This window comes from Amblyomma maculatum, chromosome 3 (assembly GCF_055883805.1).
Source record: "Amblyomma maculatum isolate TAMU_Amacu chromosome 3, ASM5588380v1, whole genome shotgun sequence".
NCBI classification, from domain to species: Eukaryota; Metazoa; Arthropoda; class Arachnida; order Ixodida; family Ixodidae; genus Amblyomma; species Amblyomma maculatum.
Window position 1 is genome coordinate 127,995,577 of NC_139346.1, and position 122,860 is coordinate 128,118,436.

The 122,860-nt window shown below is 43.5% G+C and overlaps 1 protein-coding gene across 1 annotated transcript; it reads right to left on the reverse strand.

Moving 5' to 3' along the window:
* Positions 1–21,299: 21,299 nt before the first annotated feature.
* On the reverse strand, positions 21,300–71,483 carry LOC146195984 (uncharacterized). The gene is made up of 9 exons (XM_084596893.1): positions 71,280–71,483; positions 68,087–68,268; positions 63,973–64,198; positions 61,487–61,588; positions 57,451–57,528; positions 37,376–37,444; positions 34,708–34,782; positions 27,206–27,282; positions 21,300–21,535 (listed from the first exon to the last, which is right to left on the reverse strand). Exons 1-9 carry the CDS (start codon positions 71,481–71,483, stop codon positions 21,439–21,441), a joined length of 1,110 nt encoding a protein of 369 aa, XP_084453019.1. The 3' UTR covers positions 21,300–21,438.
* Positions 71,484–122,860: the final 51,377 nt, after the last annotated feature.

The following is a 122,860-nucleotide window of genomic DNA, read 5'->3' on the forward strand; positions in this document are numbered from 1 at the left end:
ACAATGCTAAATAAAATACTGATATCAGCGAAAATCAGTAATTAAGCAAGGCTCTAATATATGCTCAGGGCTTGGTGCTGTAAGCACACTCCAGTAGACTCCGAGTTTATAGAAATCTGTAGACATCCTCTGCATCACAGAATTTGTGCACTGCATGTATTGTTTCGCAGCGGAAGGTCCGGTTTTACGGTGTTTACAATGCCTGTGTGACGCTTAATGTCTTCGGGTCTTGACAAGCGATTGCCTATGTTCTCAGCATTTTTTTAAGTTATACATTTTTGCTTGCGAACACCACAAGCTATGTGAATCTCAGCAAACATTTGTCTGCTCTTTTGTAAAGATCCGCCCTAATGTGTTGCTCTCAATTTACGAAACATTTTAGAGAACGCAACAGGTTGCAAACTTTTGCTAAGCGCAAGAGTTGTTAAGTTGCTAACTGGAACATGCTCTACCAGCTTCATTCACCATCGCACAAGGCTAATACCGCAATTAAAGTGATAGAAAAGAAGTTCGCTTTCTAGCTGAATTAAAGTTTTAAGGCGAGAGAAATAAAATGCGATTCATTTAAAAGAAGTGTAGTAAGTTACCACTGGCAGACAGAGCCAAAATACATGTCTGACAAAAGGAGAGCTCAAAGACAAAGAAGGAAACGAATATGCACCAAAACATAACTTCAAACATCGCCAAACTTGGGTTAGCTTTCCGTGTTTTCTTGACTACAAGACATTTCAATGGAGGCACTAGGCTTTAAAACTGCTCTTAGCCCTTCAAATCATAGGAATGTCATTGGAGGAGCGACAGTTAGTATACATATATACATCGTGTTGAGACTATATAAGTAAATAAGTATTAAAATAAGTTTTACCCCGTTATACAGGACCCTACCTTATTTCACGAAAAGTGACTCCAGTTAAATACGAAATTGCGCCCTTGCATCCCGCACGCCATACCTCTACACCACGCAACGAGACGGTCCATGTCGCACGCCTCAAGCCGTACTACACGGACACTGGTTTGGACGCTAGTACGCACCGGGACGGTGCTTTTCAGCCGGCGGGGCAGTGTCACATAAGGCGGTGCATGCGAATAAGGAAAGAAGAAGAAGACTCTCGTGAGTTTTAGAAAAGACGACGTTCAACAGAGTCGGCTGGTGCCTGCAGAAAACGTCTGTTGTTTGAAAGCCTTGTCTTCGTGTCCGCCCTCCGCTCCAAGCTGAACTACCCCGTAACAATATTAAAGTCAACCAATGATGTTATTTTTGTCAAGAAGTGTGCGTTAGTTTTGAGTCTTACTAACGACTCAAAACTAACGAGCGTTAGTATTGTGTCTTGACGATCTTGTTTTAATGTTCTGGATGAAGAGAAACACAGTTGGTCTAACATTCAGAAACTATTTAAATTCTTAGTCACACTCAAAAATAACTCCTTTCTCACGCTTTCTTTTCGTGACACTTTCTTTTTCTGTCCACATTATATTGAGTGTTAAATTTTACGAAGAAAGGTGCCTTAGCAGGCCCCGGTTTTTTCCACAACCTTCGCCCTTAATTGTGTTGAAATGAAATAAAAAGAGGTGGCTTCACTCACAGAGAAGACAGTTCAATGATTAGAAGCACAGCATTGCAGAAGATGGGCACGCGCAGACATCTCAAGATCACGGAATTGTATATAGCGAAGCCATCCATGCCAGGACTGCAAATAACTCTAGTGTGCAGGGTAAGTAAATAAACACCACCGTCGTCATAATTTTCTACTTAAAAGATATTAACATGCACTCAAACATGGTACCCCATGTGCATGACAGGATGCATTTGGCAGCATTTTTAATATATCCTGGTAAAATTCGTGCGTTGTTGTTACATTAAGATTGTTATCGAAAACAAAACCTTACTGGCGACGAGTAAATAAATAAGCCCCACCGTCGTCATCTTTTCTTACCTGCTGCTGCAACAAGTCCGCAGCCCAATAACCTGGCGCTCTTCCAAAAAAAGCCTGCAGTACGAAAACTATTGCGGATGCCATGAGTGGTTTTTGGAAGAATCCAGTACAAAACTTGAGCGAGAGTGCATCGCGATTCACAAGGGGAAGCTGCAGCAGCATATCCAACAGTGGAAGCCATTGGAGCGCAAAAGGATGGTAGAGCAGCAAAAACATTTGTAAGAGGCAGCCAACCGACAAAATATTCAAAAATTAAAATGTAGGATTAAAAGATGCTACTGAGCACCAGCAACTTCGTGAAGTTGAGCAGCGCTACCGTGCGGAGGAGCGCCGCAAATTTATAGCGCAGCAACGGACTATATAAGCAGGCGCTAATACATCTGGTAAAGAGGATGATAAATAAAATCAATGTAGAGAAGAAACCATGCTTTTTGCTTTCTTTTGGAAGTATTTCACCAATTCTTGGCTTTCATGAATTTGCTATCAGCACGACTGCTGCTCCCATAATAAACAATAATGTACGATGAAAATTTGTCGCAAACTATATATAGTGTGATGCAGTTAAAGAGAGAGAGAGAGAGAGAGATATTTTAATGGCAACAGGAGATGTCTGCCTGGTGGTAATCCTAGCATGCTACTCCTGATGAGGGTTGAGGGATGAGGGTGACACATTGTGGGAGGGGAAGGGGAAATAAATGAGAAAAAAAAAAGAGAATCGGTGTCGCACACTTTCACACGCACATAAGCACACACAGATGAGTTTTAAAGGGTATTGATCAACCCTGTGTCCTTAAGAAAAATTAACTTTCACACGCCATAATCCCACACAGATGAGTTTTAAAGGGTATTAATCAACCCTGTGTCCTTCAGAAAAGTTAGTAAGGCCTTGGTAGCTCGCGCAGCAGACGATCCGTCGCACCAAGGACCCAGGACATGTTCAAGGCGCAAGGTTGTTTCTTTAGGTAAGCTTAAATTATTGCGCAGTGTCCTGCGATGTGCAGTAAACCGTTGACAGGAGGTTACCAAATGTTCAAAAGTTTCACACACATCACATGTAGAGCACAGAGGCCTACTCGCAATGCCTATTTTATGTAGGAAGTAGTTTGTGTATGACACATTTAAGCGGATTCTGTGTAGACAGTTTCGATGCCACCTGTTCAAATTGTGAGGAATTCGAGAGACGCAAGTGGGATCTATTCGGTGTAGAGGTCGATATTGATGGTTCGGGTCACACCACAGAGAGCGTTGGAATCGCCATGATTCAGTTGCTACAAGTCTTGCTGCATCTCTTCGTGAGAATGGTATTGAAATTGTCCTTGTGGAATCTTTAGTTCGTTTGCAGCGGCGTCTGCGAGGTCGTTGCCCGCGATGCCGCAGTGAGCAGGTAACCACTGTAGCACAGTGCTGAGACTCAGGTCATAGGCCTCTGTGTGTAGCTTATTTATGTCAATGACGAGCTCTTCCTGAATTCTTGATGATTTAAGCAATTGTAGTGCAGCGCGACAATCGCTGAAGATAACCCATGCTGCAGGGCGCTGTTGTAGAATATATATAATAGCTTCTCTCAGAGCCGTTAACTCAGTAGCCACAGCTGAAGTGCGATGGCTGAGTGTTGCCGAGATTGTGGTGTGCATTGATGGTATCCACACGCCGATGGATGAAGAAATAGCTGTGACAGAGCCATCAGTATAGATGTGGCAATGATGACTGTAGCGTGCACAGATGTGCTCAAGGGCGAAGTATTTAAGTGCGGGTCCTGGGCTGTGGGCTTTTCTTTTGATGCCAGGTATAGTTGTCGAAATTTGCCATGAAGCAAACCTCCATGGTGGGAAAGATGACGGTACTGCGCGTTGATATTGCGCAGGCAGTAGATTGGAGAGTGATGTCATACTTTGCTCTGAAAACGGGTGGGTAGGTTCACGTGCAAAGCGCAGCTCGGTGCGAAGCAGCTCCTGCGGTATCAGCACGGTTACAGATAGACGTCTGCTCTCCGCCAGAGTGCCCACTGTGGAAGTGTTTTTTGGAAGACCAAGGCACACTCTCAAAGCTTTGGCCTGCATGGCTTTAAGTAGTTTAATGCTTGACTGCGAGAGGCCTTGAAGAACAGGGAGGCTATAACGCAGAAGACCTTCACAAAGTGCTCCATAAAGCCGTAATAGGGAATCGGTAGAGCAGCCTCTTCTGGTCGTTGAGAGCATACGAAATATAGATACGTATGAAGAGAGTTTGGTCTTAAGTTGTTGAACGTGTGGTGACCATGAAAGAGACCTATCAAAGGTCACACCTAGAAATTTTTGATTGTTGACATACGGTATAGGAGTGCCAGCAACTTTCAGTACATAACGGGAGAGATCACGTCGTGAAAATGAAATTGCTGCGCACTTTTCTGGAGATATGCAGTTAAAGAATGACAAAGGTAGCTATATATAGCCAGCTCATTCAGTTTTATATTACGCACCCAATCACACAAACAGGGAAAATCAGTTCTACTTAAACAGAAAGTCTTCCATAGATTACAAGCTAGAAAAGTTCAATTCGTTTACGTTCGCCGAATGATTGATACACATCATTATATGAGCGTGACGGCATGCTTATATTGTTCCAAAACTAACTGGCAGCCCTTCACATTTTGTCAGGAAAAGCCTTCTAGCAACTACTAAATTGCGTACGATCAAGGAGTTCTCTTTGCGACAAAAAGAGTAGTGTGAGATGCGTCAAACCGCCATCATCGAGATCGTGACAAGTCCAACGCATTCCAGTAGCCTGCGTCACGGCCACCGAATTGGCGAGAAGTTTTCAGAAAATGAAGAAGAACATCTGAGAGCACTCCAAACCGAAAGCACTCCAAAATCTGCACTCGAGAAATGCGAAAGCCTGAGAATTGCTGCTGCACACGGCACATTGAGCCCCCCTGACATAGTTTCTGCTTGCAACCCCAGGGCTCGTCCCGCACAGTAAAAATTTCCTTTTCTTGGCGCGCGGGTTTGCTGCAGCGCTCCTGGAAGTGTGGGAATGGACGGTGCACCATCGCTGTTTCCATGCGGCTTTCCTTGGTTTGTTGCAGGGCTCCGGCAAGTGTGCGATTTGAAGCTCGGTGTCGCTGCAGTTGCCCGACGTTCTTATACCACGTGACATTCACATGCAACTCGACTGTCACCTGTCATGTGATTCGCTCATAGTAAGGTGACATTTGTCACCCACGACTTAACGCTTTCTGAGACCCAGTTTTGTGGGCCATGAATCAGCACTGTGTGACACAATTTGGGGCCCATGCGTCAACGCAATTCGTGACGCCGTTTGGAACCTATGACATATGCCACCTTGTTTGACTTAATTTTGGACTCATGACTCAGCATATTTTACGACACACGTCATTATTATGACTCATAATTTTTGTATAACTCAAGACAAACTCCTAACCATGTCTTCAGCTATGATTTCTAAACTATGGCTGGTAATGACTGATGACTAGTGATACAATATCTTATACGGATGCGTCAATTACAGCCACCGGGGAATGTGTAGCTCCAGGTGTACAAACATGTAAAGAGGAGCAAGCGAATACATTAGGTGAACATTATTTCTCCACAGTTTCCAGTTCTCACTACACAGAATATTTCTATAGATACAAAAGAACAGCCAGGCGACAAAAGCTTCCAACGAATAGCAGCACAAATGAAGAGTACAATAGTTTCATTACAATGCAAGAATTTTTTTTTGTGTTGTATTGCGTTGGGTTTTATGGCGCATAAGCAGCTAAGGCTATCCTGAAGTCCTGTTGACAAGCAGACAATGTGAACCCTGTTATAGTGGAATGTATTATGAAATGCAGCACATAACATTTTGTTTGTTCTCTTGTGTTTGATTCTCCCGTATTCTGTATCTTCATTCTTCACTTATTACACCAAGGAAGTCTGGGGAATTGCGCCTACTAAGTTGCTGATTTCGCTTCGCCTAAATTTGCTACGTTGCTTTTGGTACAGGGGAACGAGAGCTCTCTATTAAAAAAAGTTGCCCACTCGTTACCAAGCCCACCTTTCTGTGTCCCGTCTTGCTATCCTGTTAGAATAGGAATCTACGGCTTAAGTGAGGTTTCGCATACTACAATACTTCAGCAGCTGACTGTCTAGGCACTTGAACCATCCTTCGTGTATCAGCGTCTCTGGGATTGAAAGTAAAGCCATAACTGCTTCCGATCATACTGAGTCTTTTGCACCTGGTTGCGTTTCCGAGGTCCATTAATAAACATCTGCCGTCGAAAGTATTGTCTGGAGGCCTCTCTATATTTACAACTTTCTACACACTTTAAACAGATACATGATACCTGATCTCTCATTCCTCCAGTTCTGTGAGGGGGTTCATTAAAAAATTCCGACCACACAGTATAATACTCTTTTTTTGGTCGAGAAAATTGAATTGCCTTCCCCAAGCTAGGAATGAAGGTTTACTCTACTTTCCTCTGTGATGCAGTGAAATGTCTTACTAAAGGTGACCGCAGCTCCATGCTCATTCCGTCAAGACCTCAAGATAAACAAAATACTTAGCTGCGCATAAATGTATTTATTACAAGCATACGGCTACTATTTCACGAGTTTGATATTGCGCGAAGTTCCGGTACCCCTACATGCTTTTATCACAAGCTCATGTCACTGTTGTCAAATATAGGGCTCTTATTATAAGCGCACACAATTTCCACAGGTACGGCGGAGCATAATGCCGTTAGGGAAGCATTAAAGCCACTTGCGCGTGTTTAGATGTCCGAAACGCGCACAAGAGCCCAAATTTAAGGTCACGTGACTTGCGCTCAAGGTTGTTCAATATCGAACGGTTTCGCTGAACCGGCGCAGCTTGTCAACACAGCAGTCGGGGGAAAGACAGAGGGAGTCACGTAAGTGCCCCACTGGTTCAGACGAAGACACTGAACAAACCTCGCCGTGCTCATTCGCGCGGGAAATTCCTGCACAGCAGAACAGCTGTGAAAACGAAACTGTCACAATGTTTTTTTTTTTTTCTTTGGTTCGGATGTTGTCAGGAATGGCACAGCATGATCGATATATGGGCAATGACTCAGAGCGCAGCAGAATGCAGCTTCCATGAAGCGTCCTCGACAAGGAACGCATAAGGGCTATTTTTTCGATGCGGAGGGTAATGTAACCCTAACCTTCGATGAATGAATGCGTTATAATGCTGTCCAAGGCATGTACTTTTTATTTCTTGCGTTCGCCGGATGCAGTGTATTAGAAAACAGGTCTGTTTTGGCTTCTCCGTAAAGGATACAAGTCCCGCAGGAATACCTAGTGTAACATCGTTCTCTCTTAAAAAGTCTATCAGGAACCATTACCACTTATGAGTTTTGTAAACATACAAAATGCAAAGTTTAAAAGAGGGCACTGCGTTAGAAACTGCTTGTCATGATAGAATCTGCAGACACGCATGTGCGATGTGCAGGTTAGTATCCATTGTTTCATACTGCTCAAGCAGCAACTCGCCTATTACTACAACCCAGAGCTAGTATCAGGGAGAGCAGGGATGAGCAAGTCAATAGTTTTTACTTGTATTTTTGGGTGGGCGGAAGCTTTTCATCTGTGGCACGCAGATAGAACGGGTAACGTCTGACCTGGTTTATTCTTCAGTCATAACCAGCGTCGAATGCGCAGCAGAGCTGAGGCACAGTGTCACCGGTCTTTCCACTTCCCAAAGGATGACTGCTGTGGATTTGGCGAACGGAGCACTGGCAGCACGTATTCTATGTTGACCGCAGCATAAAACCATGTCGGCTTCAAAAACCTTCGCAGAAAGAAACTGTCTTTAAATATATCACGCAGCACCGTTACCCCATCCCCCCTCTGTAGAGGCCCCCCTTCCCTCTACGCATTTGGCAACCGCTTAATCACTAAATTCTTAATATGTGGCGTTATTATTTACAAATACTCTTCATAATACATTCATAAGCTTCCATATTAAGTGATATTTCACTTGAAATAGATATAAATGACTACCTAACCAAGCCGTATGAAATAGCCTGCATGGCAGAGGTAGCATGTCTGACTCAGACTGCCAGGTTCCTGAAAGGCTCAATTCCTTTAGTCTCCCATCAGAATCGAGAAGCCCAAGTTGGCAGTTCGAGCCATGTAGGCTATTTCGGGTGGTAGTGTGACTGCACAACCCTCTGTCAAAGCAGAGCCCGGCCATGGCAGCTGCCTGGCTCCACCTGCCAGAGCCATTCCTGAGAATCGGTACTTACAATGCCGACGCCTATGACGTCAACATGTACGCCGGTCTTCATGGAGTACGGGACCTTTAACGCTGTCACGTAAAATAAAAAAAAGCGAGGTAGAAAGTATGCGTCTGCGGTGCTGTTCATACAGATCGAAAGAACACAACACTCTGCTTCAGGTGCATGTGAGGGGGCTACTTCCTGTTAGTGTGGAGCGCAACAAACTGGAGGCCAAAAGAACAAAGAGAAACAAAGGGTGTACTCACTGCGCACTCGCTGTGAGCAGCTGAGGTGCCAATATCATGTTGATTTGCGATACGTGTGTGGTTTCGTGACGCTGTGCGAGACTGTAGGAGCATCTTTATTGGGAAAGGAGTTTTGAATATCAGCTGCTATATATGTGTGCATGTCATAGCTTTGTTCATAGCGTGTATCAAACTAATACATGGCTATTTATCCCGATGACAACATGAACCCTAATTCTTTGAATAAATGATCCCCATTAAGCAATACGCCTATGACCAGCTCGCGAGCACGACCCAGAAATCGATAAGGCTTTCTTGACAAAAAAGTTTTCGTGCAATATAGGCTGTGATATAGCGCAAAACTGAAATCCTGGACATTAGTATTTGCTCGATTCCACTGTAACTGGACTAATCAGAATGTAACCCTAACCTTCGATGAATTATTGCGGTATAATGCTGTCCAAGGCATGTACTTTTTAATTCTTGCGTTCGCCGGATGCAGTGTATTACAAAACAAGGCTGTATCGTTTCTCTAAGGAACCAATTTTGTCCTTAAGACAAGATCAACCGCGGTGTGTTTGGCTTGAATAGAATTTAAGGTATTCCCAAATGCTTCACTTGCGCCCCTTAAAGCTGCGCAAATGAACAAACTACGGTTATGCAAAAGTACAGAATTTAAATTGATTTTATCCTTTTTGGCATTTCGCATGCTGCAGTTATTAGGAATTCTCATTATAGAGGTGTTTGTTTCATTTTATTGGCCCCTTCTCATCCAATGCATTTAATTTTAACAGTTTTTAATAATCGATTAGAGAGAGTTTCTTGGTACCGCCTTGAGAACATATTGTTAAAAGCATTGTGTTGTATTATATTGCTGCACTATTATTGTGTTCCTTGTTCGAGTTTCTTGGTACCGCGTTGAGACCATATTGCTAAAAGATTGTGTTCTATTTTCTAATTTTATTGCTGCACTATTATCGTGCTCCTTTAACTGCGTCAGCATTCGCAACGGGGGTCTGCAAGCCTTACTGAGGGGAGTGCATGCAAATAAGGAAGCAGTTTCTTATAACTGGCGGGCCGCTGCCTGCATTACTGCTCTCTAGAATGGTGCCGATCTCGAAATGTGCACCTGCGAAGTTTTCGCCTTGAATTGTAGTTATTTGTCTGTAAGTAATATTTGGAAGGATGCTTTCCAGCATTTTTATACCTTGATTTCTCGTTTCACCTTTTTAGTACCGTTGCGGCAGATTTTTTTTTTTCTTTCTAGGAGCTTGCGCTTATGATTCTGAGCTCCGGCATGCAAAGAACCGATGCACTGAGCAACATAGTGACGTCGAGGGGTGTGTAGTCGCTGTCACCATTTCCTGAGGATTTTCACATGTGAGCTCTTGTCTGTACGTGTCGTCTGCTTTCTTATGCGCACTCATCAGACATGCATTGGTTGCTGCTGTCGTCGCACAATTCGGTGGCCATAATTAATAGACACTGTATTTTGAACTATGCACTTACGCTAGGACTTTACAGGCCATATACCGCGATATCCTGCTGGCAAATTATCTGCGAGCTAATGTCTAATAAGTGTGCCAAGCCTGTCTCTTCGGAAGAATGGTGCATTGGTCCTTTCATGTGCAGTTTTCTTTTTTTGCCAGCTATTTATACTGTTTTGTAAATTGTACACAAACAGCAGGAATCGAGCACATTTCAATGGCAAAGGTTAGTCAGCGCTGAACGTCCCACGGACGGCCTAATAAATACGGCAGGATGGATGCACAACATTTCCGCTTGCAACCTTCGTGCCAATATATTTTTCGTAAGTAAAGTTATTCAATGTCTTGAAATTGATTTGCCCTCAACACGTAGGGGTATTGGTGTGCCTATGAGCCGCCATGTTTGAATAAATGGGCGTTTATGGATCTTTGGCCCCTGTGAAGGGTCACGGGTCTCTTTAAATTTGTTTTCGCTTGGCGTACCTTAACCCGCTCGCATTGCAATACTTATGTCGCACCAAAGTATGTCGTGTCATCAATACGGCCAAGCTTGAAGATAAAAAAGGCACATAACAAAGCGTGTACTGATAACACTTCTTTTCTCGTGTCTGTAGTTATTTTCAAGATATATCCTGCACAGCTACGTGCCCACAGAATCAGGTGATGCAAGTGGAGGAGAGCCTACATGAAAACGAACGCGCGGGAGTCTCCAAAACAATTAATGACAGTACTTTGTACAAATACGCTATTACATGAAAGGGTACTGTATTTGGTGGTATATGATATGTTTACATAAACCAGTCAGCTTGCACACATTATGCCAAGGAAGATAGGAAATGATAGTAAAGACGTTAATTGCTCTAGAAAGGTCTTGTGCTAGTAGCAGGTGAGAAAGAAGAGGTCCATTTTCCTTCTCACAGGGTCAGTGCCCCTATTCCAGGACTCCGTTGAGCTTCGCTGCTCGCTTGGCGTGCTGGATCAGACTTTGTTGGCAACCCAGATCGCCGCTGGAGAGCCGGCTCTCCTATTCTTCCACACTCGGTTTTTTACGAAAGTTATCGTTCTTACTGCATTCCCACATGATGCGGTATAATGAAGGTTTGCTACCACACCACAGACAGGTGTTCCGATGTTGCGACGGCTAAATCTTCCTAAGGATATGCATGCTTGTGAATGTTCCTGTATGCAGTCTTCACCAGTAAACTGCCTTTTGTTGATTTAGATCACGATGAGGCGGCGGATAGCGAATCTGTACCCCCTTATAGTAGTTGGGAATGTCTTAGCACGTAGGGCCGGCTCGCTCGGGTAGATCATTCGATTGGGAGGAAACTCGGTGGTGGTGGTGGCAAGAACATTTATTAGCTATACAAAGGCCAGAAGGTATATTTAGATCAGCCCATAAGGGACCGGTCCTTACAATCACTAGGTGAAGGTTCCAATATCGTGACCGCAGTGGCGGTTGCCGCCACCCGGGCGCGCCCTATACTAAGGCTTGTTGGGCCTGTAATTCATGGCAGCCGAGCAGAATCGCCTCCCAGCCCTCTTCGGTTGAGTTGGGGATGGAGGGAATAGTCGGTTTGGAGGTGCAGGCCCACACCATGTGATAGATATTACAAGACACCGCTCCACCGTGTGGGCAGCTGCCAGTAAAGGAGTCAAAATGTTTTAGTGCTGCCGGGTATAGCAATGTATTGGTGAAAAGGCGGAGAAGGAGCCGCTCATCCGCCTTTCTGAGCCCTTTACATGGGCTGGGGTAAAGACGATGACAATTTTGGTAGTACATCGTGATATCTTTGAACGTGTAGACAGGATTAAAATCGGGTTCCTGATCGAGTGGGGAGGAGAAAATAGCCCGGTGAGAGAGCGCGTGGGAGGCTGCGTGTACTGCCTCGTTTTCTGCCAAACTCTGATAAGCAGGGACCCAGATAAAGCAACGGAGTGCGGAGTCCGCATCCCGTATGCAATTTGGGTAAATTTGATAGGCTAGGAAGGGAGTCCAGCCTTCTCGTATACCCTCGAGCTACCCCGTCGGCACGTTCGTTCCCCGCTATGTCGGTGTGTCCTGGTGCCCAGTAGATGTGTGTGACTTTTGGTGGTATCGCGCTCTGGAGGAGCCTGAGGCCGGAGCGACCTATGCTGCCGTTCATGTAGTTACGGCACGCTTCTCTCGAATCTGTAAGAATGGTAAGGGACGTATTGCTTCGATACCCGGCTGCCACCACTAGAGCAACGGCCAGCTCCTCCACTTCGGTTACTGTGCAATCTCTGACTGAGACACTAGCTAATTCATTTAGCTTGGAATCAATAGCTACCGCCACTGCACTGTTATGTGAGCTTCCTGAATACGAATCCACGTATTCTGTGTATACCGTTGTGGATTTTGTAGCTAGAGTGTGTTTTGCATACTTCGGCCGGGCTGCTCTACGGGCCACATGCACGTTGGGGTCCATGTTCCGGGGAAGGAAGCTAACCTTTAACGTCTAACGAATGTCGTCCGGTATGGTCGCAGTATAATTTTCGATTTCAGCAATCCCACTAGCCCCAGTCGCCCAATAAGCGAGCACCCCTAGGAATTTGCTGGAGCCTGGCTATCTGCGTGACCAGTTGGGCTTCTTTGATCTCTTCGAAGGTGCCAAGGAAGAAAGATTGCCATCAACATAAATATTACGCACCTGAAATATATGCATGTAAAAAAAAAAACCTTCACTAACAACTGCAATAATCGGCCACCTGAAGAGTCAAGCACTTAGCCTTTTCGTCTGTGTGCTGCCTTCGCATGAGCAGCCACGTAACAAAATTTTGCCCTTCATTGCCCCGTAATCATTGAAGCCTAACTGGTGTAAAGGGGAACATTCATTCATATGCAGCACCGCTGTGCACTGCCAAGAATGTTCTACATTTTCATCAAAGGTGCAACAAAGAAACTACATGACAGATATTGTTTCGAGACACAAGTATCTCAATAAAAGCCTTAAAAAGGCATTCGCACGCCTTATATTAAGCAAGAGGCTGTTCCCATGATGTTCCACTGCATGTAGCCATCAACGCTAGGGCATTATCACAAATATTCCACCCCTCCATGCCACAGTATTCCACAAGGCCTTCAATCTTATTGAAAGGTGTGTTGAAAAACTTATTCAAAAGGCTTTCAAAGCTATTGAAAGGATTACCTATTTTCAGGTGAACACAACTTCAACCAGAGCGGCAATGTCCTGGCTTATGTTCACATGAAAAATTATCAAATTATCTATAGCTTTTTAGGAATAAAAGTGAGCTACCAGGGCAAATGCTTTGTTGCTGCTCCTGCAAAAGCAACCACATCGTTTAACGCTGCTGATGTTCAACCAGTGCAGCAACTGATGACAATACTATGTACTTATATTATTTACTATTTTGGCCAAGGGCATCTGGCGACGTCATTATGCGGACTGCTGAAATTTCTCGATGCACTCTTGAAGCAGCTGATACATATTTCGAGGCTGGTGGTGCTCCTGGTTGCAGAACGGCGACCAGTGCAGGAAGCTGCAAGATGCACTAGAAACGATTGAATGAAATGAGTGCCACACTGCACACTATTTGAGGTGAAACCTGAATAGACACATTGGCCGAGCCTTGCCACTACCAGTGTATCTCATGTAAAGTACGCATTTACCAAGCCGATGATATTCACATGTTTAAGTTCATGAATAAGCTCAATAAAAGAAAAGTGGTCATTCTAAGTAACAATAATGAGCCCTTCCCTTACTGTTTGGTGTTGACAATTCACTTATAGCTAGTGTGCTTTATACAAAGTTCTATTCCAGCGCCATGATAAAATCTGCCATAAAGTGCCGGAGGAGCAAGTGTATTCTATCAATGTATTATAAAACGTGACAAAAAGCGAGAACTGAGGAGCGCTAACGCGGAATTCGTAGCATGCTGTTGGTTCGCAGAGTCGCGAGACATCACCGCCGTCTCGGTGGTGTCATTTATTAAAAACTTTTCATTTGACATATTATTTTAATGCAGCTACGTAAATCACGTAAACCTCATCGAGCAAGTGCATGCAATTAATGCTGGTTATTGCGACGCAGTAATCGAAATGAGCAGCAATGCTAGCAGGAAGAAGGCTGGAAGGCTGTACAAAATTCCACGTGCACCCAGAAACTAATTTAAATGCTTCGTTGCTAATCGTCCGGTTTAAAATTCTAAAGCGACGCATTCAGGCGCCACTTGCCGTGACGGAAGGTATTTCCGGAGAATCGCTGATGCAGCACCGTCCTTGAAGCTTTGCATTATACAAGCTTTACCGTAACCAACTCAACAACGTGCGATTGACAGATTATAAACGAAGTTCATGTTGCGTGCCACTTCCAAATGGCAAGAAGACGTGACTATTCATTTCCTTCCTCCGTGTGACGATACAACGAAGACACCGCTGAACTGCAGGCAAGACCATCGCGCTCTGGAATATTCCGTCAGATTTACAAGAAAGGTCGCTAAAAAATAGGGTGCACTGTAATTACTGCGCAATAACTATGCCACGTTGATTGAAAGAAATCAAGAGGATAACTTTCATCAACATAAGAAAGTGGAAATTTGATTTTATGTTTGTTGTTTACTCAGTAGTTCCAGTATTTACAATCCCTTTTGAAGATGTCTTTTCAAGCGATTGGTGTAGCTGGCAATGTGTGTCTGTCCTCGTTTGGTTCCACGTAATGCGACAATAGGATTGGCCTTGCGACTGACAGCTAATCTGTACAACAGCACACCCAGGTGAGCCTCTACCCTTGCGGAGTGCTCTAGGAGCGATAGTAAGTCCGCCCTGTCGTCTACTATTTTCTCCTGCCGTGGGAATGCTCACCGTGGACGGGTGGGCCACACTTCAGACGTGACTGCGTAGTTATCGCAGTATGATCTACAAGATCCTAATTCGTTCATTCTTACACAAAAGGTAGGGATCCTACGCCGAAAAAGCGCCACAAAGACAAAATGAAAATGTGTGGTTGCATTAATTCCGTGCTACTTGAAACCGCAGAAATGTGCTGTGATGCTTGTGTCGAAAGGTGGACTTTTGGAGATCAAGAATTATTTGGTTCACGCTAACAGTATACGCGTATCAAGTAGCGCAATTGGAAGTCCGGCTTTTTTACAATCCTATGTGCGCATTTTCTACTTCTCGGATGAAATTCGCTAGAGTACTATGCCATTTCGATACTTTCGATGTCGTTACTTTCGCATGTTTATATGCATGCGACCATATGCCTGCGACGATGCCAAAAACCGGCGTCTCATATCTTCCGCTCAGCTGAACGTTCTTCTACTGAAGTAGACCACGCATTTCACCTCTAATGCAGCAAAAACGGGGTTCACAGCTCCGTGGATTTCCCAACGCTCCCAGCTACCCAACGAAATGACTAAATGAATTTGTAAATTTCGCGCTCGAGAAATAACGTCTGGCAGTGCACGTAGCTTGTAGCTCTTCGGCTAGTAATCCATGTACGATGCCAGAGCCAACAATACAAAGCAGGGTAACAAGTGTAGAGCAGCTCGGAAAGCACTGACAGTTAGAGACAAACAGAATATTTGATTAACAACCAGCTAACATATGCTTGCCGCTAATGTTGCGTCGGCAGTCGGCCGTACTGGCACGTGGCCGGCGGGGCGCAAATTTTGACCGCAGCGCCATCTTAATGCATTTGCGTCTGCTTTCAAAGGCATAGTTATAGAACTCAAAAAGGATCTGTATATGATAGTCAACAAGTAGTTCGGGACTGGAAAATCGAAGGTACACAGAGAGATCTGCTGACGCACTCTTGCACTCTCCTGCGTATGTAATAACAGAGAACGCGGGCGTGCAGTTTTGTCTAGTTTTGTCCGAATTTCCACTTGACGATTCGAAAGTAGCGGTACTCTCCTCCGTGCCGCGCTTTTCTCCTCGATACTTCTCGTTCGGCGGCTGTGAGCGCTGCGCGCGACAAGCTTTTTCTAACATATTGAACCAGCAAAATACACAAGACAAGAATTACACGGCCGGCGGCCGGCAGCAGCAAAAAGTGCAGTCGGGTGTTTTGGGCCGGTTCAGCACTCCAGTAGTGCACGAACGTTTGACAAAAGCGATAAAACTGCTGAAAATTCTAGAAGTAACGTTTATGAAAAGGTTGACTTCTTAGAACCGCTTGAATGGGGAATCATGATGTAAACTAAGCTTTGTGGCGACTTCTATGCTCCATATATTGTTTGTCACAAAATAAGATGTTTTACTTTGTGTACCCGACGTAGTATTGCCGCTGACTTCGTCTGTGTTTGTTTTTAAAGCTTTGACTCTGCTCACCAGTGCAAAACATTATTGAACGACTGAGACTAATAATTCGAACTTCAAGATAAGAGAAGTTAACAGCTGGACATAGTCTATTTCGCTACTGTCTAAGTATAGTTTATGTCAAATACTGAACCATGTGTCTGGATCACTGGCTAATTATACACTTATGTTGATTAACTACTAAGCCAAATTAATTGATGATATTCCGTAAATGGTAGTGAGAACCATATTTAGTGCCACAACAGGGTCATATACCGTTGGGAAGCTTAAGCCATTCGTAGTAGCACTGTGCTAGTTAGTCATCCATACTAATATTCGTTAATTAGTTAACTACGTATAAACGAAATCTTTGAGCTGTAAGATCCAACTCATATGCGGTTGAAAAGCCTAAGGTTAGCGCAAAATGCTCTGCATTAGTTTGCGACCCATATTATTTATTGTTTATGAGCTGTATGCAATCAAAATTACTCCACTTTATAGCATCGAGATATATTCTGTCAAAACGCTTAGATATCTGCAAATAAGCCGTGCTACTTATAGACCCAAAATAATTAGTGCTAATTATTTAACTGCTGTTAAAACCAAATTGTGCACTAAGGAAAGGACGGTAACGTTCAATGCAAATGCATTGTGCTAGTTCATCAAATTCTAAGGTAACCCTAACGACTGAGCTAACGCTCTTAACAAGGCTCAACAGAGTTTAAATACATTTAAATGTTTTTTTCCAGTTTTTCAGATTCATACTTGTCTGCCCTACTGTGCCCACGTACAATATATTAGTCATAGGTGCATCGTCCGTCCATAGGTTTGTGTCCTCAGTGTAAAAGTGGCTTTTGCGCTGTAGTCTGTAAACTGAGCCACACTGAGCCCTACAGTTGCGGTTCAGGCTGGTCTTCAATGAAATGTGTCTAAAACATACAGCCATCAGTTAAATATTCAATTCAGGCAGGATGGGCAAAAATTATCTTCCATACAATTAAAATTACTAATATGTTACAGTATAATAATTGTTAATCGCCCAATATTCCCCTATTACTACGTCACAACTATACTTATTATTGACTGTCAAGCTCCGTAATCACAGCAAATCGATGCAATGATTCCGGCTGGGTTTACATCTGTGGGGATAGCGTTTTCCAGTTTTAGAGCCCCAGCCTCGAAAAAAAAAAGGGGTCCCAGCCAACGCCTAGTAATCATGATGAAAGTGAAGCTCGCGGGATCAGGTGAACACCTCCTGCTCATTGTCATATCCCTGACGAAACAAAATCATATATGTTACCCACTGAAGAGTGGAACCGATGCAAGATATATTCAAGAATGACAAAAAACGCACAATATGAACTAGGTAGCGCCCAATACCCGCAGTACCGCGACTTAATTTGCCCATAAATTTTGCAGGGCCAGCATAAATTGCATCTAAGTAACCGACGTACACCTCCAAGTACAAGATGGAAACGCAAGCGCGTCTAAAAATTGGTGTTTCAATATTCAATAAAACTGGCAATAGGTTCTAGCATAATCACAGCAAGTGCAATCGAGAGGCTGTCCTTCCTATTATTGACAGCAGAAAGCAAACTCTACAGCGCTGTATTTCTGACTGTATAAAAGATGGCAACGGTCAAAATGATGGAGTTCTTCGGAATATTAGAAATGTTGACAACCTCGTTTTATATATTGCACAAATTGCAAAAAAAAAAAAACATCAAGGAAAAAGCAGGAAGAATAGAAAAGTATAGTCTGGTGATGCTGAAGCTTAATTACCTCGCAATCAACAATGTTCTTTGTCGGCTCGAAGTTATTTCGGCCAATGTTGTGAAGCCAGTGCTTCTCTGCAAGCCGTTACGCTTTCTCATGAAAACCGCATAGCCATTTTCAGGCCGCATGCTTCAGTTATACGCGCAACAGAAGGACATAACGCTTATACAGGGCAGAGAAAGTACAGCGCGGAATATTCGCCCGCCAAGCCTAGGCGAAAAATGGCGCGATGGAAAAAAACATAAGCAAAGCGCCGCATACGCGTGTTTTCAAGGGAAACGACAGGGAGGCCAATCGTCACGCAGGAAAGCGGGCGGAGAACCGCCGCTCAAGGAAGGGCAGTCCAAGCGGCGAAGAGGAGGGGAGGAGGTCGCGCGGAAGGCGGAAAAGTTCAAAGGTTGGCGGAACTTTCAAATGATCAAGGTGCGTAAGTTTTGTTAGACCCCCTTGATGAAATTATCAAGATGCTTTAGTTTTGTCCAGGGACCCTATACTAAACACGCATGGCCACCGTTCGGCGCGTTACTGTTTCTCTGATTGGTTCAGTTTTTTCACACGTCAGAATCAATACTTGTTTGAACTTTCTGGCGCGAAGTTTTGAGCTGGCGAAAGGCTCCTTGCGAAGACGTAAAAATTATCTGAATTTGAAAATGAACTTTTAGCAGAGTTATTCATGATGCCTAGATGGCAAATGCAAGTAATTCTGGAGGAAAAACAAGGTTACAGATGGCAGAGAGGGAAGCACGTGCTTATATTACAAATGAGGAGAAATGAACTGGCTTTTGTCAAGGGCTGCTTCCGGAATTATGAACGGCTGCCATTGTGCAGTACGTCATGCTTAAATATTGTACGGTGATGTCAAAGTGACGTTTTTTTTGACATAAAGAATGCGTTGCCAAGGCCGTAAATGAGAAAATTCGGCTGCCATATTTATGACTAGATTGAGGCGACCACGTTAAGAACATAGCGAATTTGACGTGGAGCATAGGCAGCTGTTAGCTCAACACAGTTTGCCAGAGACTCTGGGTGGTCAAGTAAGCTGAGACATCTTGTTTTACTTGTAGAAGACATCGGCGTCATAAGGTTACTTTTCAGCTACTTCCGATATTTACAGCAGCACGATGGCACTGGCTGTCTTCTCATTGCTAGCGCTTCGCTCTCATACAGTAACCATCTATCCGCGCCGTTGTTGTAAGGGGCAGCAATGACGGTTAGCTAGCTCAAGCGGTTGAGCCGGTGAGCTTGGCTGCGCTGGATGAAGCATTTGAGAGAGCTAGATGATAAACATGTTAGATGATAAATATGGATATATTAACAAAAACAATTCCTTGCGTTCTGGAAATAAAGCAAGTGCCTTGTCTCACGGCGATTGTCGCACAGCGGTATATGAGATCACCGCTACCCCCCATTCTACCTCTATGTTCCTTCCTTTCCACATCGTAGACTAGGAGGTGAAGGCACGTTCTGCAGCTGTATTCATCTTCATCTTTGCAATGAGCCTTGCTTTATTACGAAGAATCATGTTGTGCTGCACTTGATCACGCATTGGAACAAGCTGCATGGTTCCATTATAGGTCAATAAGTTGTTTTCACGAAGCAAGTGCAGGTCTATGCCTGTTTTATGATGCTGATGTGGAGAGCAAGGAAGCCGAGGCAGCCCTTGAGCGCAAAAAAAAAAAACAACTTTCTTGCATATTACATTGCTCTGAACTTGTCTTGCTCGTGCTATGTAGCTGCCTGGGTTTGGCTCGTACTATGTATTCACTTCTATGTTAATTTGATAAGGAGCCCTCATACGACAGATAAAAGCAAGTAAAATTACTAACAGGCTCTTTTATTTCAACTGTACGTATCATGTATACGGTACATGTTTTCTAGCCACATGTGACATGTATTATTTAATGTCTTTATCAGGTATGAATACAGTCGCATGATTTGTTTATTTTTCAAAAGCAAAACTAGGTACTCACAGCGCGCTTTCAGGATTCGTTTTATTCCCACGACGTTATTAATTGAAGTATTTTTTTTTTCCTGCCTTTTGTATAGAGTGACACATAACCTGCTTTTATTGCTTTGGGCAATAATATGGCAGGCAAAAGAAGCATCTATATACTTTTTTTTTACTTGGCGTCAATAGCAGGAAACGTCACTTTTTCTTGTCTTTTTTTTTTCCTTTCTCGTCGGAAGTTTCGACCCGACGGTGTGTTTACTTAATCTCACACCGCCCTGCTGCACACGTAAAGAGTAAACCAAAATATGGCCGCGAACCATTAAAATCTCTATTTCTTACAGTCGCTGGCATGCATCCTTATCAGTGTGGTTGTAGCGCATAGATCGATTCTGTACTCTTTGTTTGTTCATTATCGCGAAATACAGCTTCATCTTTGTCGCGAAAAATGCTCTGAGGCGTACCTTGATGATTCCAGCCACTCGCGTATATTCTACAAAATTTTCAGGTTATGCTTGTCGCCGTTAGCGGCTTTACCAAGATGTTTCTTCGCCGCCTTAAAATTGAGCGTTGACGGGTGCGATGGGCACCGTTATATCGACGACCGCCGATACCAATTGCTGCTATTGACGCCGCCGTGTTTCTTAGTCCTTTAGAGAGCGCAAGTCAGCGCAATAGCCATTTGATTTCAGCCCTACAACTGTCTGCTCGTTTTTTTGTTTTTGTTTACCGCATTGTCATCACCACATACTTTAAATATCCATAAAATGACGAATTGTCTAGTTTAAGGCCCCAGTACGGCCAAGTAGAAGGCTCGGTTTTCCTTGGTGCGCTGTTCGCAAATTCTTCCAATTCTCTATACGCATGCCCACAGTAAGCCCAATCTGCGAACTTAAAAATGCACTATTTCGGTCATGCGTAATGTGTATTTCTCCTACGTATAGACGAAATACTACAGGCCTTAATAAGAGCGGGATCTTACAAAACGAGAAAAAAATAAGAGCAAATTACTGAGATGAATGAAAAAAAAAAATGAATTGAGAAGTGTGGTTGCCAAATTGAACGCTAATTCCTCGCGACGTGTTACAAAACTGCACGAGCTAGTCTGAAGGCAGGCCATAAAAAATTAGCTATCAAAGAGAATATATCCTGTTGCATTTCCTATCCATAAAGACTTTAATAACTTATTTCTATGAGAAACATTTGCACGGGTGAAGGACAAACCTATTCAAAAATACTGTCCTAGCTATTTCATCAGAAAAGTGCTGCCAACCTTTAAGGAAAGACCATTTTCTTGCTTTCTCTTCCATGTGAGTGATAACAAGAAACATTTATTCATTTTTGTATTTTCAATGAATTTCTAGGCCCTCGAACAGGCATAAGAAACACAAGAAGTAAATAGTTCAGAAATAAACAAAGAAAATGTGGAATTAGAACACCACTGCTGCCTCTTCACAGCGACGGATGGCAGCCGTGCTAATTCCTTGTACGGCGGCCGAAGCAAAAGGGACTGCACCCCCATTCCAAGTGGCCCGAGTAGCGCCATCGTCTTCAGGACAAGTTGTTGTCGGCAGGCAAGAGGCAACTCGGCAGGCTGCAGTTCCAGGCACTCCGAAAGTGCCAGGAATTTCGCAGAGGCAGATTTAGCCTGCGACCGGAAACGCATTTTAACTATCAACCCCCAGCGCCGTGGCTTCTTCAAGGCTCTTCTGATAGCAGGCTTTATTGTAAGTGGCCAATGTGTAATTCAGAATCGAGGATATGAATATCAGGCAATGGCATTTGGCAATTCAAGAAAAGGTCCCATATTAGACTTCGATGCAATGCAGCCTTTTCCAGGCCTGCGGCGAGAGTGCCGAGATTGCGGTCGCAATAATGTCTCTGAATAAAAAAGCAGTCGAAAGGAGGAGGACAGACTTGAGAATCCAGGAAAGGTAGCAGAGCGTGAGCAGGTCAGTCATCAAAAAACTATATTACAGATATAAGCTACAGCGCTAGAGCACGGCTTATTCTTAAATAGAATGCAGGTTTTTGATTACCGAGCTGTTCATGCTCTGCTGAGAGACTATTTCTTTCCATAAAGTACAGTTGTTAGTCCAATCATTGTGTGTGCTTCGTCTCGTGTCTGTCCTTCGTATTTTGACCGTATATTTTTTTCAAGAACGAGTACCAACTTACCCTGATTTTAACTCTACTACAATAATGTCTTTCTCATATATTTTCATATATGACGACTTTCCGAAGTTTCTTGGCTCCAATGGACGCTTATCAAAATTTCACTCGTTTATGCCCTGAAACGCATTCACCTGTTTTTTTACATCCCCTCAACAAAATGCCCTCGTGCAAAAAGAAAAAAAAAAGAAGAATGCGACAGAACAGTATGCAATAAAAGAAAGCGTAAATACAAATAAGGTGTGGCACGTTCGCAATTCTTGGCATTTCGTATTCACTGTATCTTTACTGTTGTTAGCATCTGCTTTTTAACTCAGAAGATGGACCTACGTGCCGAAGAGACAGCCAGAAGCCCCAATGTTACTTTCTTGTTTAAATGATTTCGCGCACGCATGCAACTCACAACCGTGGTTATCTGAAAGCATGCATCGTATGCTTGTGAGAGCAGATCATCGGTTGTCCTTTTTAGAGTTTTATCTTATTCATTACTATTTGCGTGTACCATGCACTTTGCTTTCTAATGCGATAGCGTTAGAATTCGGTCCTCCTGATAATACGCTGTCGGCATTGCCTGTATTTTCGGCCCCGGCGACGTGAGCAAAAACCCGCGCGCATGCCTCTGGAATATGATGGTTTTTAGGTGATATGTCCAGGTAAATATAGGTCGTCGCCAACACGACAGTGTGTACCAGATAACATGGCTAACTTGGCTGGAGTTGCACACCAGGACATTTCCTTTAAAATTGGAGGGTTGGGTAGGAACTGACCAATTCGGGGAGCCTTTGATCAGAGTTAGGTGCGCTACCCGTAGACCACTTAGGCGTTTCTGTGTGGCTTCGTTAAAGCATGGTTTTATATACAGGTTGTCCCAGCAAAATGTAACCATCAAAATAGGGTGCGCCCTAGCCCCGCGTGAACTACTGAAAACTGTTGAGAGCAGCTTTGATAGTATGCAGTATTTTTTAATGCGAAGGCATGTGGTGATTATTTTCACACTTTTGTGTCGTCAAAAGTTCTCAGCACAATTGTGTCGTTCAGTAAACAGTTAGGAGAAAAAGAAGGTCTGTATAGGAATAAAATATAAACATCTTCCTAGATGTCAAATTTGGTAGAGGTTAAAGGACTAGTTAATTATATAGAGGTAGACGGTCAATTAAAGGTCGAAATAGCACGGACATTTATATAGCCTGGGGATATGCAAACCGGTAATGACACCACACCAAAGCGGACATCGTCCAAATTGTGACAATAAAAGCAAACAAACTAGAAATCGGAGGTTGAAATAAAATTGAAAGTAATAATTAGTGTCGAACAAGCAAAAACAAGACATGATTTGCCAAACGTTGTCACAAAAAGATGAGCTCGTGGTGACGTCTCAACGACACGGTTGGCATGGGGCCCACCGTCTCTGATGTAACTGTGCATTGAAGCAACGCGTGACGTTACGGCAGATGGCGGCGGCATGATGGGAAAGAGTGAAGGTGCGTTAGGAGAGGGTGTCGCGCTCGAAAAAAAAACACGTCGCCGATGTTATCATGGCGTGCCATAGTATAATGTTACATCAATGGTTTCAAAGTAAAGCACAGGGGCAAAGAGTTCCAAGTAAAGCAAAGGAAGGCGACGAATGTGACTTAGCGTCGATGTTTTCGAATCACTCGAATGCGGCTCGCCGCAGTGATCTCATCTCTGTTTTTCATTATTGTTCCGTTTGGTTTGTGGGGTTTAGCGTCCCAAAGCAACTCGGGCTATAAGAGACGCCGTAGTAGAGGACTCTGGAAATTTCGACCACCTGGGGTTCTTTAACGTGCACTGACACCGCACAGCACACGGGCCTCTTGCTTTTCGTGATTTTATGACTATTAATATTTACCAGAGGTTTACTGGTGGTACGAGAACTAGGAGTAGGTTTCCTTGTCAATAAATATATAGCGGGTAATACAGATGAATTCCATAGTATTAATGAGAGGGTGGCAGGCATTGTAATTAGGCTTAAAAGCGGTATAAACTGAAGGTTGTATGGGCCTATGCACCTACATGTAGTTATGATGACCAGCCAGTTGAAAGCTTCTACGAAGATGTAGAATCGGCAATGCGAAAAATAAAGACGCAGTATACTGCACTCATGGTCAATGACTTGTAGGGAAAAAGCAGGCAGGCGACAAGGCAGTCGGTGACTACGGCATTGGGTTTAGGAATACCAGGGGGGAGTTACTAGTTCAGTTTGCAGAGCGTAATAACTTAAGAATCATGAATACCTTCTTCAGCATACGGAAGAACCGGAAATGAACAGGGAAAAGTCCTAACGGCGAGACTAAAAATGAAACGGATTTCATCTCTGTCCAACCCCCGCCATTGTGCAAGATGTAGAGGTAGTCGGGAAAGTGCGATGCAAAGACCGCAGGATGGAGAGGTCCCGAATTATCCTAAATCTGAAGAAGGAACGCAACAGATTAGTAAGAAAGAAATCCATCAGAGAATTAAAAGTGAGGAGGAGGGCAGAAGAGTTCACGATCTCGCTACAGAACAGATATTCAGCTCTAACCGAGGCTGGCGATATTACCCTGGAAGCAATGCACTATAATTTTAGAGATATCATTACTGAGAAAGCTGTAGAAGTAGGCGGTAGGATAGTTAGAGAGGATACCGGTAAGCTGTTTAAGGAGACGAAAGATTTGATTAAGAAACGCCAGAGTATGAAAGCTTCCAATCCAACAGACCAGATAGAATTGGCCGATATATCAAAGTTAATCAATAAACGCAAAGTGGCCGATATAAGGAAGTATAACATGGAGAAAATTAAGCATGCTTTAAAGAACGAGGGAAGCTTTAAAACGGTGAAGAAGAAATTGGGCGTAGGCAAAAACCAGATGTATGCGCTAAGGGACAAGGCGGGCAACGTCGTCATGAATATGGACAAGACAGTCAAAGTTGCCGAGGAGTTCTATACTGATCCATACAGGGCCAAAGTAGTCAGGATCGTGATAAGATTGGCGGTAGGGAAAAACAGTCAGACGTTCCACCAGTCACGAAGGACGAGGTCGAGAAAGCATTAGAAACTATGAAAAGGGGGAAATCAGCTTGAGAGGATCAGATAACTACAGATTTGTTAAAGGACGGGGGGATATTGTGATAGAAAGACTGGCCATCCTGTATGCGCAGTGCCTGCTGTCATCAACGGTACCGGAACCATGGAAGAATGCAAACATTATCCTCATTCATAAGAAAGGGGACACTAAGGAACTTAAAAATCAGACCAATCTGATTACTGTCTGTTACGTATAAGATGTTTACTAAGGTAATCGCTAATAGAATCAGGCCAACCTTAGACTGCAATCAAGCAAAGGATAAAACCGGTTTCTGGTAACGGTACTGTACTATCGATCATATTTGCACCATCAACCAGGTGTTAGAAAAATACTCGGAAAATAACCAGCCCTTATACATAACATTCATTCATTACGAAAAAGCATTTAACTCAGTTGAACCTTCGGTGGTGATGTAATAATTGCGAAATCAGGGGGTAGACGACCCGTACGTGAAAGTGCTAGAAGATATATATAGTAGCTGCACAGCAACCATAGTTCTGCATAAAGAAACTAACAAAATCCCCATAAAGAAAAGTGTTAGGCAAGAAAGACACGATCACCCCAGTACTATTCACAGCTTGCTTAGAGGAAGTATTCAGAGACTTGGATTGGGAGCCGTTATGGATAAGGGTAGATGGAGAATACCTGAGTTATCTGCGATTTGCTGATGGCATTGCCTTGCTAAGTAGCTCAGGGGATGAATTGCAAATAATAATTTATCACCTAGACATGACAAGTAGAAATGTAAGGTTGAAAAGCAATATGCAGAAGGCTAAGGTAATGTTCAACAGCCTCGGGAAAGAACAGCAGTTTACGTTAGGTAGCGAAGCACACTGGAAGTAGTAGGCGAATATGTCTACTTAGGACAGGTAGTAACCGCAGATTGGGACCATAAAAAAGAAATAACAAGAAGAATAAGATTGGAATGGAGCGCATTTGGCAAGCACTCCCGGTAAACTCCCGGCAACCTTACCGGTATTTCTCAAGAAGAAAGTATACAACAGTTGCATCTTACCTATACTCACCTATGAGGCTGAAAGGTGGAGGCGAACAAAGAGGGTTCTACTTAAATTGAGGAGAACGTAGAGGGCTATGGTTACATTAATAGATAGGAAACGGGCAGAGTAGGTGAGAGAAATAACTAAGTTACTGACATTCTAGTGGAAATCAAGAAGAAGAAATGGGCATGAGCAGGACATGTAGTTCGAAGAGAGGATAACCGATGGTCGCTTGGGGTACCAAAGTGGATTCTGAGGGAAGGAAAGCGTAGCAGGAGGCGGCAGAAAGTTAGGTGGGTGGGTGAGGTTCAGAAGTTCGCAGGGATCAAGTGGATGCAGCGAGCGCAGAACCGTGTTAATTGAAGAAATATGGGAGAGGCCTTCGCTCTGCAGTAGGTATAGTCAGGCTGAGGACGATGATGAATAATAATACTATATATATATATATATATAAAAGATCCGGACAATCCTGAGCGACCCACTCAGCTCTACAGATGCAAGGGAGCCGTTAAATGAGCCGGCTCACTTTAGTCAGCGGAGCTGTCTTGCCCATCTCTAGCCGCGAGCTTTGATGTGACACGCAGCGCAGCTGTTACTCCTCGGCGGTTTTCGCGCATGCGAACTAGTGACCTGTCTTACACACGGCGAAATGCGCTGCTGACTAGCGTAGCGTAGCTCTCGCTGCAAAAAATAGTGCGGGCTAGAATAGGTGACTATCAAGTTTTTGATAGGCTTCTTTGTGGCTATAGGGCACGCCGAATTTTGTAAAGCCTTGGTTACATTTACCTAGGACACACTGGATATGCCGGGCGGTATTTTATATAACCAGCTGGCCTACGACAGTAGGCCAATGGGTATGTGAGACATATTAGAGGCCAAAAATTAGAAATTATACCTCAGTAGAATCGCCAACTGCATGTACGCGAAAGAAGATCTGCACTGGAGCCGTAAACGTGAGTCATTAACGTCCTTGACTCATATCGTTAAAAGCGCAGGTAATTTCGGGCCTTGCATTACCCATATCTGTAAAGTACTGAAATTTCATCACCTTGTTTCACTCACCTATACCTTGGAGTGCTATAGGACCTGCTCTCGATGATGCGACGCATGTGGTCGCTACGCATCCAGGAGCATCGTCCCTATGAAAGGGCAAAGAGACAGTTAAGAAAAAACCTATTGCATAAATAAAGTGCTTCAGTAACGCCGTATGATCAATGAGGATATAAACGGTATTTTACGTCGACCAACATCGTGTTTTCATTCTAAGGTATCGAAGGGACAAGAACCAGACGCGTCAAAAATGCGTTACGACTCTACATGTGTACAGTAGTGGAAAGCTAGAGAACTTGGTGGGCACTTTATATCTTCAAAAAACGGCGCTCACAGCGAATATAGGGCAGGGCCAAGAGCCCGCTATAATAAAAATATTTATGGTAAGCGTAATATAAACATAGGATAAAGCGGCTGTAACATAGGTCAAACCATGAAAAGCAAAAAACGCAAATATCATCCAAAACGGAAACACTATGAATAGGATTTTACTTTCGTATGCCCCTGTGCGGATTTACGTGTTTCAACGTAACACATGTCCAAAGTGGAGACAGTTGAAAATGTGGAATGGTGGCTGTTCGGGCTAGGACTGGTTGGTCAACGCCGCTTGCGGTGGGGGCTAGCCTGCCATCGAATTTTTATCTGTTGTAGGTCGACATTGCACCCGCCACCGCTTAGGTGGTGGACGACGGCTGTTGCGGCGCGCGTCCTTTTCTTCCTCTTTTTCTTTCTTCTTTACTGTCCCTCTTCTGTCCGCACGAGGCAGCGGAGGTGGCTCACCTAGAAAGCTACCGTGCCTTGCATTTTCTTTTCCCTCTTCCTACAGCCACAACAAAAACAAAAGCTGAAAGTCGCACTTTCTTGGTCATGCGAACGCAAGAGCTATATATAAATATATATATATATATATATATATATATATATATATATATATATATATATATATATATATATATATATATATATATATATATAGTGTACCAGGTGTCACCGATAACCGGCGCCAGGGGTTAAAATACTGATATTCAAGAAAGGACAGTTGCATACAGCTGCCGGCCGTCTTGTGCATCACATGCGATTATTAGTTCAGCAAAATAATTCAATCATTACTTCACAATTTTGTAATTTACTGCAAGTGCACTTTAGACAACAAACGCGATATGCAAAGTTGGAAAGCACCTTTAGTCCTTCAGTAAAGCGCATTCCGTTTATTTGCGATAAAGAAAGTTGCGCGTGTATCTTTTTTCCGAGCTTCCAAAAAATCCCAGCAATTGCAAAACGATCACGTCAATAAAGCATTCGCGCGCCACAATTGTGCTTCTCTCAACCGTGGTTGCAGTGTACGAAATTGGTTGTGCGTCTGCGGCCATTGCTTCACGGCCCCGCTTGTAGCAGCAGGCCGATATGTATGCGGTGGTTACTTTGCCTGCGTGAGCCAGTCGCCGCATGTGATGGTGGAAGTTACGCAAAAACGCGGCGCGCTGGAGGACCGTGCTGCTGCCAAATCGTTAACTTATCAGCCTAACCCTGGAACCGGGCCGTCGTATCACGGCCGCGGGTGATTTCGTTTCGCACAATCAACGGATTGAGAGCCGCACAACAAGTTCGGAAAAAAGATACAAATGCGACATTATCGAAAATAAATGGAACGTGGGCTTCTGAATGTGCGCTGCAAGTTTGTAAATCACGTGAATTGTCTAACGCCAATAGTAAGTTATAAATATACAACCAAGTTATCAAAACTATTTTCCAAAGAAAAATGCCTTGTGCGGAAGATGGTTCGCAACTGATTGCAACTGGTTTCCGTTGCCTATATATATATATATATATATATATATATATATATATATATATATATATATATATATATATATATATATATATATATATATATATATATATATATATATATATATTATATATATATATATATATATATATATATATATATTATATATATATATATATATATAGCTACATTGCCGCTTTCTTACTGAAATCAATAGATGAAATGTTTGAAAATATTTCTTTAACGTTCAGTAACGTGGGCGAAAAAAAAAATATTGCACACTGCTACAACCGACATTCAACAACTGTCAGTATATTTCATGGCGTATATATATATATATATATATATATATATATATATATATATATATATATATATATATATATATATATATATATATATAGGCCGTGTTATCATGGGCGCTGCCATTTTGTGTATGTGGCGCCATCTAGCTGCCGAGTTGTGAACAACCGCTATGCTGGTATGTGGGGTCCCATCCGCGGAACAGGCGACAAGTAGCGGAAATCGGCATTTTGAAGCTTTCGCGTGCAAATTTTTGCTTTCTGAAAGTACCTAGCTGAAAGAGAAAAAAGTTTTCAGTAGCAGCGAAGCCATTCGGTCAGAAATGACAAAAAATTATGCTCCTGATCAGGTCGCTGAAGGCTTCACGCCTGATTACAATTAGTGTGTAACTTTTATGTGGCACAGAGAGGCGGCGGCTCACCACTGGCAGTGATGGCAGCTTTCGACCTACTTTTTATTCTTAAATGATTTCTAGAGACAACTTACCGTAACAATTTGAGGAAAGAAAGAAAGCGAATGTAGCCGTTTCATGTCAAGTTTAGGAGCAATGCTAATTGCGCTAGATTTGTTGGGTTAACCGATCAGTCATATACTCTTTACTGCTTGAACGGCTACTGCGGAAGTTCCCACACCTCCACTGGGGTTCTATCCTTAAGTATTCATTAACCATTTCGGATCCATTTCCTCTACCCTGGCTACTTTTGTTGGGTGACAATCAGACAGTGTTCAAGCGTCCACTACCAGGCAATCGGATTTCAGCATTGCCTACATGACTCAACCACCTGTTTGCCGGTATGTGCGGGAAGTGGCAATGACTTGTCAACAGCGGAAGCTGCTAACCTGCAATTTTTCTGACTAGGCAGTTAGTTGCATTTGTCTGACGCTGCCGTCATTCTGACATTAAAATACAAGATAAAATGGACAAATGATACCCGTGGAATAGGGACCTTAAATTATGTCTCATAATAACCTCATCGAAAGTTGCTTTTCTCAACAATTATATAGTCCATTTTTCTTCGCAAGGTTCGCTTACTGCAAGCAATCGCTGCTATTCCCATGTTCATATTCCCATTTATTATCGGCAGCAAAATCTTACGAGATGCGTGTTTAAAAAGAATATATATATATTTTAGCGCTGTTTCACTAAATAATTGACAACCAATTTATTAGTATATCGTTGTCCAAGTGGGAACGGTTCTTTCATAAATGCATTAATCTCAGGTGACTGAATCGAAATAGTTCTTTACCTGGCGGTATCTCGTAAATATTTGCCGCAAGGAATATCATCCGCTTGTTGCCCAAAGTCTGCCGTTGTTGCACGGATATTCAGTTTTTCCGGTCCCTACTCTACAAACACAGTGTTCGGAACTCGCACAAAAGGCTGCCAAAGCGAAACATTTTCGGTTGGGGCTTGAAATTCAGAAGCTGCTCGTCTTCGCCCAATTGAGTGAGTTGCAAGTGGAACAGTGTAGACCAACACACGCGCATACCACCGCTGTTGATCTTTTATCTTCTGTTATTCATCTCCTTTTGGTTGTTATTTTTTGTTAATGCAAACAACTGAGTAAAACAAAAATGATTGCGTTAACCGCGGCAGCAGCTCTGAGCAGCTAAACTGCGGCCGGTTGAAATGAAACGATCAGGGAAATGAAGGAAAGAAAGGGGCGAAAGAAGAAAGAACAGGGAAAGAAAGCACATCGCTCACGTTAGCTAATCGGCTTAGATACTTTGCGGCTATTCAAGACACTCTGTGCACAAAAGACTGCAACGTGTGCCCTTTCTCCGTAGAATGCCCTGCCGGCCCCGCTGCTATCCCCGCGTCCCCACATACTAGACAGGAGGAGCCGCACAGCGCGTTCCGGTTCGAGGCTATTTTCCTCATCGCCGCAAAAACGGTCTAAATATATATACACACATATACTCCATGAAATATATTGAGAGTTGCCGAATGTCGGTTTTGCCAGTGTGCAATATTCTTTTTTCGCCTACGTTACTGAACGTTAAAGAAAAAGTTTCAAACGTTTCATCTATTGATTTCAGTAAGAAAGTGTCAAAGCAAAAATTGCAGATCGGGTCCACTTAAGGCTAGCTACGATGTTTCTGTCAAGCTACGATTGGCGTGGCTTTTTAATTTACCTTCGAAAAAAAACCCGCAAGATACGAAAAAAAAAAAACGCGTGATAGGGCAGAAATTTCAGCGTTCTCATACCACCGACCAAGTAACAAAAAACGCTTATCTGTTCTTCACTGTCCGGAGTTCCCGGGTTCGAACCCGACCACGGCGGCTGCGTTTCGATGGAGGCGAAACGAAGTGGCGTCCGTGTGCTGTGCGATGTCAGCGCACGTTAAAGATCCCCAGGTGGTCGAAATTACTCCGTAGCCCTCCACTACGGCTCCTCTTTCTCTCTTTCCACTTTCACTCCCACCTTCAACATTTCCCTTACGGCGCGGTTCAGGTGTCCACATAGCAAGTGTGACAGATACTGCGCCTTTCCCTTCCTGTGAACCAATTATCATTATCATTATTTATCTTCACTGTCGCGAACAGGATTTGGCGTTTGTGGTGGTTTTTTTTTTTTTCGGTAAGTGCACCTGGTAATGCTTACGCGCCATAGAAAAGCAGCGGCGCTTCTTTTCACGGAAGGTAACTCTGGTAAAATACGACTATCAGTTCACATTGCAAATGGCGGCAGTGATGACGCTTCGCGTTATGGAGTGACGTGGACCAAGCGTATCATTGCAGGTATACGTGCTCTAGTCACCAAACGAAGCTCGAACGCTCGGCGATAACGATATTTATCCTTGAGTAAATGTAGAACGTCACACCTAGTTCAGGTCAGCGCTACAGAGAAAGAGGACATCGTTACTTGAAGAGGCCGTCCAGGGCTCTGAAATTGCTGCCCTACCAGTTGGTTGCTTTGTATTTTGAAAGCTTTCTCCAAAGGCCAATAATATGAGCTACGGAAATAATAGTTTGAAGGAGAAAACGTTGCTGGCATTTAGAGCGTGCCCCGCCGGGGTGGTGCAGTGGTAAGACGCCCGACTACTGTGCCGGAGTTCCCGGGATCGAATCCCGGCCTCGGCGGCTGCGTTTCGATGGAGGCGAAACGAAGTGGCGTCCGTGTGCTGTGCGATGTCAGCGCACGTTAAAGATCCCCAGGTGGTCGAAATTACTCCGTAGCCCTCCACTACGGCTCCTCTTTCTCTCTTTCCACTTTCATTCCCACCTTCCTCCCTTCCCTTCGGCGCGGTTCGGGTGTCCACAGAGCAAGTGTGACAGTTACTGCGCCTTTCCCTTCCTGTGAACCAATTTAATTTAATTAATTTAGAGCGCAGCTCGTTTTGGTTGGTTGGTTGGTTGGTTCACAGGAAGGGAAAGGCGCAGTAACTGTCACACTTGCTCTGTGGACACCTGAACCGCGCCGTAAAGGTAGGGAGGAAGGTGAGAGTGAAAGTGGAAAGAGAGAAAGGGGAGCCGTAGTGGAGGGCTACGGAGTAATTTCGACCACCTGGGGATCTTTAACGTGCGCTGACATCGCACAGCACACGGACGCCACTTCGTTTCGCCTCCATCGAAACGCAGCCGCCGAGGTCGGGTTCGAACCCGGGAACTCCGGCACAGTAGTCGGGCGTCTTACCACTGCGCCACCCCGGCGGGGCACAGGCCTCACCTCAAAATTCGTGCTCGTTTGGCCCTGTTCCTGCGTTTCGCGTTGTCGTCGCCATCGGCCTCGTAACCAGCTCCGCCCCTCTTTCATCCCCCCAGCTCGGCCCCTTCTTCCTCCGTAGACATAACCAATACTAATAGCTAACTAGTTACTAACTAATAAATAACTAATCATTCAGTTCAGTTAAGTTTAGTCGTTCAGTCGTGTCCTACTCTTCGTGACCCTATGGACCATGTCACGCCACGCTTTCCGGTCTCTCACTATCTTCCTAACATCACATAACTTCATCTGCAGTGCCTCGAGGATGCCATCTAACCATCACGTTCGCTGCCTACCCCTTCTCTGGCGACCCTCAACCTTTCCCAACATCAAATCTTTCTCCAGCGACTCCTCTCTTCTCATCAGATGACCAAAGTAGCTGAGCTTTAACTTTAAAATTTGGCCCTCCAATGAGCAGTCAGGGTTTATGGTCGACAATATCGACTGATTTGATCTTCTGGCAGTCCAAGGAACTCTCAAGAGTCTTCGCCAGCACCACAATTCAAACGCGTCAATTCTTCGGCGGTCAGCCTTTTTCACAGTCCAACTCTCGCATCCATACATCACAACTGGAAAGACCATAGCACGAGTTATACGGATCTTGGTTGGCAGACTAATGTCTCTGCTTTTTACTAGGCGGTCAAGGCTAACCATTGCTCTCTTTCCCTACTTTTACTTTTAATTACTTTTAGCTACTTTTATTTAGTCAGTAGTCATGACTAGTCATGAGTAATGACAGTCTGACGATGAAGCCATCATATGGTGACAGCGGGACCGGATGTGACGTCATCATGATGTCGCATTTGGTCATGCCTAATGACCTGAAGTGATAACTACGTCACATGCGGTCTTGGTGTCATGGTTGGTGATGGCGTCATCAAGAGATTGAGTCATATACGAAGCTGAGCCCGCCGGGTGTTCAATCCATGTGTCCGTGCGGCGCCTTTCATTTGACGCTTCTACGCGTTGCGACCGAATAACATACAGTGCGACCCTGCTATCCTTCGGGCTTTCGCTCGTAAAGAATATCAAATTATTTGTTTTAGAGCTCAAGAATTTCGATTTGCCAGGACATTTTTTTACTTTCGAAGGTTCCCAATCGGTTCGCCCGTTCTTTTTTGTTGGGCAGAGGTTGTCATGAAGACACTTAGTAATAATAGTAAGTATTATTTCGTCGGCTTCCTGCCAGGCATCGTCAGAATCTGGAGAGCCATAAAATTAGATTGCTACGTCGTGATCTGTTGTCAAGGTCATCCGGTCATGGATTTATTGAGCTGACTAGTCTTGAAAGTTCATCTGTTTGAGTATGTACGCTGGAAAGTTCTACGCTCAGTTCATCTAGCTTTTACAGTTTTCTTCTAAGCGGATCTGAATAAAAGTGAGCTTTGTTTCAGTGGTTTCCTGCCGGTCTTGATAGGTTTACCATCAGCTGCTAATTCCGTCCGTGCTTCAGAACTTCGCAGGGAACGAGTGTGAACATCCTTAAGCAACTGAAATATAAATGTCATCTCTTCTGAGGTGTCGGAGGGTGCAGATGCAGCATCTGGGAGTGAGTCTGAACGTAACGCTGGAGGCTTAAAGTTGCTTTCCTTAGTCGATATTTAAAGAACAATGAAGATCAAACGACAATTTTTCTTTTCTTAATATCACGATTACAACACCATTCTGCGCTTTAAATTAAAAGCAGAGAGAGTGGAAAGGAAGAAGTCACTTACTAAACCGTAATATATGTAGTACAGCTGCTGGTCCGTCATCATTGCAGACAGAGGCATTTCATCGGATGGTATTTGCTGCGAGTTCACAAAGACAGTGCATCTTAGGCTGGTAAACTCAGTGCTGAATCCCCCCTCCCCCTCCCCCCCCCCCTGCCCCCATTAAAATATAGCGAGACAAGGGAAGAGCACACGCGCCGTTAAGCTTTCTAATTTTAACTGTGGGAGAGAAAAACCTTAAATACGTCGACCGAGTCCGAATATGGTGAATGCTTAACGCGACGTAAATGCCATACCACACAAAAGAATAGCATATTTCTAATTCTGAGTGGCGTTTCTTGAAAAGCTTTGTTATTACAATCCAAGCACAAGTTGAAACGAGGAAATGCCGTTAACAGTCAATGTGACATTCTTGCACAAGACTTGTGAATGTCACATATTGGTGCAGTTGCTCCGGCGTCTGAAAGCTGCCAGTGCTGGCCTCATATGGATAGCGGAAAAATTTCAGAAAGATGTTCGCACTGTACGATACCAGCTTCTCTTAAGGCACTTCACGATGGTGATGTTAATCTGGATTTATGCTCTACGGTATCCATTACATACCACGCGTGCCTTTCGCACGTTTGAAGAATTAGGCTCTCTACCGCCTCAGCCATTCTTCTAGAAGCGCAGAAAAAGCTCTTTTTTTCTTGGTTCTTTGGAAAATAAAATAAAACTACACAAAAGCATGAAGCGGAACTGCTTTGCTAATATGTTACTGAAAATGGGCTATGAGAAATGCATAAAACTTTCGGCAGCACTAGCGAATATTAGGCAGCTCGGCTCCAAAGCATATCTTTCAAGGCAGTTCGAGCTAGTGCATAAATATTTGATCGGAAAGTTTACTTTGCCATCATTTTATTGCCAAGAAAAAAGCTTGGAAGTAACAATGCCTTTGAAAAAAAGGCGCTCTGGTAGCTGAATGGTTAAAATCATATGCTGCCCAAAAAGATGGGTGTCACGCACAATGACACAACTTTTTATTTCGTATTAGGTTGGGGATCATTTTGGGAGATTTATACCTTGTGGCCCCCTACTAGATGCACTGTGACAACGAGCCTCAACGTGGCTACGAGGTAGGAAGATACGCGAGTAAATGCGTGTCCTGCTCATCTTCCAAGAAAAAGGTAGATGTGGACGCGTTAAATGCAGTGAGCGAAAAAGTTGAACAGCGTTTCCTAAAAAATTCTACAATCCTGGAAAGAGTTGCTCATATTCCAAAAATATGCTGCTATACAAGTGTGGCCTTGGAAATGTTTGAAAAGACGGGACCGAGCAGTGCTCTCGAAACAAGGTATTTTAGGTTAATACGATTAAACAACGTGTGTTAGAAACTGTCGCGTTGACTTCAAACACCAGTTTTTCGAGAAAGGACACTCTGTCTTAAGTTACGTTAGCACTATAACTGTATTCCGACACATGAGTTTACAGCTCCTGCTCAATTTTATTTTCGGCTTCATTCTAAACTCATGTGCAATTGCGTAAATTCCGTTAATTGTTTCGTTGTTACATAAACTGCGTGCACCCATGGCAAAAAATCATACTAATCTACAAAAGATTTATGGCCGCTATAAATAGGAAGTAATCACATCAGAAACATTTATGCTTTTTTTTTCAGCTCTTATCGCCCTATATATGCTTTAACATTGATTTAAAGAAAAGTCTCGAAAGTTTTATGGCATTATGCACGCTATCAGGGGTAAGAATTGGTTGTGTAGTTGCCATCGGCGGAAGGCTAACTGCTGGTCGCAGAGAAAATTGTCTCCAAAAAGACCTGCGCCGCGGGACGAGTTAGCAAAGCAGCGCATACGATGCACGTGGGTAGAGAGGATGAACGTCAAAAGAGATTACATCCATTACCAGTCATACTTTAACGAAAAACTACTTCCTTAAGATGGCGTCTATTTAAAAGTGTCATTTTGTTTTCATGTCAAGAAACTTCTCTGCCCCAATCAACACCTTCACGGCGATAAGCAGGTACAAATTTGAAAAAGGTATAGTCAAATTGTGTACAAGAAAACCTCATTAGGTTCTTTTGAGTTATTGATTTCTTCACGGCATCTTTTATGCTGAATATTTCAAACAAAGGAAAACATTGATACATGTGGAGTAATTTGTTGTACATACAAGCGGAAATCAAGAAGAAATGGAAATGGGCAGGGCATGTAGTCCAATGAGAGGACAGCCGATGGTCGCCTAAGGTTACAAATTGGATTTAAAGTGAATGAAAACGTTACAGTGGGCGGCAAAACGTTACGTGAGCAGATGAGTTCAGTAAGTTCACAGGGCTGAGGTGGATGCAGTTAGCACAGGGCCAGGATAATTGGAGAAATATAGAAGAGACCTTCGCCCCGCAGCTGCTACTAATAATGATGATGACGGGAAACTTTTTTTATTTTTACTGTTCATGTAAGTGCACTCTCATCTTCTTCAGTTTAAATATTCGTGCTTATAGGTTTCGCGTGGCTGAATTCGTAAGCTGCGAGTGGCACCGGTAGTAAAAGGCTGCGGAATAAAAGTGGCAACATTGCTGGTACTTTGTCCGCTGCAAGCAGAGATTTCCCGCGTTAACAACGGTTCATAATTATCAAACAGTGAACAAGGTGAACTAAAATCTCCGAGCAACACTTACCGGAGGCACCGTAGTGACGGCGGCAAACATGTCTTTACTATCATTTGGAAAGCTGTCCTCCGCATTGAGCTGCACAACAAGAAACAGGAGAAAAAAAGGTTTTAAAACTTTATTATATTGCTAAATAGACCGCTTTACCAGCCCAGTAATTCTTTACGTTTTCAAGAAGGCTTAAAGCACAGAAAAGGCCCTAGCTCCGTCTTTCTATTCGTGCACGTTTTCATATCAGCCATTGAGTGAGCTATTCCACAAAACTTTTTTTTTTTGGCTGAATAGCGCACTTCCGCCGTCATGTTGCTGACTGATTTATTCACCTTAACCACTTTAAACAATTGTTGAGTAACATGTACATTTTGGCAACCTAAGATAATTACGCATTCACTGGCGCGTTTTTACATAGAAGCTTATTCTCTTTATGACACTTAACAACAATTTGAGAGCTTGTAAAACATAAATATTTTTGTGCATGACTGTGAGTATTATTCATTGGTGTTTCCATTTGAAAACCACCCATTTAACATTGCTGGAAGCTACTCGTGTAATTCAAACCACAAATGACATACGTTCTAGTGAAGTGGTAAATGGCGCCCAAAAAGGGCTATTTTCCACTCTTGTTACAAATTGTGGCGTGGGGCTTTTAAAAACTAGCACAACGAAGAGGCCGCCAACCGGCCACACCCGCCAAAAGGACTGCGCGAACCGAAGCATAGCTGCCCATACATGACCTCTTAGGAGCACAGCGCCCTTGTTGGCACATGCATGCGCGGGAAGCAGCTAACAGAATGGGGGCACCGCAATGGATGGCAACTCTGCTATGGAGTCGCCGGCTTGTACGCCGCAACGTAAGACATGAGTGAGCAACATGTCAAGGTTTTCGAGATTTGGCCCGCGACAAATCGCCCACAAAACGTTTAATGCGCGGGCTGATAAAGGAGGGAATAATGTTTGAGCGTACATTAGGCGCACCATGGCTGAGAACATTCCTAGTGGTAGTTTGATTAGGTCGAATGTAATGGCTTTCGATCTGGTGCCGACGTTACATTGGTATACACCAATAGCAGAGGACGAGTGAAATTGCAATGGTCGAGCAATTGAAAACGTTTCCTTCCTACAATAACATATCAGTTACAATGTTTTGTTGCGATGGTCTAAGCGGTTTTAAAACAGTGTTTGTTTCTTTCCTAACTTCCGTGGCATATCCGCATTTACAATTTATTAAACACTGGTTTAGCCATCTGCACTTGTCTGTGTGCAATGTTATTTGCACCCTGACGGCGAACATTTCGAAATAATTTCATCTGCAATTTGTATTGCTCTTCCAAGTCCGAAAAATGAAAATTGCAGGCGGTGAAATGTTATAGCACAATGAATAAACAATCGGGTGTCACAGACCGAAACAGTGTGATTCTTCAAAACACGCCTTCCCCATGAGACTATCACAGTTTCCTTCCAGCTGTCTGAATGCAGCGCATGAGATGGCAATGTGAAGAACGCTAACATCTTCGGCACAGAGTAGATAGTTTAAGAAAGTGGTGAAGTGCCGCATGTATTGGCAATGCATGCTGCAAACCACCCCTCCTTTGCACCTAGATATGTTCCTGTCTGTTTTACAGATTCTGGAGCAACATCCTGTCATATTTCGCCGCCTTTGGCGCAGTCAGTTCACAATAAGAAAACATACATTATTGTGTTCCAGAGTGTTTCTGCCATTTTCACTCTCTTACATGAGCAGTTGACTCTAATTTTTAGAGCTGTCCAGACATCCGACATCTCAATAGTAACCATCAGATGTACCGCCAGCTACATGCTTAACAGGAACAGCCGACAATGTACTGTACAGGGTCCTCCACTTCTAGCTATAACATGGTCGCTGCTTTCAAAACAACGTGTGGATTAGGCTGTACGTTGACGCTGGTGCCCCGAAGCATTCATGGTTAGAGCAGAGAGAATGCTACCGTGCACTCAATATGCTTGCGAAGGCTTATTATAGGTGGAACGCAGCTCGTTTTTAGTTGTCTTTCCCTCGATTTTTACTGATGAGGACAATGTGCGCTCGCGTTGATTCTATTTCAGAGGAATTTCTTTTGTGGCTATGGTATGAAGCACGCCAAGCAATACAATTGCCGTTTTCTTGCCTCAACAAGCCGACGCCATGCGCGGTTGATCTCGTACCTTTCGACATTGTTGTTAAAAATGCCAAACTGAAAGAAATAAAATCACGCCGAACGCAAATTCTCGCTGTTGCCAAGGTGGAATAACAAATAAACCTTTTGGACTAGCATACTAAGCATTCTTGCTCATTTTTCTTCTCTGACAACGCGCAGCAGAGCTTTCGCGCACTTTAATTAGGGGCCTCTGGCTTTCTACACGTTGCTCGGGAGAGCATACATCCTGCGTGGCGATGAAATTTTCTGCGCGTGTCCTCAGCAATAAAAACCCGTGGGTGCGATTCAGGATTTCAACCAAGTTGCTGGCTTGCCTAGTGTTCCTTGCTTGACTGAACATCTCTATTTCTATAGGGCGGGGCACAATCAACACATTTAATTGGGATAAAACGTCATATTATGACTTGTGCCATTTACAACTTTTCGATAAGTGGTCGAAGGATGCGGCATAACCGGGCTGTGTTCGTAGCGCTGGAGTATTTCTATTAAGCCCACTAAAATGCATTTTCCAAACAGGGTTTTCTGTGGGTTGTGAAAAGATTTAGCTAAACACACAGCCGGCTAGAAAAACAAGAAAGGTAAACTGCGCCCCGACTATCGTCAGCTACTGCAAGCACACTGAGAGCGCGGTATGGGCACCAGCGGTCAATGTTTCACGGCACTGGTGTCAGTCTCAGAAACGAGCTCCAGCGTTCGAGGTAAGCATGTGCGCAGTGGTGTGAGCTTTCCGCTACGAAGACATTCTATATCATGGATTGTTAGAGATAAACAAGTAGACATTCATATTATTGGAGAAGAGAACCACAAAAAAAAATGAAATCTTGCAAAAAAAAAAGTCTGAATCAGAATATATCGAATACCTATAACACTGAGTAAGAAAGATGATTGCCATGGAAAAATCCCATAGATGGCGAGAGTCCAAATATAGAATGCATTCTTTTAGTACCTATTCGCATTCAACTCTTATCCCCAACTTTAAATAAATGGTAATTTTAAAAGCACCGCTTTGATGTCCTCTCAGCTTCGTTGAGTAAATGAAAGTCGACCAGAAAGAAGAAGCAGTCGGACATTGTCGGCCTATGGCATAAAGTTTTATGCGCATTTATATTCCTTTTTTTTGTCTCTGAATGAGAAAGAGCATGGAGTTAACTTTTTCGTGTCCAAACAAGACGTAGAAATATATCACGTTCTGATCAATTCTCACTAGGAGCTCAAAGGGCGGCGTTCCCAATTGTCCAAAGTTTTGAGAAAAAAAACACCAAATAAAACAGAAGATGTGCTTGACTGCTGAAGGAATGAATATTAGATCCAAAAAAAAAGAAGGCAGGGTCATAAATTCTTTTTTCGCATCTACTGCATTTATTTGACCCAAGGTTCACAATACCACACAGACCAGTGCATTGTTTTTAGTACCTGTTTTCCTGCATATGAGCGCTGCTGAAAACTGCGAGCATTTATCGTGCCAACTACTTTAAGTACAGTTTACCCTTGGGCTACTGTATAATTATTTTTTCTAGCGCGGACAAGGTGTTTGAATATATTGCACAAAAGTGTGATTTTCTGTCGCCTACCGCCCTATTCACTTCATGAGTGAGGCTTGTTAGCTTAGCACTCTTTAGCAGCTTCCGACAGTTACCTATAGACGGAAATCGTTTAACTGTCAAATTATGTCGTCGAAACCAGCTGTTAATTAGTTTTTGTCCAATATGATTCCCTAGACAGAAATGGCCACGAGGTTTTACTGTTTAAACGGGAAAAATCAATAATGCTCTCGCAAGCGGTGCACTGTAAACCGAGTGAAAGAAGCACCTGAGTGTCAACATAGCCAAGCTTTTCTTTTATAAATCACAATACGTTCATATGAGAACATTGTTAATTAATGCGGCGTCCTTTTAACAAAAACATGTTTCTGTTCAAAGTCACTCGCAGTGTGAATTACACCTGTTTGGTGCTGGGTTAACTTGAGACCCTCAACTAAAGCACTACATAGGATATAAAGAACATATCGCATGGCCCTCAATAAGAATCAAGCCACGCTGGCGTTTGTTTTCGGGGCAGCTGCAGTACGCCTAAAATGTGGGCGATAATATTCAGTTGAAGAAAAGCTCCGCCATGTGTGGGTTGAAATGCCTTTAAAAGAAAAGGCTTAGAACACTGCAATGAAACTGCACAGACAAGATGATAGAGGACTGCTCTGACCTCGCACCCCTCTGATATCTGCACATTGTTTTCCTATTTCAAGGTGCTCTCTGTGACTTTATAGGTTTATAGGTTTGTTCTCAGCTTACTTGAATGATGGACAAGGCAGACTGGTCACGTGACCACTCACCGGAATTGAGAGAACCTTGTCCAACTTGGACCCGTACTGACGAACTACGCAGTCACGGTATTGCTTGTATGAGGCACTCAGCTCGGTGGTTCCGTTATTTGTTGTCGATCGCTCGGACCGCGCTGCAAATGCGATTTAGGGGTGCAGGATTAGGTATATTTCCATCTTTTTATAGAGCTAATTGCCACAGAACTGCCTAACCACCGGTTTCATGTCAATAGATCACTCCCCCAGAATCGCAGTAGTTCCCGTACCATTTCTATACATCTATAAACTACAGTATATGGCTACGTTTCGCTCTGCTTAAAATCCTATACTTCCCACTAAATACATGGAGCTAAGTTGTCGAAATGAAGCAGAATGAGCCTTCTCCGATCGAACAAAACTGATATACCAGAAGGCAGTATGTCCATGATGTTTAGTTTGCTAAACTACACTGTATTCACAGATAATGCATGCACGTTATATATTTGAAAGTTAACAATTTAAGATTATAATGAAGAATTGTACTAAGTTGCAGCCATGAAAATTTGTCTGCGGACGATTACGAGGTCAGAATGAATGAAAAAAAAATATTGCTGAACCATCATCAACATGGCACTTTTAGAAGTGCAGATGCAGTAAAGTTTCATCATCATCGTCATCAGCCTGACTATACCCACTGCAGGGCGAAGGCCTCTCCCATATTTCTTCACTTAACCCGGTTCTGTGCTAGCTGCATCCACTTGACCCCTGCGAACTTCTTAATCTCATCCGCCCACCTAACTTTCTGCCGCCCCCTGCAACGCTTTCCTTCCCTTGGAATCCAGTTTGTTACCCTAAGCGACCATCGGTTATCCTCTCTTCGCACTACATGTCCTGCCCATGTCCATTTCTTCTTAATTTCCATTAGAATGTTGGTAACTTGAGTTATTTCTCTGCCCCACTCTGCGCGCTTCCTATCTCTAAATGTTATTCCTACCATTTTTCGTTCCATAGCCCTCTGAGTTGTCCTCAACTTAAGTAGAACTCAACCTAAGCAGTAAAGCTTTTAGCCCAGCGCAACCCTGTCCACTGCACTGACCAGGGGGTTTCAATTTTGGCCTGCGCGCCCGTATCCCCAAGGCTCAGCATATCCGACCACAAACATGAGTGAACATATCCTATGCTAATATTTACCCTTCGGAGTACACCGGAAGAGACCATTGGAAACACGAAAGCATCGACCTACCCAACTGCACCTGTGGATATATCATCCTCTAAATATAGAGATTTCCATGCAATTTGGTTCTGACGGCTTTCTGTAAATAACTTCAAGGAAAGCGAAGGGCGTAGTCGTTATCATGCTGAGCCAAGCTCAGGCCCCATAGCTTCCAGGATGGAGACGAACGACATAGCGTCCTGTGTAGGCTGCACTTAAAGCAAGATGGGGCCAAGAAAGAAATAATGTTTTGTGTCGCGCTCCCGTGTACTCAAAGCGTGGCAGTACTGTTCCGTCAACGATGTGTCAGGTTTTTCGTTTCGCTCTAAATTCTTGCGCCCGCGAGCAGTGACCTAGGACTAGTAGATATCGGCACGCCTTCCACAGAGCCAGACTTGCACCCACAGGGTGCCTACTCATGTGGCATTGCCTCCCACCTACTCGCTAGTGTGTACTTTGAGCTTGAGATGCCGGTCAGACTTCGCCGCATCCCTTCAACCACGATGTGCTTACCCGACAACCACCATTTATCGCAAATAGCTCACTGCCAACAAACCTCGCGATTTGAGCTCTTTTCGTTTGGTGAATGAATGCTTTCAATAAATTTGGCAGCTGTTGCAAGAGGCACTCGAGACACAAGGGTAACCTTGGATTGGCGGGCCGTGGCCTAGCGGAAAGTATCAGCAGGTTCAGAATAGAGGCGAAGTGCCGTCTTAAAAAGAACGTTTCATCGGTCATCTCGTAAAAACGGCCGAGCAGCAGGTACGAGAAAAAGGAAACACGTTCGCACATAAGGTGTCTCAAAGGCGACTGTCTTCGGCGGGAGCGATCGAATCTATATGCACTCGGCAATCCACAAGGAAATCGAAAATGTTGCCGAAGAGAACACCTGTCTGCCCGGCATTCATATTGGGGCAGGCATCACCAATACAGACGAGATGGCGCTGACAAGTCTATTCGAATTAGCCAGGGGTGACGACTCTCTCCTCGAGCACATGTTCGCACAAACTGATACTTCAAAAATCTGTCTCCACCGGGAATCGAACCATTATTCCTCCGACTCCCAGCGCGCAACCTGCTACTCCACGCCGCGCTCATGAGGAACTGATCGTAATTCTCCTTGTACGTGTCTTGCGGGAGAAAAATAAAAGTGATGACAATTACGATGTAGTTAATGGAAATGATAATACTAGCAACAATAATGACCCTACAGTTAGAATGATAATGATTGCAGTAGTTTTTAATGATGGTGCATTTGGTTGATAATGATGATAATTTACGACGACGCCGACAGTTTTTATTGATGGTGAATTTGGTTGATTATGATGATAATAATGACGATGCCGACGATGATGATAGTAGGAATGACAGGACAATGCAGTAAGTTAAAATGTCCCTTTAGGTGAATTTCACAATGGCCGCTCTTCAGGAGACCTAAGCACAGTTTGTGATTTTTTGAATCCGCTGCCGCCGAGTGGGTGATCCCACACGACGGCTGAAATACGTTACACAACCCTGGGAATTGCGTCGTCTCCAACTAAGAAGTGGGTGGGAGCAGCATAGAGACGAGCGCAGAGGTGGCCATGCGCCGGTTTCCTTGGGCAATGATATTGGCTCTTCGGGATGAACTCCATAGTGACTATAAGATGCTCTCAAGTAGTCCTGTCGTCTTCCAGTGGTATCATCGCTAATGGAAAACTGATTATACCTCACAGAATGCTTTCCTGGAGCTTGAGTCCTAAGACGTAACCAAAATTTGCTTCAATGTAAAGAGAAAACATTTTGTTCCAAATTTAGGCATATTTTTAGCTCCTTCAATTTCAGAAGATTTCATTTACTCACCGATTTCAGCGAAAAGGGAGGCTACGGCATAGTGGACCTTCCAACCAATGAATGCGGCATAAATAAACCTGAAAGAGGTTAAAGAGAAAGGGCAAGCACTCTGCGTGGCTATTGGATGAAGCCGCGGCAGAGCTATCGCATATCTGGAGCCCCAATGTGAATGGCATTGTGCACTAGAGCAGCGTTTGAAGTCATCACATGGAAGGAGGTCAGTACGTAATGAATGCAATGGGAGCAGTAATAAACCTCAAGATAATTGGCTTCAATGCCTCGACTGAACATACGTTTAAGTTAATTTACGGAGTGCAGGGAGTTAACTCTTAAATTCCGCAATGAAAAGTACTTATTTCAAAGAAATTACTTTAGATGAATCCCTTAGCTCCTCAAACTCAAGCAATAACAAAGCTAGAAATGTTGTATCAAAACCAGTATCAAGCACTGTATATTCCAAACTTCTTATGGAAAAGAAGTTTGGTAGCAATTCAAACAAAACGACTTATTTGTGAATTTAGAAGCCCTAAAGTATATTTCATTGCGCAGTGCCGTTCACAGAAATATATAAATATCAAAATGGCCTCTCTAAGGTGGTAATTATATATGGGCTGCACTACTTATTCCCGGAAGCCGTTTTTCGGTCTACGTTATACGCGTCATTACATACTTTTTCCTGCGTACTGCATACTGCATAAATGATGTCTGAAAATTCTGTTGAAGCTTTATCCGACTCAGCAATACGGACATCTTTAAAAACCTTACGCAGAACTTTGCATTCGTAATTGTAATCAAATAGATTTTTAATATTTCAGAGGAAAGGTAGATAATCCAGAGGCATGTATTTAGGAGCAGTTTTCGGTCCTTTAAACGAAACTCAGCTTTGAAGCGCGACCCTATATTTTCTCACATATTCAACTAATGCACATCAATTACCAACGTTGGCTGATTAATTATTCTAAGGGTTTTTCTGAAATGGCAAAGAATTTTTTTTTTTATAAACTGCACATTTTTCAGTTGCGTGAGCTATTCGCTGCTTACTAAATAATTTATTTTTACCTTTACACACAATACAAGCCTTTTTTACTTGCCTTTTTACACATTATGTGTGTTTTGACACCTTTTGTTGCAGCCAAACTGTCTATCATACTGCCACTTTGTCCTCGCTCCACATATTCAACGCCATTTCTCTATGCTAGTTTACCAATGACCAACGTTTCTAGATGGCCATGATTTCTCGTCACGTAAACTGTCTATCATACTGCCACTTTGTCCTCGCTCCGCATCTTCAACGCCATTTCTCTATGCTAGTTTACCAATGACCAACGTTTCTAGATGGCCATGATTTCTCGTCACGTAAACTGTCTATCATACTGCCACTTTGTCCTCGCTCCGCATCTTCAACGCCATTTCTCTATGCTAGTTTACCAATGACCAACGTTTCTAGATGGCCATGATTTCTCGTCACGTAAACTGTCTATCATACTGCCACTTTGTCCTCGCTCCGCATCTTCAACGCCATTTCTCTATGCTAGTTTACCAATGACCAACGTTTCTAGATGGCCATGATTTCTCGTCACGTAAACTGTCTATCATACTGCCACTTTGTCCTCGCTCCGCATCTTCAACGCCATTTCTCTATGCTAGTTTACCAATGACCAACGTTTCTAGATGGCCATGATTTCTCGTCACGTAAACTGTCTATCATACTGCCACTTTGTCCTCGCTCCGCATCTTCAACGCCATTTCTCTATGCTAGTTTACCAATGACCAACGTTTCTAGATGGCCATGATTTCTCGTCACGTAAACTGTCTATCATGCTGCCACTTTGTCCTCGCTCCGCATCTTCAACGCCATTTCTCTATGCTAGTTTACCAATGACCAACGTTTCTAGATGGCCATGATTTCTCGTCACGTATCTACACAAGCCTTTCCACAGAGCTTATAAAATGTATGTTATGTGGAAATAAATTAATTTACAAATAAATGGAAAAAGACAACACTGTCTGTTGGGTACTATAGCCTCTATAACTGATTTTGGATGCATCGGCAATTATTTTATAATGAGGAAATTTGGCTTTGTCATGAATGCAAAAAACAAACACCATCCATTCCTTATTAGAATTCAGCCACAACTCACATGGTCTCATTCATAAAAGGGACGATGTATGGTTCTTCCAAAGCAAACATTCCCATGGGTACATCTGCGAGAGAGCCATAAGAGGTATTATATTTAGAGGGTGTGGCTTAGGCGACAAATTTGGTTTGGAAGGTCATTTTTTTATTTTTTATTACTTACAAAACGACTTGTCTTCATACCGGTAAATTGGCATCGTATCAAAAATGCTTGCATCCCAGCTGGAATGAAAAGCATTGAGATGATATCATTAAGATGATGCTCATAAAGAGGCTGAAACATAACTTTTAGAATTGTTTCATCGCGAATGGCTTACGTTTATACGATAAAAATATAAGAATAATCTCAAATATGAACATACGGACTTTAATCTATCTATTAGCGAGGTAAACAAGAACAATCTCGGCGAATAAAAATACCTAAATGGATTGTAGACAAAGTGGGTGCAGAATTTACTGTTCAAACCAAGCGTTGTTCGCCAGAGATCGTCAGGAGCACTCGAGCTTCAGTAGCTGTCCTATATCAAGTAGAAACGGGAATATACGTTTTTTGGAAGGCTTCATGCATTTTATGTGCGACAGCGACCTGCTAATTTTGTTTTGACACAGCGACTAACGTCATCATTGCTGTTTATGTGAAATTGTTGCAAAGGCCACTGATATATGCGTTAAATTTGCCGGATTCGTTTGAGCATTTTCTCAATGCATCAATCCTTGAAACGAATCTAACGATTTATTATTGATTTGTTACAGCGGGTCGATTAGTGTGCTCGTAGTGGTGAGTTTTGGAACTATTGTCATTATAGTTTGCCTGTACAAACTATAATGACATGGGGAGTAGCAGGCCACTAAAGACTGCCATTTACTAAGGCAGTCAGCCTAAGGCAAATGCAAACCGGGTCACTCCTAGTCCCAGCAGTGCTACACGTCCTCCACCCAGACATCTACACGAGTGATATGTGTAGTGTATGTCAAGTGGGTCCGGCGGACCAATGGCACATCATGTTGGACTGCGCCAGGTTCCCGACCGAAGCTGCATCCAGGACATACCCGCCGGAACTTCAAAGTGCTGTGCAGAATACACACAAGGTCATTCAACTATGGGCCGTCCAGCAGGCCCGGGGTGCGCTCGAAAAGCACAAGCCTCACAACTCACCACAAACGGGCCAAATGAGGTAGTGCAGAGTAGGGCTTAACCCCGGGTAGACACTTGGCCAGCGTCAGGACGTTTTAACCCGTCGTTTGCCGGCTCCCTAATAAAGTTATACATACATACATACATACATACATACATACATACATACATACATACATACATACATACATACATACATACATACATACATACATACATACATACATACATACATACATACATACATACATACATACATACATACATACATACATACATACATACATACATACATACATACGTACATACATACATACATACATACATACATACATACATACTGCAAGCACCCCGGCTGCGACCTACTGGGCACACTTCGGTAACTGCGAGAGCCACGCTCATGCGTTGCATGAAATGTAAGAGAAAGTTTAATATTCACGTCGAGGACGGCGTCGAGGTCGGCGAGGAAGCGCACGATGATTAAACCAGCACCATGATCTGCGCGATCAAAATTTCACAGAATGCTTCCTCTTCGACAGTGTCTAGCAATAAGGGCTCATCTTCTTCTCCACAATGCCCCCCAGAGAAAAAGGAGCCATCCTGGCGACTTAAGGGGACGAAGATACAATAGGGTCGTAAAACGGCTTAAGGCGCTGCACATGTACAGTTTCGCGGCCACGGCGCAGCAAATCGGAAGATGACGTAAGCGGCTCAACAATGTAGATTACTGGTTTACTGGAGATAGGCGGTGCAAGTCCGGCGAATGATTTTGCACTGAGCGAGCAGGGCTTGAACCACGTCAGATAAGAAAGCACGGCCTCTGTCGCTGAGCAGTTCACGAGGAGCACCGTGGCGAATTATGAAGTTCTTCATTACCAAACCGGCCACAACTCGGGCTGTTGCAGCTGAGAGCGCGGCGATTTCGGCATATCGCTTCAGGTGGTCGACGGCGATAATGACCCAGCGATTTCCATCAGGTGTGCACGGAAGACGGCCATAGAGGTTCAATTCCAATGCGGCCGAAGGGTCTAAGCGGGCAAGTGAGAAGCTGTAACTGACCAGCCGAACGGTGAGAGGCAGGTTTGCGGCATTGGCAAGTCGGGCACGATCGAACGTACCTGAGAAACGAGTTGTACATACTACGCCAATAGTAGCGAAGACGGATTCGAGTGTACGTCTTGAAAACATCGGCGTGGCGGCACTGCGGATCGGCATGAAAAACTGTACATATTTGAGTCCATAAATGGCGCGAAATCGCGAGGAGCCATTTTTGTCCATTTGAGTTGTAGTTGCGCCGGTAAAGGAGTTTATCCCGAATCTCACAGTGGGAAGATTGATGGAGAAGGGCGCGTGAAGAGGTAATCGCTGATTGGTTGGAATGGTAGTCAATAAGAGATGCGATCCATGGATTCTTCCGTTGTTCGGCAGGTATGTCACTAACGTCGATTGAAGACACATCGGAGTCTAAGACGGAGAGGCTGTCACGGTCGGCTGGAAGCGGCGAGCGAGACAAAGCGTCGGCGTCTTTATGTTTGCGACGAGATAGGCAAATAACACGGATATCGTATTCTTGCAGACGAAGAGCCCACATGAAAAGCGGCCGGATGGGTGCTCGAGCGATGAAAGCATGCACAGGGCATGATGGTCCGTGACTACATCAATAGAACGGCCATAAAATAAAGCCGAAATTTGTGAGTTGCCGGACAATGGCCAAGCACTGCTTTTTCGTTACAGAGTAGTTCGCTTCGGCTTTCGTGAGAGTATGGCTGGCGTAAGCGACTACGTTTTCACCGAAGCTAGAGGGGCGCTGAGCAACACAGCGCCGAGGTCGACACCACTGGCGTCTGCGCGCACTTCGTTTGGCGCCTGAGGGTCAAAATGGCGCAGGATGGGCGGGGCTATGAGGAGGCGGCGTAAGGTGTTGTAGGCGTCGTCGTATTCTGGTGACCACAGCGAAATATCTGAGTTATTGAACAGGAGTTCAGTCAGCGGGGCGGGGCGACAATGGAAGCAAAGTTCCGTATAAAATGTCGAAAATATGAGCACAGGCCCAGAGAACTCCTTAGTTGCTTGATGGCAGTAGGTTTTGGAAAAGCAGCCACAGCTCGAAGTTTGGAGGGATCAGGACGTATACCCTCCTTGGACACTACGTGGCCAAAAATGGTCAGCTCACGAGCAGCGAAACCACACTCCTACAAGTTGAGCTGCCGACCAGCGTTCGCAAGACATGTGAAGACCTGCTGCTGCTGCTGGCGACAGAGGTGGGTCGCAAAGTCTGGTGAGAACACCACGATGTCGTCAAGCTAACAGAGGCACGTCTTCCACTTCAGGCCACGCAGAATTGTATCCTTCATATGCTCGAATGTAGCGGGATCATTACAGAGACAGAATGGCATGACGGTAAATTCAAAGAGGCCATAGGGGGTGACAAATGTGGTTTTAGGACGATCTTCTGCAGTCTTGGACACCTGCCAATAAGCGGATCGTAAATCGACCAAAGAAAAGAGTTCAGCAGTCCAATGCATAATCTATACGCGGAAAAGAGTAGACTTCTATTCTCGTGATTTTGTTTACGCGACGGTAGTCAACGGAGAAGCCATTAGAACCACCTTTTTTTCCGCACTAGGACAACAGGGGAGGACCAGGGAGCTCAATCACTCCATTTGAAGCATTGTGTTAACTTGGCCTTCAATAACTCGGCGCTCGGTGGCAAACACTCGATAGGGGCGCTGACGCAGAGGAGCATGGGCACCGGTATCAATGTGGTGGCCAACAGTTGATGTGTGGCTCAAAGCAGGCTGGTGAGAGTCGTATGAAGAACGGAACATATAAAGCAGCGCGAGAAGTTTAAAGCATTGAGGTTCAGGAAGACTGGCATCGATGGAGCAGAGGAAAACGTCGGCCGAAGACTGGTCCAGCGCAAGAAAAGCGGTGTGAGTGCAGGCAAGTCAGCGGGCTGTGAAGCGGGTGTTGCGTCACCGGGGAGAATAGAATCAATGAGCTGGATGGTGCCGAGGCATTCACCGCGACGCAGTTATACCGGATTACAAATCAATAGCGCGGTGAGGCCAGCTGATATAGAATGTACGGCGTAATGCAGAAGATTTTTGCGGTTTAGGAAGAAAGACGATGGGATGAAAAGTACATCAGTACGGCGGGAAAAGGCACTAGCGATGGGCACAAGAACGAAAGTACATGCAGGGAGATCAGTATCTTCGGTGACTACGAATTTGGGAAAAGCAACGTCCGACGACGGTTCCTCTAGCGCAACAAACTCCAGTTTGGCACGAGCACAGTTGATCACTATATTATGACGCGACAGAAAATTCCAGCCGAAGATAACATCATGAGAGCAGGAGGGCAAACATACGAACTATATTGCGTACACAACTTCTTGAAAGAAGACTCGAGCTGTGCACACTGTTATCGACTCCACAGGCTGAGCACTTGCCGTGCATAGCGAGAATCCTGAAATAGGTGTCGTCACTTTGCGCAATTGAACGGCGAGGACTTGCAGCCATGGCAGAAACAGCAGCGCCGGTGTCGACCAGAGCCTACAACGCCCTGAACAGAAATTTCAAGCAGGTTTGCAGGAGACACGTGAGGCTTTTTACAGTTCGCTCGTTGCGCAGTTCTTGCCTCAGGAACTGCGGAATTCAGTTTTCCTCTTGCGCAAGATCCGCATGCCGGCGCAGAGCAGATAGGGAGCGGCGAGGAGAAAAGGTAGTACGGGCATTCGCAACGGAACCTGCCGATAAATCGGCGGCTGCGTACTGATCCCGGGCCGGCTGCCAGGAAGCTGACGTTCGGCGCGGAAAAAAATTATCGGGAGTGCGATGTCGGCAGCACGGGGCAATATAGCCAGCACATCCGCAAGAATAACAGATGCGATGGTTATCACTTGTTCGCCATGGATTGCGGTGCTGCGGACGAGGTAGAACGAAAGGCTGTGGCGCCTGAAAAAATTCCTGTACAGGCCCTGGAGGCGTAGCGTATACCGCAAGGTAGCTAGGTGGCCGTGGTCGGGCAGTAACAGCAGCGTACGTCAGAGGTGCGAAAGGAGTGATGGCACATGTCATTGCTGGAGCGGCAGGGACGTCGGCGTATGCGAGGGTCTCAATGGCTGGTGCGGGCTGAGGCATGGGCGCTGGCGGAGGGGCTGGGGGAAGGGCGTCCGCCACGCGGTCGGCGATGACCTGTCGAAGGGGCACCAAATTGCGCGAAAGCTCGCCGTTTGTGGGCAGTAGTGATATTTGGCGAGCAACTTCCTTCCCGGATGATGTCTTTGAGCTGCTGCAGCCATGATGAGGTCTCAGATCTAGCGGAGAGGCCAGAAAGTGATTCCGCAAGTGCGGAAGACTGTCGAGGGAGGAGTCGCTGCTAGCGCAACTCATCGTATCTTTCGCAAAGGTTGACAACTTGTACAACAGTTGTCAAATCCCGGGATGTTGACATTTGAAAGACATCGTATTCGATGCCCTTCAGAATGTACTTGATCTTTTGTGCCTCGGACAAATGGCCGTTTACGCGGCTGCATAGGTGGAGTACATCTTCAATGTAACTGGTAAATGTCTCACCGAGTCGCTGCGTTTGATCGTGCAAGCGTTGTTCGGCGCGGAGCTTGTGTACAGCAGGACGACCAAACACGGTGGCAAGGTTCGCCTTAAACGAGTCCCACTTCGTGATTTCGGCTTCGTGATTACGATACAACAGGTTGGCAGCTACGGTCAAGTAAAAAATAACGTTCGTTAACTTTGTTGTGTCGTCCCACTTAATGTACGAACTCACTCGCTCGTATGAAGCATCACAGTCGGTGCCGTCTGTCCCACTGAAGAGCGCAGGGTCTCGCTGGCGTAAGGAGCCAGAGCAGACTACCAGCGGGGTCATCGGGGCGGTTGGTGGGGTTCGTCTTCGTCCATGCGAATTGCCGGTAGCGTTCGGGTGCAGAGCTCCAGCGTGAGGCAAGGGTATCAGGCCGCACCGCCACAAAGTGTAAGAGAAGGCTTAGGGCGGCGTCGAGGTCGGCGAGGAAGCGCACGATGATTAAACCAGTACGATGATCTCGCGATCACAATTTCACAAACCGCTTCCTATTCGTCAGCGTCTCGAAAAAAGGGCTCATCTTCTTCACAGAAAATGCAAACTCACGTGTGGCATCATTTCCTGACCTTTACGACTTCTGTTCGCATCGTCCATCGAGAGAGTGGACAGAAGGTGCGCGTTGACGCCTGACTGCCACGTGCTGGACTGGACTGCTTCCACGTCGTACACCTTAGATCGCGTTTCAATAGCTACACATAAAATAGGCGTCGTTTATAGTGCTGTTCGATGCTGCTTTTATAGAACCGTAGAGGATACGCCGAAAGCGCTGAAGCAAGTATACTCCCGTCCCGTCTTTGCAGCATCATTCATTTGTGTTGCATAATACCAAATAAATGAACTGCACGTCAACCAGATCCTGGCCTCAGCCGCCTTACAAAAGTACACAAGCTCACAGTGCTCGCAGCACCCGATGCCGCAATCTCAGCTCTATACCATCAGCGGGCGCTGCAGGCGGCGTCGCTCTGGCTGGCCATAGCTCCTTGGTCCTCGCTAAGCCTAGTGGTTTTCGCACCGAAGCTACGGCACTTTAGTACTAGCCAGCGCAGTTGTAAATGGCCCATGAATGGCACTGCTCTTTCGTCAAATCTATCATTTTATAATAAAATAGAGATCTGATTGTGCTCAGTGGCGTCGCAGCAGAAGAGATAGCGTACAAGCTGACCTGGTGAGTCGAGCCTCACTGGCTGTATACTTGCTATGCTGCTGTGGGTAGAAACTTTCTTGTAACGCAGCTGGGACTTTTACCAGCAACTCGTTAAAGGTTAGTGATCCTAAAGAAGATTTATTTTTGACGGTGTTTTTTCCCGGGGGTTGTATACGCCACCACAAATAATTGCTCGCTTCTCTGACGCCGGTGCTCTGGATCAGCCATATATATGAAACATTTTGGCGTGACAGTTTGCAGGAAGTTCACAAGCGGCTGGAGTGTTGCTGTTGTTATGTGTCCTATTGCTGTGCCTTCGGATGGGTTTCCGAACAATGCACTGCCAATACTTACGCTATTTTCAAATGCAGTTTGCTCAAGCTAGAACAGCTGATCTGTCGATGACCGTGTCCGGTGGCTCATTGCAACCAAGGTGCCATTGCTTGCAGTAAATGAGAACGGTGGCAGCCTATGTCACATCGGGCTCGATGCCTTTCGCGGCGGTACCTGCCAGCAGCCGTGTTCTAAGCTTTGCGTCTGTTAGCATATAGGTTATACGAGGTAGGTAGAAAAAAGCAACGATCGATGAATGTTCGGAAAGAAGAAAATCCACGCTTGGGAAAGCCCCACAGATGAAAGTCTGTGAACCAACTGTCCGCTCGTGAAGTATTTATTGGTAAGACCTAGTGCATGAGCTGTTTTCGTTATTTTTTCTCTTGATTCTCAGTGTCTAGTTGAGCGAAAGTGGGAGCGTCTTTCCAATTAGCCAATATATGTGATGCTAATGAAGCTAGCTCAAACCTTCTTGCGATGAAGTAACTGGTCAGGAAAAACCTATTTCCTGTTCTCTTGGCTCAACGTATTTTAGACATTTTATGGCTCGTTTGAAACACTCGTACGTACTCTCCGCTTTGGTAGGCGGTTGTGACGCATGTCTATTTGTTTTTTTTTTTTTACGTTCCTTCTCAGGTCTTTACCAACTCTCCTTTGCCCGCAAGAGGCAGTACGGTGACCGAGTCGGAGTCAGTTTAGAAGACTGCATTTTTATCGGGATAACGTTAGAGGCGCCGTTCCCCAGAAACTCCGCCGTCAGCGCTGCAGGCGTTGGAGCGGAAGACAAATCATATTTCTTTCAAGTTGTAGTATGGCTTACATGACCAGGCAATAATTTCACGTTGCGTTGTTTCACGTTATTACATCACATAATAATATTACGTTGACAGACGCTGCGAACCTACGCTTGTCGTTTGAGACAGCAAGACGAGTGCAATCAAATCCCCTTTACTGCAACCCTTCAATTCTGAATCGGACAGGCACCTTAGTATGAACTGGATAGCCGGGGCTTCACGTCTATGTTGGGTGGCATCACGCTCAAAGTGGCCGCTTTTTACAGTCTGCTCTTGGAGCAGAAGTAAGTTATTAAGGAAGCAGACAAATGCGGTTAGGCCACAAAAAATTTGCAAAGGAAGCCTCAGAAGGAAGCCATTACTTATGTCGTCTAATACCCTAAATGACGGAGATTAAATGTGTCCTAATTTATTTTAAAAATCTGCTGATGTAGCAACAACAACCCAAGAAAAATGGATGTTGTGTTTTCTTTTTTGTGATTTGTCAGTGGAAGTGTGGATGCGGAAAATGTCTGATCGCTACAAGGATGTTTGCAACATGAGCTGTAAAACCACCACACATGCTGCACTGCGCATGCTAATGTATCTGCGGAGTGCGCGGCATCGCTCTAATGCGAGAGAGAGCAGCAGCGAGAGTGGTGACGTCATGTGTTTTCTCGCACTGGGAATTAGTGTGTATTTCACTGTGGAGCATTCAAAAAGAATCAAAGCTGGATGTTAAAAAAGAGAGAGTTAAATTATTCCTAAAAGAAAGCTATAGGTGCCGGAAATCATGCAATCGGCCTGCCCGACCCTTCCGACGCTTTTGCCAGCACAGACCTTTGTGAAAGAAATTGCCAGTCATCTCACGCTTATTAATGCGCTAGCCCGGTAGGCTTGGCATTAAAAGTTTTGTTTTTCCTTACAACGTGAAAAAACTAAAATCTGGGATAGCTAGCCTATAATATTGAGAAAAACAGCGTTCACCTTTCGAATATCTGTCTTGCGGTTCTGTTCAGTCTCATTGAATACACGTTATTCTGGAGGTTGAGGTAGATAACGGAGAAGTTGTTGCCTTGTATTCCTCGCAGAAGCTGCAACAGAAAGGGTTACGGGGTGCTAATTGCGGTTAAGTTGGTAGTGCAGCGGAATGATCGCATATAAGAAAACAAACATATAACGAGTGCTGATCAGATGAGTGTAATAATGAACATAGCAAGCTAGGAAAATGCGGGACGTACACTGGAGCATTCCGCGGAGAAATACTCCGGCAGGAGGTTCCATAATCCTGATTTCAACACAAGTCACCACGCAACTGGTCCACCGAAATTTCTCGCTTATATAAGCATAGTCGCAATGTATGCATTGCAGTCTTCTAGATTTCATGCTGTCATGCTGTACCGGAAAGAAAAATGGTTATGATAGCAGTAGGGAGCGCAAGTTATCTAATCCCAGCAACGCATGTTTGTACGGTGTCCCAGTTTGTTGTTAAAAATGTGTACTGCGTTTATTATGCTCTCAAGTTTTGCTAATGTTTTTTATTGTATTGAAGTTCACTTGTAGGATATTTTTTATTGTATTTTGCTTGTTTTCTAAACCTGCCGCTTTCTGCTTTTCATAATTCATGTAGTATACCTCTCCTGTGTGGGTTGCGTTGGTGTAGGCTAAATAAATGCAGTGTTGTCCTCAAGTGCTGTCCGTAGTCAGAACACCATTGCTTACTGAGATCTTGCCGATATTCACAGCCATACATATCCTGCTCTTAGAGATCAGACATTGTGCATGTGCAATATCAAACGCACGCCCCTGTAATGGTGGTTTATTTAGTAAACTTGACAAGAGGTACGAACGTAACGCACACTCAGCACCAAATTCGATTTCACCATAAGCAAAAAATAGTAACTTGCATTGACGGCAGACATGCAGGTATGCAAGTTAATTAGCTATGTACTGCAAAAGCACATAGGACACACACCATGACACACTCTGATAAATGAATAAATATATAATAAACACCTACTGCTGAATTTCAGATGTGTTTAAGAAGGAAAGTGGAATATCTCTTTTTATCTTTAATTGTGAACGGACAAATATTCACTAGAATGAAGTCATGGTGCAATTCAAGTGGGGCAGGGTTTGTCCGATGATGATGTTGGTGGTGAACGTACGCTGAACTTTGATAAATGTCTTGTTGAAGCCATCTAACACTTTGGTGCGAGCAAAATACTTCACAATTTCTTTCACAGATAAACACCGGCACAACAAGAAAGTTACATATTAGGCAAAAGCATGTATCTGCAACTTCTACGATACTCGCCCTCTTCACGCGAGGGGCAAATCAGCATAAATCTCTCCCCTACCCTGCAGGCGGAAGGAAATGACACTTTTGGATAAAAGCCGGAAGGGACTAGCGATAGGATGCTGAAAGCCAATGTATCGCTCACCGCATCGCTGAAATCTTTCCTTTTGTCGGTGTCAAAGAGCCAAGAAGGCAGGTACTGGAGCAAAGTCAGGGAATCAACCTGCGAATTGTGGTCGTACATTTAGTAGGGAAGTGCTTCCGGCCTTATAATGTTACTGCAGTGGTGGCATAAAGGCACAAAATTCACCTCGCCGCAAGAAGACCGTGGTTTGAATCCGAACGCTGCGCAATTCACCACCAGATAAAAAAAATAGAAATCCGCGTCTCAATGGAATTGCATAAACAGGTTGCGCAGAACCGTATGCAGGTAAACATCTCCGGAAACTCACTCCCTCATAAGAACAGGACTGGCCACTCTGGTGTAGGCATTGGTAGCAACCTCCTATGAATACTGTAATAAACTCCGGGTCCTCAGTTCCCAGTGGCTGCGGACCAACTGACCAAAGCGGTGGTCTGACCTGTGAGGCAGTGAACGACGCTAAGAATCTCTGGCCCCGGACAGGCCACTTTTGCAAATTAACCCTGGCAGCATTTAATGCTAGAACACTAGGTAGTGAGGCTAGTTGAGCAGTGCTCTTCGAGAAACTACCGGGTCTCTGAAATGGGATATCGCAGGACGTATTGAGGTTAGGGGGCCAAATGAGGCATACACTGCACTCATGGGCGGTGGGCATGTATTGTGTTATCGAGGTTTATTGGAGAGCCGAGAACTATGAGCAGGGTTACTTGTCAATAAGCGTATAGCTGTTAACACATGAGGTCTACATAATTATTGAAAAAATGGCATGCATCTTAATTAAGCTTAATAAAGAGTAAAAGCTAAAGGTTGTCCGCGCCTACGCGCCTACGCATTTGCAGTGATGATGCCCAAAGAGTCAAACGTTTACGAAGATGTCGAATGGGCATTGGTGAAAGTAAAAGCGCAGAATACCGTATTGATGGGCGATTTCGATACCAAGATAGGCAAGCTGGAGATTGTGACATTAGCTCAAGAAATAGCTAGGGGTGAGTTATTGAGTTCACTGAACGAATAGTTACTAATCATGAATACCTTCTTCTGCAAGCGGAAGAGCCGGAAGTGGACATAAAAATCCCTGACGGAAAGACTATAAGAAAAGAAATTGACTTCATACTGCTCTAACCAAGCCATCAAGCAGAATGTAGAGGTCTTCAAAAAGGCATTATACAGTGTCCACAGGATGGTAAGGCCTTAAACTTGTCTAGGTTTCAAGAAGTAACTAAACAGATTAGTAAGGAAGACGTCGATCAACGAAGTAGCGGCGAAAGGGAACGTAGAAAACTCCAGTATTTCCCTAGAGAATCGACATTCAGTTTTCACCGGGAATGACTACTTCAGTGCATACGCGATGAACGTTACCTTCAGAGATATTTATGAGTACGTGGTAGCAATAGGCGGTAGGATAGTTACACAGAATGCCGGTAAAAAAAAAAATTCCGTAAAGAAATATTCTCACGACTCAAGCCAGAGGGAGCCGAGGAGGTACACAGCACCGTGAAAGTAATGAATGACCCAAGAGTAAGGTCGGCTTCTAGCTCCGATAACAGTGTCTAACACCAGCGCGCCTCTACAGCCAACAACCGCTTCGCCGTTGTCGGCACCAAGCACGCTGGCCGCGCGGCGCTAGGCAGGCGGCAATATTTTAGGCAAGGAGACACATCTCCCGAGTACTATTCAAAGCTTGCTTAGAGGAAGCGTTCAGGGAATTGAAACAGGAGCAATATAGGAAAAAGGCTGAAGAAGAAGAACCTCAGTAATCTGCGATTCGCTGTAGACATAGCACTGCTAAGTAACTCGGACGATGAACAGCAAAAATATGATTAAAACCCTAGACAGAAAAATTCGAAAGGAAGGGCTGAAAGTTAATATGCTGTAGGTTAAGCCAACGTTCAACAGCTTCGGGAAGAAACAGCAGATTATATTAAGTAGCGAAGCACTGGAATTATTAGGCCAATATGTCTACTTAGGGTAGGTAGCGATTTTAGATGTCGACCATGAAAGGGAAATAACTGGAAGAATAAGATTAGCTTGGAGCGCATTTGGCAAGTACTCGCACATTCTGACTAGCAGCATAACGGTATCGCTGAAGAGGAAAATATGTTGCCTTTGCTTCTTACTTGTACTTGGCTATGGGGCTGAAACGTGGAGGATAGCGAAAAGGGTTCTACCTAAGCTAAGGACAGCGAAAAAGTTGTAGAACAGAACTTTGTAGATGTAACGTTAATAGACAGGAAGCGTGCAGAGTGGGTCAGAGATATAACTAGAGTTAATGACATTCTAGTAGAAATCTCTAAGAAATAGGCATGGATGAACAGAGGATAGCCGGTGCTAGCTAAGGGTAACAAATTGGATTCCAAGGAAGGAAAGCGTAGCAGGGAGCGGCAGAAATTTAGGTGGGCGGATGACGCTTACAATTTCGCAGGGTTCAAGTCGATGAAGCGAGCGCTGGACCAGGAGTATTGGAGGAATATGTGAGAGGTTTTCGCTCTTCAATAGATACAGGCCGGCTGCTTCTGATGATGGTATCCAAGTAATTGGTAGGAAAACATGGCTGCACTCTGGTTAAAATTGCGGTAAATAGACAACACGCACGCAAAGCGTCAAAAATTAATATGTGTATTCCATCCTTTCAACCTTCAGTCGCGGGCAACCCCGGAGAAACCAGGATAATAGATGAAACTGCAATTAAGCATTTCTGACTATTGAGCAGCTGCTTCCGCGGCCAACAATATTCATTTACGTTAAAATACATGTAACCAAAAGAAACCGAAATTATTTCCTTTTGAACCTATTTATTCACATTTGAAGCCCTAACCGTCCATCTCCTTTAAAGTACTCTCCCCTTTCACTAATACAATTGTTTAAACTTTCATTCCACTTTTCAAAAAATTGTTTTAATTCATCTTTTTTGATGCTTGACAGCGCCTGTGTTGTTTTTTTGATTTGCCTCCGCAACATCAGCAAAACGCTTTGCTTTCATATATTTTTTCATTCTGGGAAACAAAAAAACGTCACACTGGGCAAGGTCCGGTGAGTATGGGGGGGGGGGGGGGGGGTGAGCAAAAGGGGACATACCGTTTTTGGTCAAATATTGATGATTGCTCGAACTGTTTCAACATTTTTATGTATTCGGGCCGTGGAAGGACGACCAGAACGAAGTTGGTCATCAACACTTGAGTTTTCCCCGTAACATCATCTTTGTATGCCGTTGTTAACATTTCAAGAGTTTCTGTTATATATTTTCCAAGCAAAAATCACATTTCACCGCCCCACACTGTTCACGAAAATCAGCCATTGCAAAAACAACACTAACAGAAAGCAGTTGTCACTATAAGCTCTGTCGAAGCTAGTACGTCTAACCTTTAGCGACACCACTCGGCTGACTGATTCTGGAATGTTCACTCTATGAGCTCCTAGCGGCAAAATACGGCATTAAGAAAGCACTGCCCAACAAAAAATTAGTTCGGTTTCTTTTGAGTACTCCCTCGTATTTTCAGAGGTGCGATTGCAAGGTGAGCCGAAGTCTCCGATACTTTTCGATCACTGTCATTAGGCGGCGTGGATACGCTCGTGTGACTGGGGTAAAAAGGGGCTTTATATATAATGCTAATAATGTGGTAGCTTACGACTTTGCGCTGAAAAATATTCGTATGTGGCAATATAGACGCAAATTAAGGGTTTAGTGGCTAAGCTAGTGTGGGATTACCTGCAAGCGAGCGAGGATTCATAACAGCCGCATAATGTCAGCCTTCAATGCTGTGTCGTCTGGTGCTTAAATGCACAACTTAAGCATCCTTCAGGTTTTCGGTTGCCAGTTTAGTGCAATCTCACAATATGGTAAGAGAAACAATAGCTGAAGACTCTATTTATAAGAATGAGTTGGTCGCCTTGCGAATTACCACAGAATGAGAGGCGCTGTACGCATGTGTGCCTTAAATTTTGATGACCTTATAATTAGCGCGGCTTAATTTGTTTTTCTTTTATTTTGTGGAGGACTGTTAATGGCGGCTGAACAAAATTACAAATAAATTTTACTTACATGATGTTGAAGCTTTTGGACGTAAGCAGGCGTGGATCCCCAGGGCGAGTAGGCCGCGGCACTCGCCAAATTTCCGACGAACCACTGGATAAGGGCAGTTTTCTACGAATGAAGGTGTGAAGTGCGAAATCGTTCGATGAACTATTCCAATGAGCAAATAACGATGGCAGCACACTTTCCCTATTGCGAAAAGACCGTCGAATGCGAATTTGTTAATACTTCAACATTTAAGCTGTGCTCCCGAACTGGGCCTTCAGGAAGTTGTCATGACGCCAGTCTCATCGATCATTTCGTAGAAAGCATACACAGCGAAATGCCGCTTATAGCAAGAATAAAACAAGAAGTGGCCAAAATTGGAGGTCGAAAACTGCGCGCTTGAAAGCCTATAGAATATACAAAGTTTCAATGCCATACTTATCATCAGAATGTCATACTAAAGACTGCTGCTTAACAAAAGTGTGTGTCGAAAGATAACATTGTATTCGAAAGATGGCGGTTTTTTATAATTCGATAAAATATTACCCCTTTCAATTGCGACTAGGCCGGTTTGTGTTGTTACTTCCTTGCATTGCGTGGCGACAGGGACTTGAGCAAATAAAGCTTGTCGCCGCTGTGCAAAGCGGCCAAAATCTCGTGGATGAAAATTGAGCACAATATTCTGCGCTCAAGGTTAACCAAAATACCCGCTTGGGCTGTATTCTGATGTTTGGAAAGTTGAGGCTATTGAGCCCATACTCACTAGCTTGGCTCTCCTACAGCGAGTTGTGCGTAGCCTACGGCAATGTCTGGGAATTACAGGATAGTGGTGGTTGACCGATGGCCATTCATTAAAGCGTCAATAGCCATCATACGGGGTACATTTCACCATGTGTCTGAGCTCTCGCAGGGTGTAAAGGAATGCGCAGCCAATTCAAGTTTCTTTGCCGAATTATTCCCCTTCAACTCTGCTCTTCCTGAACTACTGCATAAAACTCCGTTTGTTTTCGCCGCCTTCAGAACCGCTAGAGAAAATCTGGCGTGTATGGCATGGTGTGTTGAAATACCACTGTATCACACTGATTTACGGTGGTGACGCTTTGATTAATTATGGAGAGAAAGGGCTCAATTACTTGCGTGATAGACCGGCTGATAAGGGCATCTCATCAACTATCTCAGCTAGTACGATGAAATGTCAAACAGGGTACTCTAGGTCTCACATATATCATCCTGGCGAGGGCAGGACTGGCCGAAGGTATACTACTATACTACTACCTTTGGACATGTTCTCCAGCTTTACAAAACAGCTCGTCTTGAAAATAATGCAGTCTAAGTACTCTGGTAACTAAACATATCGGAGCAACAATGAAACTATAGGTAAGAGCACAGTACCCAGAGGTGTCGTGAATAAAGAGACCGCGTTGCATGAGCAAGTATAACGCAGACGCTTGATAGCACCGCACGAGGGGTTAGTTTTATTTACCTAATAGTTTCTCTCAAGGGCATAATGGCGCGAAAGGAAAACCTGGCTGCTAGCAAGACCACAGGCGTGGTCCCTGGCACCTGCGCCCCTTTTACAAATAATGAATAGCACAACTTTGCTAGCCTATCTTAACCTAACTTAACCTTAACTCAATCTATCGCCACTCTCACAACGCATAAAAACAGCTAGGTAAAAATTCTCTATTTCATTCACCTCAACTCATTCGACTTGAACACGCAACAGTACATAAAGCAGCACATGTCTCTAACAGTTAGAAGCAGTCACCAAGGCCAAATGCACCCATGTCAGCACGAATAGATAATAAAAGTATTCCTTCTTTCCGAAAACAATAGAGGAGTGGAACTCACTGCCTCATGAAATGCTAATAGGAAATAATATAAATAGCGTCACGTAGCTAAGACGTGGCTACCACCGCGCTACGCCGACCGCTTTAGTTGGTAGCCCAGCTCTCACCCTAGTGTCATGTGGGTTGTGATATCACAGCGTCATGTGGTTAAAACGTGGCTACCACCGCGCTACGCTGAATGCTCGAAATCTAGTTGTATTGCTTTCGCAAAACAAATTGTTGATGAAATAACGCTTGCCTCCCTAGAAACACCGCTGCTTGATGCCTTCAAGAACGACAGTTACAGTTTACAAGGGTCCGTTCAAAAAATTAACTGCCGGTATTTGAGTGTCAAATACATCTAAATACATCTGAATGACTCGAAGGGTTTACATACCAAAACAATCTATAAAAGCAAGAACTGCAAATTTATTTCAGTAGAATTTATCATGGTTGTGATGAGCTGCCACCTGACACGAAGCAAACACCTTCTGACATTAAAAAAATAATATAACACTCCTGTTAGACCTCCTTCCAGCCGCCTGCGTGACATTTTCTGTGAAAAGAACTGTGTCCAGGCGAACTGAAGAAGGACGCGGCTGGGGCGTGCTGGATATGTTACAGAAAATAAAACGCATATTTAAAGTGCACGACCCGGAAGCTAAAGTCTGCAGCTCTCACCGCGCTTATAGAGGTGTCGTTGAAGTATCTCGCGTAGTAGTCGTAGAGAAAGAGCTCGGGCACCAACGCTTCGGTTAGTCGAAGGCAGACCAGCGGTCTAGGCCAGCGGTACTGGGCGCGTCCCGTGATTTCTTCCATTCGAGCCTCGAGAAGCTCGTCGCGACCAGGAACGCCAGCGGAGAGGTGAAGGACAGCGCGGAACCCGAGGAAGTTCATCAGCGAGGCGCTGTATACGGTTGAAAACATTCCGGAAGCACATAAGCGCCAGTGTTTCTGTCTGGTTGTTGGGCATTTGTATCTATGCTTCTATTCGTTTTGTTGTGCATGGAGTTTTACAAACGCCTGGCGTGTTAAGACATGGATTGATGGATTGTATGAATTACAAGGGCATCCCCTTTGAAATGAGGCGGTGGCAGGTTCCATCATGATCAGAGTTTTTTCCTTATACCTTGAATGTTGTTATTATAGTGTCGACTATTTCACCATTTGAGTTAATAAATTTTTATTTCTACCCTTGTACTCTTTTGTCACCTTTCTTCGTTTCAGCCACTAATCTTTCAATCGCTTTTTGCTAAGTTGCACCACAGATTAATTCGCCCGACCACGGGTGTCTCGAAACCCAAGGTCCTAAGGAAGAATGAGTGCGCCTACATCTACACTCGCATGGATACCCTCACATTCAAGTATATGATGTTCAATTGTTTCTACAAATTCACCCTACACGGCACATGTATCATCCTCTAGGTTAAATTTCTTTTTCTGACTGCGTGTTCTAAGGCATCCAAACCTATCTTCATAAATTAGGGTGTTGTCGATTGAGTTATCAGAGAAAGATGCCTTCCTGACCTGCGCTTTTCCTGCTTCAATATATATTTCTATACTCTGCTCCTTTTCCATACATTTTGTCCAGTTTTAACTTTCAGTGTTTTGTACTTGTTTATTATTCTTCATTTTTCCGTCCTTACGCCTGCCATGTTTACCGCTGGTGTCCCAGTATGTTCCTTCATTTTGAGTCAATGCTTTCTAGACTAGGTGGGCATGAGTGCCTAACAATGGATATGACTACCCATTGCCTAACCCTAACCACGACTATACCTAAACATGACTGTAAATATGACAAACTATACCTATGAATACCTGTGACTAATCGAAATATAAATATCATTATTATCAGTGATTGATTTTATTCTTACCTATTTCTGAATGATTGCCAGGAGTGGAGGACGTTTTCTCGTCACACGAAGCATGAAGCAACGAAGGCTTTCGCTTTAATATATATGAGTGGCATAATACATGCGTCGCTGCTCTTATGAGAAAACTCGTCCGTTAGGAAAGTTCTGTTTTTCAGGCAATAACAGAAGAAAGCTGTGGTGCGTCTCGTCACGAGCGGCATAAAAGAATATTTCTGGGTTCTTTGCTGATGTGCTATACACTGGCATCGCTGAAATGTTTTAGAAAATTACACTATACCTTACTCTGAGCTACACAGCACAGAAGAAGGACATACAACATTAAAATGCAGGCACGTGCATTTCTATCATGGCTTATTGGACCGACTAGAGCAGTAGGAGTTGTGGCCTATATCCCCCAATACAAATATACAACCCCATTAACAAGAGAGTGTGAGTTATTGCAATAAATCCTAATGGGACGGGAAAACCAAAGATATACAGCCCTATGCATGTACATACAGTCAATATAAAAATTAGACGAGCGTTCTGTGTAGACGTGAACCCGGAATGCAGGCAAGCAGCATGTAGGTAACCAGACGGTATGGCTACCGTACAAAATATATAAGCGGGAGTAATAGCACAGTGGCATAAGAAAACAATGAAACGCAACGGCATTTTGTTCTGCTGGAGTTAACATATTATATCAGCACAAGGAAGCGTAAATCGTCTTAAGGCAGGATAAATATTTTTTTCTATGCAGTTGTTATCACCATGGTTCAGTGTGCAGATCTGTGGCTGACCCGAAAGCGTTCTCCATATATGCAGAGTTAGAGTTGGAAAAAAAAAAAACATGCAAGAAGGTACCATTTAGAACAATGAACTAAGAAGGTCACACGTACAAAAGCACAATAATTGATGAGCGCACTCACATATTGAAAGAAGAAACGAATAGATAGCTTGGAATGACGCGGAAACACAGTAAATAGAAAAAAATTTCAAATGCCGACACAAAAGCATTATCAGCAATTGCAAAGGCGACGTACAACACTAAATATGATCTGTAATGGCCACAATAATTACTAAGTTTTTTAGCGGTCGCAGTAAAAGGTAACAAAGGCGATAGGTTCAGAATTGAGAGTACAGATCTTCAGAATTGTGTCAGTGTTGTTTTGCTTTACATGAAGCAGAACGCAATGTAATTAACAAGCGATCAGAGTAATTAAATTTCTAATAAGCAGCAGAGTAAAATACAAGGTCAAATGCAATAATTGACTGACTATGCCTACACATCTTCGCGAACAAAAACTCGATAATAGTCTTCTGCGAAAAGCCCATGAAGTGGTTAGCTGCTACACCGACGACGGCCACACATGTCAATATCATAGGTGTCATTACAGAGTCCACAATTTTAATAAAAGGAGTAGTTACCCAGAAAAATAGTATGTTTTCAGAAGAAGTTTTCAACTGAGGAATGCCTAGGCAAGCATGAAAGCCTCTATCCTGATACACAGAATAAAAATGGCAAAGATCTCCATGTAATCATTAGGCGTAAGGTAACACCTGTTTTGGATCGTAAAATGGAGGTAAATATAATTGAGCTGTCCCCTTAAAGAACTGTAGTTGCTCCTGCCCCGCCCATCTTATTGGAGGAATGTATACAATTCTAAATAGCTTCAAAAACAAATGTAACCAATTAGATCAACGCGTTAAGAGACGGGAAGGCAATGAGACTACCTATTGGGAAACCATATATAGTTAAGATATCAGAACAGCTCAACGACCACATCTAAAAGAGCCCAAAAAGAAATGGACGATAATAACATCAGCAGTTATGCAATGGAATAACACATTCTGCCGGTGAAAGAACGAAGCGAAATCGTTACATGCAATGCAAAGGAAAAAATACAAACCAGGGAGTGTCAGGTAATTACACACGTTTTGAAAGACGGTGAAGTGGAGCGACTAGAAAAACCTGCAGCAGTGCTTACGACATGCCCCTTTGTCTAGATTGCACCGGAATACGGAAACAGTCGTAAGTAATCTTATTTTGTTTATAATATCCCTACAGCTCAGTCAGGCTCGCATCCAGTACACAGCATTTTTCTGATGAAGTATTTCAAACGCCAGCCGAGCAATCAGCTATAAATCTTTGAGATTCTCAGTTAATTCATAAGAAATAACCGTCCAAGTGCTCGGTCTTCAAATATACTTCACTGACTTTTGTTCCCCCCATCAGGTAGTGCTGACGGAGTAGTTCTGGCACCGCTTTGGATTCGGGGCAGCTAGAACTCCTACGCCGAAGTGCTGTGAAGGTCCTATACAGCATTTTATATCATCGACTTGATTCTTCTGACGAACTATGTACTCCATCCGATTGAACTCACCACTCGAATTATAATGCCAATTTTAATTTTGTAGGAAAAACACAAATTTTACGCACAAATACATATTTACGACTAATAATTTACACGAATAAAATAGTTGCCTTTTTTTTTCAGACGCTAGGCCTGACAACGGAGAAAGTAAGCGATGCCAGAGGAGTAAACCAAGAGAAGTTCATTAAAAATTATGATTTTCTAACAGTTCGACTAAGGCCTTTCGGCCTGTTCGGTCTTTGATATCGACGGGAAGTTTTTTGTGGACATTGCATTACATCCGTAACAGTCCGTACATTACATAAGTACATTTCATTACATCCGTAACAATTTTATACAGTACACCTGCGCGAAAAACTTTTATTGAGAAAAAGAGAAACACAACCTCTCAAGCGTTGGATGAATACTGAGTCTGATGGTGTAGTACAATTTCACAAATATACGCAGGGGAGGCTTCACCGCAAAATAAAGACTTCACGCGTGTTTATCTGCTTCTGTTTTGCAGTGGATATAGAGGAGACAGAAGAATAATTGGGCTGCGGAGGAAGGGAATTCGTGAAATCTTACTGGTTTCCGGGCCTAAACAGTGTCTCCAAGTGATCGAGCAGAGCACGGCATCGAAGGCCCACACTCGTCTCCGATCGGCCGGCGGCATCTGCTACCGCGGCCTGCACTACAAACGGCAGGCTTCCGGTGCTGACGAGAGTCAGGCTGTCAGAGCGCTCTTCACCTTCACACAGCGACCGCACCTGCAGTGGCGATGAAGCGCGCCTGGTATGTAGTGGCCGAATAATGTGATTATTTGAATAACAAAGCATACGGTCGCTCCACGCATGCTTATAATAACAAGGGAATCAAGTTTTGTTCATATGTTGGGGCTTTGTCATTAGGCAGCCTCGCACTACTGCATGAATGCCTTCAGAGCAATAGAGCAAAAGACAAGGTACAAAGCTCAAGTATATACACGCAACGCTATCAGATCAAGTAGACACGCACATAGTGCTGTGTGTGTCTACTTGATCTTTGTCCCTTGCCTTTTGCGCTATTGCTCCGAAGTATGAACCAACCAGCCCAAATTTCAACGTTGGATGAATGTCGTTTTACCTTACGCATCTGGTTAGCATTCGAAAAGCGACGTTTTCGGTTCATTCCATACGAAAAGCAGCATATCTTACGCGTAAATACTGAAGTTCGGAGTCATTGTGCTGGCAGCATTTCATTTATTTGTACCTTCGTGTTTACATTTTCAGCGCTTTTTCCAATTCATGAAAGCATGTACGTGTTACCGATTTTGAGGATGGTACCTGAGGTTTTACGAATTATATAGCGATCACTAAGCTGCCATAGATATAGTCGATAAGCCAGTATCATACCGATCAATCAGTGCTGATCCTCTCGCAAATGGCATCGGGGATAAATCTGACAGGCAATTAAATTTTCTGCACTTGACGAAACGTAAAAGCGCACAGGAATGCACACTCTAGTGAAGACGACACAAGACTCGCGCTAGCCCATCTTCAGGTTTTGTAAAACTATTTTACTTCACTTACAGATGACAAAGCGAAGTGAAGACAACAATGCTGCTACCAAGAATAGAAGAACCAAGCAAGAATAAAGAAAATAGGCTTAGTCTTTTGTAACTCTGGAAGACTAGTGCTTCGAAATGAAAACTTATTTCACTTAAAAGATCTGATGTACGATTTCCATGTTTGTTTTTTTGAAGCTAACTATTGGGTTAGTTTTGAAGAGTCTTTTGTGGTGTAATGCTTTGGAAAGGGGTCATAGGTCCGAAGTAGTTGCGCTGATGGGACAGTGATCCGTTTTGCCATCGGGAAACAATAAATGCACTTCGCGCGGCAAAAGCCCAATATGTGTCCCTTTTTTCTGGGTTTTCGCGAGTGCAGGACACGACTCGTTTTCAGTTTTGAACCCTGCGAAACACGGTAACTCGAACCACCTTTGCAGGCTAAGGTGTTCGAAAATATTTTACCCCAGAGGGAGCGCAGTGGGGTTCGCGGAGCGTCTTCCAAGCGCGCACCCCTGCTAGAGCCGGGCGCCTGACCAGGTAACGCTTGAGCCGATTTTTAGCGGTGGGCGTCCGGCGGCGGGTTTCGAACGATTCACCTCCCGCAGCCAAGACTCGGGAGATTTATTACTAATGTAGGAAGTATTAAAGAGGACTTGTCGAATGATTAAGTCGACAATTTTATTTTGAACATTCTTCAGGTAATTTCTGCGATCCGATCAAGATAAGATAGCCTAAACACATCCAGAAATGAGGAAAGTTTGCGGTTGAGGGCTGGGTAGTTCACTTTGTTCCTGTAATTCTCTTTTTGTTGGCTCGTTTTTGTTTGTGTTAATGTAATCATGAAATGTAGGATGTCAGGATAGCTCAGCCCAGGCAAGTGCGAAATCAAATATAGGTTGTCTGTTGATGTGGAAGGAGCAGGGTTGAAATATGATGATGCATTCTGTGTGAAACGTGTAGCTAGACTAACAATACGTCACGAGCTGAAGTCAGAAGATACGGAAAGAAACTGAGTAGATTGAGCATACGCCGCGTAACGAAGCGGGTTGTCATGTGTCCAGGCGATATTTGGAATAGCAAGCAAAACCAATATTTGAAAAGTTGAAATTTCCCAGGATCAAACGCTAGCACAAGGGAAAAGAGTATTGATCTTGTATAGAAATTCGTGCAGGTTATCGCAAAAATGAAGTGTTAGCCGAGGGGGATCGATAACATACACCTAGTACAACTTTTTAAAGTCCACATCCAAGCAGCTCCATTTAGCTGTAAATAAGTAATAACAACTACTGCAAAACAATCAATGCATGCATTATTAACAGTTAGGACACCACCACCAGATATGGCCATTCGATCGCTATGGAACACAACATATTTATATATACAATTAAACAGTTCTTTATTTGTTTTTAGTATTTAGCCATGTTTCGGCTAAAATTATTATATCAGCATCACCGTCTTTGGTCATTGCGCATAATTCATTTTTATTTTGTAGACTATGCGGATGTTTGTGTATAGAACTGTATATTCCAGACTTTTCAAAGCGTATCCCCTCTTTCAAACCTACCTAAGCGGTACCACGGGACCAGAGCGGAGAGTTCGGCCATAAGTTTCGATTTTGTTTTCTGGTGCCTTTCTAGATGAACTGCACACATTCGGAAATGGATCTTTCACTGCAGCTGTAACGTTTTCCTGCAATAAAAGTTTTCTTATACACAAGTTTGAAGGATATGCTTCCTTTCGGTTTGCCAAGCTCTATTCATTTTTTTTCTGATATTACGCGTGGCTGAACAGAAGTCTGCGGTCGTTCCTTTCCCTCAATTCTTAGAAGGCTCTCTTTCCATCGCCTAGTAACTATAATTCCCTGTTGAAGACGCCCATAAAAGCAACGTTTTCTACAACAAAACAGAGACACTTTGCACTGTACGCGATTATGCATTCTTCCACGCTATTTCCGAAGGCCCGGAAACTGAGCAGGGAAGAGAAATAGAACATGCACTTTGAAGGACACCGTACATGGAGACTTACATTAAGCTTTTTTAAACATTAAAGCCTTCTGGCTTCAGACATCGGTACGGTTATTGTAAACGATGTGTACGTACTCCGCGCGAGGAAAGGGGCTTCTAACGAATGGGGGCCGTTCGAGGCGAAGCCTCAAATATGGTCCCCCACCAGTGTTATGCAAGCTTTGCTTTTACGCACGCACACTTTTGCCGTCGTGTTACTCAGCCTCACCCTGGTGAGAGTACAGGCGATGCGGAATGCACTGTTCTCGGCGTCCAGTGCGTTCGGAGAGTTTGGTGCCAGATAGAGCACCGCTTCGCTCGCCAGGGTCCGCAGCCGCTTCACTGGGGAAGACTGCGGACTCGCCAGGTCACACCAAGATACCACTAGTGCTGGTCGCTTCACCTGCACCATGTTGTAACGAGCAGCCAGCATCGCTACCAAACTTCCTAAATACAAGCAGCGAAGAAAATCGTGAGATTTAGGAGGGTATCCAGAGCGTGAGTACAAGAAAAACAGTGTTCTTTGTTCCTTTCCGAAGAACTGCGGCTCATGCTCTCTTTCAATGAAGGCAGAAAGTCGGCCGTGTTGGAATGACTTTATATGGGCTCTAAAAAAGTTATCGTTTACTAGGCCAGTGCGGATAGCGCTTTTTTTTTTCAAACTTATTGCAAGACGTATGTTGAAGCTTCACTACCCAATCGAACACGAACAGTCAGCTAACTGAATCGAATAAGATTCGGATGGTGACAGACGCAATTCGATTGCGAAAGGAATATTCGTAGTAAACTTTATTGCCTGAACAATTACATGTACAGGCACCTGTAAACACATATTTGCGTGAAAGAGTGAATGCTAGGGGCGACCCTGTGGCACGACGCTGTACAATAAAACGTAAAGCGATAGCTGTGAAATGACTGCAATAATTTCATTAAAAGGTCTCAACATAAGTGCATTACCATTCTCAGCGTCAAGTCATACGTATAAACAAATTACCTTCCTGTATTGACGATTACATAGAAAATTGTTAGAATCAACAGATATATGTCGCCTGTCCTCCCAATACGTAAACCTTATTTCTTAAACATTACGCCTAGCATTTCTCTCCATTTCTATGAAAACTAACAGTCACTCCCTTCCCTTGCGGCGCGCCTAGGTGTACACAGAAGTGTGACAGATACAGCGCCTTTCCCTTCCTGTGAACAAATAATTATTAGCCGTCACCCAGCACTGCCGCTGTATCTCCTGACTGGATTTGCGCCAAGGTAATCCCTTCCATAAGGGTGAGAACGAGCTTCTTGAGCATATTTAGTTGCAGATAATTTTCACCAGATGCTGATGGAACAAGCTATCATTCAGGCAATAATTCCTTACTTTGAGGATAAAAAAATACTTTACCAATTCTGCATGGAACCCACAGAGGCTTGCCAATTTATGGAAACTTATGGAAAAAGCTTACGGAAGCAAAATCTGAATTAATAGTCATAAATAAGTGATGACTAGAGCGCTATGCTAATTTATTGATTTTTCAAAATCTGTCGCTTCTGTCCTTGACTGGAAGGTAACTGAGGTTCGTAAGGCAAAAGACAAACTCTAGAACAGTAACATGAATTCCATCGCGTCCACTTATATCACATGCAGTTCATGTTGATAAAAAGCAGTCTACCTGTAGCCCCATCTTCACCACAGAAGGCCAACCTTAGAATAGTTACTCTATTATATATATATATATATATATATATATATATATATATATATATATATATATATATATATATATATATATATATATATATATATATATATATTTATTTATTTATTTATTTATTTATTTATTTATTTATATATAAATAAATAAATATGCTCCTGTATGAGTTGAACATGATATACCAATTTAGGCTCTTTGACTTGACGACCATTCTGTCATTCCCTGTTCTACACAAATTCTTCAAGGCCAAATTACGAAAAAATGCACCTGAAAACCACATTTCTACCTTGTTTATCGATTCGGCAAGGATATTAAATTTTGTCAAAGCACCATCGGTGAGGATGCCTAAAAGGTGAATCCTCTGAAAGTTTCGTATCATTAATGATCGCATAAAAAATGAGCATAAAAATAGAACACAAAACAGCAAACAGTAAAATATTTGGGGATAACATTTACTGGATATTATATTGCAATTTATACGTCAACACATTCCTTAGTGTGCATTCCCAGTGAATGCAAACTAACAATTATGATATGTAACGTACACTGACATCGCAGAGCACAAGGATGCCGTTTCCTTTTGAGGAGGCTGAAGCAATGCCGAGTTTTCTATTGGCAGCGCGTGATCGCAATTTGTTGCAAGCAGGAGCAGGGCTTTAATAGGTCCTTGTCGTTCGTATTCGCTACTTAGTTGCTACACTGAAAAGTACTTGCTTGGAAAGACTGCTAAACCATGATGGCGTAGCTCAGGGCAGCAACACAGGCTTGCTTATATCAGTTATCACGACGGATTCTCCATTCAGCACGCGCTCAAAAAACACAAGGTACAGCGCTCACTTAAAGTGAAGCTTAAAAACGAAAGTTTCTCTCAAGAGGCTTGTCATCGTGGAGAATTGCTTGCTCCTATGTACGCAGGCGCAGTTTTGTACATACTTAACCAGCCAAAAGACGATACACAGCAGAGAGGAGGACAGGACAAGGCTGGACTATCAACTGAATGTTTATGATCGGAAGAAAACAACGAGGACTCCTTCCCATACCAACGTGCCCAGTCATCAACCTTGTTGAATTTCATCGCAGTTTTGTAATTTGAAAGACCGAACAAGACAGTTCATACACGACTGTCGTGCAGCCTCGCACGAAGCAGTGAATCTGCATTCTTGCTAAGAATCCGCACAACTAAATCAAAGGGAAGGGGGGGGGGGTGCAGAAATTCAGTGAAAACAACATAGAAAAGACACTCTCTACGGTTGGTACGAAGAGGACAACAGCAGTCCTCTTCTCAGATGTCTAGTGGATGGATGGATGAAATATAGGAGCGTCCCCTTTGAAACGGGGTGGCAGCAGTTGTTATCATGCTCGTTTATCTCCATTTATCTTAATTACTGTTTTAGATTGGTTAACTACACTAGAATTCTATTCATCAAATTTTTGTTTCTACAATACTAAAATATGTCACTTTTCTGCTTTTAAGCCACCATTCGCCCAATCATTTTTTTGCTAGCTTCCACCGCAGGTTCATCCACCCGGCCACTGGTATCTCTAAACCCCGGAGCTTCAGGAAGAGTGCGCCTACATCGACTTCCGGATGGATACCATTACATTTGAGAATAGTATGGTCAATAGTTTTTGTGGAGTTACCACATACAGCACATGCGTCATCTCCATTGTTAAATTTCTTTTTGTAGCTGCGTGTTGTAAAGCAGCCTGATCTAGCTTCAAAAAGTAAGGCATTGCCCCTTGAGTTATCAAAGAAATCTTCCTTCCTGATTAAAATTAAATTAAATTAAATTGGTTCACAGGAAGGGAAAGGCGCAGTAACTGTCACACTTGCTCTGTGGACACCCGAACCGCGCCGTAAGGGAAGGGAGGGAGGTGGGAATGAAAGTGGAAAGAGAGAAAGAGGAGCCGTAGTGGAGGGCTACGGAGTAATTTCGACCACCTGGGGATCTTTAACGTGCGCTGACATCGCACAGCACACGACGCCTCTTCGTTTCGCCTCCATCGAAACGTCTGTGTTTTTCACCTGTTGCTTATTGCTCTTTATTTCTTCGCCCTTGGGACCAGCATACTTACTGGTTAGTTCCTTGTTCTTTTCCTTCATTATGGGTCAATGCTTTTTAGGTATAGGTATTTAAATACTTTAGATGCCCATCTGTTACTCTCCAATTTCCTCAGGCGTTCCTCATATAATATTTTACTCTGAGCTTCCCGTACTTCGAAAGGTGCCCAGCCCATATTTCCCTGTACCGCCTCATTTGTAGTTTTGCCGTGGGCACCTAGTGCTAATCGTCCGACGGCTCTGATTTATTTCTAATGTCGACTGTACCTCTGATTTTAGGCACATAACAGCATTTCTGAAAGTAAGCCCGGGCGCCATAATTCCTTTCCAAATACTCCTCAATACCTCATACCTGTTGTATCCCCACAATGCCCCATGCTTCATTATCCCGGCATTTCTTCGCCCTTTTGCCTTAAGTGATTGCTCATGCTTTTCAATGTGTGCCATTTATTTGTTTACCCATAACTCGAAATATTTATATTCTGCTACTCTGGGTATTTCATGGCCTTATATTTTAGGAACCTGATCAGTTGAGCCGATGAAAATTATCAGACCCGACATAACTGCGCTAAAATTGAAACCTAGAGCTTCCTCTTCGTCTCTGCAATACTTAACTACAGTTTGCGATTCTTCCTGACTCTTTGCGAGCAGCACAATGGGCAGGCGCTGATCTAACTGGGCCGGCGCTGATCTACCGCCTTTCCGCCTAATCTATATGGCAGGTTAAAGACTAGGTTACGCTCTTGTATCCTTCGTTCAAGGTTTATTATATAAAGCACGAAAAGCAGCGGCGATAGAGGACAACCTTGCCTTAATCCTTTGTATGCCATCACAGCTTCCGTACTTCTTATCCCTTCCCATGTAATTTCTACTTTGTTATCCCGGTATGTTTTTGGTAGGAACTCTGTTATCACGTGATCGACACCTTCTTCTTTCAATATGTTCCACAGGAGGTCCCTGTTTACGTTATGGTACGCTCCATTTCTGTCCTGTAAGGCCAAATACAAAGGACTATTTTCCACACTAGATGTTTCGATGCATTGGGTAAGCTCAAACAGGCTATCATCTACGCTCCTACCATCTTAAAGCAGTTCTGAAGGTCTCCGAACAAGCGTGTGCGCCCCTTAGCGGTTATTTGCTGACGTTACATTACATTTGCTGACGCGGCGTGCATCACTCTTCCCCATTCAGCCACTGTAATACGGGGACGAACCACTAAATTTGCCTTTGACAGTTGCATCAGAATAAAAGTGTGTATTCTGCATCTGTTCGATTGCTTCAAAATGTGTTCTGCAGGAGGAATTCATTTTAGCAGAGCATAAGAAAAAAGAAAAGAAAATGAAAAAAAGGCACTATTCATATTCCTAAACACCCAATCCTACACACCTATATCCAAGAAAAGGAGCCTGGTTTTCGAGCTTCAAGTAGAAGTGCGAATATCAATTCGGTCGATATTTTAATCTATAAAATGGAAGTGATGTTTATGATACATCATATGCCTTTGATGATATATGTCTTCGATCATTGGTTTTTCCTCATTTGTTTATTTCATTTTACATAATTGTCTTTCTCAGTTCAAGATATTTTGATTTTTAACCCATTCTCGTAGAAGACTATATAAATGAAAAATAAATAAAGCGGAGAAAGTAGAAGTACAGCTCAGGGCACGAAACTAGAGCCACAGTTAAGCCCAGTTTGCTGAGCTTGCCTCATCGCACTCACTTTTTTATCTGCTAAAGCTGTATAAGAATTATGTGCTGCTCCGCAGCGCTCAGTGTCATTTCGAGTGACTGTTTCCATCTAGCCGAGATGACGTCTATGCCACTGCAGACCTCCTGCCGCCTCCTACTCACATTTGGTTTCTTCTTCACATTTCCCTGTCGTTCATCGTTTCTAAATGTGGGGATGAGTCTATCTCTGTACTACTTTGCAAACTGCCCACCAATGTCAGTGCGCCGTTGATGAAGAGAGTCATAGGGTGAAACTCTGATGTCGGCTAAAAATATTTTTTTATGATACAACACTTATCGCGAAAACCGGACTAACAGCAGATGAGTTCGTTTTGTCTCTCCTATGCGATCCTCTAGTTTTGAGCGCAAATTTTGTAGCCATAAACACTATGTTAACCAGCGATCATTCCAAAATTACGTAAGCTACAATCAAGAAAGAAATCTGCTCATCTCAGGCAGTAGTATTTGTGCTAAAGGACAGCGGAATAAATGTTTTTACGAAGGAAATTAAACGGGCTACTCTACTCTATGTAGCAAATTTATGAACTAGAAAACGCAATCTTTAACGGCGACCTTGACTGGCTCAGCGTGAGTAAAACATCTACCCCGCTTTACTCTCAAGAATTGCCTCCCACTCCCATTCCTTGATGCACCGTTGAAGCATTATATCCTGTACGTCGCTCGAATTAGGGAAATGATGAGAACTCCACCACAAATTTTTCTTCGCAAAAAAAAAAGAAAACCTAACGTGACAGTATTGGTTATACCTACATGTTTCTGGTAGTAGCACCGGCAGTACAAAAAGAAACGATGAAGAATGACAAGCAATGTGGCTGCAAAAATTACTAAACAGCGAAATATTTAACGATTTGGCAACTGTTTGACAACGAATGATTTTCCTTCTGTTGGAAAACAAGGTTTTGTTCTGCACTTTCTTTTTCGTCAATAAAATAAATATTCCGATGTAAAGGCCAACAAAAGTTCCCTGGTCGCCGCTTCTTGGAACGGGAGTATAGGATGGCGTTAAGCATCTGTCATAAAGTTCTTAAGAATGACACTTTTATACATGAGCAATTTCTGTGGTGCGACATCAGGAGTCAATTTTTCAACTCCAATCATTTGCTTCCAAATGATTCAGCGACAAATGTCTTTGTCGTTAGATTACGGTAATCCATCAATAGAGGCCAATGTCCCAATGTGCTTACTGTCTCTTTAATGAAAACAATTTTAGGCTCACTACCATCACATTCAAAGCGGTCGGAACATCTGATTCTACCTGGTAAACCTGCCGCGGCTTCCCCTCGAGGAGTAGAGAGGCAAGGGTAAGCCGAAACAGGGCGTCAAGCCCGAGCCAGCGGCTCAGAGCAACGGTAGTGTCGATGACTGCGCGTTCGGCCACCGGTTGCTGCTCTGCAAACGGCCACGCCTCGAGGCCCACTCGAGCGAAGTATTCGCGCACTACGAGAACCGCCTCCGTCCCGTCTGGCTGCCCTACACACAGAAAAAGTGTTAAGCTCAACATTCATCGCCCTTCGTTTCCCGAATACAGTATCGAAAATTTTATGCCTCGAATGTTTTCGCAGCTTCCGCTGGAGTTGAAATTTACGTCCCCCTCTCTTCCATCTTGCACTAAACTTAGTGCATCAGGAATCATCATTGCACTGTACGAAGGATCTTGTAAATATCTTGTGATATATATATATATATATATATATATATATATATATATATATATATATATATATATATATATATATATATATATATATATATAATTCATTTCAAACTGTTTTCAGGCTACGAATAAAGGTGAGCAATATACGTACAGGACATTTTTTATATATTTTATAATAAAATATTATTGCAGTTTGAGCAAGCAGTTGGAACCAAAGCAGAAACAAAAGCCGCCATTAGAGGATGACCATAGAGTGCTTGCAAGCAGAAAAAACAAATTATTGTTCTATTCTCCTCGCTTCACTTCACCTCACTAACTAGCGTTTTATCATTGCTATATTGAGGGTTTGTAATAAAAAGAAAATCATGCTTTAGCTCAACGCCTGATGTTTTCCCTTGGTTACTTTTAGGTGCTGAACTTCAAAAAAGATCAGGGTAGAAATTTTACACAGCGATTGAGAATAACAGCAGTTAATCATTTCAACATGTTCCAAACCTTCGCTCAAATCGAGTTCCCCATGCGGACAGCTGTAAGGAAAACCGTGTAACATACTGAACGAGCTGCAATAAACGTGGCCACCGAGTGTTGCGTTTGGTAAGCGACTGCTCGAGAAAGCTCGGCTCAGCGGACGCTGTTTGAGGTAGCGTAAAAACATATGAACACCACTGCATTGCCCACTGACTGATATCAGTGGCCCCGAGGAAGAACTTAAAGTTCCGCTAGCGGCAGCCAGGCTAACATGAAGCCCTCTGCCTTTAAAAGTACCAGCGCGACACACTGAAACGGCGGTTCTCAAAAAGTGAGAAGATACCCTCATCTCCCGTGTCCCATCCTTGGCAAACGCCTTGGGGCCTGGACAGTGTCAAGTAATGTATGTAATTCTGCTAGGATTCATTTATGCATGCACCCTAAGTTTGTCACTACCAGAAATATAAGACGTTTTACCTTCGTGGTAAACAATTACTGTAAAGTATGGAGTATGTGGAGAACACTCATTTTCTCTCTATCTCTCCCTCTGCTGTGTGCGCGTGCGTGTGTGCGTGCGTGTGTGCATGCGTGCGCATGTGTGAGTGCGCGTGTTTGTGTGTGGAGGAGGGGGGGGGGGAAACCAGACCTCGGAAAACGTGGAAGATTTCAATGAGGTTTCCCAGCTCAGCCTGAATTGACTATTGGCCGATTTCGTCCTGTCTGACGAAAACCGTTTGTATAACTGGTAGTTTCAATATATTTTTGTATAATAATAGCATTAATGAAGAATAAAATAGCGTTGTTGACTTTTATATATTTAAATGCTTTTTCATAGTTTACCGTCGGGGCGCTGCAATCGACGAACGGAAGCCCGGCTCCGCAGCGTCGGGAAAACCCCTATTCTAAACCTTGCCGCACGGCTACCACATTGCGCCGCAGCACGCTCATTTAGAATAGGGGGACCCAAGGCATGGGGCCCTCAAGAAAGTAGCGTGCCGCGGCACAACGTGCTAGTCGAGCGGCGAGAATTAGAATAGGGGATTTCCCGACGAAGCGTAGCCGGGCTTGCGTTCGTCGATTGCAGCACCCCGACGGTAAACCAAGAAAAAGCATTTAAATAAATAAAAGCCATAAACGATATTTTATTCACCAAAAAGTGCTATTATTGTACAAGACTATATTAAAACTACCAGTTATGTAAACCGTTTTCGTCAGACAACTGAAGAAATTGGCCAATCCAGGCTGAGTCGGGAAACCTCATTTGAACCTTACGCACTCTCCGACGTCTGGTTCTCATAACAACCAAATGAAGCGAGCTCGCTAAGCCTAGCAGCTCGGTAAATCCGGAAGCAATCAGAAAATATGATACGTTTTATCGCTAAACGTTTGTGGTGCGGGCATCATGAGACACAGCACAAGCTTCTTTGGCCTTTCGTTTGTCGTGAACGCGCGACAACACGGAGCGATGACGACGAATGTGTGCCGAGGAGAGCGACCGTCGTTTGGCCAGACGCCGCCATGTTGCCGTAACCCAAGAGACCAAACGGCGGCTTGGGGTGAACACTATTTTCGAAAAACAGGAGCCGCCCCTAGTCTTGACCCAGGAACCCAGGCGTGCCTACGCTCTGCGCATGCGCATTTCGACGCCCCAAGCTCCTTGGGGCCCCCTATTCTAAAGCTCTTAGGGTGCCCCAATTATAAATTTCCTTATAACCATGCATCACACTACCATAAACCGCCAAATTCAGGGTTATAAGGAAATTTATAATTGGGGCACCCTAAGAGCTTTAGAATAGGGGGCCCCAAGCTCCTTGGGGCCCCCTATTCTAAAGCTCTTAGGGTGCCCCAATTATAAATTTCCTTATAACCCTGAATTTGGCGGTTTATGGTAGTGTGATGCATTTTCAACTTATTTTCTCTTTTTTCTGCCCTTTTTCATCTTATCACTCGCGTTTAGTTGCGTACCATCTATTATAGAGCAATTTAATTTTCCTTACGGCGTTTGCAAAAAATGGCCGCATGCCTGTTAGCAAATTGTCAAGTATGCGCTAGAGAGCGGTTCTGTGCATCTAGAATTTTATTAAAGTACAAACTTCATAAAACGACTTTGTTGAAATTTTTGAAGAATAAATGTACTTGTGTGACACTTGCGTTTGTATCTTGGATGCACATAAACGAGAAATAAGGCCCTTTTTAAGCTGATATGAACAGATTGTTCATATTTTTTTCAGAATATATGATGCCAATGTGTATGGCAGCATAGCCTGCGGCTCTACATCGTCTGCCCTTTGCACATAATATTAGGAATGTAATAATTACGATATTTATTCTTCATAACCTACCTTCGACGCATGTCTTCCAAGCGTAATGATGGGCCCACGCAGAATCACTCCTCTCTGCATAGAAATCAAAATGTGTTTTTAATACAAGGATTGCAGTTTAAGAACCTTCAGGCGGCGTATCAGTGCAGTGCTAAGAGTATCTGATATTCTCCCTCATTTCACTAACGCGCTTAAAGCAGGAAGACAATGTGCACTTCAATAAAATAAATTTGCAGCAGAAAGAAAGGTTGACAGCTGCGTGTTTGATATTCGTGTCAGCTTGCACTTGCGTCCTGAGCTCACACAAGAGCGCATGGGGGTTATTTCGTTGCTGTAGAAGTCTTTCGCAGCCTTCAAGAAAACAAAATGTGCTGTAATTATAACCGCTGCATAGAAAGCATATTAGTTTGCCGGAACATTTGAAATTTTCCAGGGCTAGCACCATTCGAAAATCCTTAGTATTTTAGAGAAAGAATTCTTTAATATAAATGTTTATTCTAATTGTTCATTCTTTTTGTATACCTTCACCGTGGTAACAATGTGACAGTTCTCTATCACTGAGATCACGTGACCTGTCTATGCACGCAGCTATCTCTTCACAGATAGTCTTGATTAACTGGTAAGGTATATAGGACGCTGCATCACAATGGTACACCTGTAAGCTTTATTAAGAAAGCATTTTAACTGACTGGACGGCGTAATATCTAGCGTGCCTCCACAATAGAAGCCACCTAAGTTTGGAATAATCTGCTAGCGGCATCCTGCCGCTCATGAGAGGCGTGGCCGATGCGAAAAGTGGTGCTGAGAATGCTTCACTTATGCGGGATGGCTAGTGCCGTCTAGTAATAATTCTCTCGGTTCGAAGAGCCCGCATCAGCACAAGGCATACTCTTGCTGTAACTCTATCTTTAAACCTGGCAATCATAACATATTCACCAACATTCAATATAAATAAACAAATGGTAGAAAAAGCATATAGAAACCCGCGTTCGTGATCCGCGTGACGATGCAGGCAACTCATTTGTTCTTGTAATCATCTGCTTTTGACGCTCGATCAGTTGGGGACGTTGTGTTTGTTGCCATAGGCATGACAATGTCCAGTGCAGCAAAAGCGCCTATTTCACCTCTCTGCCGTTAGTCTGTTTCTATGCTAGCTGTGGCCACATATCTCGCCGCAAGGGTTATAAACTGTCCGTTCAACCAAATTTCTTCCGTCCCTGCTGCGCTTGGATTCACTTGGAACCTGCCTTGTCAGCCTTAGCGACTATCGGTTACTTGTGCGCGATTCACTTCCCTGCCATTCCAATTTCTTATTTTTGATTACGATTAGAATTTCATGAACCTGAATTGCTTCCCTGAACCATTATATTCTAGTTCTCACCTTTAAATTTAGGCACAATTTCCTTTTCCTTGGCTGGCTGCTCTATCGTCAACTTATGTTTATTGAATTTTCTTTAGCCTGCCTATTCCTACCTCATAGGCAAGTACCAGTAAAATAACGCTATAACATACTGTTCTCTTCATCAATACAGACAAGCTGCTAGTCATAGAATACGAAGCATAAGCGCGCAAACACATTGTTCTTTTTGTTACTTCAACCTTGTTAAAGAATATAGTGTCGCTATTTGCCTAAATTAGAGATATTAGACACCTTTAGCAGACCGTGTTGCGTGTTGCTGTCTGCATTGCTGAATTTTTGAGATCGCTGCCAATACCAGTGCTAACGAGCTTTTGTCCCAATGCGTGGCAGCTCGCCTTGAGGCCGCCAGATGGCGATAGTTACCCGTGAACATAGGGTAAATAAACCTGCGGTGGAAACTAGCAAAAAACGGCTGGAAGATTGGTGGCTTAAAAGCAGAGAAGTGACATAATGTTAGTAATGTAGGAGCAAAATTTATTAAATATAATGATGGTTTAGTTAACCGTTCTAAATCAATAATAAAGATATAGGAAGAAAAATGAGCATGATAGCTACTGCTACCACCCCGTTTCAAAGGGGACGCTCCTATATTCCATCCATCCATCCATCCATAGCGCATGCCCACAGCGCCGGTACCAATCAGTTCGATATTACTGCCTGTGGCAGGGATTCCGCAAATCCAGTAACGCAGAGAGCAACACGCAAAACGAAATGCTAAAGGTGTCTATTTCCCTAGTACTTCCACCCACTCGCCACATACCGCAAGCTTCTTTTTCGTTCCGAGACTATTCAACACCGCTCTAGTTTTCTGCATTATGTCTTGAACCACCACACTGATTTATCTATCCAGTTGATAAATTATGCTTTGAAATCCATCTTCGGGTACTTAGCAATAGAATATCCACGGATCGGCAATAACGTATCTATCCTCCATTCCCGCTTAAGCCTAATTTTTCACAATCGTGGTCTTGTGACTTTACTATCAACGCAATAAATTGCATAGTAGAGATCGTGTGCCTCTTCCTGAAATCGCTCTTCATTGATTTTAGCGTTGTTTTTATGGATGACTCTAGAGTCTGTACTCCTGTTTTACCTTCATTGTTTTTCCATGCGATTCAATATGGCCTCCCGTCGAGTAGCCTGTACGGAAGCCTATGTAGTTATGTGATGACTGAATTGTACTGTTTCTCAACTTTTCGTAGCAAATACTTTGCAAGAACTGACAGTGAAGTTTTAATGTTTCAAGTTCTTCATGTTACCCTTCATTAAAATTATATAGTTCTTCAAACGTTCGAATACGCTCGAGATTAAAAAGCATTGCGTTTACAGGGGGCTAGATTTACACGGGCGCCTTTTTCCCACCGTACTTTTGCTCCCACCTAATCCTCTTCAGCTGCTTTCCCTTTGTATTCCTCTATAACAATTTCGGTATTTGTTATTCCGTTACCAGAGGGGTGTCCTTTAGCTCTGCATTACATCCTGTCATATTATTCTTCGGATTACAACAACGCTTCTGCAGACAAAGCCATTTCACTTCATGTCATTAAGCCCATAAATCTGATCTCTATCTAAAAATCTGTCTATTTTCTTGATCATTTTAAGTTACCTCCGCTGTTTATGGCATGATCAGTAATCTACATAATATACATCTTTTTGTCAGTTACTTTAAGGGAACTGATCATATTTCGAAGTTTACCGCCTATGGGTGGTCTATTTCGAGGGGCTTGAAAGATTTCTCGTTTATGAGAAAAAAATCTTTCATCTGTAGTGGTAGCTTATTTCCGTCGCGTCTTATTACCGTACTGCCTGCTTCTATTACATACTCCGCAATGAGAACTTTGAAATTCTCGTTCTTTTCTGGGACACTTATATAATCATATTCTCAAGAGCCGCAACAATATGGGGCAGCGGGGAACTCCTCTAATTTCCCCCTAATCACTAACTAATCAATGGGCTCCTTTCGTTTTAGTTTCTTCAGTGCCCCGTTCATGTTTGAGCTTCAGGACTCGCTGTAATCAACACTAAAGTGCTGGCTGAAACTCAGTATAAATAGGTTTAGCTCGATACTTCTATTTTTCCCAGCATGACGTACGCCACTATTTAGCTCCTTACTCACCCTGCAGGAACAGCAGCATACGGCGCTCGACACTGTCCGCCACAAGGGTGCTCTGGTCGACAGGCGACCAGGAGGCAGAGGACTTCAGCTCGCGCTCCAGCCGCCCACACACGAAGTCGTAGAAATCGTTGCATGGTGCCTTTGTAAGGCTAATCAGTCGTCGAAGACGTTGTTCTGAGTAGCGAGAAAATTATCATTCGCAGGTTTTATCAGCGACATAAAATCGAAATGTCGCCCTGAGTGTAAACTTTGCCCCACTTAACACGAGCATCAGTAATATATATGTAGCTGAGATAAGTTTGCTTAGAGAATTTCGGATATCTTAATATTAGAGCAGTTTTTATGTAATTTTTGCAGTCTCGTGCAAGTTGAAAACTTCTACTCCAACCTACGCATCGGAAAGTCCGTAATAGTAGATATCATCTTCATCGAAAGCATGCGGGCTGTCAAGTAACGAAAAGCTGTAATCTTTACACTTCCTTGCCTACAGTAGTACGCCCACAGCTTAAACCAAAGATTGATAGTCATTTTTAATCAAGGTACGGAGTTTCATAAACGCGTAAAGAAATTTCAAGGTGGTAATACTATTATGAACTTGATGTTAACAGTAAAATGTCGTTCTTTAGAACCGTATTTTTCTTTAAAACAACTAGCCTAAATATTCAGTTCTTGGCAACATTTGATATCGACTTCCTGAATACTTCTTAATATGATCAGACTAAAGGTAAATCGCACACATTTAGGCATATAATCCGTCGGTGCAATTTGATGGTCATTGCTTTCTTCGCATGCACGTCATAGATACGTCTTTTATTCTTTTTTTGTTGTAACGCGGAAGCAGCAAAACAATAGACCATAAGCAGCTTCGCTTAAAACTTAAGGATTCCCTAATCTTGAATGTAGAATGAATACCAAGCTCATGAACGTTGTCACTATATTAGTGGGTTAATTTTTTATGTATGCTGCTAGCTAGGACAAACAATGTAGCAAACAAAGAAAGAGGTTCAGGGTAGAGTAAGCTTAATGTATTTAATCCTGCATTATCAAAGAAATCGGTTTAAAACATTAATATTGTCTATAACCCATAGTCATGCGCAAGATTTTATGGGAGAAGCGTCCGCGGGAGGAATAAACATTGATTGGGTTTTTCACTAGCCATCCAGCCATTCAAATGAATTAATCGCCAGCGTCCCCTGGTAGTTCAGTGCTTTCACGCAACTTTACAGATTTTCTAAACCAGGGAGGAATAATTGCTTTTAGAAGTAAAGCACCACTTAACAGAGTAAACCTAACTACGACCTTTCCCCTGAACTTTATCCCTGAACTACGAAAGACTTCAGGGATAAAAAATCCCGCCAGAGCGCAATGGCGCGGATTCAAACAACGGAATCTCTCAAGGGAAGCGACCGAGCAATTTAAGCCAAACATCACGCGTGTTTCTCCACAAGAGGCTTTTGAGTTTTTTCAGTCGTCGTCGTCAACTGCCTACTGTGTGAAAAGCTTTTCAAACCAACTAGTCTAACTACGTTAAACTCCTACCATACTTTGCGCCGACACGCCAGCGCAAAACTTTCAACGAGACTGCATGTGGATGGCTTCGACATGAAAGCACATGCCTAAACATATTTGGTCATTTGGTCACTGATATTTATTTTCGGAGGGAAGTCATCACTATCCGCGTTTCTTCAATCACATAAAAACGCGCTTTGTTCCTTTTTTATTTTCACCTGACTTATGCCGATATGGTTGCTTTTAAGCGTTCTTGCCAATTTCGGGGAAGGAAAATGTCACACTCACCCTCAGCTTGGCACACACTGCATGCTTCTCTTGGCGGCAGCGCTGCAAAATTGTGCAGTTTCAATCAAGTTAAAGAAAATAAAGAATTGAAACTCACTAAAGGTTTCAACTGTAAGCTGCTGAGGAATACAATTCTGCTAGGGATTCTAAAAAAAACATTTGAAAACTCGTGCGAAAGCGAACAAAAATACACTTACCTAATTATATCTCACAACTACAGGCCTTGTTACGGCGGCCATTTCCCTGCTATGCAATTTCAATGCTGGGAGACCGGACAGATTGTGGCATAGTCAGAGAATATTCAACGCAACCGCACAGCGCAATGTGTGTGTGAGGGGTGGAGGTACAAAGCTATATACACGATAGAGCTAAACGTATAGCTCTGCAGAAAATCCGCCGTCGTCGTCGGCGGCGGGAGTAAAGACCGTGAAGGCAAAATTCAGAAAGAGAAAAAATTGTTTGTGTTCCTGCAACATTTCTCACAAGGTTCCTGCAACAAAAGCAAAATAATTTGGCTGCAAAGAAGAATCAGTTAATTTGGATAAGGGTAGAAATCAAGCCGAAGGCCTTCGGATTGCAAAGTGCGTGGAATAGTGTACCAGCGCGTGGGTGAGCTATTCCTATATTTTTACCGCGAATTTCTGACTCTTGGTCAATATATGTGTACAGTATCTGTCAAAAGTTAAGAATCTTTGGGGTTTGCTTCCTCTGCTTCACCGCGTTGCACATACTCACTCCGACACGTTGCATATCTTGGCCATCTCCTTCGATATAGTTAGAACTTTGGCGAGTGTTTTAATAACTCCACATGAAAGATTAGGAGTAAATACCTCTAAACATTTGACAAAGTCTGTACCTAGTAAATACTTGATGCCAACGATGCCCGATGGGAAGTCGCTTTCTCCTCAAGCATCATAAACGTTTTTCCAACTCAAAGGCTGTTCCATCATCTGCGGAACACCCACGATGCTTCAATAGAGTTTTCTTGTGATTTAAAGAGGAGCAGATGTCCCATGCGAAGTCACGAACCAAAATAGTATACATGAGGCTTTGGAGCTATTTTATTTTTCCCGAGTGGCCCATGGGGATGTATGGCTGCTGAGATTATAGTAACCATTCTTTTTTTAGTTCAGCGCCTTCTCAGAGACTGACTGTCATGGAAACATTGAACGTGCGTTTACCACTCATTTGTGCATGCAGGTGTCTGACGTTATGACTGGTACATATTGAAAAACACAATGCCTCGGTGATGCCGTGGTTATGGCGCTGGACTACAGTACCCAAGGATGCGGGATCGAATCCCGGCCAAGGCAGCCAATTTCTGGTGGAGGCGAGAAGCAAAGCGTAAGTGTACTGTGCGATGTCAGTGCACATTAAACAACTCCAGGTGGACTAAATTTCGGAACCTTCGACTACGGCGTCTCTTACAGCCTGAGTCGCTTTGGGACGTTAAACACCAAAAACCACCACCACACCATCGCCAAAGGTTTACCCTAAATGATAATGTCACGCGGAATTTGGTCCCTGTTTGTTAATATTTTTGCATCGCACAGTCGGTCTCACTTGCGGTGTCTGACAGAGGCAGAGTGGCTCACACCTGCACTTCTATGCGATTCTGGTAAGGTTTATGAAGTTCGAAATATTACTAGAGTGCCTTTGTATCACCTATCCTTCTCATATCCGCATTGGCACTAACTACAGTTTCGGCTCCCTTCTATTGGAAAATGGCGAGAAATGATTTCTCGGTAGCTGAGAGAGTAAATGAATGTTAATACTTTCCTTTCGCCATGTATTTGGAAATTTACCGAGTATGGCGAAATACAGGTGTTACTACATGTGTGACAGCCCACCAGGATGACAGTCTGCAAGCGCGTCGGCAAAATTTCAATTTCAATATGCCTTTTTAATACATCAAGCATTGGCTTTTAAAAATCCTGTCCTGCTCTAGTGCATCGACCGTTTACCTTATACTTGGAGTGGCGAAAAAACACGTGCTGTGTGCTCTAACTGCAATCGTGTTATACATTAGCTGATCTATTGTGCATAACTGGCGGAAAACAGCAATTACGACTTTGGGAGCTTTGTGTGTTCACTCCCATTGGTATGTAGCTTTAATTTCTCGGCAGCTTATCCGCCATAAATGGGAGCACAGCAATGCATCTTGTATGAAGTCATTTAGTAGAGTTACACTTTCCAGATGCTATTTTAGGCATTGTAATCACAACACACAATATATGAGATTTGGCAATTACGTACTCGTTTGGAAAATAACGATGGTACTTACCAACTGGGAATGACTGCGAAGCCGAAATGCCTGTGATATGAAAGAACACTAAGGTATACGGCCACTTGTCAAAATAAACTTAATAACTGATAAGCAATCCTTGCTAAAAAAAAAACACTACATCGACAAGGAGCCTGCATATCTAGTGACGACAGTGCTGCAAGGTCGTAGCAGGGTCTTTCCTTCATTGTAACGTACGTCAAGTTCCCATTCCCTCTTTATCAATGACCCGCCTCTTATGAGCGTCTTGAAAGTATTTTTCGGCGCGGAGCATCTTGTGCCGTACGCAGATCTTCTCAGTAGAGTATAATAGTTCGTCAAGGCAGAGATGCGGCAGGGCATATATTTTGGGCAGTACGTGGAAAGGAGGCGGTAAGGCCTTCCTTGAAGGCTCATTCTGTAAGGTGGAGGCGGGTGTGTTGCAAAGTGTGGTGGTTGCTGCCAGCTATCTTCCGAATTGCAGGCCTTCAGATCACGCCTTCGCTACTGGACACAGGAACTTCAGTTTCCGCTGTTTTTTTTTCTGCTTTACCATGACACTGGCCTCGTGAACAAACAGTGCTCCTAAATAGACGCCTGGAAGCCATCAATGTTGCATGCGATTTCAAATACAAATCAGCAGTTGTATTTCTTTGTCAAAGTATTACTGCAGACATTCTTGCTAGCAATACTCTCCTAAATTATAGGTGAGTCGGATATGTTTTTTTACAGATTGTTGCTCCCATTTTGGTTTATGTGAAAAGAACGACCTGTACGCAGACCTTTAATTTCGCTCGAGATCCTCTATATACATTCGCCAAGACATGATTGAACCGCGGTGCCAACCACGAAGACCTGAGACCCATGATTGATTCTTGCTAAACTGAGCCCGAAACGCGCCCTAATTTTATACCTCTTTTACGACGGTCCGCTAAATTACTCAAAATTATTTAACGTTTACGGAATAAATATTGAAAACTTTTAGTTATACTTCAGTTGCACTGCTAAAAAAAATAAGCGCACTTGAGCCGCGACTATTCGGTAAACTTCTTAAATTTCCGGCATTCGCAAGCCCTTTAACTCTCTTGTGTAGGCACAGAAAGGCTTTCACCCATCGCGGTAGTGCAGTGGTTTAGGTGCTTGACTGTTGAGCCCAAGAGTGAGGGATCGAGTCCCGGCCATGTCGGTCGCTTTTCGGTGGACGCGGAAAGCAGCGCCCCTGTGCTTTGCGATATTAGTGCGTGTTAAAGAACCCCAGGTGGTCGAAATACAACTTGTCCGATTTTGGGTTTGGCTGCTGCTGGGATATAAGGTAACGTTCATTTCATACGAAGTATTTTCAACCTTTACCAATTCTGATGTGCGCAATACTGATGGAATCATACGAAACGAATGCAAAACATTGCTTGGCATGCATGCACTCCACATTTTTTTTCTGTGCCATGGTGACAGTTGCGGCTTGCTTGTTGTCGAAATATGGGAACTGAAAACGGGGTACTTTACATTATTTTAATCGAACAGCCACCAGACAAATAAGGTATTACGATATTACAAAGTAATTCAGCAAAATAAGAATATTACTCTTTGTTTTACGAAACGTTACTGCTTGCGCAATGTTAGCTAGTGCATTAAGGCTAATATTTTGGCGAGTTTGTGTTGATTCATAGTGACAACAGCCCTTGTGTTCTGATCTCTTTCTTCGTTCGTCCAGTTTTCCCGCGCTGTTTTCGCTATGTAGCTACTGCATTTTTAAAACAAACGGGGGTCAGTAAATATTACCGATCACATAGGACTCAAAACGATTGCACCAGACGGGGTCCGAGATAACAACGAATGAAACCTAGTTTTCTTGCCTAATGGATGCCATTCATCTGACGTACACTGTAGCGATGAAAAGTTTTCGTGCATGTAGGAATTGTGAAATATATAATGGACAGGCGAGCAGAAAATGTTCTTTGTCCAGGCTAGTTTTAAAGTAGATATGCTTGCAGGTCTGCATTAAAAAGGAAACACTGAACAAAGTTCTTTTCACCCATTTCAAGAGGGCATGGTATGTAAGTACCTACTCCTAATACCGATGCTGTATCTCTATACCGATGCTGAGTTCTTTATCGAGCTTAGGTAAGGGTTGAGCGGTAAAAGTTTCAGAAGCGAGGGTGCTTTTACAAAGTGTGCGATGGTGATATCGAAGTGTGTTCTTCTCTTTGTTAAGGGCATGTGTATATAAATAGCCCAGGTAAGTATGTTGGTAATGTGAACATAAAGCTACACTCTTAAAAAAAAGGTTGGTGAATTCACTAAGTTACTACTAACCTTTTACTTGTCCCATAGATCACTACCTTCTTAGTAATTCGAGGTAGTAAAAATACAGCTAGTGAAATTTACTACCCCAGGAAGTTAGTGAACAGTACTAGCGCCAGTTAGTAGTAGGTTATTGAACACCAACACCTTCGTGCATTATAGTTTTCCATTGATGGGTAGTGGAATATACTACCTTCTAGGTAGTACGCACTACTACCGCACCTAGAGATTCGTACTACATAGGACGTAGTGCTTATTACAACATATACCTAGTTCTCATTATGGGTTACCATTGAAAAGGTAGTATAATGTGCAACCTTTTCTTTAGTATAAAATACTACCTGGCCTAGAGGTTCTCACTACATAGGTACTAGTGCTTACTGCGGCAGAAACCTGGTATCAGTTGCTACCTGTATGGAGCCAATATATGCATCGATAGGTAAATTATTTCTGAACATATTGAATACCTTAATAAAGATTTGGTAAATAAAAATAATTGTATTATTCGCAATATGTGGTCAATTGTGATCGGCTTCAAGTTCGGTGCAACATTGAGCTGATCTACAAACAAGATGCTAACTAATTTTACCTTGTTCGCACCAATCTTCAAGCAATGATGACGACAAAATTTCCGGACAACAAATACTCACTTTATTCGTATTTAAAGACAGTGTGGCTATGCCCTTTTTAATGGCAGAAATCGCCCTGAGAGCTAATGGGCATAGTGGCGATGAGCTTCTTAGGCTGCATAAATGCTCTAGCACTGCGCAAACGTTTTCGTTGCGCGTTGAATGCCTAACAATAAATATCCGGTAGCTCTCAATGGCATGCCTGAGTCCCACGATGACGTCCAACATTCGATCTTGATATCTTCAAACCCAGCATATATTGCGTCAGCGTCATCAGGGTTCATCCGTACGCGCTCCAATGCTGGGTAGATATCCTAAAATGGAACATTGAAAGTAATGAAATTAGAACTTCATAAATGAATTTATAACAAATTTATACTTACTGGCCTCACCCGGAAATGTGGCTTTCAATTCTTTCACAACCATGCAGAGGCAAAAGTTCCACCATTCAGTAGCAAAGTGATCTGCAAGTACTACAGAATTCACATATATTAAAATCACTTCTTCAATGACGATAAAAGGGAGCAATAAAGACTTAGAACTTATGAAATTGATTTTTTTTTCTTTCAAATAATGAAGTCCGCAGTTTATTGAACACGCCTAAATTCCACTGAAAATTATTACCTTTATTTCATATATTCCTGAGCTTTCAGATTTACAGGCTGTTTTGTTTTTGCTAAACACAAAACAACATTCATAGAATTATGATACCACACACAGATAAAAATTTTTGGGATGGGTATTTTATACAATCATTTCCAGAAAAGAACAGATTTTCAGCGCTGACAAATACACACACATAGGACAGGCACTGAATATCTTTTTTTTTTCGAAACACCACAATGAAACTTCTTTCAAAAAAAAAAAAAAAGCAATCTATATGTAGTTCAAAAAATTGCTACACCTTGTCGTGAACTGGAAATGATTTAGTCATGTAAAAACAATTGCTAGGCTAGTTGGTTCATTTCACAAAATGAAATTTTAGAAAATAAATATAGATTCGCAGATATACATTTTGGGATGGATATTTTATAGAATAATTTCCAGAGAAGGAGAGATTCACAGCGCTAACAAATAGACACTCACAAATACACACACACAAGAAAGGCGCTGACTCCATCTTCTGTTTCGAAAGGACACCAAAATGAAACTTCTTAAAAAAAAGAAAAGATCAGTATGCAGTTCAAAAACTTCCTACAACCTTGTCGCAAACTGGAAATTATTTAGTCAAGTAACACCAGATGCTAAGCTAGTAAGTGCCTTTCACCAGAACAAAGCTTCTCCCAAAAAGATAGATATAAACACACAGATATAAATTTTGGGATGGATATTTTATGCAATCATTTCCAAAAAAGGGAAGGTTCACAGCGCTAAAAAATACATACTCACAAATAGACACACAAAGGACAGGCGCTCACTCCAAACTTCTTAAAAAAAAAATAAAAAAAAAATACATACGTTTCATTTTGCTGTCGTTTTGAAAAAAAAAAAAAAAGTTGGAGTCGGCGTCTATTCTATGTGTGTCTATGAGTGCGTACTTGCTAGCGCTGTGAATCTTTCCTTTTCTGTGAAATGCACCAACTAGCCCAGCAATTGGTTTCACTTGACTAAATCATTTCCAGTTTGTGACAAGGCTGTAGGAATTTTTTGGACTGCGTACAGATTACAGAAACATATTTCTAAAGACCCGCGTAGCTCGAGCAGATGCACTAGGATCCAATAATTGCATGCAAAACAAAGCAGAAAAAGTCAGCTTATACGGTCTTGAAGTAAGTTTTTGACCAAGTTATATGTTCCCGACAAATAACAAAAATGTCAGCAAAAGTTTGAATTTACTACAAACCTACAGTTTGCTACAAAAAATTCTAGGACTGCGGGTGCCAAAAAATAACAAAAATGTCCACAAGGTTTGGGTTTACTACAAACCTACAAATTACTACAAAAACACGATAGAACTGCGATGTAATCACGTGCGAAAAAACATGATTTAGTTAGACTTGTGCAAACCTTATTCCAAAAAATAAAAAAAAAAGGACACATTGCTTCCTTCGCACGAGGCATAGTTTTTACTGTGTTAAGTTCGTTTTACTTTCAGCGGCGTTTATGCTCAACAAAAACAGCATGTTCACAGTACAAAGAAAGGCGACAACAGAACATGTGCTACTGTCCTCTCAAAACATGTCGTTTTCGTTGAGCTTAATATTTGTAGCAAATGGCACTACAGCTTACTCTGTTCAATTTCGCTTCAACAGAGGTGGCATTATTTCAACGGCATTTACTTCTCGTCAGGATCAGGAAACACTCGGCCACAATCTGTTAACAATGGCGATAAATAATTACTTTTGCAATACTCCGGTCTTTGCATTCCAAGCAGTGAAGATGAAAACGGGCAACTTACCTCGAAGCGCACGTTTTCTGCACCATCCCTAAATCGCCATCCAGCAAAGCATTCATCAGATCTTCCTGCCGATGCTGCCCGCTGGCTTGAATAACTCTTTCGGTCTTTCCAAATCACTAGACATGGGCGACGAACACAGCGCTTCGGCGTCACTCTTCCCGCCAAAATCAGTATCGGTGGCAGACGGCGAACACCTCGAAGCAGAACGAATGAAAATAAGCCAGTCTGACAAGTCGATGCTGGCGCAATGCGCGGCAAACGAGCGGCGGCGCTGCTGTCAAAAACGATGGGATCCTGGAGTCGATGTCTGCAAGAGCAACATTTACGTGGTGCTTGATGTGTGGACTTTCCGATGGTGCTCATGAACTTTGATATGTCGACCAGGACACGAAGACATTTACGAAAGTGTGAGACTCGACAACCACCATTCCACAAGCACAACGACGACGCTCCCGTCCACAGCGCGCAGTTTCGCACAGCGGAAAGCATGCGTAAAGTGAGAGAAGAATATGCCCGAGTATTAGCCATCGCCCCACTGTTCTTTTTATATCCGCGCGTGAAACCGTTTCATATTTCGGCGTCTACCGTCCGCCGAACTTCGGCCACCTGCAGCGCCGGCACGTTCGGATGCCTGGATCAAATGTCGACGGTACAGCCCTTGCCAGCCGTCCAGCCCACGCGCATTCCTCCCGGCACCTTTTTTTTTTTTTTGTGTGTGTGTGTGTGTGTGTGTGTGTGTGTGTGTGTGTGTGTGTGTGTGTGTGTGTGTGTGTGTGTGTGTGTGTGTGTGTGTGTGTGTGTGTGTGTGTGTGTTTACAGGATGTTGATGCTTGGACCATACGTAGAGAAAATGGAATAAATGTTGATTGCAGGCAACTACATGCGAGGTGGAAAGGTATTGATTTCTGGTCGTTGTGCATTTCTGTTGCACTGGTGGAAAGCACAACGTTAAGATGAACAAAACAACAGCAGTAGACGCAAAAACCTTGTGCTATGCAACGTGAATACAAATTATTTTCAATTTTCTTTAAAAATGCGTTGCTTCTAAAATGACGCCATCCGCACTTGAGCGTTTTCCGTGACTGACTGCAGGTCGTTCCCACAAAGCATCCCAGTTCACTATACTGCAGGCTTTTGCTGAAAGAGCTAAGTGTTGCTCTGACTTGTTTCGACACCGCATTACGCTGTCAGGAGTTCGCATGGGGCAAGAAAACTCAAATTCTGTAATGTTTTTTCTTTAGCTTGAAGAGTGCACAAAAACTAGATTTAAAAAAAAATAAAACGAACGCCATTAAATGATTTAAAGTAATGTATCTCGTTAATTCCGGAATAAGTTTTAATGTATGACTGGCAAGAACAGCCAAAGCATGAATTTCTGAAAATATTGGTAAAGTTACGCTAGCAAGATACTATGGTAAAGTTGCCCAGGGATTCTAGCACTTAACTCGTCAAAACTACTAACAGAAACTCACTTGTTAGTAATGGGAGCCGTTACTACCTCAAAAAGTTGCGAGTTAGTTCAAGGTTAGTAAAAAGGTAGTAAAACCTATTCGAAGTTAGTAACTGCTGCATTTACTAGCTTCTTACTAACCTTTTTTCTAAGAGTGTACGTGAAAGAATGCCATAATATTGTAATCAGGAATATTTGAGGCCTACGTATTTTCAGTATAACTACTACATGCGACAAATAAAAGCCAAAGCAATTGTAGTACATACCTGATTGCGTTCTTCGTCCCAGCCTTTACTATTGTTTTCAGCATGAGCTACACCACGTGAGCATGTGCCCGAGCCAATACCTTGTATATAGAGCAGCACCGATCATCTGTGGAGTTTCGGAAGACTGTGTGGCTACTAATCGAGAGCGCGTGACTACCGCCTGCTTGCTTTCAATCTCGCTCTAGTTTTATTGTGGCGATGATAGTTTCAAAAATGATAAGACAAACGTGGCCCGACACCAAGACCTAATTCTCGGGCAATTAGTGCGACTTGAAATCTCCGGCATTTGGCCTGCCACGTTTGGATGAATCGCTTATTTATTCTGGAATGCCAGTCTAGCACGCCATATGCGTGTGTGTGTGTTTTTATTGTGGTTCAACTTCAGTGAATACAGACAAAAATAATGAAAATGATCAAACTGTCAAAAAGGATGTAGCTACAGTGAAGGCAAGCCAGCAAGGCGACGAGCGTCTACAAAAAGAGCCGTAACCTGCCGAATAAATGAAAACTTAATACGACTGGCGTTATTCTGCCCCTGGGGACTGCGCTAGGCCTAGCGCCTGCGCTGTGTAGCTTATACTGAGTGTAATAATACTAATTGTCTGAAATGAAACGCTCTCATACGAAAACAACGGCACGGAGCGTTTTTTAATAGTAGCACTGTCAGCTCCAGGGCTCGAAAGTTGCTCTCTAGAAATATGTATCGAGTATGCCTGTTTTTCTCCTTGAGCAGCTAATATTTCTGTGAACTACGTCTCCCCTAGCTATTGCGTCTCATTTGGCGTTCGTGTAGTGCATAAGGCAGGACATAAGCTCATTTGTTAGCCACCTAAGAGTTTGAAAGTGCATTTCGCACCATAATGTTTCTCGGCTGTTCATCAAACATTTCTGAAAATTTTATATTTTCTTTCAATCTGATAATAGCATAAGCTAAACTGCGTCTTTTTTGCCGGTCCAGTGTTTAAATTTGCATTCCCAGAATTCAAGAATAAGGCAGCAGTCGTTAATTTCGCTCGATAATTGAGTTCTGTCGCCGAGGTTAACTTCCCAATATGGAAGGTTTCACCACTTACCTCGGTCCCTATGTGAGACGGTGGTAGCCGCTGGCACTGAGGAGGATTGGTTACCGAACTCAGCTGCGTTGGATGTTGAACCGTTTCTCGCTGTGGGAAACAAATTGCAAAAATCACACATACCGCTCTTATATAGTAATGAAAATCTCGGTCTCCTTCTCAAACGGCTCTCCACAAGAAATATAAAATAAAAGTGATTAACTTTTAATATGTGGCCTCAAAAAGTAAAAAAATGCTTCGAAGTAGCGGGTAGTAAATCAAATATAGAAGGGATGACAAATGTTCAGCTTTCCGTTAACCATACGAGAACTCTTGCCAGAGGGCTAGCAGATATAGTGCTGCCTTAAAATCTGGACAAACGTTTTCTTTGAAGTGCCCTCCAAAGAGGATGCATTAAAGAACTGCATGTCAACACTCAGGTTCCGTATATTTTCCGGCAACCCGTTTTCTTGGCGATCATTGTTATTTATTAATTGGCGGAGATTTCGTCAGGAAATATCATAGGAACAGATCTGCATTAAGAAAGAGCGACAGACGATGACTTCCATGGCAGTAGGAATGCAAAATGGGTGGAAATATATTAGGGGCACGCTCACATTGGTTAGGCTTTTGTAAAAAATAGTATTAATAACTGTGCAGAATGCAAAATTTAAATAGAAATGGGGGTAACTTAAGCTTCCTCCTTTGGTGTACGAAGATAAACTTTTACTGATTCCTGAGTGCTGTTCCTCTTACGAATTCTCTGGCGCGCATATGCACTTTTTGCGGAGTTTGTCACTATAATTATTCCATTTGATCCTCTATTATCCCACACACTCTCAAAACATAATCGTAAGTCACAACCTTTAGTGCCATACCTTCCCGCACAGAGATGAAGCCGTGCTTCAAAAGCGTCGAACAAATGCTTTTGCGTAGCTCGGGTGTCGCATGTTTAACTCGCGATCCAGACCTCTGCATTTCACATTGCACGACAGGTCCTAGTCTTGTCTGGACTAATATCCGCCGCAAGCAGCGTTGAAGAAGGCTGAGTTCCCGACTGAGAAGTGTCTCGAAAACTGCGGCTCTGTGAATAAAACAGTAAATTAAGAACTAATCACTATTACATACCCTCTCTCTGCCAAAAAAGAAAGCCAGCAGTAGGCCGCAGATACTTAAAAACAATGTGGTCCTGTGAGCTGGAATCCATGGCAGGAGTCCTAATTTTTGGGGGGGCGAATATCGTGAACTCTGCTTGAACGTTCTACATCAGGTTGTAGAACCTAATCTGCTCTGTGTACTCCACATAGAACTGACCATGAGTAAGCAAACGTCCCATAATTTGATGCAGCGAGCCTAATTCCTGTGCACTTCGACACCAAGCAAGATGCACGTCTAGTTACTATTGGGTGTCTGCGGCACTCGTTAGAGCCTTCAGGCAATATAACTAATCACTCACCTTCTTCACCGCCGACGCCATGTAACTCCTTCTCGTCCAAGACTGCGAGACCAGATATGAAAGATTATGAGAGAGTACTGTGCATTTCATACAAGGTATCAAACGTTTAAGAGACTCTAGATGTACGGCAGGTATGGCGCAACGAGCTAGAAATCCCCGTCGGAGGCTACCCTTATGATTATTCACTTGCGTACATGCACCAAGCTACTCAATTTAATCCATGAATTCGTGCGTCGAGTATCGATAGACCCCATCGAGGGCGTACAGTGTGCGATCTCCGGAGAGTACACATATACCCCTCTTCCCCCTTTCAGAGCGCGTTTGGAGGATCCCGGATGTGCTTAAGGCGCCTCTTCCTGCGCCAGAAATGGTTCGGTTCCTAGTTGGGCAGGAACGGTAGGGCGTAAGTGAAGGAAATATCAGCGCTAACGCTGTAGCTCGTAGCCTCTGGGAGGTAGAGGAAGTTTCCGCCCCGTGCTTAAAATTATTTAAGGTTCTGCTCTGCAAGGCACGTCGACTGCCCTTGCCGACCTGTTGCTACCTGATGATGTTTGAAAGTATCTTGTGTTGCTATGCATTACTTCAAAATACTATCAGGTGAATAGGTACTTGCTGTGAATAGTTTTAATTTACTGCCGCCAATAGTGACATTTAGATGGTAAAATATCGTAAGTCGTAAAATATTCTAGCCAGGCGTTAAGGATAGATTGTATTTGTGGCTCCAACTGGAGCATGTAACGCGCACCGCAAATATTTTTTTTTGATCACATAAAGAGCACCAGGAAGCGCACCAGGAAGCGCACCTTGCTCAAAAAGTGTCCTGAATATGGGCGAGCACACATGTATTCCTGGAGTGTAATGAACTAGGCGTAGCTGGGACTAGATCGGCAATTTTCAGCTGTGTCATAACGTTTACTCATCGCCAGCATATAGGAGCTCATTGATAAATTATTTCCTTTTCTTTTGCCGCGAACTATTACCGCGTATTTGCGAAGAATATATTAGAGAAGGTTTTCTATTTGCGACAATTAAAGCAGCTGCGTTCTGCAACAAATCGGAATTACTTGAAACGAGTTGACCTGGCTAATATTCTTTAGCTTAAGTAAAAACATGATTGTGCTTCTGACAGTGAGCGCCTAATTCCCTTCGCGATTTTCGTCACGAGTTTAAATCTAGTGGAGAAGAAAAAAAGACTGCTTTCTCAAATTAATTTGCTCACTAATAAACACACATTTTGTCGCCTCGAAACGGCTTGCTGCTAGCATTGGGTTAGTACGCCAGCTATTTCCGCGAGGTGTGGTGATTGTCCAAATAAGGTGCCAAGCTCTGCACCGAGAGTGGCAACAGCTGCGGGCGTAGCGCATTAGGATGAACACAGATTAAGTAATAATCCGGAAAGTGACGCTGGATGACTGTTTGTTGCAGGGAGCAGTTGTGGGTTCATGAATTTTGCATTTTGCAGGTTCGTCGGTTGGCGTGTTATTTCTCCACTTTATATCATGAAGGACGTCGAACAAAGCTGGTCTTTCCTTTTTACACCCTTCACACTGTTATACAGACGGTTCAAGTAAAGTGAAAAGTATCGCCTCCAGCTTTATTGCTGTTATTTTTCATGCGTTTTTCACCGCTTTCTTTTTCAGTTTCCTATGGAGCGAAAAGAAAATATGCGAATCCTTAAAACACTTTATTGTTCTTAATAGCAAAACTTTGCGTGATTTTTTAAATTAAGAGAATAGATCTTGAAACGAAGTTCTTGATCTATCGACGACTAGTATGCTTAAAAGTGCAATGCGATATCTTTCTTGACCTTTGATTATAGGGGTTCTATGGTTTTTGTGGATTCCAGAAATAAAGTTAAAAATAAATAAAATACGAACATGCAAATATAATTTCTACTTGGCATGTCTAAGATAAAATAGCGCTCCAACAACCCTTGCACTAGCGCAGCCCTGAGAATTTGCGCTATAATAAAGAACTTAGCCTTTTAAAGGTGCAACAGTTGAGTGGGTAGAAATGCACCTCTGCCAGTCAGCCACCATCCGCACGTTTTCAAGGCTCCTCCGCGTTGGCGCCACAATTAACGTACCGCTGGTTAAATAGAGGGAACTCCTTCATCTATTGTAGGTAGAATGAGGAAGCCTACAGATAGTAAGTTAACGTCCCCGTCCCCTCAACGCCTGTAACTTGCTCCAGTTAGGCTTTCCTCTCCCCATGTTTGATCAAGCTGTGGTGGCCAGCTCTCCTCTACCTCAGTGCAGCCTCGACGGGATTTGAACCGCGGAGTTCCCGTAGACAGAACTTTCAAAAAACACGAAATGTAAAGTCTCGCGTAAAGTCTTCTTGCTAGTTTCAGTTCGCGTTCGCTGTTTATTTTTGTTCAGTTTTTGAGCCTGCCTGAAAGTTTACTGCCCACAAATATAATATATTTCGGATGCATTCCCTTAAGTAAATTAAGAAATAGGCACGGACTGCTGGCAAAGCAAGAATAAAATCAGCGTCCATTTAATCTGACATCTGATTTCCACTTTTGAATCTCCCGCCAATGTCTACCCTAGCGTACTTTTTTAAAAGAATAAAACAGCATATATAACTACTTCATGATTTTCTAGTACTTTAGGACAGCAAGGTACGCCACAGAGTGCCTGCAAAGAATTCAGCCGCTATGCCACACGAACTGAGCGCCTTAGGGCTACTGCCATAATACTTTTTGTTTTCAGTCCGCGCTGCAACAATGGAGCGGTGAGAGCGAGTCAAGCTCAAGCCGTTTCGTGGATATAGTCATTCAGCTCCTCACGTTGAGTAATAGACTTGTTTGTTTCGTGCTTACCTTCTCTCATTCCGCCATCGTGGAGAAACGCCTCAGCTACAAGAAAAAAGGATCGTGTTACATTCTACGAAACAACTTTCGCAGTGTGGCGAACGGAGGAGATTGAAGACGCAGCTGCTTTGTTTAAGCAGCGGAATATACTGTTCAGTCGTGGTTAACAGCCTCCTCGTGCAACACACTGCCCTGTGTCTTTATCAAGCGCGCGCGCGCGCGCGCGCGCGCGCACGCACACACACACACACACACACACACACACACACACACACACACACACACACACACACACACACACACACACACACACGCACACGCACACGCACACGCACACGCACACGCACACGCACACGCACACACACACACACACACACACACACACACACACACACACACACACACACACACACACACACACACACACACACACACACACACACACACACACACACACACACACACACACACACACACACACACACACACACACACACACATATATTATATATATATATACCAGCTACTTTCTTGGGCATTAATACTGCCTGTATACGAACCTTGCGTCTTCACCAGCGCCACCCACGGTAGCAGGTTAGACATCCGTCAATGTAGTTCAGTGGTAAGAGCAAGGGTGGAAGAACGGGCTAGTTGGTAAATCATCTTGGACATAAGACACAGGAAGAGAATGACAACACAGCGCTTTGTTGTCGTTCTCTTCCTGTGTCTTTGTTTTGAAGTGCGCTAGTTTGATGTCCAAAAAGTGGTAAGAGCACCGGACACGATGATCGGAGGTCGTGGTTTTGGTACCCACCATCGCCAAGTTTTTTTCTCTTATACTTCGTATTTATTTATCTTTCTCCCTAACTGACTACATTACTAATTAATCTCCATCCTAAAGTAAAAATTACGAGAAATAAAATAAAAAATAAAAATCCACCGCTTTCCTGGCGTCGCCGACTGTTATCTTCTTTCCTTCATATATTGAGCTGTCTAAGCCTATTACGCAATGGGTATACAGTGTACACAGCTTGTAACACATCGTTCTAGCGGCACATATATATATAAGCAGGTAGGCATTTATTGCAATGCGAAAGGGATGTTTTTTTTTTCCCATAGGCTGGCAGGAGCGCAACGGTAGAGTAAGTCCGACATCGGTCAGTATGATCCCACGCCGGCTGCTACCCTGTTTCCTCATTTAAGTCATAGTGCGTAGTTCGCACGCACTTTAAGGCCGAGATATAAGTAGGCCGTTTTTAAAAAACCAGCCAGGCTCCACGGTTTTCTGCTCACAATGTAGAGGAGTAATTAGAGCTTGCCTAAACGTGAAAATCTTTTTGAAATATCAGGACAGCGGCTGTTGTTACCTTACAGAAATTTAAAGGCCAATAGGTGGCACAAGGGCCACAGGGCTCAGGTTTAAAATCATCAAGCCTGCTACTTACGTTTTGCCAAAACTGTGCAAGCTCCTCAATGTCTTCGAAAACTAGGCGAGTATCGATAAGCGCTGCACAGTGCACGCCACATGCAGTTGCTGTGAAACCTTTTGACACGCACTGTAGCACTGTTTAATCCGAATGCCGGCAGTGCAACCAACCCAAAAAGTGCCCCTATTTAAGAAGACTAGTGTAATTTCATAATATTTCCCACCATTCAATATTACGCGGCAAACTAATTCTTGAACCGCTCTATCATTCCAATTGCGTTGGTCACAGCACAAGACCGCCCCGATCATTGCAACACAATTTTTGTCGTTTTCTTCTTTCAAATCTTAATGTATTATTATGAGAAACTTGCTTCTCAAGTGCTTTAGTGAATTGTTTTATTCATTTCTGTTGTATGTTTTGCCTACTCTTCCCAGGGATGCATTCGACACGGAGGATAAATAAAGTAATAAACATGGCAGCAAATGTGAGAAGATAACGTTATTTATGGCTCGACATGTGACTGTCGCTAGACGTGATGGTTACAACTACGTTTATAATCGGCACTAGTGATAATGTTATTGCGTTGATCAGCTTCCATTCTTTGTTAGCTCTTATAGAACATGAAAGCAATGTGAAGCGTGCACAAACATAACATTAAAGTGCGAAAATAAATGAAAAATTTGAAGTTGTTGCGTATATTCGACACCGAAGAGGCCGCGGAATACAAATACTTACCCAGCGAAGCTGTCGTTGCATTCTCGTTAGGGTCTGAAAGTGAATCATGCTGTCAAAACCTACCGCAAGGAAGACTACGTAGTAAATCAAAATATTCACAAGCGATGACCCACTTATGTACGAGATGAAAGCCAGAAGAACTTAGATTCTCACAACAAGGACAATAAGATCACTCCGTATATTGGGGATCGTAAAAGTCCAGACTTCCCCCCAAACAGCCTGGCTTGCATTATGCTGAGGGGAAACCTCGTAGCAGATATTAAAAACGTACGTACATATAATCGTTTCGAACTGGCTGCGAATATGCGTGCTAAACATTTCTTACGCACTAAAGTCGAGATGTCACTCATATCAGAGCTCTTTAATATTGCCGCGTGCCTCGCGGAACCGAGAAAGAAGAGAACGAAAGAGTGCAGTGTGGCGTATTTGGGTTTGCTCGGTACGGTGGCTCCGCAAGGGACAAAACGACAGAAGAGACAAAGAAAGCGGGCTGTTCCGACTAGCGCCTACAGCCCCCAGGAGCCGAGCAGCCTAGCAATTAGCGGCGCATGCTTTTTCAATGGGCGTCATGTTGGACGCCGCACTAGCTTGAGAAAGCCTATAATACTACTACTACTACTACTACTACTACTACTACTACTACTACTACTACTACTACTACTACTACTACTACTACTACTAAATAATAATAATAATAATAATAATAATAATAATAATAATAATAATAATAATAATAATACACACAGTAATATTTCTCTGCTAAATTAAAACTGTGAAGATAATATTTAGCCAGTTAATTCGGCCGTTACCTACAGACAATTCAGAGCCAACTTCGTGAAACGAGTCTTCCTCTATACTACTACTACTACTACTACTACTACTACTACTGCTACTACTACTACTACTACTACTACTACTAATAATAATAATAATAATAATAATAGTATGCGAGTCTTCCTATATACTACTACTACTACTACTACTACTACTAATAGTAGTAGTAGTATTATAGGCCTTATCAAGCTAGTGCCGCGTCCAACATGACGCCCATTGAAAAAGCATGCGCCGCTGATCGCTAGGCTTCTCGGCTCCTGGGAGCGGTAGACGCTAGTCGGAACAGCACGCTTTCTTCGTCTCTTCTGTCGTTTTGTCCCTTGCGGAGCCACCGTACCGAGCAAACCCAAACACGCTGCAGTGTGTGGAACGGATCGGTTCAGTGTTCGCTGCCTTGTATTCGTTAGATTTTCTGGTTAAGGTGCGGGGTGCGGACAAAACCTTATCATGTGACCGGCCTCACTACAGTGGTAACAAAGGGGCCGACTGTCAGGAGCACGCCAGACGCAAGTCCTTCGAAATCGGGCCTCGAATAGAAGAGGAGGATGGCGTGGGCTTGGATCAAGAGTAGGCGGGTTCTCTCTGGCTCTGGGAGAGTCGTACCCACTATGATGCTGGTTTGGATGAGGCACAGTGGGGTTCCCTCTTGGAGGATCACAGAGGTTATGCTGCTGAAGCACGGCCGCGTACGTTGGCACACTCGGTGGCGGTGGCCGCACACCAGGCACAGACGGTTCCGGGACGGCTTGCCTCACTTCTTCGCGAACGACCTCCGCGAGTGATGGAAGCCTCGACGACGATGTTAGACCCTGTAGCTGAACGTGTCTCAGCTCTTCTCTGACCACAGATCGAATAAGCTCCCTTACGGCATCATCAGACCCGTTGAAGCCGGAACCATAGACGACCGGTGACATGGCGGACACGTTACGGTTATAGTGCTGAGCCCTGTGTCAAAGTGTTTGTTCTATCGTGGTGGCCTCCGTTAGAAAATATGATGCCGTGCCAGGTGGATTGCGCACAAGCCCAGCAAATAGCTCTTGCTTCACCCCACGCATTAGGTGGCGCACTTCGGCTCTGACATATTTGGATCAGAACGCCTAAAAAGGCGGATCATGTCCTCGTAGTACATTCCAATTCTCTCGTTTGGGGCTTGGATACGATATTTCAACGCCGACTCCGCACGCTCTCTTCGGTCGTTGGCGGTGAAGGTCGCCAACAGCTGGCGACGAAACAGGTGCCATGTTGATAGTGTCGTTTCGTAGTTCACGAACCACGTCCGCGCTGAATCTTCGAGAGCAAAGTGGACATTATAGAGCTTCCTTTGCTCATCCCAGCCTTTGTAATTGGCGACCCGTACGAATTTGTCCAGTCAGTCTTCAGCGTCCTCATAAAGCTCGCCATGGAAGGACGGTGGCGTTCGAGACTGGAGGACGACGAACTGGGGTGAAGACTTTCCGTTAGCCGCAATGTTCGTGTTGGATCTATGCATGTTGGCCACAGGCGTGCAGGAAAGAGGCCCGAACTCTGGCGACTGACCTCGAAGGCGGTGGCTGCAACTGCGATGGACCGCTGTCAAAGCCGTGGTGGCTCTCGGTTGCCCTTGAGGGGTTTAACCCGGCTGCTCCACCAGAAAATGTAACGAGTACAAGGTAGCGAACACTGATCCGATCTATTCCACACACTGCACAGTTTCGTTCTCTTCTTTCTCGGTTCCGCGAGGCACGCGGCAATATTACCAGTTGCTGAATTTCTCATAGGGCCCATGTATTAAAATATGGCGGTTTTGATTGGCGAAATTCAGGTGTTTACGAATAACGGCAGCGACCGCGGCCTTTAAGGAAGCTCTGTTTAAATTGGAAACTTACAGATGGTTTATAAATGCACGATCACCGGGAAAATAAATTATCTTCAAGAGTTGCAGTAGCAAACATTCTTGGACATAACAGCTCTACTTGTAATGAAAGTTGGTTTGGTTTGGTTTGTGGGGTTTAACGTCCCAAAGCAACTCAGGCTATGCGAGACGTCGTAGTGGAGGACTCCGGAAATATCGACCACCTGGGGTTCTTTAACGTGCACTGCCATCGCACAGCACACGGGCGCCTTGCTGTTCGCCTCCACCGAAAAGCTGCCGCCGAGGCCGGGATTCGATCCCGCGTCCTTGGGAACAGTAGTCGCGCGCCGTAACCACTGCACCACCCCGGCGGGGTGAATAATAAGTAAGAAAAAGGATAAATTCCAGAAATCGATGACGGCAATAACCGAAACCTTCTATTGATCGCTTCTAGAGGGCGCGACAATTCATAAACACCCGGGAACTGCGTACTAAAACCCATCACATTTTTAGGCCGAGCTTCCCAACTATGGTGTATACAAAAGCTCAACTCATGTGCCATCTGCAGTCAACGAGAGCCCCACCGCTTCTGCCACCGATATGTGAGAGATGATTACTACATTTTGCACTGGGACATGAAGGCAGCTTTGACGTAGAGTCCACTCACTGCAATGAACTGAAGTGCTGGTCTACTATTTGACGCCCGCTGTATTTCGCGGTAATTTTTGTTCACAACTCATTTTCACGAAGCCGGTTTCTGCGTTTCACACTATCAATTTGTCTGGGTCGCCATGCATGTCTTCCGCAAATGACCAAGACAAGGGTCAATACGCATAATAAGATATGAACTGCGGATTTAATTGAAAAACTCCACATGCAAAGCTTGTTTCTAGGTCTAAAACGTGCACGCCTTCTGCGTCCAGTGTATGTTTTTCTCAAGATTGCAAAATAAAGTTTAGGCCGAAACTTTATTGCGTGTGTATGAAAAATGGTTTGTGGTTTTACCCCTCATCACTCAAAAGAAAACTTTACCAAGCCTATTATTCTAGGCAATGCAACATTATTTGTTTCCTCCAATCTTCTGCTCTGCATCTGAAAGTTTGATTAGGTTGCTGAGAAGACCACTTTATATAAGACCACTGTACGGCCACTCTGCCCGCGACAGGGTTTCGGCCCATTCTTGTGATGCTAGTAGGTCATCAATGTGGGGTGCTGGACGAAGAAACTATAACCACTGATTGCCTGTAAATCTTTCGCCGAAAATACTGTTCTGATATATATTTCGACAGGAAGCAGTTTGGCGAATGTTTGCACCCCACCCCTCAGAATTGAATTCGATGTGTCGCAATCACATGACCCTGATGACGTGAAATGTGGCTCTTTGTTGCTGCCGCATTAAACGAATTGAATCACATTTAGAGGTGCAACAATGGTTCATTGGATGCGCAGATCTCCCCACCACCCTACCACAGCTGGCCCAATGCTATATATATAGGGTAGAGGAAGTGGCTGCGCCCTATAAAAGAGCACTGAACAAGGGTAGCTGAGCCATTCGACAAGTACGCTTGTGGAAACGTTGGCTCGGTCTATGAATTGAGGCTCCCCTTCTAACATTTTTCAGTGTCCTTTCATACTGTGTAGCCATCTTATCTCTCTCGTTCTACTCTGAATCCTCACCAAGGACAGGTGGCTACAGAACAAGACAAGCCTCCTCTTATTCCAATGCTACATAGTAACAAATTGCTACTGAGCAGCATACAGGGATGACGGACAAGAAAGGGCACACAAGGCGCTCGCGTGTCCTTTCTTGTCCGTCGTCCCTGTGCGGAATGAATCCATACCAACTAGCCCAATCAACCCTCCTAGCTCTATAGCAACCCTAGCCCAATGCAGGCGCCTTGAGCCGTCATCTTATGAGGGCTGAACTGGAGGCAAAAAGCACGCGCCAGTAATGGCTGGAGAGGTGCATGTCCAGGTGCCTTTAGATAGGATAATGTGTACAATTTCACGCTCGTCATTAGGGGAGCTCCGCTGTAATCAACTACCCATATGCGACATAGGCCGCAGTTTTTGACGGAAATAAAAGCAATTTTGCGATAATACTGTAACAGCCGACGTCTGATTACAGCGTGGTGTAGCAGTTAGAATCCGATCGTGATTATTCAGCCGTAAACCAAACGCTTTCGATAATCAATGACCGCACCATGAATCGAAGGTGCCGCATGCCTCTGTAGGCCCTCAGAGACATTTTCTTTCGTATGAATAAAGTGCATGGCGACCTGAATTTTAGAGCAGTGGTATTTTAAGCAAATGGCTTAGGGCTTACTTCATCATAGACACGTAGTCCCACAGACTCAAAAGATAATGCATATGAACTGTCGTTTGCCTAGGCACTATTGTGAGCATTTACGTTGCCGCCGTTCAAGCTCGATTCTGAGTTTTGAGAGAATAAATGTGCTCAGACAGTATTTGTTGCAACGACCTGTTCGAAGGAAACGTGCATTTTGAAATCTGTGGGCAGTTTAAGATTTGTACTGTAAGCCATGTAAATGAAAGTTTGGAGCATAAAGTTTGAGGGCGGCTTATCTATTGCTCCGGAAATTCACAGCTGTCCAAATGAAAGATTCCGTGTTTCATGTCCGCCCAGGAACAGAATTTAACGTGATAGGATGACAGGCTCAGTTCTCGGGATGTCACGTCATATCCATAGAGATGGAGCTAAAGTGTCCTCCAAATTTGTTTTTCTAATATTATGGCGATGTGCGAATACTGGGAAACCTCCTATAGTGACTCGAATATTTATCGACTAGATTCATTTAACAAGCCAATCAGTGCATTTCATATTTAACTGAAAGCAATCAAACATACCCATTTGTCGAATATTTGGTTGGAGGTTAGGCTAAGCATATTATATGGTTTTTTTCAGACAAATTTTTCAGAAACATGACCCATACTGTAGCAGAGTACCGTATTTGTCAAAAGTAACTGTGCCGTTTGCATTTGTTCTCAGTCCTAGCGTAAACCACTGATGCCAAACATGGAGCTTCAAATCCTTGGAAGATAACGGGCCCCTCGTCCTCAAGTGTCGGATTATTTTGATCTTTAGGCAAGTCATTACAATAGCCTTCAGCAATAGCAATTCAGCAGAACACTTCATGAGTTTAGGGAAATCTTAAGGGCACCATTATGCGAGTGAGAAGAAAACCATGCATATATTTAATATTGTTGAATGCGTTACGAGCGGAATAAAAGGTCTGGCGTTGCGAGGAAGTTCATGTTCGACATTAGTAATGGCCTCTACAAACTTACGACACAACACGGCTCAAGACAATTCGACAAACACTGCCTTGACACCTGCACTCGGTAACCATGGCTTGTACATAAATATGTCGCCCATCTCAGGTCCTGAGGTGTCGCCGTAATTTGTTATTTTTCATCGTCAACAGCAAAAAGTGATTTTCTTCTTTATGTGTCCGGACGGTAATCGAGCTTATGCACTTCGTGTTGTGAAACCTTGGCGGAGGTTGTTTTATTCTTTTTCAACAGGTGCGGTTTAATTTTATAAGTGATAGTACCATTGGCAATGCTGAAGCGGAAACTTTAATGCTCAGCATGGATGGTCATTCGTGTTTTAGGATATTCGCACAAGGCGCGAATACTAGAAACATATCACATATCGGTTATGTCACTATTTATTTGTCATAGATAGTGATCTCATGTAAACCAGTTCTTTGATTTCGTGTGAAAGCGTACTATTCGAATCCCCACTTAGTTTCAAAAAGGTACTATTACCAGAAGAGACCTAATTTTCTTGTTTTCAGTTTTGCTGCGTTAGAACTACAACGACCATTATCTCAGAGAGGTCCTGCTGTTGTATAGGAGTGCTAAACCTCGTTTTGCAAGAGGCACAGTGGACAAAGAAAAATTGCCATGTATACTTTATCGGGACAGGAGAAGTGGCAAAGAAAGTGGAGGAGGAAAAGAAGGAGGAGCTCACAAGTGGCACCGTGACACAGTGCATGATCACCAGAGCCCATAGGCAGGGACACACTTGGACTGCTGGATAGGATCGGTAGAGTGATGCGACACTACCAATCATAACGAGGGGAACGGTGACTGGATCACATCAAGCAGTGAAACTGTCTGAATGCTTCAGCCACAGCAGATGCTCCGCATAAGTTCCGCATAAGTCGCACTGATCATAAATATTTTTTTTTGTTGCGCGCGTTTATATATTACGGAAAGCACGAAAAAACTGAGCACTTTTTTTTTCTTTTTGCTCAAGGAAGTCATGATTAAATCTAAGATATGAGTACTCTTCTTATCCTATGCAAATTCAGCAGTTTAGCCTGTTCCGAGAGTCATATACCACTGCGCCAAGACCTCGCGCTACATCCGTAAAAACTCAACTAAACGCCTCAAATATGTGTGGAGATGCTATTCATCTGATATTTCGGCAAAACGCTGGCAAAATCAGTTAATATTTCTGAAGGAATTCTGCCGCGATCAATGTTTTGGGGGTGCTCTTTATTTTGTTCTCGAAAAAACAAGCGCATTTTCGTCAGTACGAAACGTCTTGTCTACATTACATCTTAACGTACTGGAAAGAAGTTACTGAACCCCGCCGGCAATGTCCTAATCGCTGCTCCTGGCATATTGGAAGCTCCTTTTTCGATTAACTTGATTCTAAGGTTTCTGAGAAAAGACTGCCTTGAAATGGCCGCCAACTAGAAGCCCTGCGGTTACATTTAGAAGGACGCAATTGGAGAGGAGCAGCTAGCGTCATCTGTTAGCCACAAGTTGCAAATAGCGCGTCACGAAGTTGACATAGCCAAAGTTTGTACTTGTGAGCAAATAAGTCTTGCTTGATCCTGCCCTAATATACTAATAAGACAGTCCAACTGTGACCTTTTTCTTTAAATTTTGCTATAGTGCTTCCTGGCAATGTACAGAATTATTTTTTTTTTCGAAAAGAAACACCAACGGAGTCTGATTAGCAATTCAAATTTCTACAATGGCAATAATTGATCAATATAAGCAGACTATGCGTGTATACATGCAAACTAGTTTTTTCCAGAATTCCATGGCATGATACAAGAAATAGTGTGGTTCCGTGTTATGAGAGCATTTTGGCGGGCTAGTTGGTGCATAATGGAGTGTGCGCCTGTGTTATGTGTCTCGTCTTTGTTTTCGCACTGCTTTTCTTTTACCTCCGTTTTATGAGTAGTGAAGCGACACAGGCTATGAGGAACCTCGTAGTAGAGATCTGTGGGTAATGTAGACCTCTTGGGGTTTTTTAATGCACACTGCCATTGAACAGTACACGAGCGCCTTGCTTTCCACCTAGATTTAAGGCTGCAGCAGCTGGGATTAATGGCAGCTTTTTGGCTGAGTAGTGAAGAACCCGAACCAGCAAGGCGCTGCGGTGGGCTATAATAATAAGCTTAGTAAATGTACATAAACATCGAGTTAAATGTGGTCATGCGGTCATATACTTCGCAAAGAGCTGGGATAAAACCTAAAGAAAAGAATACCCGTTCAGTGTCTTTGATCAGCCCTTGTGAATATTGAGTAGTACCAGTAGTGTTTCGCAGCTGCAAATGTACCATTGGCTGAATATCCCAGGTAAAGATATATTCGGCCTAATATCAATCGGCTGAATATCCCAGGTAAATGCAATCCTTTTCTTTTGCCACTGTTCTGAAACTGTATATGGGTTTATCAGGCAAGCCAGCCGTTTGCCTAAGCTTCCCTTTTTTATGAAACCAAATAAAAATAAACAAAATGTTGTGACGTAGGATATGCAATTTTATTTCAGCAAACAGGAAGTTTGACATTACGTAGACATGTTTCCGAAATCAAGATAGAAGCCCATCTGCATTTTCTTTTATTTTTTACACTTTTCCTTCGACTACATGAGCTACATCGAAGGATAAGTTTCGGTAAATTTTAGTGGAGACAGCAGCGCAATTTCTAGTTCATTAACGCCTACCAAGATCAAGCACTGCAAAGCCTGATTATGGATCATTAAGCACAATCTTCCGCACTTAGAGGATACCCGAATATGATGATGGCCGCTATACTTTAGATAATCTTAAAGCTAACAATATCAAGTACACAGCACAGAGAAAAGAGTTTGTTTTTCCTCTGTACTCTCCCTCATTTTGATCTAATTTATTCTAGAGTGAGAGAATGTAAATTCATCGAATCTAACAGCGTCATCTTATTCGGGTGAACCTCATCTGCTTCTTTCTTTATACTAATATAGTCCTTCAGATCCGCTGTACCACATGACGCTATTCTCTTTTCACCTCTGCCGTCATGATGCTGTTTTTCACTGAGTTGTTTTGCTCTGTGTTGCTCTTTCTCGCACTGTTCTTTTTTACTTCGCCTTTTTGATATGCTTTTATAGCACGTAGTGTATTGTCGTGGCTTGATTCTTAGCTTCCCCTGTGAAGATATTTTATTCATCAAATACACTTACACTCTATATTATCGGTAAAGATTGCTTTTCAAAGTCACCCTGTCATCATGCTTTTCCAACCATTTTATCGAAAGAGGCATCAAGGTATGCATCGATGCCAGAAAAAAAGAACTCTACGGTCACGTTCCACAAAAAACTTTATGAGGGATTTCTCAAAATTAGTATGGCAAGTGAGCATCCCACCACCAAAGTACACCAGACTCACTGGGCGCGTAAAAACTTTGGCAAACAAGTAGGGTAGAAATCTTCGTTCCGTAAAACATAACTTGGTAATTCACAACCGAATATATGTGCACTTATCTTCCTCCGGCATTTTCTCTTTCCATTAAAGAGGCATGCGTGGTTGTGTATTGTACGTGTCTACCCTTGTAAAGCGCGTTGTAGTATTACATGCACGCTGTAGAATACTTCTCCCAAAACGCTGAATCCTTAAACATCTAATTTCGATCATAATAAATGGCGTTTGGTAATCAGTATTTCTGGTACGAATGTGTTTTTGGTGCATGCTTTATTCGATTAGAAGAAGGCGGAAGTTCGCATCGTCTGGGGCGGCCACGAAGCATTCGCTGTCCCAGAAATAGCACCGGTGGCGCCACCTACTTTCTTTCCGAGGTCGTATCCGAGGTTCATTGCGATACGAAAACAAACCTCTGCACGTTAAGTTCAGTTTTGATCAAATGTAAATATAATTCATGAGACAGTTGACAAAGGCCTTGAAACCTTCAGCAAAATAATACCGCCCGCCTACCTTCCTTTGCCATATATCTACGGCTGTGTAGCTGGAAACAGAACGGTATGGCCCCACCGGTGCCATCGCTAGGACAGCGGCTTGTTTAGCGTCGCCGCTGTCACAGACCATGTGAACATCCGACTTTTTCTAAACGAAGAGGCAAGGACCCAAATCAAATGCGGTGTAAAAAGTACGACCAAATGCCATTTCCGTATGATATTAGACCCGAGAGGATTCAGTGGTTTATCTGAGTTGAGGCTGATAAAACTTTATTCACAATAAGTTGGAGGAATAGGGGAAGTGAGTTAGCGTGCCACAGGCCGCGGACAATTTTTTTCAATGCCAGCCCTTTCGACAGCCTAACTGAATGCCAGGGTAATCGTTGTATCTTAGCTTGTCCCAAGCTTCTTTAGAGGGACCGGCATGAGTTTTGAGGGAGGTTTATCAGGGAGAAGCATTCTACGGTGCGCCGCTGAAAGTTCCAAACCACCGGAACCCCCTTCAACTCTACTTGTCTCTTCCTCCCCATGGCTGCCCGCAATTACTGCGACGAAAAAAAATCATTTTTCTGGATACCGTGCCGGTGGAGCGGCAGAAAGTTATGTGGGCGAAGGAGGTAAGGATTTTTTCAGAGAGCCGTTGGATGCAACTGGCACAGGACCGTGCTAAATGGAGAGATATAGGAAAGGCCTTTGCCCCGTAGTTGGTTTGGGGAGGTGGGGGTGATCATGATCATATTTTAAAGAAGATAGTCTTCTCCTTTCCCATTCACTTCAATCCGCAGGAGTCCCCGATTTGAGCTTCAAAAATAATTTTTGTTCTTTCTTTCCGCGCGAGTTTCTGCAAAAGATTAGACGACAATGACAGCCCTAAGTTTGTGCCCGCTTTGGAAACGTATAACCTGCTAAAGATAGCAATTATGACGAGGGAGAGGACAGTGATTCGTCCATCATAGAAAAAATTCTTAACAAGGGCGTTTCTTCAGCGAATATTAGGTTTTCGCACATATATTTATTTATTTATTTATTTATTTATTTATTTATTTATTTATTTATTTATTTATTTATTTATTTATTTATTTATTTATTTATTTATTTATTTATTTATTTATTTATTTATTTATTTATTTATTTATTTATTTATTTATTTATTTCAAAATACTGCAGGCCTTATGGCTCAAGCAGGAGGGGCATACCAGGTAACAATCACACACAGAAAAAACAAAAAATACAATACACATTACAATTCGGCGAGCAAAAAGGAATCATAATAGTAATAGTAATTATTAAAAAATTTCACAGTGTAACAAATAAAAATAGGCAATAACACACAGCACAATTCGGCATGAACAAAGGAAACAGATATAAAGCACTAAAAAGTTGAGCAGCCTAACCAAACAAATGACCTTCCAGTGCCTTGTTAAAATTACTGCTTTGGAAAAGAAATTCCGGAAGTAAATTCCAATCAGAGATGCTCCGTGGGAAAAAACTGTACTTAAATGAATTTGTTCGGGCAAAGACAGGTTGCAGCATATGTTCCCTAGTGTGTAGTGTGTCAAGAAACCATCAAAATAAATATACTAGCCGTTCCGCCCCCCCCCACCCCCTTCTCCCTGGTACGCGTGCAGGTTTCTCTTTTTATTCATGAATAAGTAGTCATTGTTGTTCTTGTTTTATTTCTAAAGCACTCCTAACTAATCTGTGTTAACGCAGGGCAAGCTTTGAAGAGGAAATCTAGCTAAGCAAGGGGAAGTTAGACCGTTTCTATGGCAGTGGGCATATTAGCATTTTACACCACTACAGAACTTCCTCAAAAACACGTCTGATATTGAAGGCAGCTTGAATTGAGCTTGCGTTTGTTTTTCACAGTAATTTAGAATAATATGCGAGAAATGTGTGCACTGCAAGTTCAGGTGTGTTCTTACTCTTAGGACTTCAATCCGTATTTTTGTTGAAACATGAACAAATGTTTTTACAAAATTAGATGAAGTATAACTTTCGATTCAGTTGGCCACAGAACTTGTGCTATGCGCACAAAATCATCCCAATGCTCATTGCCAGCGCTCAATAAACGTTTTTCCAAGATTTTAGGAACGCTTAAAAAATGTTGATTTTCCCCTTGCTACTTATGTATTACTTAGAAAGTTCAGACAATATTATATTGTCACGCACTTCCCGTAGTTGTATTTGCTCACCCGATTGTAGTGGGTGAACCAGTCATCCACGTATTCCCCAGGCTTGCCATAAAAGTGCCGGGGTTCCTGATAAGGCTGTGGGGTGGTCGGTTGTGCTGCTGGCATAGGCTGCGTTGAAACATCTGCTTGCGCCATCTAAGTCCGTAGGGGGGTAGCCCAATAATTCTTCTGCTTCGGTGGTGTAGGAGAGGTTCCGTGGTGATCTATAGCCCGCAAACTCCACCACACTTGTTACGAGGTTTATTTACACAGATGTTAGGATGCGCTGGAGATAAGCACACCAGAGTGGACAGAACCAGCTTCCTCTTCTTCCTTTGCTTATCCCGCCAAACCTCATCTTCCTCCAATACAGGACCGCGGGAAGTGCATGACAATATAATATATTAATTCCTAACATATCCTTAAAATGCTAAGCTATCAGTCAAATGACCAAGTGCACTAGTGCCACGTAGATGCGTTTCTACAGAGCGCCAGATAGAGCTAAGCTTCGAGTACACGCACGTTCATGAAGCAGGCGTGAATTACCGTCAGGCACGGTAACGGTTGTCGTCGGCTCGTTCGCACCTGAAACCACAGAAGAACTCGTTAATTAGCGTACAGTCGCCTCACAACTTTGTAAAGCGAATAAATTTTCTGGTAGTTTATTAGTGAGTTTATTTTCGACCATAGTCGTCGTTATTAGGTTAAAAATTAGGGCTGCTTGCAGTTTGTGTTAATGCATAATAATGGCTTTGTCTTTCGCAACCCCTTCAGCGCAAGTTTCCTTTTACTTCACCTTTTGATAGAGTATGAACTTTTCAATAATGTCTAGACGTGTTGGCATGTCTTTCACAGTAAAGTCACTCACACACCTGTCGCCATTTCATAAACAACTGCATTTTCTTCATTTATTCCATTGTTCATGGTTCTTTATTGAAGTTCGTGGTGTTCATTACCCGTTCATAAAGTACAGACCTCCCCACTCCCGCACAAGAGAAAGAAAAAAAAACCCAGGTGGGATAAAGCAAAGCTGAATTCCTCCTTTCAGGGTATGACGCGACAGTGCTAACGGCTCCGGCCTGCAACTCTCTTGCAGATTCGTATTGCGCGTGTATTTTGCAGCTTGCTTATTTGTTAATTACTTTATTGGCACCACTGTTATATTGCGCATGCGTTTTAGCATACACTCACAAACTACGTACCACATAAACGTGATAGGCCACCCATTACAGACTAAATGATAAATCACAGACTAAAATAGTAAACAAACCACCCCCCAATGCTGCTTTACTTCGCTTACAGCCTGAAAACCAGCAATATTCACTATAAATTGTGCTTTGTTCTTTTTGCTTGATTTATGACCTTTAACCCTTCCCCTTTAATGGACGCCAACTTCAGCCTTGAAAGCAAAGGAGAAGTGATAAAAATATGTGATGTGAGAATGCGGCAGAACTATACTGCCTCTATGACGGCTAAGAATTTCAAACATGGCGTCTACAGATTTTGTGGCATCGCAGGCAGGTAGAAAAAGCTTTCTGCATTTTATGAGTTCACTAGTAGTTTTTAAAACCAAATGAGAAATAATATTTTTTCGGTCCCCAAAAGGTGCACCACCATTCTCACAAAACATGTAACCGCCAATGACTCAAAGCTGCTGTACCGCGTATTGGATTGCCGCACTGTGGTGCAATCAGGTACACACATGCTTTGAGGCAGTTTTGTAGAAGCTAGGTATTCTTCTTTCCTTGGGAATTGATTTTTTTGAGTAATGCGCCTGACAGTATGCCGAGTGTAAAAGTGGTTTGCTAAAGAAATTGCGGAGGCCAAGTCCCGTTGTCGCCACATGGCGAAGAAAGTTTGCCCGAGAACACTTTTCCGAGGCAACGCGAGGAACCTTCATACCGTTTTACTTTGCAGCTACTTACTCTGTATTATCCCACATTTGTTTAAAGAAATCGTCATATTCATTAATTTTCTGTTCTGCAAACATTTTATAATCCTCTTTGTTTTGTTATGCATGACGTCTTGTGCATGACGTTACGTCACCTGTCAATGTTTATTACTGGGAAATTTCGAATGGACATTGTTAAGTATTTTCAAAATACAGCATTGTTATTTTCGATTGAAATTTCTTGCTTTGAATCAGATATAGATTTGAAAAATGCTTGTAGTTGCAGCAATAAAAAACAACTTAAAAAATAATGGTTTTTTAACTTTCGAAAACTTTTAGATAGAACACTTTGTCCTCATTGTGTGTCGCACATCACAATGAAGGAAATGACCTTTTGCTCACTGCTTTGGAATATATATACTGATGTCAAATAGGCGCACAAGAATACCCTTGTATTTCAAATGCAGGGCTTGCAAGAGGTCGAAGAAACAAAATAGGAAAGAATCAACCCCACAATTGAAAACATCTTAAGATTGATCAAAAGTGAAATTTTCAGACACCTGGCTTAATATTACGAATTTTGTTCTGGAACATGCTCCCTTGAACCGCGCTCTACGGATGTGCTTAGTGGCCCGGGGATTGATGTCTGGCTCGTGATAAAAGATTACGGGAAGGTTCGATTCCTTCGCCCTTGTATATAAAATGAGAAGCCCGCATTTGGCAGCGCCTGCCAGATCCACCACAATACATGGTGGCGTCATATCGCACACAATTGGACCAATTATTACCAGTTGCGAGCTAGCACCTGCCAGAGTTATGCCTGTTATTTTGGACGGTAAGCTTTACTACGCCGTGTTTCGCCAAGGTCATGGAGCATGAAAGTTTAGCCTTCAGCCGGATGAGTGCCAGAGGTGTTTCGTGATGTCATAGCATGAGACACGCGATGGCGGCTGCCTGTGAGCCGCGCGCCGAGCTTTGCCTCGACAGCTTTGGGCACGTGACGAACCACATCACTCGGCTAGTTAAAATTAAAGAAAAATAATAAAAATAATAATAAAGGCTTCTGTGGTTTAGTGTGCGTCTTGCGATGGAGAACAGCTTTGCAAGACCGCTTTCGGTGGAACCTACAGTGGTTACTTAGTCGCGTAGGCGGCGGGCTGCTTCAAATCACCCATCGGAGGTGGCTCGCCAAGTTGCTTAGCTAGAAAGATACTGTTGTTTAACTCTTATAAGACAATATTACCGAGCGAAAGCTACATGGGAATTGGATACGACTGGCTAGGTTTAGCGATGAGTAGCGGACTATAACGGAGCTTCGCTGAATCTTACTTGTTACGGAAAGTTGAACCACAGTACTTTTAGAGCGCCGCTCTTTGGGCCCGTTCCTGTGTTTCGCGTCGGCGTTGCCGCGTAACTAGCTCCGCCCCCTTTCAGCCCCCCTCTTCCTGCATGGCGCCGACCGCGCGCGCTATCTGATTGCTGCGCGCGCTCCCCTGTTCACCGCTGCTATATCCCCCCCCCCCCCCCCCCCCCTCTTCATGCGTATCGGCAACGGTGCTCTCCGGTTGCCGATGCGCCGGCTCGCTATCAGCAGATCCCGGATCGTGCATCCTAAGCCGAAATGCAGGGTCACGTTCTCTTTACTCGTTAGCGACGTCAGCGGCATCAGTCAGTCGCTGCTATCTGTTCGTCGCGCAACATTCATATGGGCCCACGCGCTGCCTCCCGCAACCTCCGGATGACTTAACTTTTCTCTTCATTTCTCCGACCACAAAGCTTTTTTCATGACAGCCAATAACTGTTAGTGGAGTGTGTCGGGAAGAAATGTGGTGGGGGTGGCTGTTCCTGGCCCTACGGGGCTGGGACGGTAGGTCACCGCCGCTTGCGGCAGGGGCTAGCGAGCCACTAAATTTTTATCTGTTGTAGGCCGTCACTGCACCCGCAACCGCTTAGGCGGTGGACGACGGCTGTTGCGGCGCGCGTCTTTCTCTCCCCTCATCTTTTGTTTCCTTCTCTACTTTCTCTTTTCTGTCCGCAAGAGGCAGCGTCAGCTGCAGAGCCAGTAGCAGGCCCATGCATTTTCTTTTCCTTCTTCCTACAGCCACAAGAACAACAACATCCGGATAAGTTAATTGTTCTCTTCATTTCCGCACCACAAAGCTTCTCTCATGACAGCCAATGACGGTTAGTGGAGTGTTTCTTGATGGAATACATGTGAAAAATTAAAAACAAAAAGTTAGCTGTAATCGTACATACTTGTCTTGCTCGAAATCGAAAAGGGGAAACAGCTGATGAGCTGCGCTCAAATTTCGCATTAGGAAGTAACGTAATCGTCGGCAATTGTTTTTTGCTCATAACTTCGAGAACGTCAACATCGGCATTTACGGTGAACAGGGCATTTCGCGCTATCGTGTTAGTAGTTTTTTGGGCACCATTAAAGCTTTTATGGTATAGTTTTCATTTGTTCTTCCTCTGGTGGATCCTCGTTTGCGCGAGCTCTGCCGTCACAGACATGCTCTCGGCTGCTGCATCAATCACTAATATCTTCATTCTTGTCTCTGCACTTAAAGGAAAACTCATCAGCATACTATATATAAGACGGTTTGTGAAAGATAAGATTACATAAAAATAAAAATGGTCGTTAACAAGGCCGTGTGGAGCCTGCGTTACCTAATTGCAGCCTTTCTGAATAAGCTTCAAACGGTTCAGTTTGATGCCACGTGGATTCGTGACCTTAAACAAATCACCAACCAGTCAGAGACCGACTCTGTGACCTGCCAAGTGCCACTTGCCAACTACCACCTGCCAAGGAGAGCTCGTCATGTTTCACTCGCAACGCCGACGCAGGGCTCCCCGGAAAAGGAACCCTAATTCAGTTTTGTGAAAACTCAATTCTCAATGTAAAAATAGTTAAAAATATGTGAAGTAAAAATATATGAAGAAATCAGTGCTAAATATTGATCTCTACATTCTTTATACGTAAGACAGTGACATCAGTGGCCTCAAGGAGAAGTTGGTGCTTCTTAGATAATTTGGTGGTTTTTCTTTTGCCGTGCAGTCAGTGCCTTTAAAGATGTGGTCATTTTCTGTTGTATTATACGTTTAAATGGAGTGTCATCCGTTGACAGCTTTTGTACGCTTCTGGACTTTTACTTGTTAACACTTTCATTTTAGTGTCAACGCTGTATTTTTTTATACGTCATTGGCACCTCTTCCAAGCGGCAACATCCATTCCTTGACACTGCACCCAGATTTGTTGCAAATTGTGAGCTAATTGGCCGTTTCAGGAGCGTTTTTATGCCGAAAAAACAACCTTAATAAATGATTATGAACGGCGGTAATGGTAATGTCTTGTCATCGGTTTTTGCGTTCGATGCTTGGGATCAAAGAACCCAGGAGGGCAGCACGAATAGAGGTTTGAATCTTTGTCTTAAGGTTATGCTGGAAGATTTCCAGATCAGGCACAGCCACATCTCACGTTTTAGAGACGCGTTTCAGGCTTCTGAATGTGTCGGTTATACCCGCAACGTTTTAAAGGACGCGATGAAGTGGTTCAATGCGAAAAAAGCTTTAAAAAAAGAAGACCCTCTTAAAGTATGGGATGCAATGCTCTTAGCAGTCAGCCTGCTTGGGCATCTCCGTAAACGATAATTACCAACCGTGTACCACATACAGGAACATAATCACTTCAAAGTTGATTTTCTTATGGTACAAAAGAAAAATTATCTTCGTGCGTAAATTTCAAAATAATCAAAACGGCTGGCGTTCCGGTCTGGGGAGCGAGATTATTCACGCAATTATCTTCATTTGAGGAAACTACGCCGGCGGCTGACATTTTTTTAATATGAATGTTTACGCTCAAATAAGTACTTTTGTAGGCACGAGATAAGCGCGCACATACTTAGGTTTTTGATGATGAAGTAGGCGATGCCGATTCCTGCCGCCACAAAGAACACTAGTCCCATGGTAGCACCCATGCAGTAGAGGCTGCACTGTGCTCCCGAACTATCATCGTCATCGCTGGACGGAGTGTGGTCACCTAGGAATCGGGTTCCCATTCTGCGTCATTTGCAAGAGAAAGCCATTATTGTGGGGTATTCTACCGGGCGGCTATGTAATGTGGCGCAAGCTAAACTAGATGATATAGTACAAATCATATAGCATTCAATAGCGGCACCTTTGTTACTATTCATGAACACTACCCTCAAGTTGAGGTTGGTCATGGAGGAAGGGAAAAACTGAGGAGAGGCCGTGACGTCACTTTTCGTGACGCCGGCCCGCGACAGGAAAATGCTGTGGCGCCACCTACACATGGGACAGCGTTTCCCCTCGCACTCCTCTGTGTACCCTTCCCGGTCTGAGCGCTTCTCCGCGCCATCCGACGATGACGCCGACAGCCATGCTGCCCCATAGCAATGCTGACGCTGTTGCTATTTGCCCCGTATCTAGGCTAAACAACGCACGTGACTTCCGGCAAGTTTTTCGCAATGCATCTGGGATACATAGGGCCTCTCCTCAGTTTTTTTCCTGCCTCCATGTGGTTGGTGGATGCGTTCATAATTATTCAGCGAGCCTTTTCTTTCGGTATGTTCAATTTTTTTTTTCTTCCCTCTAAACGGCTATGATCTACCATTATCTCAGGTGTTGCTAGGAGAGCACTTTCGCATCCGTTAGCTTACCTCGTCCAAACTGGCTACCGCTCGAAAGAAGGTCTCAGCAGATGTAATAAGCGCAAGAGCCAAAGAAACAGCATGCCAATCGTTTCTCGATGGATATCGATAGACAAGCAAAGAAAAATCTGTGTTCATAATTTAGTCGCAGATATTCAAAAGCTAGAAAAGTACCCCAGAAGCTTGAACAACTCGGCCGCAAATTTTCAATGTCGCCACTAGAAGAAAAGCGAAGGTATAAGTTTACTATCTAGTGCAGAAACTCACCCCAAGTGTTCTTACAATGGTTCAGAAAAAACTTCCAAACGTTGAAAAAGTACAAAATAGGGTCGGTAGCCAAGTCATGGTTATTCGTAATTGGGGCACGGTAGAAACAGAAGCCAGCCGACGGAACATGATATCATAGCACCCGTTTCTGACCTTAAAAGCAGCTAGTTTTTTTTCCTTGTTACATACTTCCATGTTAGTTTTTGAGTAGCCTCTTATAAACCTAACGCCGAAAGCTATTCCGTATGGTAAATATTTATCACGGCACCAGTGTCACAGAGGAAACAATATGAGGTTTCTTGTTTTACTTGTTGAGGATGTTAGCTCTCATTGGCTCGCTCCTCCCTTCCGGGTCGTAGTCGGCATTAGCACTGATGTCATTGCCGGCGTTCGCACCGCCTCCTGTGTTGGCTGACCAATGACAAAAGCTTGTGAGCGGCTTTCTCTCTCCCCTTTCATAAAGCAGCACGGCGAGTGAAACGTCCTACGGAAGACAGTGTGGGTGTGGGAAACATCGGGTGGTCTAGTGGCTCAGGACGTTATGTTGAGAACAGAGGAATGCGCAGTAGGATTGTGGATGCCGCAAGAGCAGAGCGGTTACCGTAGAAAGGGGCAAGCTACGGGGAAATTAGAAGAATGCTGAGTACATGCTAGTCGGCTTTTCTAAACCCGACTTATTGCGTTAACTTTAACACCTATGCACGGCGAAGGCACTTCAGAGTGTCACTGCAGTTATGGGCAAGCGCAGATTCACCTTCGGGTTACTTGCGAAAACAAAATTAGTCAACATGGGCGAAATAAATCTTTTTCTGTCACGCCACAACAATGCTCATACATCGC

What these genes read in the sequence shown, in the direction of transcription:
- LOC146195984 (XM_084596893.1), bottom strand. Translation starts at nt 71,483, where the DNA reads ATGCTGGCTGCTCGTTACAACATGGTGCAGGTGAAGCGACCAGCACTA. An exon ending in TCGCCTGTACTCTCACCAGG is followed by an intron (nt 68,269 to 71,279) that starts GTGAGGCTGAGT and finishes TCGCCACTGCAG; the next exon opens with GTGCGGTCGCTGTGTGAAGG. An exon ending in TATAGCACTCCAAGGTATAG is followed by an intron (nt 21,536 to 27,205) that starts GTGAGTGAAACA and finishes TTCCGGTCGCAG; the next exon opens with GCTAAATCTGCCTCTGCGAA.